The following is a 136,117-nucleotide window of genomic DNA, read 5'->3' as shown; positions in this document are numbered from 1 at the left end:
CTGCCCCTACCCTGCACTGAAGACAGGAGGGCAAAGTCCCGGGGCCTGTGGCAGCATCTTTCCCTCCCCTCCGCTAAGAATGCAGCTCACAGGTGAGCTGGCCTTTCCTGAGACAAGGATTCCTACTCCCACCCGGAGAAATCCACTTAACTAGCTTTATACTGTGCTGTTCACGCCCAGCCACACCTCCACCTGCCCACAGTGCAGCAGGCAGCCAGCACCCACGGGGACAAATGTCTGTCTCAAGTCTCCTTCAGTGCACACACACACACACACACAGACCCCCACCCCCTTGAACTCACATGGAACCTATTCCCCTGCAATACCCATACACATCACCTCCACCCACAGCTTTTCCGGTTGCGAAACAGATAAGGAAATTCCCCAAGCAAACCTCCATGAAGAGTGTTCCAGTGGAGAACAGATTTCCTGGGATTGCATGTTCTAATTAAAAATGGATGGAAAAAAGGCATCTGTAGGTTAAGGCCAACAGTTCCTCAGTGGCCAGAAACCTCAGCCCTCACCCTCTGGTCCAGGGCCATTCTGTTTCACACACCCTGCAGCCATCCTCACCCACATGCAGCCAAGAATCCAGGAGCTATCCATACCTCTCTTTTGGGTCTGGCAAACCCCAGAAAGTCAAGTCAACGGGCTGGGACTGCAGGGTCTCCAGCCCTGGCTTCCTGCCCCCATCCCCCGCCACATCTTCCCACCCCTACCCTTTCCATCTCCTCACCCCCACTCCTCCAGCCCCCACCCCCACCATGGATGGGCACAAAGGTTCCCTGTTCAGGAATCTCCCTACCCCAGAGCCCTCCCCACCAACCTGAGAGACTGAAGAAGGACAGCAGGATTTCTCATCACTCCCCAGGGCTTTACTAAGCATCCAGAATCCTTGAGTTTTTCAGAGCTGGTGGAGAGGACATCTGAGAGATGGCTGGGGCCACCACCCCTCCAGGTGTGTCAGAAGGTGAAGGCAAGACCTCTAGAGGAGAAGGAACGGACCCAGCAAGCTAAAGGCCCCAGAGCTAGCAGCCCAGGGAGCTGGAAAGAGGACCCAGAGTAACCCTTGGTGGTGACTCCCAGCCTTTTGTCAACTATTATGAGATTCACAAGGAGACCCAGTGCTTGCTCCCATCCGGGAGCTTACAGACTATCCCTTATAAAAATAAAAATCTCAGTCTCATTCACCTCCAGCAGGCATCAGACAGCCATTGTTCCAGAAAGTCAGACGATCTCTCAGACATACAAGATAAACCCAATGAGCTACAGTTTCACAAACTGAGGTTCTAGGGCATTGGGAATCTTGGGTGGTTTTTATTTGCTGCCTGCATCATTGACATGGGAAAAACTTGGAAGACACTGTTTCTTTGGGCCTCAGTCACTTTGTATAGGGGGATGCAGAGTCATTGGAACAAGGAAAGTATACAGATTTATATGGCTCTGCCATTCATGGCTGTGTTTATCCTGGGCAAAATCCTGTGGGTCTCAGTGTCCTCATGCGTGCAATGGGGATAGTAATAACACCAATTTCCCTTGACTGTTGTGAGGTTAACTGTGTTGAAACAATTAAATTACCTAAAATAATACCTGGAGTGTATAATTTATTCTTTATAGATATTGAATGCTGTCTACAGCCATACCACCCTGAAAGCGCCCAGTCTTGTCTGATGTTGGAAAGCAGGGTCAGGCCTGGTTAGTACTTGGATGGGAGATATTGAATGCTATCATTATTATTATTATTTATTTATCCTTAACAGAGATACCACATACTCCCCATTTCCATGTTTTGCCTGCCAGGAAAGTTCTTCCAGATGTCTGTCCCCAGATGTCTAATCTTGAGCCATTCTGCTGCATTTGAAAGCTACTTTCTCCTGCTGGAGCATCAATGAGAGCTAAGCCAACAATTTTCTGAGCACTCCCAGAGAACTGGGCAGAGGGAGGAAATGGAATCTACAGGAGTGCACAGGTGCCTTGAGAAAGGAAATCAGAGGCTGTGAATCACCCCTGCCCTGCCCTCAGGTCCTGTCTTTCATGGGGGAGGGCCTGGGCCTCTGGTGCTCAGCTTCTGCCCTCCCAGCCCCCAGAGGAAGGAGGCCCAGAGAGGCCCTCTGATTCCGTGACGTTGCTGGTCCCTGTGTCCTGGGTTCCATGACGTGGCAGGAAACGCTGTCAGCACCTGGTTCCCCAAGGACTGCCAGCGCTGCATGCTGTGGACCCCTCAGGCCTGTTTCCGATCTGGCACCATCCTCAGGGCCAGGTGTCCTGGGTCGGTTTCAGGGAGGGACATGAAGCAGAGAGGGACATTCTGTCCCTCAGGAGCAGATGCTAGGCCTGTACCGTCCCTGGCAGGGCCCCTGAGGCTGCCCGGCTCTGTTGCTAGGCCACGGCTAGGAGGCAGAGCTCCTGGGTTCCCCTCTGGCCTCTACCTGGCACCGTCTCTACATTTCAGCCTCCCCACAGCTCCTGTCCCCCTATGCCCGCCCCCTTGGATACAAGATGAATTATTAATAAAAATGCTGAGGAAGCTGTTTGTGCAGCTCACGTGACAGAACAAACACACCTCTCTCCTTGCCATTGTCCATGTGGCAAGAGACTCAGGCTGAGCACTGGCCTGATCCAGGAGGGACAGGCTGAGACCAGCTAGAAGGTAGCTGTGAAGGGCAAGCAGAGCCTGCTGAGATGCCAGGCCAGGAGCGAGGACTTGTGCTGCCATCCTGTCCCCGAAGCCACCCCCAGTCTTCCCCCCCCTCCTCTACAGAGGGCAAGAGTCTAGAGAAGGCAAAAGTGTAGAATTAACACATATCATCTACCCAGAAAGGACCTGACAGCAAACTCCTAGAAGGCAGCTGCAGCCGTCTCTATACCCACCTCATCACAATCAATACTTGCTGATTAAATACCTCCTCTCTCCAGACCCAGTAGCTACCTAACCAGGGCCTACGCTCCTCACATTCCTGCCAGGCTCTGCTTTTGAGGCCCACAGCATCAAGGGAAGAACCCTGGACTTGAACTCTGGGCCTGCCTCTGCCTGTTTCTCTAGCTGTTTGGCTTTGGCTGGTTACTTGACATCTCTGGGCATCAGTTTTCTCATCCATAAAACAGGGCTAATAATCACACCACTTACAGATGTGAGCATCCACTGGGGAGATGGCAAGGGCTGAGTGTCATTTCTGGCTCCCTGTTGGTCCAGGCACCGAGGACCCTGCCTCAGGCTGACCTTCCATAGCCACAAGTCCCCAAGGGTTTCTCAGACCATGTTGCAGGCCAGAAACCCTACCCCACCCCAACCTGTCCTCTCACACCCCTTCTCCCTCTAACCTCCTCCCTACCCAGCGCCTGGCCCTGAGTCTCCCTCTACTCCACAGTCACCCTGACCCCCCCCAAGTGCTTGGCTCAGCACCTCAAATCCCTCGCCACCCCCAGAAGATGAAAGTCGACAGCTCTTCTGGCTTGGGACAGCCCCAGCCTGGGTCAGAATCTTCGCCTTAGGCCTCTGATCTGAGACATTCCCCAGCCCTTCACCTTGGCCAATTCTGACTGAGGGCCATGGGTGCAAGTGAGATCCCCTCATCAGGATGTACTGTGGAAGCTCTCCAGCTTAGCCATTACAAGCTGAGTAACCTGGGGTAAGTCACTCCATCCATCTGAGCCTCAGTTTACCAGTCTGTACCAGAAGGATTTTTTATTTTATTTTATTCTCTCCATTACCTAGGCTAGAGTGCAGTGGCATCATCATAGCTCACTGCAACCTCAAACTCCTGGGCTCAAGCAATCCTTCCATATAGCTGGGACTACAGGTGCATGCCCTCATGCTGAGCTAAGTTTTTTATGCTTTATAGAGACGGGGTCTCACTTTTACTCAAGCTGGTCTCAAAAACTCCTGGCCTCAGATCCCCAAAGTGCTAGGATTACAGGAGTGAGCCACCACACCCAGCTTGTTTTTTGGTTTTTTTTTTAAATCCTGATTGGGTCTTAGACCCCTTTGAGGATCTAATAAACCCCATGGACCTCTCCTCCCTGGAAAAATGCAAATACAAGCATAGACACATTTTGCCCATAATTGGGTAGGTGTCGGGGAAAGAGTCCTAGAGGTTCCAGATAAAAATCCTTGGCCCAGAAGCCTCCAAGGTCACTTCCAACTCCAACAGTCTAAGCCCAGTTCTCTGCCCTTCCCATCCACTCCACAGTGACTTTTGGGTCATGGGGAAGGTGAGCTGATAGTCTGTCCCCTCCATTGCTTCCTCCTGCCTCAGTGGCTCCCTCCCCCAGCACTTGCTGTGGCTGGAGCCAGCTTGTCTGCAGCTCAGACCAGCGGTTTCAATCCCTCTTGGAACCCAGTGAACCTGCTTCACCTGCCTTTCAAGGTATTTAAAGGTTCTTTGACCAAATGCTTTTTGATCCTCTGTGATGGGAACCAAGCAGAAGCTCTTTCACCAACTGCTCCCTCTCCCCAGATATGATTAGTCTCTAAGAGCTCTTTTGATATTGCAGAAACCTTCTGTGGTTTGTTCAAAGCCCTGGCCCTGGCAGCCACCTCCCCCGGAGACCCAAGCCGGGGTCAGCTCCAGCCTCCGCAGCCCATCCCCAGGGGTGGCCTAGTTAATGGGGGCCTCCCAGCTCGAGAGGACCCCAGACCCGAGCCCAGCTGGTGGAAAGTCAACCTCCCTCCTTTCAGAGAGCCCCCGCAGGGCCTGGGTAGGATGGGGTGCGGATAAGTGTCTCTCAGGCTTCATTCGGGCCAACCCTCTTCTTCCCGCCTATATGGGGCTGCGCAGATGGGGATCAATCGACCCGTTTCCAGGGTCCCTGAGCCTGAGGCTAAGAAGGGGCAACTGAGGTTCTGAGAAGTCCCTGGTTCAGGCCTCACCGTGTGAGGAGATAAGAGCAGGAACCCACCGACCCCAAGACCTTTGCCTACTCAGGCAGCCCCCACGCCAGCCGGCGCGACCACCGCCCGTGCTCCTGGTCCTCCAGGGCCGCGCAGAAGGCGAGCCTAGGGTGAGCCCCAGCTGCAGAATTCTTGGGGGACGGGGGACGAGGCGTGTCCATGCTTAACAGTGGAGAACCCGCAAACGCCCGGCTCTGGCTCCGGACTGCCACCTCCCGCGACAGGCGCCCCAGTACCGGCGACCTTCCCCCCAACTTGGGCCGACCCACCCCGAGCGCCCGGAGTAGCGGGCCGGGCGGGAGCCGGGGCGGGGGCCGGGGCGGGGATGCGCGTGCGCGGAGGGGGCGCCGCGGAGCCCGCGTGAGCAGGCAAATTACCGCGGGCGCCAGGGAGGAGGAGGGGTGGGTGCTCGGAGCCCGGGGTTGGGGGGCTGGGGAGGGTGTGACACGCCCTGAAGGATCCCCAACCCTGGGCCTGAGGCCGCGCCCCCGCCCCAGGTGGCATTGAGGACCGCAGTGGGGGTGGGTCCTGTCCCTCCGCGGGGACAGCTGTGACTGCCCCAGTTCCGCGATCCCTGGCTCCGGGCTCCGGAGGATGACAGGAGCGGCCCCAGCGCTCTGAGAGTTCAGGTCGCCAGGCCCCATCCGTCACCAAGGCCTCCGGGAGCTGCCGGGCTCCTGGCCCTGCCAGACGGAGCGCCAGAATCCCATCCGGGCTCTGTAATAATCATAACAGCGGCCACCATTTATTGAGCTCGGAGGGATTGCCAGGCCCGAGTGCCAAGTGCAGAACACGCATTATCCCACTTAATAGTCACAGAAGTCCCGTTGTGATCCCTTAGGAAGGCGAGGGGCCTGCGGATCAGAGGAGGTGTGGCTTGCCTGAGGTCAGGCAGCGCCGCCGGGGGTGGGGGAACCGGACAGCTGGGAGTCACACCCAGCTCTGCCCCGGTCTAGAGCCCACGCTCCCAACCGCCGCGCCGCCTGCTTTGCTGCCTTGGACGCCTTGGGGCGGGGCAAGCAACAGGGTCGGCTCCTCAGCGGGCGTGGCCCTGGGGCGGTGGGGGCGACAGAGGCCAGACAGCACCGGAAAACAGGGAGGAAATGGGGGACCCGTACCTCTCTGGCTGCTCCATTTCCTCCTGGGTCCCCTCTCTTCCTACCCCCACCCCTCCCAACGGAGCATTTCCCAAGGCCCTGTCCTCCGCCTCCACCTTCTTTCCCCCCCACACCCTCTTCTTCGTGACCTCATCCACGCCCACGGCCTTAGCTCTCGCTTCAGCCCAGCTCCTGGGCTGTCTCTGGGGCCCTGACCTCCCTCCCAAGCTCCGCTTCTGTGCTCTTAATGAAGCATCTCCAGCCCGGTGGAGGACTCACTGCCTTCCTTAGGAGGCAGCTCCTCCCTGGGATCACGCCGTGCCTGTTAAGGCCTCATTAGTCTCTCAAGCCCCACATCAGCTCCCCAAATCCTCCCCAACACTCACTAATGTCCACCTCCTTCGGGTCCTTTTCTCAGACTCGGCAGCCAGCTCCCTCAGTCGCTCAAGCCTCTCACTCCTGCCCGGTGGCTTGCCTCCTGCAGTCCTTCCAATCCAGCGCGCTCCCTGGCTGGGATTTTCTGAGAGACAAGATGGGGTGGTGCTGCTTGTGTCCTGGGCCCCCAGGCCTTCCATGGCTCCCGCTGCCTGCGGAGTCAGGCATGAGCAGCTTTGCCTGAAATGGAGCCCTGCCAGTGTGATCCTCTTCCTCCTGCCCACCTCGTCTTGCCCAATGTCCTATCTTCAACTAAAAACTTGTCCTGAGTTTCTGTCTATAGGCTTCCACCCTTCAAAGCCCATCTCAAATGCCTCTTTTTCCAGGGAGCCGTCTCTGATTCTCCCTGGTCAGGTCGAATTCTCCTCTTTAGCCTCTGGTACTTCCTCACCACTCCTTTGATGGAATTGTCCACTTTAACAGGATTTGTACATCTCTCCGATCTCACTCTCTGCCCACCTCCTGCACCCCTGCAATGGACTAGGAACTCTTTAGGGCCAAAGAGTGCCCCTCACTGTCAATCCTCAACTTCCTTCTTTCACTTTTTAATTGATCCATTCAGTAAACATTAACTGAGCAGCTTCTATGTGCCAGGCACTGCATACACAGACTCCTACACCGGGCTCCTCCCCTGGATAACTCACACAGTGGGACAGGTGCACTCAGGGGGGCATGCTCAGGACACATTCAGGGGTAACTTTGCCCTGGGCAAGCATTTCTGCGGGCACTGTGGGAGAATGCAAGCTTGCCTACCACCCAGTCCTGCCCACCAGGATTGTAGCTATATAGAAACAATGTGATATGCACAAATGCAGGCGTGAACAAAGTGCTTTGGGACCACAGAAGACAGAGAAATGACCTTGGTCTTGGGGAAATCCTGAAGCTTCCCGAACACCCAGTGCCTCGAACCAGCTGGTAGCCCTATAAATCTTCGCCAAATTAAATTGGTTGGAGGAAGAAAGGGGACATAATAGGGACAGAAGAAGAAAACGAAGGTTATGGGGTGGGCAATGACAGAGCATTTTCACAACATCAGCATGTAGTGGCCCTGCCACCCATCCCAGAGGGATGTCTTGTGGACAAATGAGATCGCGGATGCACAGAGCTCTGAACTTCCAGGAAGAAAAGGGCTATATATACATCAGTGATATTATTAGTCTGTCCCCATCAGACCAGGTAAGTCCTCTCTTTTAAGCCTCAGTTTCCCCCCAGGAATAGCAGACGTGTCCTGTGGCAGCTCATTTCTCTCTCTGGGCCTCGGTTTCCCCATCTGCAACATGAGGACAGGGGGTGCAATGGTCCTGAGGGTCTCTGGCTCCTCCAGGGAGATGCTCCAGGGACAGCTGTGTCTGATCCAGGGATGTCCTCAGTCCTCTCCTGTCTGCAACATCCTGGGCTGGGTTGAGGAGTCCTCATGCTGTCACCAAGGTCACCAAACACCTGCCCTGTTCGTTTTTCTGGTCAAACAAGGCCATGCAGAAGGTGAGGCAAGTGTGGACTTTTCAGCAGGAAGTTCCCCTAGAATGTCTGGTGCATGGGCTTCAGGCCTGTTTTCTGAAAGTCCCCCCTGTGGGGGCCCCTCCCCTCCATCCAGGTCTGAGGTCTGGTTTCCCCCAGGGAGGCCCCTCCCTCTCCACATCCCCATAGGCCTCTCCCTGTATGGCCAGAAGTGTTGGGGTACAAGATGCCCCCAGGGAACAGAATGGAAGCTGTAGTGACCGAGAAGAGGAGCTTCTCCCATAGGACCCTCACTCCCTCTGATGGGTGCCCCCCAATTTCCTGTCCTTGGCTGGTGCACCCCCTACCCCAACTCTGTAAAGCAGAGACCTGGGCCAGGGCCCTACCTCCCCTCTTTTCCTTACCCGGCACGTTTAGGTGGAGGCACGCCCTGGTCTCTCCCCTCTCCTGGCTGTCTCTTCAGTCCTTCCCAGCCTCCCTCTGTCCCTCACCCACAGCCCTAGCCCAGGCCCTGTCATCTCACATCGGCTTCCTCCCTGGGTCCCCTCCTCTGCCTCCTGCCTGGCTCCCCCGCTGTCCATTCTTCTTTGGGCATCAAAGCGCAAGCGTGACCATGTTGCTCTTTAGCTCAAAGCCCTTGCATGGCTCCCCACTGCTCTTACGAAAAGGCTCAGACTCCCTGTCTGCCACGCAGGGCCCCTGCTGACCTAACCAGAGAGGTGAAGTCATCTTTGAGAGGGTTCTGAGGCCGAGAAAGTCCTGGCTAAAGGATGAGCGAGGCACATTTCAGAGAGAGGGAGCAGTGGGTACAAAGGTGCCCAGAGATGCCATGGAGCTTGGGAGGGGAAAAGTTAGAAAGCAGATATGGCAGGAGCCCAGGATGAGCATGCCAGGCTGTTCTCACGCTGGGAGGACAGCGGTGACCAAAACAAAGATCCCCTGCCCTCGGGAGCTGGCATCCTGGCAGGGGCAGGCAGCAACAGGCAAAGGAAGTAAATGTGATAGTACGTTGGGAGGTGGGGAGTGCTGTGGAAAATAAAAGGTGGGGAAAAGCGAAGGTTACCTGGGGGCGGATTGCAGCAGAGACAGGTGGTTAGGGCAGGCTTCATTGAGAAGGTGATGTCTGAGCAAAGACTTGTGGGGGAGGGGGTTAGCCCTGCGGGTATCTGGGTAACGGTGTGCCAGGCAGGACGGTGCCTGCGTGTTGGAGGGACAGCAAGGGGCGGGAGCCAAGGGAGGGGTGGGGAGGTCAGAGTGGGGAGGGCAGGTCGCTGTGAGAACTTTGGGAGATGCGATGCAACTGGAGTGTTTTTGGCAGAGGAAGGCCGCACGCCGACTTGCATCGTAAAAGGATGGCTCTGGCTGTGTGTGGATGGAGGGGTGACAGCCACAGGGGGCCAGTTAGGAGACAGTGGCAGTGATCCAGGCAAGAAACAACGGCGGTTTGAACCAGGGGAGATGCTGCGTGGTGGCGGGGAGGAGATGCATTCTGGACCTTTCTGGAGGCAGGACCGGCAGGATTTCCTGAAGGATTGGGTGTGGGCCGCCTCGAAGAGGGAGGAGCGGAGATTTCCTCCAGGGCTTTGGCCTGAGCAGCGGAAGGAGAGGACGCCGTTGGCCGCAGCGGGAAGTCAGTGTTGGAGCAGCTCCCTTTTCAACCCGTCCCCACCGTCGCCCACCCCAGGAGCCTTTTTAGACTTTTTTTAAGTCACCCCTCCCTATGGAACTTTAATATTGCAGCTGCCACGTGTACATGCTGATGTATGTTGGCCCTTTGGAGAGTCACAAGCCACTGTAATCGCTAAGATTTTTTCTCGTCCCCCCAAGAACCCGTTTTCACCCCCTGGGGAAGGTGCGTGTGGTAGAGCCAGTTGTGAGAGAGAGCAGGAGCTCGGCTTTGCACACACGGGTCTGAGCTGTCTGGTGGGGGGAGGGCGTGTCCAGTGGACAGAGGGACCTTCGAGTCCAGGCCGGAGGTGCGGATTTGGAAGTCATGGGCATGTGTGTGCTGTTTAAAGCCAGGAGAGGGGTGAGCTCGCCAGGGCAGTGAGTTTAGGGAGAGACCAGGGCCAAAGACTGGGCCTGGGGTAGCACATGTCGGGAGAAGACAAAGAACCAGCAGAAGGAGCCGTGAGAGAGGTGGGAGGAAACCAAGTGCGCACAACAGACACCTCGAAGCCCAGTGAAAACTGTTTCGGGGGACAGGGCAGCTGCACCGTCAAATGCCGCAGTGGGGGGCGAGTGGAAGTCTGAGAACTGACCACTGGGTTTAGTCACGTGGAGGCCACTGGAGAGCTTGATAGGAGCATCGTGTTGGGGACAAAAGCCCGGATGGAGTGGCTTTAAGAGAGAGGAGGAGAAGAGGAATTGATGAGAGCAGAGACAGACAGCTCTGGGAGGGGCACGGGGGAACGGTGGTAGCACAGGGCAGGGGGTGGAGAGCAGGTCTGGGTGAGACGGCAGGAAAGACAGCCTGTTTATGCACTGGCGGGAATGATCCGGTGGAGAGGAAAGAATTGATGATGTGGGGCGGTGTCCTTGAGCAGACCAGAGGGGCTGGCGGAAGGGATGGCGGGCGGCGCGTGGGTAGTCATTTCTCCCAGGACTCGGGGAGGCAGAGTGCGTGGGTGCAGATGCCGGTGGGGGCGGTTGTGCCCGTGCGAATCTGGAAGTACTTCTGAGAGACCGGATTGTCTTCAGGGAGTGGGAAACAAGGTCAACAGCTGAGAGCGAGGACAGGGGGAGGCAGGGGTGGGGTTTGAGCAGAGAAGATCGTGAGAAACCATGAGTCGCCCACTAGTGGGGTTGGGGGGCGGAGGGACTCAGTGGTGAGTAGGAGGGATCTGAGGCAGTGAGCCTTCCCGCCCCACCCGGCCTGGTCAGCGGCCCACCGCCAGCTCCCAGGGCTCCCGGACTCTGCTGAATTGTAAGCGTTTACTGCTGTGTCCTCCAGGATGGGGTTACCAGACAGGGCTGTGCAGTCCGGCCGCCAGCGTTTGGGTTCTCCTCCACTACTGACTTGCTGCATGACAGGGGCAAGGCTTCGATTTTTGTTTGTTGGTGTTAATGTCCCCATGCCTCAGTTTTCTCATCTGTAAAATGGGGGCATTGGAGGGAGTAAGCACAGTTGTTCTACTGTATTTTGTGCCTGTGGCCTGGCTGGGAAGAGGGCTCAGTGATGAGGACCGAAGGGTGAGTGTGGGGAGGGGAGTTTGCTGCCAGGCCCTGCCTGCCAGGGAGCCGGGAGAAGTTGGCAGGTGTCACATCTATGCCCGGCTCATGGAGGACTCCGACTCCCCAGCTGCGGGGCTCAGTTCCCACAGTGTGAGCTGGGATCCCCAAAAGAAGAGGCATCGGCCAACTGGGAACAGACTCAGCATTGCAGCCCAGGACAGTCCCCAGCTCAGCCCAAGGCCAGGGCCACACTGGCCACTCTCTCGGCAGAGCCCCCTAGCACAGGGAGGAAGAGGAGCTGGGGCTGGCGCCTATTCCCTGAGCCCCACCCTCGGGACTTCCGCCCCAGCCTGGCCCTTCCTGCGTTTCCTCCCTGGGCTCTGGGGGCCATTTCCTCTGAGGGGCCAGGGCAGAGTGTTGCTTTCTCTCTGTAGAGCCCAGAACTTTCTGGACTGTGAACCTCTGGATCTGGGTTTGGGACTCCTAGAATATAGCCTAGCTGTCTAGCCACTCCGCAGAGTCTGGAATGCAGGGGGCAGGGGGCTCTTCTCTGTGTGTGCCTGCATGGTGCGTGTGTGCGCCTGTGTGTGTGTGTGTGTGTGTGTGTGTGTGTGTAGGGGGGTAGGAGGATCAATGGGGACAAAGGTGGCCTTGCACTCCTTTAACTGGCAGCAGACCACGGAAAGTCCACAGGATGGGGTCTGGTGGCCCTGGGCCAGGGGCTCACAGTCCTGCACAGGGACCTGCTCTGCCGTGGTGCCCGGCCAGCCCAGGCCTCTTGCTCCTGGAACTTCACGCTCCACCCAGCCCTTCTCCCCACAGCCTGGAAGTAGCAATAAAGCCTCCCTCACAGGGGCCTGCAAGGAGCAAGCGCTAATGGGCAGAATGGGCTCCACGACTGTAATGAGAGACACCGTGTTCCTCACCGTTCCCTCATGCCTGGCGGGGAGGGAACCGCTAAGTGCCAGGTGGTGCTGAGGCTGGGGTGGGGGTGGGGGCAGATGAAGTGCTCAGCAAGGCCCCGGCCCTGTGCCTCGGCCCCTTGATGAACCAGCCGGCATCGGCCAGCATGTGCCGGCGGCTTCGTTCTCAGGCCCTGGCGGAGGCTTCAGCCGGGCACTGACGCCTGGCTGCCCTCGTCACTCTTGTGTCCGGCAAGCAGGCGGCCTCCTGCCTCTGCCATTCCAGGCTCTGCCGCCCAGCCCTGCCCCTGGGCCCCTCCCTCTGGGCATCCCAGGGGGAAGAGTCAGTGCCCCCAGGCAGGGCATGGCGCAGGGTTCAGGGGCAATCCTTGAGCTGAGGGACTCCAGTCATCCCTTTAGCCATGCCCTCCCTGCACTGTGGGGGAAACCAAACAGAAAGGGCATGGGACTGCCCTAAGGATGCACAGCCACCGTTTCCAGGCTAGCTGGCCACCTCCCCTGCAGCGGCCAGTCTGCCCTGCTTCCCTTCTGGGGACTGTGGAACAAAAGAAGTTATCCCCTTTCTGCCCCCACTGGTGAAGCCAAGCCAGAAGCAGCGTAGTGCAGAGTGGTAACAACTGTTCCCTTTTGTTGAGGACCTACTGTGTGCCAGGCAGTGTTCCAGGCTGGGAACACAGTGTGAGTGAGACGAAGTCTGCCCTCGTGGAGCGCACATCACTATATTAAATCCTTATCACACCTTTGTGGTGAGCGTCGCTGTCTCCAGTCTACAGGAGGTGAAACTGAGGCTCAGAGAACCGAAGTGACAAGGGAGTAAAGTGAGGCCCCATAGCCAGTGAGTGCCAGAGCAGGGACGCGGTCACCACTGCGGAGTACCAGAAAGAGCCCTGGACAGGGATTGAGAAGACCTGTCTCGGTCACTCCCTGGGGTCTGAGCTTTGGGACGGTCCTTCCCTTCCCTGGACCTCAGATGCCTCAGTTCCCTCATTCGTAGGAGATCCGGAAGATTCCTTCCAGTATTTCTGCCATTCTGGAAATCTGGCTCCGTGGAAGGTCCGGGCAAGGACCCCCTTCTCCCCGCCACTGCACTGAGTTGGTGAGAGGGGAACTCAGCCTTTCAGCGTCGGGAGGAGCAGCAGCCGTGCTCAGGCTTGGGTCCTGGCCCCTGTGGCAGCCTGGCCTGCCTTTGTCACAGTCCTCCAGGTGACCCCATGTTGCATTCCCGCCGCTGGGCCCAGCCCTGGGACTGGATTCAGAAGGCCCAAGTTTCAGTCCTGCCTCTACCTCCTCTAACTTGCTGTGTGATCGGGGAGCCCCGGCCTCTCTCTGGGGCTCAGTTTTCACACTTATTGGTTGAGACCATTCCTGACGTCCCCTGGCTCTGCGGATCTGATCCCAGGGCCCTCTGTGGGGGCCCAGCCCTTTCCGGGAATCGAGTCCAGCTTAGAATGTCTGCTCGCTCTGGACTCTCCTCCCTCCCCACCCCTCCCCTCCCTATAACCCAGGAAGGGAAGAACAGCCTGTCTCAAGCTGGCCCTGGGGTTCCCCTCTCAGCCCCTGCTCCCCTTTCCCCCACGCCAGGCTCTAAGTCCTCAGGCCCCTGCCAGTCGGGGCGCGGTGGGGGTGGAGAAGATGGGGTGGGCAGCCAGACGATCACGACAGGTAGGGCTGGGGGGTGGCGAGGGCTCTGCAGAGACCACGCTCAGCTGAGGCATTTCTCATTGTGGGCACGCCTGCCAGGTAGTGGGAGGACCATTTCTTTTCTTTTCTTTTTTTATCACCATCCAACGTGGCTGGGAGTGAGGGGGCCCAGGGAGAAAGACTCCTGAGATGGGAGGTGAGCCAGGAGCCTGAGCCTGGGCTCAGAGTGGTGGGCTCTGGCATTCAGGGACCCCATCCCCACTCCCTGGCAGACCCAGGCAGGTCCCAGGCTGCACCCTAGCTGGGGAGGGGAGCACTGGGTCTGTTCTCCTCTCCTGCATGTCTCTCATAATGCTGACTTGTGGGCGTGAGTGTCCCACCCAGCTCACAGAGGAGGTGACTGCGGCTTAGGGTGGTGGAGTGACTGGCAGATTAGGGGGCATGAGTCAAGTGACCAGCCACCGGGAGTTCTCTGGCCACTTCAGGCAGGGATAGGGGTCTGGGAATCCTCCCCCCCCCACTCAGTGGGAGGAATCATCTCCCTTCTTTACTAGAGGAGTGGGGAGAAGGCAGTCAGGAGGGAGGAGCAGAAGCCAGCCTGACTGTCTCAAACTCCCAGGACACACCGCGCTTTCTCTGCGCTCCAGACCTCTGCCGGCTGTTCCCTTTTCCTGGAGCTGGTTCTCCCATCTGGCTAACTCCTACTCATTCTTCAAGTCTCAGTTTAGATGTTGCCTCCTCCAGGAAGCCGTCCCTGCTTTCCCTGCTGCATGCTCCCACTCCTACCTAGGCTTTGCCCACAAGGGCTCTGGTCACCTGGTATAGAGTTGTATTTTTCCTCATCAGACCAGAAGTTCTTTGAGCATAAAGCTGAGCCATATTAGCTTCCAATATCTGTATCCCAGGACCCAGCATGGAGCTGGGTGCACGGTTTGTCCCCATAGCTGTTTGTTGAATGAGTGAATGATTGAATGGATATCTGTAGAGATCAACTACATGCCAGGCCTGTGTAGATGGTCTAATGGCAAAGGAGACCCAGCACAGCCTCACGGAGCACCCATATGCACAGGGGCCAGGGCGCTGTCTAGAGTGAGCCCAGACAAGGTGTGGCAGGGTAGCATTGGAGTGGGATCCCAGAAGTAGAGGAGCCTTGGGCAAATTGTTTGGGGCATGGGTTAGGGCTAGGGGCTGGTTTAGTGACCTCAGAATAGGCTGCTTTATCCAGAGCTCAGGACTGTGCCAAGGAGCGGGCCAGTGAAGGGTCCTGCGGGACAAGGAGGCTGAGTCACATTCCGGGGAGCCATTTCCAGGGGAGACCAGCAAGGGCAGGCATCATGCTCCAGGTAACACAGCTGGGCAGCAGGGCCTGGCCCGGGGCTCTGCACCGTCCACTGCCCCCCTCCCCGCACCTGGCAGCTCCCCCGGCTCTGGATGAACAAGCTGCCATGGGGCATGCAGACCAGAGGGAGGTGACAATAAGAGCTTATCAAACAGCTTGTAGGAGGCAGCCACAAATTTCAACGGCTAAGTAATCTGTGTCTAATGTTCACTTAGCAGAGCGAGAGCCTCCGAAATGTCAGTGCCCGCGGTCTGACCCTGCAGCGGCCGAGGCTGTTGAAGCCAGGGAAACGGAGTCACTCAGCCGGCATAAAGCTCTGTGCCAGGCTGCGGTGTGGGTGGGGGTGGGGCTGGAAGAAGCCTGGGTTTTCAGACGCCAGACCGTCCTGGCGGCCCCAGCTGGCTGCTCCTGGGGGAGTAAAGAGGCACCCTCTGCAGTCTTGGAAAGGCCATTTCGGGAGCATGGAGGAGGCTTAGTCCCGGGAGCCCACCGCCGAGTGACTCCAGAGCCTGGCTTTACCTGCGAGCCCCCGCTGCCTCTCTGGGTGCCCTGGGGCCCCTCCTTTGAGGGGCAGGAGGAGTGTGGTCCTGCCCTCATTGAGCACCCCACCCCCGACCATGGAAATGAGGCCCCACATGGACCACGTGGGGAGAGGCTGAGCTTAAGTCCTTCCTGAGGGTCAAAGCCTCTCCATTCTGAAGGCCAAAGGGGTCAACCTCACCTCTGAGCCCATGTGCAAGGCCTTGGAGTCTGCCTCTGCCTGTCTCCCTGTACCACCTCAGGCAAACCCTTGGCCTTCTCTGAGCCTCAGTTTCCCAATCTGTCAAATGGCTGGAAAGATCTCCAAGGCCCCGTCTTCTACAGTATCTTGCAAATGATGCACAAGGCAGCTGCCCCTTGCCCTCCCTTGCCCCCTCTGCTTTTCTGGTTTGCTGCAGTATCCGAGCTCCGGAGCAGTGCCTGCTGCATAGTAGGTGGTCGGTAAATACTGGAGGGTTTTTAACTACCAGCACTACCCCACCTCCCTCCTGCAGGCCCCTTCCTCTTGGAAGGCTTCCTGATTAATCCCCCCCACCTTGTACCCAGGTTCTGTTTCAGCCCCTCCTAGGCTATGCTGCATTACAGACTCCTGTGCACGTGTTGATATGCAAATCTGGAAGCCTCCCCCCTGTTTCTATTCCACCTTCTCCTTTCCATCGTGGGTGCGTGGGAGCCATGTCTTCTTTTAGATCCCCCTGGCACGGCTAGGACGAGTGCCAGGGCCTCGGTGGTACAGCCAGTGCTCCATAGAGTTGTTTACAGCCTGCGGGTGACTCACCCACAACAGCCCAGAGAAGGCTCTGCCCAGGCTGGGCCCAGGCCTGGGGGAAGCAAGTGAGACCACAGTCTGAAAGCCCACTGAGACTCTGGAACAGGGGCCCCCAAAAGCCTCCCAGAGAATAGTCTTGGCCTAGGGGAACAGGGATGGGGTTTGGGGGCCAAGCTAGGCCAGGATGGAGAGGATCTGTTCCAGCTCGAGCCCACTGATTCATTCGTTCCCAGCTCTTGTCGGGGCCTTGCTGTGGGTGCCCTGGGCTGGAAGCTGGGGGCCCTGAGCAGAATCAGCCCGGATTTTGCCTTTCAGGAGCTTGTGGGGTGATGGCAGAGGCAATGGGTATTACGAGCCATGCGGGGGGTGGGGGGTGGGGGTGGCGGGGGGGGAGGGCAGCCACAGGGTTGTCGTTGGTCCGGTGGGTGTGGCTTCACTCAGGAAAGGCTGTCCCGAGGAGAGGAGCAGCAGGCACCGAGATTCAGAGGCCCTGCTCAGCGAGGTGTGCCTGGATGCTGGCCCACCTCCTGCTCCAGTGGCCTTGGGCCGCGCCCTCTGCCCCCTGCTCTTGGGCCTGTTTCTAGGGCTGCAAAAGTAGAAGTGGTGTCGCTGGGATAGGGGGCTGGGGTAGTCCTGAAAGTTTTCCGTGGGCCTCTTCAGCTCTGACAAGGGGATTCTGTGCAAGTGAGAGGGCGTGAGCTGCTGACAAGGCAGGGATCTGGGTGACAAGTGAGGTCCTGGTGGCTGGGCAGAGAGGACAAACAGACCTGTCTGTTTAGGCAAGGAGGGGAGCAGGGTGTCGGACACTGCCAGCCAATTAGACAGTCTCTCCAGGCCCAGTGTTTGCGGATGGAATAAGGGAGTTGGGTGTGTCAATAGCGGGGAATGAGGTGGCCCTGCACTACACACACATGGGCTGTTCCTGGAGCAAGCCACCGAGAGTGCCACGCAGGGCACAGGCTGGTGGGAGCCCATGGAGCCCAAGCACCTGTGCACTGGGGTCTCAGAGAGCTCGGCCAGGGCGGGGTCTCCCGCCCTTTCCCCATCACTCCAGCGAGCTCAGGTGCCTGCCCCTGACGGCTCCAGCCCTGCTCCCCTGGGGAAGTCCTGCCATATGGCTCCTTGACTCTGTCACCCACTTGGTGGGTGGCCCTGGGAGTCCCTTCCCCCTCTCCACTTCTGTTTCCCTGTCTGAGAATGAGAGGCTGGGAGAGAGGTTTATTAGCAATTTGGGGGTGGGACCCCATCCTCACTGCAGCCAGAGCACTTCCGCACTAAGCAGTTTGTCTGACGACAACATGCACCGAGCACGTGCTGAGTGTCTGCTCCTCGCCAGGTGGGCACGAAGGCAAAGCAGGCAGCCAGGTGTTCAGCCTCAATGTGCTCCTGCTCTAGAAGGGGAGCCTTCAATCTTGGACTGTGTGCTGGGGCCGCGCGTGGCTCTGTGACTCCATGAGAAGATCTAGAGTCATACGCACTGTGGTTTGCACCCTGGAGCTGCCGTTTGCCAGCTGTGTGACTTTCCATAACCCTTTGTGCCTCAGGTCTCTCATCTGAGAACTAGGGAGGATCACACCAACCTAAGTGCATGGCTGAGTGAGCACCTGGCACAGTGCCTTCCAGGGGTTCACGGTGGGGCTCGAAAGCCTGAGCTGCTGTTATTATTGCCAAGGGTCCTGACAGCCCCGCCTGGGGCTAGGAAAGGGCAGCCAAGAGCCAGGCAGGGGTAGGAGAGGGGATTGAGAACCCCCGAATTGCTGGGCAGGCTGGGGCTGGGTGGGGCAAAGGGGCTGGGAGGCCCCTGCCCCCGCCACTGCACCCCAGCAATTCAACTGTCCTTTCCTGGACGCCCTGCCCGACACCCAGCACAGCGGCTCCCCAGGCCTCAGGTAGGAGAAACACCTTCCTGCACTAGGTCTGGTCGGCTGGAGAAGCAGGAGGGAGGCCCGCAGCCTTCCATCATGCTGTATAGATGCTGAGGCCCCAGTGTCAGGGAAACACATTATTTAGCCTCTGCCAGGGCCCAGGGAGAGGCCCAGGCCTCATGAGCCCCCAGCCGGGACCCCTGCCCTGTCAGCGGGGAGTAGAGTGGGGCTCGGAGCTCCCTACCACCAGCCAGGTGTGCCTTAGCGGCACCGCTGCCCTTCCCGGGGGCCCAGCCCCCCTGAGCACAGCCTCTGCGGAGCCCGGCTCCCCTAGGGGAAGCAGATGGTGCAGAGCCTGCTGGGAACTGGCTGTCCTGGAGCCCAGCTGTTGCACAGATGTGAGGGAGGAGGTGGAATGGAGGTTACAAAGGCAGGGACCCTTGGCAGCTCAGGCCTGAGTCACCCGTCAGCTCCGGCGGCGGTAATGAGCAGATTAGGGTTATTACAGCTGAATGACTCCGAGCGCACTTGCTTACCTGAGCAACCGCCGGCGGAGGGCTCATCGCCCACGGCTGCCACAGCCGTCACGCCAGCCCGGCTCGCCCCTGCCCTCTTGCTGACCGCGCCGCCACCAAGGCAGTGGCTGTGGCTTTCGCATGCCTCATTAGAGCTGCCTGGGAGCCCACTGGCCCACTACAGACGCCACCGCTCCTGCTCCTCCTCCCGGGCATGAGGGGGGTGGACACTGGAGCCTGACTTGGGGCCTTGAGAAGTGGCACAGTGATCCCTGATCAGGGAAACAGGTCCCTCCTCCCACCTGGAATCGGGGCAAGGACAGGGCGTGTGGCAGGAACTCAGCCACCAGGGCCAGTCCTTGTCTGCTGGTCACCTACCAAGAGTCTGAAAACTCTGGGGTGCTCTAGATCTGGGCCAGGGACACCCCTGTCTCCAGCGAGGGCAGCTCCCCCTTCCCCCTCTGCTCCCTCTTGGAGCAGGAAACAGAACCAACTGTCCAAGTAGCCTGGGGCTGGGGCGTGGGGCTGAGTGCCAGGTGACAGCGACAGTAGCATAGAACAAAGGGCTGAGACTTAGTGCTTGCCGTGTCCTAACAGGTGCGGTTCCAAGTGCTGGACGTGCTTTGATTCATTTTGTCTTCACAACAGCCCTAGGAGGTATATGGGCTGAGCATCCCAAATCTGAAAATCTGAAATCCAAAATGCTTCAAAATCTGCAAAGTTTTGAGCACCAACGTGATATTCAAAGGAAATGCTCATTGATTTTGGATTTGGGATGCTCAACTGGTAAGTATCATGCAAATATTCCAAAATCCCAAACGCCTCTGGTCCCAAGCATTTAGGATAAGGGATACTCAATTCGTATTATCATCATCATACTCATTTTATAGATGGGATGACTTAGACCCAGAGGGGTTAAGTAACTGGTCCAAGGTCACACAGCTGGTAAACAGTACAGCTGGGCTTCAGTCCAACCACCTTTACTCAACTACCACCCTCTGCTTCGTCACTGCAGCTGCCCCAGGGCCTGTCTGCCTGAGTCGGTGCCCCACTGCCGCCCTGCTAACCGTCTTCTGGAAAGACACCTCCTATCACCCCTACCCTGCAGTCTGAAGCCTTCCATGGTGCCCCAGCGCTCACTGAACAGACGCGCGTCCTGGCATCCCCACCGCATCCTTCCTGACTAACCTCCCAGCTGCCTCTAGCCCCCACGACGATTCTAGACACTTTCAGGATCGGCTCACCTCTCCTGCTTCAGTTTCTCATCTGCCCTCTCAACGGTCCCGCCTCTATGCCTTTGCCCCGGCTGTGCCCGCTTCCCGGGTGCTCTTTCCTCTACGTCTGCCTGGCTCCAGCGCCACCTGCCCCGTCTGCCTGAGCTGACCCACGACATACAAGCACGCACGGAGGCATGGGGGAGGAGCCAGGGGTCAGTGTGTGTGTACGGGGGTCAGTGATGTGACTTCAGGGCAAGTCCTTGAGCTTCCGTTTCTGCAAAATGAAGATATTCCTCCCTGCTTCTCATGAGGTTTGAGGATAATGTGTATGAAGGCACACAGTAGATCCACAACCACCTGCTGTGACAGGTGTAGGGAGGCCCCTTCTCCACCTGTGAAGTCGAGTGAAGACCCTCAGGTGTTGGCGGTGCAGGAAAAGCCACCACCTGGGGCCCTTGTCCCTACGGGGTGCCTATGATCAGTGCCTCTCTGCTCTGGCTCCACCACTAACAACGGGCCAGGAAGGGGTGCCGACACCAGCTGGCCCCGAGTGATCAGTGCTAGTGGAGGGCCTTATCCCATCTCCAGGAGCCCAGCGCCAACCATCCCCCCTCCAGGAGGGGGTGGGTGGCACCTTCCCTCCTCCACACTGTTGCCGCCTCAAGAGTCAGAATCCAGGGAGACGGTCTCCTGGCAGCGGAGCTCCTGCCACCCCGCATGGATGTCAGTGACGCTGCCACGCCCACCTGGGCGCTGCAGGCGCTCCGGCATGGGCATCCAGGCCAACCAGACCCGGGAAGTGGGAAGGGGATCCAGCCAGGGCGTAGGGACAGGGCCGGCCTGCGTGCCTGCTCTCCGGGGGCAGGTGCTGGCAGGGTGCACCCCCCAAGGAGTGTGGGCAGGTGAGATGGCCGTCCTGGCTGCCCCAGGCTCCGGTGCCATTGTGAGGGAAAGTACCTGGCACGTGTCCACAGCAGGTGCCCAGTGACAAGAACCTTCCCTTCCTGGAATTCTAAACACTTCGGGTACCAGAGGGGAGAGAATTCCCAGGGGAGGGGGTGGGCATTTGACAACGGCTGTTGGGAGGATGAGGAATGTTCACTACTCCCCCACGAGAGGCAGTGGTGACCTGGACCCCACGACCCTCCTCTGACCATTCACACCCACCCACTCTCACCTGGGTGCCAGCCCCAGCTGGGGGTGGGGCAGAGTGTAATGAGGACAGCTGTGCCCACGGGCACTTCACACCTGTCCTAAAGCCATGTCTGGGCAGGCGCTCAGTCCCGACATAGCCCCTCAGTCCCAACCTACCTCTGCTTTTACGGCAGGCTTGGGGGTTCCGGGGGTTCCCATCTCACTGCCCAGAGAGCTGGGCCCATCTTCTGAGTGTTCCTAGATGCCATTTCCACCCCTAGAACCTTTACTTGGAGCCAAAAGCATGTCAGAGGCTCAGTCTCAGCCAGGAGAGTCTAATAAAATGTATATTAAAAACATACAAAAATAAATAAGAAATAACTTATATTTATACTGTAACTAGCTAATAACACTCACATGATTCAAAATTCAAGAACTGAAAAAGGACATCCAGTGAAAAGCCACTCCTCCACGCTGTCCCCCGCCACCCAGATTCCCTCCCCAGAGGGAACGTTGCCGGTTCTGGTGTGTTCTTCCAGAGAGTCTGTGTATAAACCATCACCTTCATACCTATTCTCGTTTGTTATCCTTTTAAAATGCATCCATATCCTGCTCTGTACCTGGCTGTCTTCCCTTAAAAATAGATCTTGGCTATTGTTCCTTGTCACTTGGAAAACAGGTTCCTCACTGGTGTCTTATGGCTGCGCACGACATTGTATGGAGGGACCACATGTTACTAAACTGATTCCTGATTGCTGCACATTTAGCTTGTTTCCAGTCTTTGGCAATTACACTAAACGTTGCAACAAATAATGTTGTACATGTGCTGCTTCCAACGTGTGCAGGTGAAGCGTAGATAAATTCCCACAGGTGGAACGCCCGGGCTAGACGCGGCGATGTGAGTCGTCAAGGGATGGAGAAGTCAGATGGCCCTCCCTGGAGGCTGCACCCGGCTGCACTGCCACCAGCCTTGCCTGCACTCGCCTGTTCCCCGTAGCTGTGCCAGCACAGTGTGTTACCAAAGTCTGTGGGCTTTGCCAATCTGATGTTTAAATAAGGGTATGTCAGCGTGGTTAGAACTTTTAAGACAGCAATTAAGTTGGTGGCTGTTTACTGAGCAGAAATACACCATACCAAGCACATGGGACATACGACGTGATGCTCACTTCTCATGAAGAACCCCTGGAAGCAGACAGCAGTCGCTCCATTTTATACAGGAGGAAAGCGAGGCCCAGAAAGGTCAGGCACTTTCCTAAGTCCTACAGGCTCCAAGAGCAGCTTGGGGATTTGAACCCAGATCGTCTGGCTTGAGCCCTTCCTCATTCCAGGCTGCCTTCCAGTGACAGGTGGCTGGAAGGACAGGGCCTGAGGACCACCCCCGCCCCACCCCCACCCCACCCCCACCCCACCCCCGCCCCACCCCCACCCCACCCCTGCCCCACCCCCACCCCACCCGCGCCCCAGCCCCACCCCCGCCCCACCCCTGCCCCACTCCCACCCCACCCCCGCCCCAGCCCCACCGGACTCTGGGCCACCCAGGGGCTCTTGCCCCCCAGGAGTGAGGTGATGGGCAGAGACTGGTCCCCCACAGCCCTGCCTGGGGGGGGCCTCCCCAAGGACACCAGGGCAGGGCTCCGTGGGAGGTGGCTCCGCTGGTCCTAGACTCAGGGCGGCTTGGCTTTGCACCCCAGAGGACAGAGCTGACACCACCTCCCTTGGCACTCACGGGGGTTTGTTTCCCAGCAGCAACTTTCACGGGCTGCTCCCCCAGGCCTCACTCCTCTCTCCCTTCCCACAGCCCCCCCACACCCCCCCCAGGCAACCCACAGCCCCAGGGCCTGTCCACATTTAGCGCTGGGTCCCTCGGGCTTGTCCCCCTCCTCTCTGAGTCACGCCCTGAGGTCTCTGTGGCACAACCAACAACCAGCTGGCAGGTGTTTCTGTTTCTGGCCTCTCCTCTAGCAAGCCCAGAGGTGGGGCAGGAGGGCGCTGGGGCAGGAGTCAGAGGCCACCTCACTGCGTGGCCTGGCAGGTCCCCTGCCTCCTGGGGCCACAGTGTGCCCACAGCCTGCTGCAAACTTTGAAGGGCCTCCCAGACCTGCGGCTCTTCCAGGCCTAGCCTCCATCCCAAGGAGGGTGGAGGAGACCCCACCTGCCGGCAGGGGCTGTCCCCAGCCATCACCCATCAGGCAGCCCCGGGGCAATGAGGCCCTCGCTACTGAGGCCCCAAATGGCCCAGCAGCAGCTCTGAACTCTGATCCCGGTCTGTCCAGCATGGGCGGGGCAGGAGGTTCTGTCAACAGCCAGAGAAGCTCGTTAACTGAATGTCAACAGGATTAAAGGCCCTGATGGTCCGGGAGGCAGTGTGACGCGATGTGATGTGACGTGATGGGCAGTGCAGAGGGCTCCCCAGGGCGGAGGGTGCGGTGTCTGTGTGAGTGTCTCAGGGACAGACAGACAGGGCTGGGGGTGGAGGTGGGGTGGAGACGGAGGGAGAGAAAGGGAGGGGAGAGGGAGGGAGGGAGGGAAGGCAAACAGTAGCACAGATGTGGAGAGACAGAGACAAGTGACAGAGATGGACAAAGGGAGAGAGAAAAGCCACAGAGACAGAGGGTGGAGGAGGGGGATAAGGGAACGTGTGAGAGACTAAGGAAGGCGAGAACATTTAGAAAAAAAGAAAGAGAGGTGGAAAGACTAAGAGAGACAGAATCCAAAAGACACAACCAGAGAGATGGAGGGAGAAACCAGACAGAGAGAGCGGGCAGGGAGGGGGAGATGGGGGAGGGTGAGGAAGTTCATAAACAGAGGGAGGAAAATGAAGATTGAGCACTGAGAAGCCTTCTGCCCTGGGAAGCCGTTTGAGGAGGCTGCAGACAGTGTCCCCAGGGACGCAGAATGGCAGGTTTGTCACTCACACAAGGACGAGATGTATCAAGCACCCACAGGGTGTCAAGCTCCACAGTGGCTGCCGGGGACAGTGGGAGCTGGAAGAGCAAAGAGAGAAGGAGGTCGACTCTGCCCCTTGGGTCCAGACGCACAGAGGAGCCGACCGAGGTCCCTGACCAACGCCCTGCAGCCACGAGAGGAGTCTGGGGCACAGAGAGGCCACGCGAAGCTCCCGGGGCCACTCCGCAGGCTGACATGGTGCTGTGTCTGGGACTCCTGGCCCAGTGCTCACTCTATAGTACCATGGCACTGCACAGCTGGATGGGACATGCACATGCACATGGGACACGCACGTGTACATGGGACACGCACGTGCACATGGGACATGCACGTGCACATGGGACACACACGTGCACATGGGAAGGCGTGTGACTCAGTGCCTGGTGTGAGTTTGGAGGACGTCCTTCGAGGTCTGCGAGGCTAAGCAATTTGTAGGAAGGGCAGCAGGACAGCAGGTGCCAAGGGAAGACTGGAGTCTTTACCCTGTGGTGTAGGCGATGCTGGAGACAGGGGTGTGAGTCCCCGCTGCACCATTCTTGGGATGAGTGATCTTGTCAGGGGTCTTTCTTCTCTGAACCTTAGTTTCCTGTCCTGGGATAGTAGGATGATGACAACAGCAGGGCTGTTAGAGCGTTTACAGGACAGCCCCCGGCATGGAGTTGGGCTCCGTGGTTCTGCCTGTCCTTCCCCTCACGCCAAGTTCTGGGGAAGGTCGGCAAGGTCGTTGAATGGAATTGGCCGTGGGGAGAAGCTGGGTGAAGCAGGATGGGAAGAGGGGTGGGGAGGCTCTCCCCAAGTCTGGCCAGGGATCTTTCAGCCGTGGAGCCAGGAGAGCTGGCGACGGCGATCCCAGGCGGACAGCCCGGACCCTGCAGGGCAGGCCGCAGCGTGCAGGAGAGCAGAGCTGCCCAGCCCCCTGAGACCCCCAACACACACCCAGGCCCTCCTCGGGAAGGGGCCCATAGCACTGGGCAGTCCCAGAGCTGCCTGGTTCCAGCCGGGTCCCAGAGCATCTGCTGCGCCCTCACGGCCGGGCTGCTGCTGGCACACGGGCGGCAGGCGAGCCCTCCGCAAGTGTAAATTCCACATTTGCATCAGGGATGGTCCCGGCCCCAGGGGCCACTGACCTTTACAGCGGCTGCCCTCCCCTTCCAGGCCTTGGAGCTCAGCTGTGCTGGCCACCAGATGCTGGAGCCTGGTCGGTGGGGAGCTGGGGGCCAGGGGCTCTTGGGCAGGGGCCTGGGAGGTAGGCCCTGTATGCCTGAGCTTGCCCCCCCTCCTCGCGCCAGGCAGGAGGAGCCCGCTGTCCCCCATTCAGCATCCACTGCCCTTTCCTTGCCGGGGTCCTTTCCACCCACCCCCCTTGCAAGTCACTGCCTGACGCACGGGCAGCTTGGGTCCCCGGATTAGCAATGTCACCAAGACATCAGTCGCCCCCGGCTGCCTGTGACGTGTCCCTGGGGATTGCCCTGTCTGTGCTGAGTGGCAGCTGTACTGAGCACACTGTCAGCTTTTCTGGGCTCAGCAGTCAGGGCTGCACCTCTGAGGGGTGACAACCCCTCCCCAGCCACCCCCACCCCACCCAGCCCCTGGAGGATCTTGTCAAGGGTGGCTTGGTCACCAGCTGGCTGGGAAAATTCCCCAGGATATGTCTAGATTGAAATCCACCTACAAGCCCCCCAGGAGACCTGGGACCCAGCAACGCAGAGATGGGACACCTGGTCCTGCCCTGGGAGCTCACAACTGAGGAACCTATTTATTTATATTTATCGTCCAACCCATAGACATCTCTTGGGCCGGGTGCCGGCGTTGCTTGGATGAGTGTTACGGGTTCAAGTGCATTCCCCCAAAGCACATGTTGAAGTCCTTACCCGCAGCACCTCCGAATATGGCCTTATCTGGACACACGGGCATTGCCAATGTCATCAAGTGGAGGTTACGTGAAGCGGGGTGGCCCTTAATCCAACAGGACTGACGTCCTCGAGAGAAGAGGGAAGACGGCCACATGAAGGCACAGACACAAGAGGGGAACGCCAAGTGACAACAGGAGGGACTGGAGTGGGGCCGGGACAGGTCGGGCACACTGGATCGCGGGCAGGGCCGGCTCGGGGGAGGCGAGGAAGGGGTCTCCCCTGCAGGCCCTGCTGACACTGACCGCAGACTTCTGGCCCCCAGAGCCGCCAGACGACATTCTTGCTGTTCGACGGCACTCTGTGGTGCTGTGTTACAGCGTCCCTAGGACATGAAAACCGTGAGTGACACTGTTGGGTCCTAGGCCTGCCGGAGCCTACGAGGGAGCAAGGGGGAGATGGAGGCAGGTACGCAGGTTGACAAGTAATGATGTCATCGCAGGACGCGGTGCTGCGGTCACAGCAGCTGACCTTTACTGCATGGTCACTGCCTGTCACAGTCTCTCCCTGTGACTCCTTTAATCCCCAAACCAAGTCTAGGATGTCGGTGATTTTTTTTTTTTTTTTTGAGACAGAGTCTCACTCTGTTGCCTGGGCTAGAGTGCCGTGGTGTCAGCCTAGCTCACAGCAACCTCAAACTCCTGGGCCCAAGCGATCCTCCTGCCTCAGCCTCCCGAGTAGCTGGGACTACAGGCACTCTAACTTTTTTTCTATTTTTAGTAGAGACAGGGTCTCGCTCTTGCCCAGCTGGTCTCAAACTTTTGAGCTCAAGTGATCCTCCTGCCTTGGCCTCCCAGAGTGCTAGGATTATAGGCGTGAGCCACCGCACCTGGCCAAAAGGAGGTAGGTGTTTCTATGATGACTATTTCACAGATGAGGAAACCCAGGGACAGAAAGGTCGATACTTTGCCGGAGGCCACACACTGGTGTATGGCAGAGGAGGGTTGGAACCCAGGCAGTTCATCCAGATCCCACATGTCTAGCCACTCCTCCATGTCCCCATGAAGGAAGCAAGGAGGAAGATGAAGGAGGCGTGTGGGGCGGGGCTGTGTTTAGGAGGACACCACTGCGCCCAGCCGGGAGCCAAGGGTCCTTTCAAACTCGCATGAGGGCTGCGCTCTCTGCTCCTCGCCCACCGCCCCCGCTGCCTGCGGGGAGCCCGGCCCAGGGGCAGGGTCAGGGCTGGGACGTGGAAGTCAGGTGCGGGTCTGAGCTTGAAGCTGCTGCTGTCGCCTGCTGGCAGCGCGACTTCTGACCCTCGGCCCTTCTGTAAAATGTAAAACCTCTTCACCCCACAGTTGCTGGAGGGTTTCAGGAAGTAAGGAATGAAAAGTACCCGGTTCACAGCAGGCATCAGGCACCGCGCAGACGGTGCCCACCCTGTGCCCCCTCTGCCCTGCGCTGGAAGTGGCTGCACAGCCGACCCTGACATGCTGGCCAGTCCCCGTGCCTTGGCTCAGGCTGTCTCTCTGTCCCGGACGTCCTTCCCTCCCTTCTTTGCTTCTGGAATCCTTAGTCGTCCTTCAAGATTAGCTTGAAGCGTGCCTTGACCCCTACCCTTCACCTGGGGGCCGGGGCTCCCCACCAGGGGCTTCCAAGGACACCTCCAGGGAGACCCATTCATAAGAGAAGCCCGACCCATGATTACTCTCTCCCCTGGGGGTCAGCCTTAGCTGGGTCTTGCCTCAGTTTACCCATGCTGACCATGCTCTGGCACCCAGGATCCTCACCCAGCCCCTGGCTCCACTGTCCCTCTCACTTGTCCATCTGCCCACCAGCTGGTCTCCCAACGGCCCCTCCCTCATCGGCTGTCCTGCCATTCCCTGTCTGCCAGGTGTCAGCCTCAGCAGGGGCCGTGGGGACACTGCCCCCTCTGCCCAGTGGACAGGCAGATTATACAGCTGTCTCTCCCGGAAGAGAGTGGGTGACAAGGGTAATTAGCCGCCTGCCAGCTAGCCACCCAGGAGCCGGCTCTGCCCTGGGGCTGGTGACAAGGGGGAAGGCCTCTTTCGCCTCCCACGCTGGCCAGTGTCTCCCCTCGTGAAGGCTTCTAGGTGTAGGAGCCTCGGGGGTGCCCAGCCCCCAGTCCTCTAAGGAGGCTTGTCCGCCAAGAAGACACATCCTGTAGGGGGCAGTAGAAAGAGCTCTGCCCGTGGCCTTAGGAGGCCTGGGTTCCAGTCCTGCCTCTGCTTTGCTGTGTGACCCTGAACAAGTCACCTCCCCTCTCTGAGTGGGCCTGGATGGGGGATGGTGAGCTCCCTGCCCCTCCATTGTGTGACTGTGCAAACATGTCCATTGCCCGCCAAACACCGTTGCCTCCCTCCCGGCGTGCTGAGCATGCTCCAATTTTGTATGGGGTTGTCATGTCATGTCCCCCAGCTGCATAGACGGATCAGCGCTGGCCTAAGCCAATCACATCCCCCAATTTCCCAGCTCCCCCCTGACTCTATGGCTGACCAATGAGGTATAAACTGAATTTCTGTGGGGTTTCAGGAGAGTTTTCACTTTTTTAAAAAACAAGGGGCAGACTGGATTAATAGGGTTCTTTGGGGCTCCAACTTCTATTTTTCTTGACAAGAATCTAGACAGGATGCCTGGAGGTGTGGCAGCCATTGTGGCACCATAAGGTTGAAAGTCAATGCCTAAGGCTGGTAGAGCAGGAGACTGGAAGACAATCTCAGGCCTGCACGATGGCCCCGGGCAGCTCACCTCCAGAGTCCTTGGACATGAGAAGAGGAAACCTTGAAGTATTGAAGCCACAGTTTTCACGTTTTCTTTGATTTGTGACCAAATGTGTTCCTCACAAACAGATGAGAATCTGTCTGTGGGTGTCTTCATCGCTCTAGGCCACTTTAGGATATCCAGAGCCTGTGCCTTGGTGGCATTATCAGAGACCTGTTGACTGGGCTGGCGCGGTGGCTCACACCTGTAATCGTAGCACTCCCGGAAGCCGAGGCGGGCAGTTCGCTCAAGGTCAGGAGTTTGAAACCAGCCTGAGCAAGAGCAAGACCCTGTCTCTACTACAGATAGAAAGAAATTAGCTGGACAACTAAATATATAAAATATATATAATAAAAATTAGCCGAGCATGGTGGCGCATGCCTGTAGTCCCAGCTACTAGGGGGGCTGAGGCAGGAGGATCACTTGAGCCCAGGAGTTTGAGATTGCTGTGAGCTAGGCTGACACCATAGCACTCTAGCCAGGGCAATAGAGTGAGACTCTATCTCAAAAAAAAAAAAAAAAAAACAAACCCAGAAAACCCCCCCAAAAACCTGTTGACTGAATAATTGCTTAATGAATGAATAACAAGGATCAAGTTTATACAAGTTCATGATAATCATAATAACTGTCACGTCATTATTATTATTCTAGTAACCCATGTATTAAGGTCTCGCTGTACACTCTACATGAAACATTCTTTCATTTAATCCTCAGGGCAACACTATGAGCTAGAACCCTAACTGTCCCCATTTTACAGATGGGGAAAACTGAAGCTCAGGACGGGTCACACAGCTTGCAGGTGGTGAAGTAGGGTTTGACGCAGGTGTGTGGGCTCAGGTACCTTCTGTTCCCTCACATCACACCCTCAGTCCGAGGGAACTCGCTTGATCATATGGTCTCTTGCTGAAGGAGCAGTACAGGGAAGGACAGCATCCCTGTGGAGCAGGACAGCCCTGGGCGCACTGAGTCCCAGGTGTCGTGTGGGGCTGTGCTGAGCCCGGGGAGCCGAGGGCTGGGGTGAGAGCCGGGAGTCAGGGAGGCTGAAAGAGGCGGCGAGGGAGGGAGGGAAGCAGGGGCTTATGGTGGGCCAGGCACCGAGGAGTCTGTCCTCTGACCTCGGCTGTCCAGATCATGAGAGACCACAAGGTGCCACCCACCTGGCCCCAGCTCTCCCCAGACTCCTCTGGGACGACCCCCACTTGTTCCCCCAGACATCGCCCTACAGGAAAAGGGAGCATATGGAGGACACCAGGACCAGGTCCTCTCCTGGCCCCCTTCAGTGGTGGCGCCCACTTGCTCAGTCAACTTGGCCAGCAGGCCAGGGCCCTGTGGGGGACGGAGCAGTGAGCCCCGCCCCTGTCGGCTCATCATACTCTGGGAAGGCCCAGGGTGGACACGGAGCCCACGGGAGGGCCTGTCCCAGCTGTGGAGGGCCAGGGAGAGGCAGGATCCAAAGGGACACCAGGGAAAGAGGGAAAGAGGGCTCCAGAGAGTGGAACCAGCACATGCGAAGGCCTGGCTGGCTCAGCAGGGACAGTGGACAGGGACAGCGGTCCCACCTGCTGAGCAGGTGGGACAGAGAGGAGACAGAGGGGCGGGAAGTGAGGGCTGGTGCCTGGTGGACAGTCTCACTGGGTTCTACGTACGGGGGTGTGTTCACGGGGGGGTGGGGGGCAATGGCCACGAAAACTTGGAATGTTCGAGCCAGAGGAACAGGCACTGGGGGGGATTTTGGAGCCACCCTCAGGTCTCTGCTGGGTCTCTGAGGCTGTCGCTAAAAGCAGCTGTGCGAAATGGGCACCTGCCACATGGGCGTGTTCGTGGGAATTAATCCACTGGGGTGGGCGACCCATGGAAGGTCCGCAGTTTCCATCAGTCCCACGTGCAGACGAGGGGAAGGGGCGTCCTGGCCCACGGTGACCACAGCCCTAGACATCGCCACCACCACCGACGCCATTCGGGCCGGCAACAGCCCTCCTCTTTCCTTGCTCCAGGTCCTGGCTCCAAACGGTGGTCTGGGTCCGAACGCCGGGAAGGTTTGCGGTTGTGCTGCTGCTGCTGACCTGGGAGATGGGTTCTGCTCCTGAGAACGAGGAGGACTTGAGCTTCTGTTCGAGAAAAGACTAGATGTTAGCTTGCCAAATCTTCCCCCTCAGCGAGCACGAATGCAATAGATTGTTGCAGGCCGAAGTCTTTCTCACTAGGATCCATTTTTTTGCTCTTCTTCACATAGAAACTCTTCTTTTCTTTCTTTCTTCTTCTTCTTTTTTTTTTTTTTTGGCCAAAGCTAAGAAGATACACATAGCAACTCTTGGTTCCAGAGGTTCCTGTGCATTAATGCAATATCCACAACCGTGCCCATAGCGGCTGAGGAATCTCTTACAATGTTTAAACAACTCATAGTCCTCTTATATTTGTATATACAAATTTAGATGTAACATGCGTGAAATGTGGTACTGATTCTTTACCTTACCAACTAGATGAGTGTTGAGCACTGCAATTGCTAATAGTGTTATTTTTCAAAAAAATGGTTAATAAAATATCATTAAAATTTTAAAAAATGAATACAAATCCACTTTTAATTTAACACGATGATGTCAAATGTTATATTAATTATAATTTGTATTTTTACCTTTTCATCTCAATAAATAATTTTGAATATTTTAGAAAAATGGCTTTTTAGAAATATTTAAAAAATTTTCCATGGACTATAATTTACCTTTTGGATGAAAAACTATGCTTGATTTCTTGAGCCTTTATACGTCTCTACTGTCACTAGAACACAAATTAGTGATTTTGGTGAAATGAAGGCATGAACATTTTTATGGAATAAAACTATAAGAATTTATGAATTATGTATGTCTGTATTTTATCACTTGTCTAAACACAGCCGGCCCATCAACGGAACACCCAAACACACCAGCTTTCGAGTATATAAAAACCAGAGCTTTACACGTCATTTTCAATTTTGCCACTATGAAGGTGTATCTGTCAAGGTAAGAGAAAAGAACATTTACTTAACAGTTTGCTTGGGTTTTAAATATTTAGGCATATGGTATGTGGGTCTTCATTTGTGCTCTTGCAAATATTAGAGGCAGGATTGAGCTGTTTCAAATAATAGCTTTATTAATACCAATTACGGGAACCTTAGTTTCCCCTTCAGTGGTTTTTAGTGTAATTACAAAGTCATGCATCAATCACCACTGTCTAATTCCAGAACATTTCATCACCCCCCCAAAAAAAAAACCCTGCACCCACTCACAGCCCCTGAAATCACTACTCTACTTTCTGTTTCTGTGAATTTGTTGATTCTGGACATTTCATAGAAATGGAATTATACGGTATGTGTCTTTTTGTGTCTGCCTTTCTCACTTAGCATGATGCTTTGAAGGTTCATCCGTGTTGTAGCATGTGTCAGCACCTCATTCCTTCCCATCGCTGAGAAATATTCCACTGGACAGACGGACGCACGCATCGGTCCATGAACACAGGCAGTCCCCGAGTTATGGACAGCCGGACTCACAGCGTCCCACACTTACCGAGGGGCTCCCAAGTCTCCCCAGAAGGACAATTTATAATGAAATCATTAAATAAATAATTTGGGAGCTAGTCTCTTCCACGCGAGCGGTTGGCCGGTGCGGCGTCCTTACGCCCGCGGCGCGTGTCGTTGTTCACACGCTCTCCTTCGCAGCGTCGCTGTCGTCTGACCCCTCTCGTGCGACTCTGTGAGTCTGCGTTCACCCTCTGACCAGGCCTCCGGAGCGAAAGTGCACTGCAGGGCCAGGTGAGCCTGCAGCGAAGAGACAGGTTGGGGCGATGGACACTAAAGTGGAAACAATTAAGCATTCAGGGAAAGGCCGGGCGCCACCATTCGCTGGGAAAACACATCAGGCTTCAGTCGCTCGACTATCAGAACAATTGGAAAGGATAAAGTGAGAATAATGGAACATGTGAAAGGCTCCAGTGAAGGCATCAATTATTAGTGAGCGGCGTAGTGGATTAATTATTGAAACAGAGAGGTTATTATTGATTTGGTTAGATGATCAAAATAAGCATTCCCATTAGCCTTGCGTTGATGCAACATTGGGTGAATGTTAACTTTTAATATTTCTTTTTGAGATTTTTCCTACCTCCTATGTAAACAGTATAAGTTTGTTTTTATGTTCTGTTTGTTTGAATTAAAAAAAAAAGAACACACTGGTTTCTGTAACTTATTAATATCATTATTACAGTACAGGGGTATTATTGTTACAGTGTTACACGGTATTATTATTACCACATATGAGACATTATAGTATTGTTATGATTATTATTATTACCGTATATGCGCTATTCATCAGGGATCCGAGTTACACACAAATCCGACCTACTGATGTTCTCCGGAAGGTATCTGGTCTGTAACCAGGGGGCTGCCTGTGCTAAAACTGTTTCCATTCTTTTGCTGTTATGAATAGTGCTCCAATGAACACTCATGTTCAATTTTCTCGTGGACATATGTTTTCAATCCTCTTGAAAGTAATTGCAATACCTATGAGCGGAATTGCGGGGCCATGTGGCAACTCTGTGTTTAACTTTTTGAGGAACTGCCAAACTGTTTTCCGAAGTGGCTGCACCATTTTGCATTCCCACCAGCAATGCACAAGGGTTCCGATGTCTTCAGATCCTTGCCAGCACTTGTTATTGTCTTTTTCATTACTGCCGTCCTAGTGGGTGGGAAGTGGGCTCTCACTGTGGCGTTCATTTGCATTTCCCTCCTGACTGTTGATATTGAACATCTTTCATGCGCTTATTGGCCATTTGTACATCTTCTTTGGAGAGATGCCTACTCAGATGCTTTGCCCAGTTTTTTAATTGAGTGATTCAGGTCTGGTTTTAATACTTACAGGGATAGTGCAACAGTCGTGAAGGCCCTGGCATGGAGCTTCCTACTTGATTTGATGCTAGCCTGTGCACTTTGGGGTGGGCAGACTTTTAACCTTTCAGTCTTTACAAAGGCAGTTACTGCCACCTCGAATGGCTCCACTTCTCATCTCTTCAGCAAAGACTTCTTTAAGCCTTCTCTGATCACAGAGTGACACCTGGCTGGCTGCAGACCAGAGTCAGCTGTAGCCTGTGGCTAAGCACTCGGGCTCTAGAGCCTGCCGGGTTCATACCCTGGCTCCCCCAAGCCTCAGCTGTGCAACCTGGACAGCTAGGTCCTCAGTTTCCCCCTCTGTCAGCTGGAAATGATACCACCGTCCTCACAGAGTTGTTGCAAGGACTTGCCGAGAACATACGCGCAAATCCTGTTGCGTCTCGTGCGTGATCAACGCTCAGTAGATTTCTGCTTGGGCATTTCCAATGACAGGCTCACTGCTTTCCATCTGTGGATGGTGTTGATTGGAGGAAGCCCTTGGGCTGTTTGGCTGAAAATTGCCTCCCTGTGATCCCCTCCTGCAGGGTCCCGGAGCAACGGGGCGGGGCCGGGCTCAGCCGGCCCTGCTCCTGGTAGCCCCTGGGTCTGTGGGTCCCCCCATCTCCAGCCCCAACTGTCCATCCACTCCTCCCTCTGTGTCACCCACGCCTCCTCCCTCCTTTCCAAGTGGCGTGTGACTGCTAGGGGATGTGAGAGGCAGCTGGAAAGTGACACAACACCCCTTAATTACCCTTGTTCCTTCTATATCCCAGCACCTAAATTTAGCTGGCAGAGCCTGGGCACTGGGGACCCAGCTCCTCCCTCCCCAGGCCCCCCACCCTCTCGGAGGCAGGAAATGAGCCCCGGGGAGGCCGGGCTTCCCCCACCTCATCGTGGGGGTGGGTCAGGGAGGCTGCTGAGAGGCCGGTGGGGGCCTGGGCTTGGGTAGGGAGCCTTCCTGCTGCAGTGGCTGAGTTAGGACAGAGCAGATGCCACTAGCCCAGCCCTGCCCTTCTTAACAATGGGGACGCCTGAGGGGGAGGGTGGGACAGTGTCCCAAGTGTTAGGGCACAGGCTCAGGTGGCCGAGGCGTCTCAGCCTCCCCTCTGCCACCTGCCAACTGCGTGAGCTCAGGTGAATCCCCAGACCCCTCTGGGCATGTTTCCTCTGCTGAAAAACGGGGACCTCCCATGTAAGGTGGCCGTGAAGTGTAAATGAGATTGTACACGGGAAGCATGTAGCACCAACAAGCACCTAGTGGACGCAGCCACGGCTGCTGTCAATGTTGCAGTGGGCACCCAGGCCTCTAGGCTCATATTTTAGTGCTCATCCCATGAAGTCACACTCTTCCTTCCTTAGTGACTGTTGATGCCTCTGTTTCAGACAGAGACATTGAGGCAAAGAGAGGTTAATTACCACACCCAAGTCACCCAGCTAGTTGGCAGCAAGGCTGGGTCCCAGGTCTGTAGGTACCCAAGCTGTCACCAGCTGTGCCTTTCCCTGCATTGTTTTGGTCCAGGCGTCTCAGCTGTTCCAAGCCCGTCTCAAGGCCCACCACCTCCAGGAAGCCTTCCTGGCTGGCTCCAGCACAGCGCAGGTCCCTTGAGGTTCCCCGGCCACAGCATGTCTGCTCCAGACCACAACCTCCTCCTCCCCGGCTCCAGGACAGGCTCTAGGAGGGGGAGGGCCTGCTCTTGCTCCTGCAAGTCTTTGGGGTTCCAGGACAGACCAAATGAATGACAAGTCACTAGTCTTTGGGATCAACAGGAAAGGGGGAACCAGCAGGTGGGAAAAGTGAGTTGGGGTGGAGAGCCGGACCGGGAGGGGTGACAGCGAGGAAGAGTGAGCTCCATCCCAGAGCAGGGAGGCCAAGCGCGTCCCGGTCAGGAATGGGGGCTCCAGGGCCAGTCAGGCCTGGAGTTGATGTCCCCATTTCTGGATCTCTGGGCCTCAGTTCGTCATCTGCAGAACGGGGCTGTAGACGCCAGCCTCCTAGAGGCAGAGGGAGGATTGGGACACCGTGCGGGCACCAGTCTGCCCCGCCCTGTGCTCCGGTGGTCAGTGGCCCCCAGCCCCATGGGAGCGAGACGGAGCCTGAGCCTTTTCTGTCACCGGAGGCAGCTGCTCAGGCGTGGACCCTCTGCACGCGGGCAGCTTCCGGAGGACCCCATGGAGGGAGCTGGGGATGGCTTCTCGAGCACACTGGAGAGCCCGGGCACCAGCCCTCAGGGGCACCCCCATGGGGGGCCTGGAGCAGCCCCTGCCCCTCCCCCCCTGTCTCCAGTGCCACCAGTGCCAGGCTGTCGCCAGGGCTCTCCAGGCACATATTATCTCATTTAAACCTCCCAAGGAGGTGCTGGCATCACCCCACGTCACAAGAGAGGAAATCAAGGCACAGAGGGGTTAAGGAACCTTCTAGAAGGGCGGAGCTTGCACTCAGGCACTCCTCTGCCTCCCTGAGCGGGATGAGAGCGTGCTCCCTGACAGGCTGCAGCAAGGAGACAGGCTGGGGCGCGAGCCCGCGCTCCGAGGCGTGTGCTAGAGAGGGCGTTTCAGAAGTCAGATCCGCCCCGAGAGCCGCCTCCCTGAGGGAGCTCACGGAGTGTGAGCTTCCCTCCCGAAACACCCCCTTCATCATCATCGTCATCGTCGTCGTCGTAATTAAAACGATAGTGCTATACTAGCAGCTAATATTCTTTGAGCAGGTTTTGTGTGCCACACACCATCCTAAAACTTGACATGTGGTGACTCATGTAAGACTCATGACGGCCCTAGGAGGAAGCTCTCGCTGTCCAGATGAGGAAACTGAGGCGCAGAGAGCCCAAGTCACCGGGTGGATCCCAGAGCTGGTGGTGGAGTCGGGATCGAACTCATTCGTCCCATGTGCTCTGAACCTCCATCTCGCTGCCTCCTTCTGCTTCACCGGCTGCGAATCCCCCACTCCATGTTGGGGGTCGTGTCCCCCCACCAGGAGGGGCCTGACCAGCAGCCAGGACAACGAGGAACGGCTGAGGCTGGCCCTGGTGGGAGCCCCCAGCCCGCACCCTCCCTCCAGGCCGCAGGACGTGCCCCGGGAGCGTCCCACGTGGAACCCCAGACAGAACGGCCAGCCCGAGCCGTAAGGGGGGTGTCTTCCAGCTGCTCCTTCTCGACACTGCGCAGCCGAATCCAGTAAGTGGCATGACGGAGCAGAGCGGAGCCGGCCTAGCGACTGCTCCCTGGGCTCGAAGGAGGAGCGCTTCCTGTAAAGGGCCCCATTAAAGCCTCAGCCGGCCGCCTTTCCTGTCTCCGTGGCGGCCCAGGGCAGGGGCACGTGTCAGTCCTCTCAGAGAGCGCCGGACGCTGCGAGGGTCACACCGCAGGGCTTCATTAAAGGGCAGCGTTTTATTTTTATTGCGATTGTAATACTAAGGCAGAGATAGGACCGCACAGCCCTGCGCACCGGGACGGGGTAAAAGGAGCCGGACAGGAATGCCAAAGGGTTAAATAAAGTTCCCGGCGCCCCGGTAAGCCACGTGGATCTCGGGGCCTGAGTCACCGAGTCAGGGAGGCCAGGAGGGTCTGGAGGGGGCCCTGGCACAGGGGTCCAGCTCTCTCAGCATGCCACATGCCATCTGCAACAGACACAGACGTGTCCAAGCTCCTGCTGCAACCTCCTTCCCTCTACCGGGGCTCGGAAACGATGCCCCAAAGCACAGGGCTGGGCTTCGGCTCGCTGGGGACTTAGAGCTAAAGGAGGTTGGAAGGTCTCGGAAGCAAAGTCTCTCTCTGACCTTCTCTCCCCCTGGCTTCTCCCAAGCCCCTCCCTACCCCAAGGCAAGCCACAGAAAGCAGGGTCCCTCTTCCCCGCGCTGGGCCAGAGAAGGTAGAAATAGTACCGTGAACTCCCGGCTCTGTGTAGGAGCTGGCTGTAAAGCAGTTCTCCACCCACTTGGCCTGACAGTAGATCGTCACACTTCAGAGGGTCCTGCGCCTGCTCAGGAGTAAGGGAGGCTACACAGAGGGACAAGAGGAATGTGCACAGACAGGTCTTGCTGGGTCTCCCTGACTCAGTCTGTCACCACTAGATCATATCATTTTTGTCCAATCACATTTCTGCAGGGCTGTTTATTCTTCACGGAGTCTCAGCACAGAAGTGGACGGCTGTCCCTGAGTCTTTGGGTCTTACTCTCATGTCACTTAAAACTTTGGCTAGATAAATTTGTTATGCTTTCCTCTTGTGAGCCTGTCTTTTGCTGTGGAAGTGTCATCTGTGACCCTTGTGATGGGTGAGGAAGTTATTACCCAGTTCCACCACCATGCCGGGAGGAAGGCCCGGGAGAGTCTCAGGAGAGAGATACCTGGAATATAATCATAGCATGTCTGTTACTGCTTAAGAGGTGTAAAATGCCCCTGGGGCTTTTCTTTCTTTCTTTTAATCTAGTTTGTGGATTTATTTCAGTAGCAGAACAATTGTGCATAAAAGGGCTCTAGGGGTTAATTCTTTATTTTTTATTTTATTTTATTTTTTTCTTCTGTTAACCAGAACATGTGGAGAGGGGTTAATTCTTGACCTGTGTGTGTTTAGATATAAAGGAGATAGAAAAACCCAAAGAAACAGTGTGGTGAACTATGATATAGAAGTTTATCTTTCTCTCAAGTAAATGATATTTGGAGGTATCTGGCCCAGGGCTGGTGTGGAAACTCTTTTTCTTTTTTTAATTCGTTTTCCCAAAAGATGATCTTAATACTTTGGAAGCTCTAAAAACATCAGGAACCCAGATCACTTCTTTCTTATTGCTTGATCATCCTTAACATGTAGCTTTTACCTCATGCTCCAAGGTAGCTGCTCCAACTCCAGCAATCACATGCATCTTCCTTTCCTTTCAGAAAGAAGAGGAGAAAGAGCATAACCCTTTGCCTTTGAATGGCATTACTTCTTACATAAGAGGAACTTATTCACAAGGCCATACCTGGCTGTAAGGGAGGCTGGGAAATATAGTCTTTATTTCAGGCGGTTGTACACCCAGCTAAAAAACAGAAGTCCTGTGGCAAAGAAGACAGAGAGAACAGATGTTGGGGAACAGTTAGCAGTCTCTGGCACACCACAGTATCCCTCCAATCCACTGGGGAAAGGTGGCCGTGTACTTTCTGCACTAAACCCCAGGTAGCCTTGTTCGCATATGTTACTTGTTCTTCTACGAGCAAGACTCGGTCCTCCAGAACAGACCCTGGGCCTGGCATTCAGGGCCCTTAGCCTCTGGGTCTCATCACTCTCACGCCCTCTGTAGCCTTTGCCTAGCCTCTCTGGGTCGCCTGCCCGCTCCATTTCTTCCTCCTGCCTTTTTTCAGTCGGTGGGGTCTTGCTCTTTGGCCCAGGTTAGAGTACAGTGGCACGATCATAGCTCACTGCAGCCTCGAACTCCTGTGCTCAAATGATCCTCCTGCCTCACCCTCCCCAGGAGTTGGGGCTACAGAGCAGTGCGACCATGATCGGCTAATTTTTTTCATTTTTGTAGAGATGGGGTCTCCCTCTGTTGCCCAGGCTGGTCTTGAACTCCTGGCCTCAAGTGAGCCTCCCGAGGAGCTGGGCTCACAGATGTGAGCCCCTGTGCCCAGCTCCCACCTCATGCTTCACTAGCCTGTCTCCCCTGCCCGAAGGCCCCTCCTGGACCTCCTCTGCCAGGGGACTCCTATTCAACCGGGAAGACCCACCACGGAAGTGCTGCCCTGCCAGCGCAGCTTCCCTGGGCCTCTCCAGGAGAGAGTCAGAACCGCTTTCTCCTGCCCTCCCCTGGGCTTCCGGAGCCTTCCGTCATCCCTCTATTTATAGTTCCAGTCAGGTGCCCCTGGACACGTTGCCGGTAGGAAGGGCCTCGGCTGGGAGAGCCGGTTCTGTGACCTGCCTGGGGAAGGGCTGGGATTTTCCAGGACAGCTCCTCTGGCCGATGTCCCCTCACTACGTCTGCGTCCCGGGATGGAGCCCCACGCCCAGACAGCCGTTGTCATGGGCACTGGGAGACAGCACGCCCGTCTCCCGGCTGTGCTGCGCCGGGAGGCCGGATGTGCCAGTCTCCAGCCCGGCCTGCCTCCCCGGCGCCGGGGATCCGAGTAACCGGGCTTGGGCTGGGTGGTCTCTGCGTCGGGGAGGGCTCTGGGGGCCATGGCAGCTCTGGGGGGGGGGTCCCAGCTGCGAGAGCCGGGCACGGGGGCGGCTCTCTCCCCTGACACTAGGCTGCCCTCCAGGTGCCTGGCAGGTCCAGACCACCTGCCACGGCTGGCGGGGAAGCAGCTGCCCTCCAGAAAGCCGGGCAGGGAGAGAAGGGCCCTGTGTCCCCGTACTCAATGTCACTGTCACTCCCCACATCCAGCCCAGCCCCTCCCAGTCAGCTCCTCGCAGCTCCAGCTCGGAACACTCAGGCTGGATTCTTCGGCCGCCCCAAGCGGCTGCCCGAGCACCCCCATCACAGCCCCACCCCCAGAGGCCTGCAGTCTTGGGCCCGACCCACGCCCAGCTGTCCCCACCCCCACTTACACGCCCACTTTCAGATAGAGACAGATACTGACACGCCAGGGACATCCACCGGCTGGCAGCTGAGTGTCTCCCCCTGCCCTTTTAGAAGCCCCCACACCCAGTCCTGACTACCCGGATCTGGCCCTTGACCCCTGAGTGTAGGAACACCCTGAGCAAGGCCTGCAGGCCAAGCTGACCAGCACCTTCCTGCCTGCTGTGGGCCACGTGACCAGCTGAGTCCAGCACCTCTGTCCCGAACCTCTCCTGAACCAGGACTGAGTTGAGGCATTCAGAATCAGATGGACCTGGCTGTGTGACCTTAGGCAAGCTGCTAACCCTCTCTGAGCTCTGACATCTGTAACTGATCCCAATCTGACACACGGGGTTCCCAAGGGGCCTGAGGAGGGGACCAGTGGGCCCCCGTGTCCCTGAGGGTTTGAGACCCCTCCACTCTTCCCTCCCTTACCCTTGGAAGGTGAGGGCAGAAGGCTCCCCCATAGGGGTGGGAAAGAAGGGGGTGGGAGGCCAATGTGCCTCCCCACCTTGCCCCAGGCGCTGGCAGCCCCCATCCCGCCTGTCTCAGAGACCATCCGGGGAGACCACTCGGGCTGAGGGATGGAGGTGCTGGTGCCAACCAGGAGAAGCAGTCTAGGGCGCCTCCTAGTGGACACTGAGGGAACGTCTGCCCTGGCTGACCCGTAGTCCAGACCTGTCATTTAAGGCCCTCAGCCGTAAGTCAGGGTACAGTCTTCCCCCCTTCGTTCCAGCTGTGGCAAGAGGCACCTCCTTCAGGGAACCTCAGTTTCCTCTTCCACAAAACAGAAGTAATGATGACACCACCGCACAGGACCATGGCTCGGCTTCAGTTGGGTGACCCAAGAGAGCCGCCTGGCATGCAGCAGTGTTTTCCTGCCTAGGGAGGCCAGGGCTGTGCGGGGACCGCAGCAAGCTGGTGGCCAAGCCGGGGTGAGCCAGGGCTCAGACTCCCGGGCCAGCGTCCTTGCCACTCCTGGGTGCCGTCTCAATGCGACCTCAGGCTCTCGGGGCGGATTCATTCCTCCATGTGGCTCTGGGCATTTTCAGATGTTTAGCACCATTAACACGCCTGTCCCAGCAACGGGCTTACAAATGCATCCTATTACCTTTCCTGCCAAGAATTAGGGGACGTGACTTCTCTTCCAGCGTTTGCAGGGATTTCTCTGTTCCCATCTCCTGCCGAGAAGACAGAAGCCATGTGAGCCCCTCGTGTGACCTGCCCCCAGCTGGGGCCACACGGCGCTGGCCCCGAGCGTGGAGTCTTTGGGTCCTCTGCCAGGGCCCACGGCTGGCCTGGGCGCCAGGGCCCACGGCCTGGTGGAGCCTTGCTCCTGTTCCGGGCAAGGGGTGGTGGGGTTGCCGGTGGGCAGAGGAAAGAGGCTTCCCAGTGGGGAGGGGGGCTGTAAAAGGGGCCCCAGCCTCAGCCCCAGCCCCAGGGGACGCGTTTATTCCATCTCTGACGGGGGGCGAAGGGGCCCTTTCTGAAATGCATGCTGGGTGTCGGCAGCAGCTCCCCAATTCCTCTACCGTGGTGCGGGGCACTGAGCAGACAGGAGGGGCATTCAACCTCGCTGACACTCTCGGACTCGCGGACTCTCTCTTCTTCCTTGTTCCTCTGGGGGCGCTGGGGGCGGGGCTGATGGAATTACGGAATTACAGCTGAGCCGCGTCCTCTTGCTGGGTCCCTACCTCTGCGGCCCTGGCATCACCGCTTATGTCTTAGGATGACGCCCCTGAAGGGGACACACTCACAAAGCCACACACGCTGTGGCAGGCCAGCTTTTAGGAAATGGCCACAAATAAACAGATGCACAGACAGGCAAAGACAGACACTGCTTGACCAGGCGACCTTGAAGAGACTCAGGCGCGCACACACACACACTCACACACACACACACACACACACACACACAGGGAAGGGGAGGGAGTGGTGTCAGGGAAGAACCAGGCAGGCCCTTTGGGGAGGGGCTGAGAGCCGGGGGTGTGAGCAGTGAGCTGGGGACCCTGGGGGCTCTGGGGGAGGGGGCAGAGTTGTTGTCCCTCCTGGCCAGATCACCTTGCCCAAGGCGCCCACCAAGGAGAGGGCAGGCCGGGAAGCTGGTAACCGACCCTGGGCCTGGGCGGCACTGGGGGATCAGATGTCTCCGGGAGGCAACTTGAAGGTGCTCAGCCCCCAGCCCCTCCCCGCTTTACCAGGCTTTCACCTTCTCCCTGCCTGTCCCGCCCTCGCCTTTCCCTGTCCCCCCAGTTCACCCCTTCCCTCCCCAATGGGGTGCACACCCTCACTTACCTCCCTGCCTTCAGGGATGCTGTCTGGCTGCCTGGGACCCTCTTCTCCCTCTGCCCCCTGCACTGCCTACCTCTGGCCTTCACCCCAGTCTCTGAGCGAACACCTGCTCACCTTCCAAGGCCCAGCAAGGCCTCTCTGTCCGGGCAGCTTCCCTGCACCCCCAGCAGAATTCATCTCTGCCTCCCCATGCTCTGCTCCGGGGCACAGACCTCTGCCGAGCTCCAAACGCCTCCGGTTGTAATACTCTGTTCACACGGCTGAGTCCCTGACTCCACTCTGCTGAGAAAGTTGTGCTTTTTTCTATTTTGTACCGAGGGCAACGGGAGGCCATGGAACAGTTTTAACAGAGCTGTGGGACAGGATCAGGTTTGTGGTTTAGAAAGATCACGGAGCAGCTGCAGGGAGAGGGGGGGAGATTCCGGAGACATTCAGGGTACAACCTTCCCACAGCCAGCAGTCCCCAAGCCTGGCCACGAGTTCAGATCCCCTGGAGAGATTTTAGAACAATAGATTCCTGGGCTCCACCCTGGTGCTCTTGAATAGGATTCCAGAGGCCAGGACCAGCATCTGTTTTGTTTTGTTTTTATTGTGACAAATAACCCATATAACATACAAATTTATCATCGCAGCCATTTTTAAGTGTATAGTTCAGTGGCGTTAAGTGTATTCACATTGTTGTAAAACAGATCTCCAGAACTTTTTCTCTTGCAAATCTGAAACTCCATACCCACTAAACAGCAATTTTCCACCTCCTCTCTCCCAGCCCTTGGCAACCACCACCCTATTTCTGTTTCTATGAATTTGACTACATCACATGGCTCAGATGAGGGAATCACACACAGTTCGTTTCTTTGTGACTCAGAATCTGTATTTATTTTGTAAGATTCTGGCATCTGGCAAGGGCCTTCTTGCGTCATACGTGACAGGAGACAGAAAGGCAAAAGAGGGGGAGAAAGAGAGAGAGAGCGAGTGCACAGAATCTATATTTTTAAAATATCCCCAAGTGGTTCTCATGCAGCCGTGGGGCCTGGAGTTTGGGAACCACTGTCGATGTCACTCAAGCTGAAAGGTACTTTCTGCCTGTCTCTTTGCTTCTAGAAGCAAAATCAGACCCTAGGGCCCCCTAGGCCTTGAGTTCCTTTTGACCTCTGGGGAGCATTTTCTCCCAGACAGGCCTTCGAAGTCGGCTAGAGTCAGACCCGGTAATAACCCGACACCCCGAATTATCATAATCTTCATCACTTACATGTATATACTGTTTCAGGTGCTGGCTACTCAAAGCGTGGCCTCGCATCCCTGGGAGCTGATTAGAAATGCAGAGTCCCGGGCCCGCCCTGACTGCTGAGTCCGAATAAGCATGTTCACAAGCTCCTCGGAGGATTCGTGTGCACAGAAAAGTTTGGGAGCACAGCTTGGGGGTGCACGGAATGGGGTCTGCTGGGGGCTGGCAGAGGGAAGCCGGACCCCACAGCCCCCTGGGAGGGGCAGGAGAGAGTCTGGCAGGTGGCCTAGGTCTCTCCCATCCCACTGCCACAGCTGCCTCTGAAAGAAGATGTCCCCACACACCTGTCAAAGGCCTCCTGGCGGCTTAGTTCCTGGCCCTCAGCCACCTGCCTTGTGACCAGCTCTCACAGACCCCAGCTACCAACTCCCGGGCAGCCTGGCTGTGGGAAGACAGCCCTGCACTTGACCCTGGCTGGGCCAGGCAAGGCCTTGCAGTAGGGGCCAGCTCTCCTCATATCCCAGCACCACCTCCATCACACTTGTCACAGTGGCTTACTGAGCACTTATTAAGTGCCAGGCACTGAGAAAAGGACTCAGCAGGCACCAGGTCACTTGGTCCTCACAAAAACCCATGAGTATGTCATAGGGATTAGCCCCATTTGGCAGACAAGGAATCCAAGGCTCAGAAAGGTGAAGTAACTTATGCAAGCTCCTGTAACTATGGTAATAAGTGCTGAAGTTGGGAACTGAATTCTCGCCAGTCCGTCGGGTCTGAGTTCAGAACTGGGATGCTTCTGTTTACACTGTCTTATTCTTTTTTCTTTTTTTTTGAGACAGAGTCTCGCTCTGTTGCCCAGGCTGGAGTGCAATGGCATCATCGTAGCTCACTGCAACCTCCAACTCCTGAGCTCAAGCGATCCTCCTGCCTCAGCCTCCCAAGTAGCTGGGACTACATGTGTGTACCACTGCATCCAGCTAATTTTTCTATTTTTAGTAGAGATGGGGTCTTGCTCTTGGTCAGGCTGGTCTAGAACTCCTAAGTTCAAGCGATCTCCTGCCTCAGCTTCCCAGAGTGCTAGGATTACAGGTGTGAGCCACCACGCCTGGCCATTTTCACTGTCTTCTTTATGGAGGGGGACACTGAAGTTTAGTTTTGTAACATGCCCAAGGTCATATGGCTGGTTCAGTGCTGGACCTGGGACTTGAACTCAGGGCTGTGTGCCCCAAACCCTGAATTCTTACCTGCTGGGCCTGGTTTTTGTACCCTATCTTACAGGCCTGGGAGCTGAGACAAAGACGGCAAACAAGTCAGCCTGGGCATGTGAGAATCTCCCAGTGCTGGTCTATCCACCCCGTCCCCAGCCACCTGGGCTCACTGTGGCATCAGCCCCCTCCCCCTGGGCTGTCAGCGCAGCAGTAACCAGCACTGATGAACCAGGGTTCCTGGAGCCACAGTTGCAGCCCAGAACACTCAGGGATCTCCACACCATGGGGGGAAATGGAAACTGACACTTCTCGGCCCCACTGCTCCTCGCCCAAGCTGGGGAGCAGATTGCACACCTGGGCACAGGAGGAGGCAGAGTGTGGCAGATGATCAGGCGGATCAGGAGGTGGCAGGAATAGGAACTGACAGTGCGGCTGGAGCTGCTCACCCACCAGGCACTGCTGGGCACCTGCCACGGCTGGGGTGCAGGCAGGGCAGGGCAGGACGGGGGACTGCAGAGCTCCTGGGACAGCCCCTGGCCAGCCCGGCAAGGAGGGTAGGGTCTTTAGGCTGGCTCCTCACACAATGGCGCGATTGTCACTAGCTCTGCAACTGCAGGCGAGCCGCTTAACCTCCCGGGCTTCAGATCCTCATCCGTAATGTGGATGGTAATGGTACTCGGATTGCCGAGAGCCTTGCAAGCGTTAGCATATATGAAGTGCTAGCACCCGGTCCACATGGTCATGCAGCTCGGCTGAATCTAAGAGAGGCAATTTACACCTGGCTGCTGTGAGGGACAGGTGAATTGCACTGTATATGGAAGAAAATATGTGGTGCCGGGTATACAGCAAGCTCTCCGTCAGTAATAGGCATTATTGTTATAAGGAACAAGGACAGCCACACAGTTTGCAGAGCCCAGTGCAAAATGAAAATGGGGGGCCCTTGCTCAAAAATTATTAAGCACTTCAAGATGGCCACAGCAGAGCATTAAATCAAGTGTGGGTCCTTCTGCACGTGGGGCCTGGCGAGGCTGCACAGGTTGCACGCCCATAAAGCCGGTCAGGGCTGGGACGCAGGACACTGGGGGTCTCTGTGATGGCCTCAGCTGTCTGTCTGTGGCAGAACTGCGTGCGCACTTGCTCAGCTCTGGCACTGAGTGGAGGCTCTCCCATCCCTGCCTCTTGCGGTCTGCAGGTGACCCCTTGGTACCCGGGAGCTCCCTCTTATTAGCCCAGCCCCAGATCCATTTGACTCACACGAGAGGACTGCATCCTGAGTCTTAGGGGAAATGCCCCTCTGAGATCGTCCCATGCCCACCCCAAAACGGGAGACCCTGCTCCAGGGCACACGGGACCCATGACGGGGCTGGTGGCCCAGCCCAGGAGTCCGGAGAACCGGCTCAGACGTGTCGGGGTCGCCAGGGCTGGTGGTGCCAAGGAGGAGGGTTGCACACGTGTCAGCCTGGGCTGTCCCTCGAGGAGGGGAGGGCGAGTTTCTGTGCTGGCTTCTCTGTGTTTTCTGCAGTGGCACAAATTGCTTTTGTAATAACAGGAAAAAACTATCAAGGAACCTTCATTTGAGAAAAAGCGCAGTGTTCTCATGGGAACGGAGAAGGCAAGCCCTTGACGCAAAGTGTGTGCAGAGAGAAGACAATAAGCAGCACAGGGATGCCAGAGTAGGGCAACTCCTCCCCGCTCGCCCCTCCACAGGAAGCTCGTCTGAGGGTCCAGGAGGATCGAATCCCGGCTGGGGGCTCTGAGATTCGAGGCCGGGGCCGTGCGTGCGCGGGGGCGGGTGTCAGTGCACGTGAGTGGCGTGCAGGCGGCGGCGCCCTCCGACCTCCTGGCCAGGCCCCGAGAGCCCCGCCCGGCGGGAGAGCGCAGGCTGCCTGGAGTCGGGCTGGGATCCCGGCCCCTCCGGAGCCCGGAGCCCGGGCACTGCCCCTCTTCCAGCTCCTTTGCAGAGCGGAGGAAACAGCCTCTGCTCACAGGGGCGTAGCTGCGGGGGTTAAAGAAAACGAGCACACAGTAGGTGCTCAACCCGCGTGAAGTACGCCCCGCCCTGTCCCGTTCCCACTGCGCTCGCCAGTTCCAGAGGCCGGTCCTCACCGCGATCTGTGGCCCGAGCCCAGGGGACAGCAGGAGGCACCGACGGCTCGGGAGGCGGGGCCGGCGTCCCCCGCGGCCACCACCCCGCCGGACTCCGCGTTAGCCGGGCTGGGCGCCGTTGCGCGGAGCGTGGGGACGCCTAGTGGCCGCACGGGGGACTGCACCTGTCCGCGCGGACCCTCCCGCCGCCGCCGGCTGCTCCCGCCCACAGCTTTCAGGCCCCGGGCCGTCCCTCCCGGGCTCGCAGACGTATCTCGAGCTCCTCTTAAGGTGCCAGTGCTTGCGCTTGGTGCTGCGCCCCACTTCTTCATCCCACCCTTACGTGCATCCATCCAGAAGAGAACTCGGGGTTCAGGCAGGGGACCTAGGGCAAGGCACCCCCCCCCCGCCGGGCTCTGCATAGCTGCCTTGTGGGAGGGGTGCCGCGTGGAGCGCCCAACATGCCTATGGTCATTACCGGCATGGAAGGGCGGGGAAACTGGGTCAGGAGTCCCGACGCGCTTCCGCGTTCCTCTCCGAGCTCGCTGGAAAGGCTTAAAACAAGTGCTCGTGACGTGCCAGACACAGTGGAGCATCTCGTCTGATCCCTGCAGAACAGTACTGGAAACCAAGGTGGGAAGAGGGTTCGGTGATTAGGCCAAAGTGGTAGCGTCGGGATTTGAACCTAGGCTGACCCAGCTCCAGAGCCGGACCTCTTCTGCGCAAAGCACTTTGTCTCCCTCGTGGGGCAGCCTGTGATTTGCCAAGCTCATTACTCACCTTTCTGGGCCATCAGGGTCTTCCCCCGTCAGACCAGATAAATTGTTTAGTTTTACTTGTTTTGTTGTTTTAAGAGCATGTGGGTGCTGGGTCCTAGCCCTGTCTTCCCATGGGGTTCGTTGGATTTACTTGGTCGGGTGCCTCCTTGGCATCGAGATTTTCAAAGCTTTCCAGGTGACTGTAGCGGGTGGTGAGGCATCAGAAGGGCCTTCACGTACTGCTTAGCAGTCACTCCCCATTCTGCCTCCTCCCAGCCCTTGGAAACCCTAATCTGTTTCCTGTCTCTATGATGTGCCTCCTGTGGGCATTTCATATACATGGAATCATATAATGTGTGGCCTTTTGTGTCTTTCATTTGTGTTCTCTCACTTAGCATAATACTATTTTCAAGGCTCATCCATGTTTTAGCATGTATGGGATCATTCCTGCATGTTGCTGAGTGATGCTCCATTTCGGGGCTGGACCGCATTTCTAGAATCCACTCGTCAGCTGGCGGGTGCTTTTAAGGCTCTGACATTCTCGTGGCCAAGGGAGGTGACCTGATTGACTCAGGCCGTGGGGCTGAGAGAGGCGTCAAGAAGCCCCAGCACTGCCCCTCCAGCCTACAGGAAGGAAAATCCAGAGCGGAAGGGATGAGAAAACCAGCCCCAGAGAGTTCCAAGGGGCCACATCGGGGCGACCCTGAGCAGCCATGAGAGACAAGCCACACCTGCCCACCCACCTGCGTCAGCAAAGAAGGCCAGGGCTCTGGGTAAAGCTGTAGCCACAAAGCTGCATCATCGCAGCATTGCTGTGAACAATGAAAACACAGAAATAACCTCAATGTCCAACAATAAGGAATTTATTAAATAAACTATGCATGTTTATCCGAGGGAATGCCCTGTGGTCAGAAATGACGCAGGCTAACATTTCTCGTGCTTACTGTGCCAAGCCCTGTTTGTGCATTTCAGGTGCATTTCACTCCCTCAGCCCCACAAGGACCACGTGCTAGGGGAGGGGCTTTTATGATCCCCATTCTACAAGGAGGAAACTGAAGCAGGGAACAGTTATGCAACTTGCCTGACATTAGATAGAAAGAGGTAGAACCGAGATTTGAACCAGGGTCCACTTGCTTAAAATCTCTACCTTCCTCTCTGAGGGTTGAAAAAAAAAATATTTACTGACGTGAGAAACTGTTCACAAAATATTGGCTGAGTGAATGAAGCAGGTTATGAACAGCAGGCAGAGTATGAATCAAGACTCGAAGGAAACGTGCCAGGTTACGAATCCAGGAGGTCTCTGCACATTCAGATTATGAGTAATTTTTATTTTCCGCTTTGTGATTGTCTTTTCCCAACACTCTATGAGGAGTATGCTTTTGCTTTCAAGATGGAAAGTATTGTATTCGGTTCACTTAAAAAAGCAAACAATGTTCATATGTTGCTGGTGGGGTTTCATCCTGGCATATCCCCTGTGGAGGGCAATTTTGCAATATTTATCAAAGTTGCAAACGCATTTTTCCCTTTAACTTAGCAGTCCTGAGTCTACATTTTATTCCTCCTACATTTTATTCCATGCACAGGTAGAGCTGTGCATGGGTGATATGCAGGGCTGCATTGCCTGTACTGGCAAAAGAGGGCGACAACATAAGCATGCATTTTGCAGGGGTCTGGCCAAATACACGGTGGGAGGAATAGTATGCAGCTGTGAAGAAGGACAAGGAAGCTTTCTATACGGAGAGGGAAAGAGCACTGGGGTGGTTTTAATGAAAAAGGCCAGATCCAGAACAGTGTGTTTATAATGCTACTTCTGTGTGCGAAACTGGGGAAGTATCTTAATCAGTTCAGGGTGTTAGAAAAGAATACCATCTACTGGGTGGCTTATAGACAACAAAATTTATTTCCCACAGTTCTGGAGGCTGGAAGTCCAAGGTCAGGTGCCAGTATGGCCGGGCTCTGGGGTGGGGGGGCCTCTTCCGGGTTGCAGACTGCCAACTTCTCGTTGTGAACTCACACGGTGAAAAGAAGCCTAGAGAGCCCTCTGGAGTCCCTTTTATAAGGGCACTAATCCCATGCATAAGGCTCTACTCTCGTGACCTGGTCACTTCTCAAAGGCCCCACCTCCTAATACCGTCACACGGGGGTAAGATTTCAACGTAGGAACTTGAGATCACAACTTAAACTACCTGAAAAAAAAAAAAAAGGAATTTGAGGGGCGGGGGGTAGAAACAGCCCACCCACGGCAGGAGGGGAGAAAGAATATATTTTACACCTGCTTGTACTTCATCACAGAGATGCTGGAAGGCAGGGCGATAATCAAAATATTTCACAGCTTGTGCAGAGCAGACAGCCGGCCTGCACCGGCACCGCAGAGGGGCGTCCAGGGGACAGAAGAAGCGGCCACTTGCAGAGACATGAAAATGGAGCGAACAGGAGGGGAGTGGGGACAAGACTTTTCCATCTCTGCCTTCTTATATTGTTTTGGTATTTGAATTGTAGGACTATACTGCCTGGTCCAAAAATAATCATTATTTTTTTTAAAACACTGCACGTGGAAGAATGGCTTCGCATTCCTGCCTCCCCCATCATGGAGGCATGGGCAAGGCTGGAAGAGTCTGTCTGTCTGTCTGGTGCTTTGGCTCAGGGGTGAAGCCTTGGCCCTTCTCTGGGGACGCACCCCCATTATACTGGCCCAGGCATATGTAGAAGATGACACAGGTAAGGGTCAGGTTGCTAGTGCCTCCTCAAAGATCCCTCGAGCTTTCCGTGGAGGGCAAAGACCCAGGGACTTACTCAGCTTCCTTGGCTTGGCACCGTACCCAGCACATAGTAGGCACTTAAGAAGCATTTGTTTAATTAATTGCTCCCCTGCCTGCCTGGTTATTTCACCGTTTGGGTGATAAGCTTCTTACTTACACAAATCTGCCCCTGTGGCTTAAGCCTTGGAGTTGCTGGTACGAGGGCCCATATTACTTTAATCAGATAATCAGATTACCCCCTTACCTTGCATCTGGCAGGGATCAGCGCACTAAGCGGAGGGAAACGAAAGCATACAGCAGCCATGCATTGGGCTGATGTTTCTCAAGTGCCTGCTCTGTACAGGTGCTGCCGCCAAAGCAGCACACCCTCGGACTGCCTTTGCGAGGCAGCCCGTTCTCTGCGCATGCTCTCTGCAGGGGTGACTTATGGAGCACCCGACATGTGCTGAGTGCTCCACAAGCATCTCTTAATCCTCGCGATAGCCCTGTACAGGAAGTGCTTTCACTGTTAGATGCGTGCAGGTGCAAGCAACAGAAGTGAGACTCAAACTGGCTTGAGCAAGAGGAGAGTCTGTTGGCTCACACAGCTGAAGGTCAGCAGGCCTCAGGTATGGTGGGATCAAGGTGCTATCTGTTTCTCTGCCTTCCTCTGTGTCCTGTTTGTCTTCACACTGGCTTCCCTTGTGGCTGTGACATGGTGTCCACCAGTAGCTGCAGGGCAGAATGTTTCCTTATTCATGTCCAGCAGAAGACAGACCGAGCTATCCAGGGCTTTGTTTCCAGAATGAGCAAGATTCTTTCCCAAAAGCCATGGGTAAGCCTCACCTCACATCTCATCACATTAGCCCAAATTGGCTTAGATTTCCCATCCCATAATCCAGTGGTTCTCAACCCTGACTGCACAGCGAATTACACAGGGGGTTTTTGAAAAAATACCAGTGCCTAGATACCACCCCAGTCCTATAAATCAAAACCTTGGTAGGCAAAGCCCAGGCATCAGCATTTTTAAAAAGTTTCCCAGGGATTTCTAACACACAGTGAGGGCCTCAGTCAGGTTAGAGGTTGGGCACTGTCTCCAAAGGAGGTCACCTGCCCAGTCACCGGGATCCTCTCCTGACTGAATGAAGACATTCCTCAGGAAACGTCACACCTGCGGTCCTTTGCTAAACCTCACTGCCCAGAGTATACCAGCAATTAATAATTTTAATAAATCCTGTAATTTTCTTGTGAATAGCATAATTATATTGCTTGGCAATTTGTGTGTGTGCTAAAAGCATTAATTTGTTAAATGTAAACGTCTAAAATATGCCACAGCTATTGCAAGCTCTGTTAGCATGTCTTGATTTTTTAATAAACTGGGAGCTTACGAAACTGGAAGGGGCCTACACCTCTCTGGGCTTCTAGAGATTCCAAAACCCATTTTCTGGCAACAGGCTGGGCCGCCCAGCCCTGGACTCTTCTCTTCTGTAGAAGTTTGAGTTTTTGATCCCAATCCTTCATTGTCCTGTAGTGGTGGCATGCACTACCCACTTACCATGGCCTCATGGTGGGTGGAGTGTGCTCTCTGCTTCTTGACTTTGAGCTTGATCATGTGACTTGCTTGGACTTGCTGTTGAGGGGTGACCAGAGGCTGAAACCTGCTTTCGCAGGTGGGCTGGCCCCCGGTACTGCTGCTGTAGCCGCTGGAGGGACATGTCCCCGATGGCTGCTGCCCCGTCAGTCTGGGCCTGTGATGGTCAATTTCATGTTTCAACCTGACTGGGCTATGGGATGCCCAGGTAGCTGGTAAAACGTTATTTCTAGGTGTGTCTGGAAGGGCGTTTCTGGATGAGATTAGCATTCGAATTGAGAGGCTTGAGTGAAGAAGGGCACCCTCACCAATGTGGGCGGGCAGCACCCGATCTGTGAGGGGCCCAAACAGAACAGAAAGGCAGAGGAAGGGAGAGCCTCTCTTCTTGAGCTGGGCTACCTGTGCACACCTGCATCTTGGGCCTTCAGACTCAGGCTCAATTATACCACCGGCCTTCCGGGTTTTCTAGCTTATGGAGAGCGGATTGTGGGACTCTGTGGCCTCCGTGATCACGTGCGCCAGTTTCCATAAGGAATCTCCACATATATGCATATAATCGGAGAACCTTGCTAATATAGGGCCCCAGGTTGAGACCTGGACCTGAGCTGGGCTGGACCTTCTACCCAGGGCAGAGCCACACAGCCAAGTCCAACCGAGTCACAGACCCATGAGCCTGACAATGCATGAGTTTGGGGGTGCTTGTTGTGTAGCATTATTGCAACACTAATCGCCTAATAACGTTAATCAGCCCTAAGCACTTTCCACCCCAGAGGACCTCCGTCAGAGGCCTTGCACAATGGCAGGATGTGGCTGGGTGAGAGCATTTCCCTTCTGGAGCCCGACGACAGCTTCTGGCCCCTATGAAGGCTATGCCCAGGCCTTAGTCTACACGTTGTGATTACAAACATTGATTTTTTTTTTGTTTTGTTTTTGTTTTTTTTGTTTTTTTTTTTTTGAGACAGAGTCTCACTTTGTTGCCCAGGCTAGAGTGAGTGCCGTGGCGTCAGCCTGGCTCACAGCAACCTCAATCTCCGGGGCTCAGCGATCCTACTGCCTCAGCCTCCCGAGTAGCTGGGACTACAGGCATGCGCCACCATGCCCGGCTAATTTTTTTTGTATATATTTTTAGTTGGTCAATTAATTTATTTCTATTTTTGGTAGAGACGGGATCTCGCTCAGGCTGGTTTCGAACTCCTGACCTTGAGCAATCCGCCCGCCTCGGCCTCCCAAAGTGCTAGGATTACAGGCGTGAGCCACCGCGCCCGGCCTGATTTTGTTTTTTAAACCAGAAGGCCAGCTGGGTTTGAAACCCAGCTCCACCACTTACCTGTGACCTTCGGCAGGTCACCTCACTTCTCTGGGTCTCAGGTCCCTCATCTGTAAGGTGGGGATGAAAATAATGGTACCTACCTCCGTGGTGTGGATTAAACAAATATCTGCGTAAGAGGCTTAGAGCGAGCCCGGCACGGAGTGAACGTCGCGTAAGTACTACTCCTACTAAGTACTCTGCCTGCGCTTAACTCTCTCGACAAACCAACCAGGGGGGCTCAGCACTGCTTCGTGGGTAAGCAACTGAGGTTCAGGAAGGGAAATGAAAGGTCCAGGGTCACACAATCATGCGTCGCTGAGCCAAGGCATGAAAACAATTCTGTCTGATTCCAAACTATTTCTTATCCACTTTTAGTGGGAGCTTGGTGCACCCTGGGCAAAAATGATGTCAATGAATGAATGAGCGAACAGGCATGGCCAGGTGGAAAGCAGGCTGGCCTGTGACTAGAACTCTTTATCCAGTGCTCTCTCTGCTTCACTGGGCTTTTAGCTGGGCGGGGGACTGGTTGGCCAGTGGGGACCAGCCCAGATTGGTTGGGGGACTGGGACACATGGAAGCTACCTGGGTTGGGTGTAGGCAGGGTTAAGTCCTGGCTTTGCCACGTCTGGTTATATCCCAGGACCAGTTGCTTCCCAGACTCTCGGGGCCTCAGTTTACTCCTGAGTCATGCAGGCCCCTGCAGGAAGGAGATCCAGGGAGTGGCAGGGCAGTCAAAGCCGAGGCCACCTGCAGGGCCTCAGAGACTCCCGCTCTGTCCTCTGCTGCCTACAGCAAGGCTCCCTCCCTCCCAGACGGAAACCTGAGCCCTGCTGAACCAGCAGATGCTGGGGGCCAGACAGCTGTGTCCCCCATGCCCAGCCCAGAGTGAAGGCCCATCCCTCCGAAAGGCAGGGACAGGTGCAGAGCCTCTGAGGAGGGACAGCACACCCCAGGCTCGACCCACAGCTGCGCCCAGGGGCTCAAGGGCCAGATGCCACAAGGTCTCTCCTGATGGAAAGGGACAGGCAGGCCCCCATGGCCTGGCACAGGGGAAGACAAAGCACGTCCCAGCTGTGGTCACTTTGCCCCCTGAGTCTCAGTACTGTTGAAATAGGAACCAAAGCTCCTACATTTTGGGTCTGCAGAGAAGCACCAAAGGGGGTCCCTGGAGGTTAGAGAAGACCTTCTGTAAACTGCAAGGGCTTGTGCTCTAGGTCCTCAGTTTCTAAGTCTGTAAAATAAGAGCAAGGAACTCGAGGGGTCCTTCCAGCTGGGAAGTCGCCCCAACCCAGTCGTGTAAGAAACCATCGCCCTGGCCGGGCACAGTGGCTCACGCCTGTAATCCTAGCACTCTGGGAGGCCGAGGCGGGTGGATTGCTCGAGGTCAGGAGTTCGAAACCAGCCTGAGCAAGAGCGAGACCCTGTCTCTGCTATAAATAGAAAGAAATTAATTGGTCAACTAATATATATAGAAAAAATTAGCTGGGCATGGTGGCACATGCCTGTAGTCCCAGCTACTCGGGAGGCTGAGGCAGGAGGATCGCTTGAGCCCAGGAGTTTGAGGTTGCTGTGAGCTAGGCTGACACCACGGCACTCACTCTAGCCTATGCAACAAAGTGAGACTCTGTCTCAAAAAAGAAAAAAAAAGAAAGAAACCATCGCCCTAACTCAGCATCGCTCACGATGGCTCAGGTGCGCCTGGCATAGGCTCAGGGCTCAGGTACCACCGTCACCATCACCTGGGATGCCTTGACCCCAAATGCCCAGTAACTTGAGCCTAGCAATTTCCAGTTTACCAGAAATACAGGAGACAAAGAAATGAACTTAACCAAAAGGAGGGGAAGCCTGGAGACAAATCCCAAAGGTGGGACGTTGTGCGAGACAGCTGGTTCCATCTTCACAAGCTACTGTCATAACGAAGGGACTTGCCAGACTAAGAGACTTAGGGGCCTCCAACCAGAGGCTTTACGGGGACCTTGACTGCACTCAGGCTTGCAGGAATCAGCACAAAGGACATTTCGGTGACAAGAAGGGAATTTGAATACGGACTGTGCATTCAATAAGATGGAGAGGTTTTGACAGGAAGCCGTTGAGACTGTTAACTGACAAGGACAGTATGATGTCATTTCAATTTAAAAAATGACACGTGCATAAGAAGAGCTGGGAGGACAGACAAGAATGTGTGTACAGGCATACTCCCCGGGTGGTAGGACTAGAGTGGTTTTGTTTTCTTGTTTTTGCTTATCTGCATGTTCTAACTTTCTGTAACACATTCACACAGAGGTTGGGGCTCAGAAAAGGATACCCCAAAGTACGGCACCTCGGCATGCTGAGGGCTTTGAATTAAAGGAGATTGGATTGGGCATGGTGGCTCATGCCTGTAATCCTAGTAGCACTTTGGGAGGCTGAGGCAGGAGGATTGCTTGAGGCTGGGAGTTCAAGACCAGCCTGAGCAACTTACCGAGATCCCACACAATCAAAAAATAAGACAGATTAGCCAAGCATGGTGGTGTGCACCTGTAGTCCCAAGCATGTACTTGGGAGGCTGAGGCAGGAAGATCACTTGAGCCCAGAAGATGGAGGCTGTAGCAGTGAGCTGTGATGATGCCACTGCACTTTAGCCTGGACGACAGAGACCCTGTCTCCAAAAAAAAAAAGAGAGAGATGGGAAGGTCTCAGAAGCACAGAAGCAGAGTCTCTCACTGACCCTCTCCCTCTCCTGTCCTCCTGTCTGCAACCCTTCCTCCCCCTACCCCAAGCAAGTCATAGAAACCAGAATTCCTCTTCTCCGTCATAGAAACTAGAATCCCTCTTCCCCAAAGCATGCCATAAAAACCTAGAAAAATCGTTCTCTCCCTCGTTTCTTGAAGATCCTCTTTCCAGAGGGGTCCTGCTCCACCCCCTGGAGAAAGAATTCCCTCAGAGAGGCCAAGAAGGATCTGAACAGACAGGCCTTGCTGGGTTTCCCACTTGGTCTATGGCCATTGTTAGATCATGCCCTTTTGTCAAACTACATTTCTACACAGCTGTCCATTCCTCTTCACATCTGAGCATAAGAATAGACAGTTGTCCCTGGATCTTTGGGTCTTCATTCGGAAGACTCCTGTGTCATGTAAAATTTTGATTAAGTAAATTTGTTATGCTTTCCTCTTGTTAACCTGTCTTTTGTTATGGGAGCGTCAGCCTTGTGGCTCTTATGATGGGTGAGGAAACCTATCAGACCTTTCTGTCCCTATGCAGCTTTGGTACTGAGTTATTTAAATGAGAGGCATTCTCTGTTCTCCACAGGGCCCCTAACTCTGGCCTCCTCTCCCAGCTCCTGCCCCACATGGGACCTGCCATCAATGCTGACTCAGGCTCAGGTGACTCTGACCACAGCCTCCTTCCCCCCAGGGACCACCCTTCCTGCCCTCCATGACATCATCCTGGGGTTTCCACTCCTCCCCCCTGCCCTCCCACCCAGAGAAGGGACTTATCTGATGGCTGAGTTTGGGAGGAGCCTCCTGGCCACGCCCAGCCCAGCTCCCTGTCTTCTGGAAGGCTTTACAGATCTGCTCGGCCTGGCACTCAGCAGCCTCTGCTATCCCCACTGGGCCAGGGGCCAGGCCGTGTTGGTGAGTGAATGCCAAGTTCAAAGGTGGGATAGTAGGAAGCCCACTTGGTCATTGATCTCAAGTCACAGCCACAGGGAGATGTTTTGATCTCTATCTGTCTAGCTGTCGTGTGTCTCTCTCAGTTGGTCCCAAACTTGGATGGGGGAGAGGAGTGTCCTTTTCTGGGTCCTCTAAATCCAATGTCTTGCTGCCCTTCCCCCAGCCGCCCTTCCTCCCGTGCCCAACTCCAAGGCCAGGTGGAAGCAGATTTTTGACATCTTCTGGATGCAGGAACCTCAGGACCGAGTTTCTGCTGAAGAGGAGATTAGGAAGTGCCTGGGTACAGCCAGAAGTGGAGGTGGAGGTGGCCGGGGTGAAGGGTGGTGACCAGGCCATCCAGACAGGGGAAACAACGCAGGCAATGGCTCGTTGGCTGGATGGCAAGATGGAAGGGGAGGAGTGGGGTGAGCTGAGGCTGTGCCTTGCTCTAGGGACTCAAACCATGGGGGACACAGGGCCACATAAGAGTTTTGAGCTGAGGAGTGTTTATGTGCTGGGAGCCTCTCCCTGGGGCCACTCTCCAGGGGACAGGTTGGGGTGGGAGCCAGGAGACCAGTAGTAAGGTTGTTAGCCCAGAACGCTTACAGGAGGGAGGAAAAAGAGCAATTTAAAAGAATAAAGGACAGCAGTAGCCTCCACATCCAAGCCCGGGCTGAGCGCTTCATTTCAGAAACAAGTCACTCTGGCTTGCAGAGAGCTCAGAAATGGGTTTCTTGAATTATGCAAAGGTGGGCCCTTGGGCGGTGGCTCGAAACCTCGTCAGACCCCAAGCCCCCTTTGGATGACACGTATTTTGTAATTTCGCCTCCACCAAGCTGAAATGAAATTCATAAATAATCTAACTGATCTTCACGCATGTTTTTTAAAAAATCAATATCATATCCTAACTGCAGTATGAAGCAGAAATACAAGGAAGACGATTTGTAATAAAATAATGTGAATTTCAGGATGGAAATACGCAAGCCGACTACCGCTGGAGATGGGAGGAGGAGGATGTGGCCCCACGCTCGCTCCTAAAAGTGGCCCCACGGGTACCACAGCAGCCACAAAAGCAGATGGACACAGGTGGTCGTGACAGGGATTTGGACACCGAGAGTGGCGCTGTTGCCAGTGACGCGAGACGGGCAGCGCGTCTTGGCAGAGTTCCAGACAAAACAAAGGACAATCTTCTGTCTGTACATACAATAATCGCCTTCCTAGAAAATTCTGTGTACACTAAAAGCATGCAAAAATTACTTTGTGTTTATATATAAACAGGTCACACATACACACGCATTCATTGTGACAAAAAAAGCACACTTGCAGATTTCTGGACTCCTCTGTGGGACCATCTTGGCCTCATTGAGTGTCATTGTCTCAGAGCCGCTTCTGGAATGCCCCTAGTTGAGCCCCAAATGCAGATGCCCTGGGAGACCAACTCTGCGTCTTCTCTGGTGGCCGAGGCAGGGGGGCGGGGGGGGAGCAGCAGTGGAACTGGGAGGGGGGTCCAGAGAGGGGGATGGTGAGCAGGCCCCAAGAAATGGCATCAGGGCCGGGCATGGTGGCTCACGCCTGGGAGGCTGAGGTGGGAGGACTGCTTGAGGCCAGGAGTTCAAGACCAGCCTGAGCAAAACTGAGACCCCGTTTCTACCAAAAATAGAAAAATTAGCTGGGAGTGGTGGCATGTGCCTATAGTCCCAGCTACTCGGGAGGCTGAGGCAGGAGGATCACTTGAGCTCGGGAGTTTGAGGTTGCTGTGAGCCTCAGTGATGCCACGGCACTCTAGCCAGGGTGACAGAGCAAGACCCTGCCTTAAAAAAAAAAAAAAAATGAAGAAACGGCATCAGGCCAGGGACAGAGGACACGGCTGGCGCCTGAGTCACCTCCCGGGGGTGGGGAGGGGACAAGAGGTGCTAAACATGGTGAGGGCTGTGGTTCGGCTGTGAGTTGTTCTGATGCTGGGCTCTAGTCCCCCTCCCCTGTCACCAGACCATCCATAAAAGTTAGCGACACATGACAGTACTTGGTAGGGGATACATAAAAATTAAGGTCCTACCCCCCAACTGCTGGTGTTTTACCTACATCAATTCATGTGACCTGCCACAAGCCCTAAGAGGTGGGGGCCACACTTACCCCCATTTTATAATGAGAAGACCAAAGCCTGGAGAGACAGGGCACCTTGCCCCGGTCAGTCACCTGGTCAGTGGTACAGCTGGGCTTTGAACCCTGGCCGTCCGGCTCCTGCGGTCCACGCTTGATCACCCCACCAGCAAGGGCCAGGCCTGTGCTGAGGTGAAGCATCGCAGGGAGAAATTGCAGCAGTGGGCAGAGAGCCGGGGCAGGGTTGAAGAAATCTGGACCAAAATGGCCACGTCGGCTTAGTTCCAGGGCCCATCTGAACTCTTTTGGTTTCCGAACTCTTAAATTTCAACAGCTTCACCTATTTCCACCCCATTTGTTAATAGATGCATTTTTATGTATTCATTGGCTAAGAAAATGCAGCAGAAAAGACTACTGTGAATTCGGAAATACTTTCAGGGAGTTTGCATGTTATTAATCATAGTGGCATCCACATGCATATGTAGAAGCCAAGTGCTTTCCCGCTACTGCTGCCTGGGGCACCGTGTGACACATAACGCTGGGGAAAGGACACAGGTGGGGACTAGGAAAGGCATGAAAAAAGCAGCTGATGCACCAACTCTGCAATCCCCCAGGCCCCAGATCCCCACGACAGTCCTGATCCCTGTCTCCTACTCCCTGCTGCTCTATGTCCTGAGGAAAGGCTCTGATTGGGTGGTCCTAATGTCACTCATATGGAGCAACTCCATGAGGCAGATCTTAGGCCAGCCCCCCCCCCCAGGGGGGTTCCCTGGCCTCCTGTCCAGCCCATAGAGAGGTGCCTTCAGATTGGAGGCCAGCCCAGGGCAATCAGCTGTGACCAATGGTACCACCACAGTGGATGGAGAAAGGAGCTGATTGGGGCCCCATTCTTCAAAAGATGGCTGGAAAACTGGCAAAATGTACAGGAATGACAATACCACTGTTGGCAAGGATATGGAGCAAATGGAACGCTCATGCACGGTTGGTGGGAGTGTGAATTGGTAAACCCACTTTGGAAAACTGGAAGAATTGACCAAATCTAACATACATATTTAATACGTCCTACGACCCAGCAAATCTACTCCTAGGAATATACTCAGCAGAAATGGGAGCGTATACTCACCAAGATACATATACAGGTGTTCATAGCCTTTTGTCCGTTGATTTTTCAGAGAACCTTCAGGGTATGAAAGGGAAGTTTCAGAGGATGAAGGGCTCCTACAAAGGCCCGGGAGGACAGGATTCACGGAGCTTTGCGATAGCTGAACAGCTGGAGGTTCCTGGAGGCCGGGCACCCAGGAAGCGAATGGAAGCGCCGCACCCCTTTCCTCATACCTCTCCCTCTGCATCTCTTCATCTGTCCCCTTTGTAATATCCTTTATGATAAGCTGGTGAATGTAAGTTTCCCTGAGGTCTGTGAGCCATTGTAGCAAATTGATCGAAGCCAAAGAGGGGTTGTAGGAACCCCAACTTGAAGCCGGTCAGTCAGAAGTTCAGGAGGTCCAGACTTGCCACTGATGTCTAAAGGAAGGGGGGAAGTCTTAGGGACTGAGCCCTCACCCTGTGGGATCTGACTCCATGTATGTATGGGATGTATGTATGTATGTATGTATGGGATCTATCTTCACATAGACAGCGTCAGAATTGAACTGAATTATGGGACGCCCAGCTGGTGGCTGCTGCTTGGTGTGTGGGGAAAAAACCCCACATATTTGGTCACAGAGGTAGTCTGTGTTGATTGTTGTTGTGTCGAGTAGGAGAATAGAGAAAACGTTTTGAGTTTGTATGTTTCTCCTCCGAGGTACTTGGTTGTATATAGATGTTAAATAAATTAATGAAGCTGTATGCTTAAGATTAGCATGTAAATTTTACATCAGTAAAAAAGAAAAGAACCTACTTACAAATGGCCCATAAGCACAAGAAAATATGTTCAACACCACTAATTATTAAAGAAATGCAAATCAAAACCACAATGAGATACCATTTCATATCCATTAGGATGGCTGTTATAAAACAAAGCAAAACCAAACAAAAACCAGAAATAACAAATGTTGGCAAGGATGTGGGGAAATTGGAACCCTTGTGTGCTGTAGGTGGGGCTGTAAAAGGATGTAGCCACTGTGGAAAGTGGTATGTCTGTTCCTTAAAAAATTGAACCTAGAATTACCATACGATCCAGCAATTCCAGAATTCTACTTCTGGATCTATACCTAAAAGAATTTAAAGCAGGGGCTTGAATAGATATTTGTACACCCATGTTTAATGCAGCATTATTTAAAATAGCCAAAAGGTAGAAACAACCTAAATGTCCATAGATAAATGAAATGTGGTTTTCAGCCACAAGTGAAAATATGGTACATACATACAATTGAATACTATTCAGCCTTAAAAAGGAATGAGACCAGGCGTGGTGGCTCACACCTGCAATCCTAGCACTCTAAGAGGCCAAAGCAGGAGGATCTCTTGAATTCAGGAGTTTGAGACCAGCCCGAATTAAAAAAACAAAAAAAGGCATGAAATTCTGATACATGCTACAGCATAGATCAGTCTTGAAGACATTATGCAAAGTGAAATAAAACAGTCACAAAAGGACAAGTATTGCATAATTCCACTTACGTGAAGTATCTAGAAGAATAGTCAAATTCATAGACACAGCAGGCAGAATCCTGGTGGTTATCAGGGACTGGTGGAAAGGGAGAGGGAAGCTAGTGTTTAGCTGGTGCAGAGTTTCAGGTGGTGATGGCTGCACGACAGTTTGAATGCAATTAATGTCACTGAACTGTGCACTTAAAAATGGTTAAGATGGCAAATTTTATGGTATGTGTATTTTAGCACAATACCTTTTATTTTTTTAAAGCTATTAAGAAAAAGGTGTCTGAGATCCAAGGCTGGTGCTGAGGCTCCCTGGACTCGCCCCCCTCCTTCAGCCCCTCCAGTTCTGGGAGACCCCTTGGCACACCCTGCCTGCAGTGCTGCAGCTCAAGTGCGGGCTTGCCCTCTCGATATCCACTTCAAAAGGCAGGAGAGTCTCTGAAAGGTGTTTTGGTCCCTTTGGGGCCCATTAGGAAGCCATTATCATTCATAATGGCCGCCTCTGGCTCACACCTCAGGAGCATGGGATGACATCGTGGGTTTGATCTAGGGCTCAGCCTGTAGTCCCTGCTAACTATGCTCATGCTCAGCTTAGACAAAACCCAGGCAACAGCTCAGGGAAGGCACCTTGCCTAAGCTCCTCCCATGCACCAAGCCCCTAGCCTGGAATCCTTACCACCACCCTATGGGGGAGATATTATTAGACCCATTTTCCGGATTAGGAAACAGAGCCCAGAGAGAGAGTCCTCCCAACCAGAAAAGGGGAGTTCAGACTTCAGAGCTGGCTTCAAATCTGGGCTGTGGACTTTCCATTCTCATGGCTGGTCTGGGGAGGAGCAGGCCCTGGGAGCTTGGCAGCTGCAGCCGTCCTTTCTCAGAGGTGCCGGGAGGCAGGAGAGAGGGCAAAGTCCACTGCAGGGGTTGTCCGTGAGGCCTATCAAAATAGAAGTCCCCACTGCCTGCATACCCAGCAGGGAGTACCAGCTGTCTGTCTGGTAGAGGAGGCTTCTGGGTAGGGGGACGTGCTGTGTCTCCCACAGAATACAGTCTTCCCCCTTTGCCTGTCTCCTTATCCACTGCCAGGGTCACCCTGCCCTTTCCCAGAAAGGGGTGCCGGAAAGGGAAGGGAGAGTGTATGTGTGTGTGTGGGGGGTGGGGGTGGGGGGGTATCTTGAGTGGAGGAGAAATTGACGGGTCAGAACAGGGCTCAGAGGGGTGGGCTGAGCAGGCGTAGGGTGGGAGCACTCCTAGCCGTCCTGAGTGGAAAGACCCTGGAATGGGAATCAAAGCTTTGTGTCTTAGTCCTAACTCAGCTTCCACTATGCTGTGCAACCTGGGGCAGGTCCCTTTCCCTCTCTGTGCCTCTCTTTCCTTACCTGTACAACAGTGGGGTTGGAGTTCACAATTGCTGAGGTTTATGCACTGGTTATACAAGTGTTCATTGAGCCCCTACTGCAGCCAGGCTCTGGGGATGCATTTGGGAGCAAGACTGACCTGTCCTCTGCTCCTGGAGCTGTCTAGAGGGAAGACAGATACAGACAAGTGATCAGAAGAACACGGCACGCCCTGGGGGAGAAAGCTAGGGGACAACAGGGACTCAAGCACTCAGATCCAACCCAGCCGGCAGGGGGGATCAGGCTCCAAGGACAAAGAAGCAGCTCAAAGAACAACCTGCTTCTGCCAGGGCTTTACCCCAAGTAGCTCCTCATCCCCCGAGTGCTCTAGATCCCCAGGGCCTGGGTCAGTACAGGGGGCTCGCACCCCTGCCTTCCTGAGGAGCCTGCGGATAGACATAAACTGTCGTTCTCTGAAATGGAAACTCCCCAGAATCAACCAGAAAGGGCCGAGAAGAGCGGGAGGCAGCCTGGCCCACTGCAGGAGGTTTGCAGACGGGGCAGCAGCGGACGCTGTAGAGGCCCCTGCGGCTCTTCCAATAGGCGAAGGCAGACGCACGCCACGTCAGCAGCAAAGAAGCAGACCCTGCTAGCACAGCGGTTCTCAACGTTCTTGTGCGTCAGAGTCACCTGGGCACCTTCAAAAACTCCTGGTGCCTGAGTCTAATCCCAGGAGATTCTGCCGTGCCGCCAGGCAGAGGTTGTAACGCGCTGAGAACCAGCCACCAGCCAGCAGGCTGGGGTCTGCTCAGAGGCCAAGGAGGAAGGAGGCCAAGCAGGTCAGAGGGTGGCCAGCTCTGCTGAGGAACAAGCAGGCTGTGCTGCGGATGGCATGGTCACCGGAAAGGCCCGCTGCGTGGTAAAGCAGAGATCACCCCCCACACCCGACACCCTGACCCCCAGATAAAATGCAGGATGCCCCTTTAAGTTTGAAATTCAGATGGACAACTAATAATTTTTCAGTATAAATAGGTCCTATGCAATCTCTGGGACAGACATACTAAAAAACTATTTGTTGTTTATCTGAAATTCAAATTTAACTGTGTATCCTGTTTTTCCATTTGCTAAATCCGGCAACCCTACCCCACCTCACCCCCGAGCTGTGAGTCAAGAATCCCTGATTGGGGTCCCAGCTCTGATTCTAACATGTCAGTGGCCTTGAGCAGCCACTGCCCCTTTCTGAGTCTTGGTTACTTCAGCTACTTATAATGTCCCTCCTGCCTCAGGGGCCAGACCGACTGTTTCCAAGGCAGTGAGCATGAGTCACAATGTCCCTGGAAAGGCATTGAGCTGTCTGCAAAGGAATACAGGGCCTTTCTCGCTAAGAAATCAGCCTTTTCCTACTGTGGTTTGAATCACATGAGTGGTTTTCTTTTTTCCTTTGTTTTGTAGAAAAAGGGTCTCACTATGTTGCCCAGGCCGGTCTTGAACTCCTGGCCTCAAGCAATCCTCCTCCCTTGGCTTCTTAAAGTGCTGGGATTACAGGCGTGAGCCATGGCACCTGGCATGTGAATGGTTTTCAAGAGGCGTCTTGTCCTGAGGATGCTGAACTGAGACCAACGCTGAGGGCAGACCCTGGGCCATGGTGACCCCGGGGTGTAAGTTTCTCTCTCTCCCTCTTCTCCTCTCTTCCTCCTTCCTTCTCCTTCCTCCTCTTCTCACTCTCTCTAACATCCTCACTGCATCTCGAAAACTCCTCCCGACCAAACAGAAAGCATTCATTCCACAACTGAGCAAGTAGCTGGTGTGGGCCTACTATGTGCCGGGTACATAGCACTAAGTGATAAGGATACAGTGGTGGCCCAGTCCCTACCTACCAGGAGCTTCTAGTCTAAGGCTGGGGTGGGAGGGGACATCGTTAAATAATCACTAAGATGAAGACGTCATGGCAAACCTTGACAGTACACTGAAGGGAAAGAACACAGTGCTTAGAGAGTGCCAGGCAGGGAGCCCCGCCTCGCTTCCTTGAGGAAATGTCCCTTGATCTGATATCTGCAGGGTGGGGAAGAGAAGGGCCATCCCAGAAGACAGAATGCACGTGGGAAGGAGACCTTGGAGGAACAGCAGGAAGGCTGGCAGGGCTGGCATGGGAAGGGCAGGGCAGAGAGTGGCATGAGATGAGGGTGGACCCGTTGGCAGGGGTCAGCCATGATGGGTGGTAGAGACCGTGTGAAGTCTCTGAGTCTTCAGCCCACCCTAAAGCAGTTCCACTCCTACGCATCTACCTGTTCTAGTTTCCTATTGCTGCTGTAACAAATTGCCACAAACTTGGTGGCTTAAGACAGTCTACTATCCTACTTCTGAAAGTCAGATGTCTGAAATGGGTCTCACTGGGCTAACATCAAGGTGGCAGCAGGGCTGTGTTCCTTCTGGAGGCTCCAGGGGAAGCCTGTTTCCTCGCCTTTCCCAGCTCCGTGAGGTTGTGTGTGCCGTTGGCTCATCTTCAAAGCCAGCAATGGCTGGTCCAGCCTGTCTCGTGCTGCCATCTCTCTGGTCCCCTCACTCTGCTTCTCTCTTCTACTTATAAGGATCCCTGTGACCACATTGGACCCAGCCAGATGATCCAGGATAATCTTACGTTATCAGGGTCAGCTGATTAGCAAGCTTAAGTCCATCTGCAACCTCGCTTGCCCTATGCCCCATAACCTAACACATTCGTAGGTTGTGGGGATTGGGCCATGGACATCTCTGGGGAATGATTATTCTGCCTGTCACACTATCCAAGAGAAATAAGTGCAATGTCCACCAAAAGACGTGTGCAAGAATGTTCATAGCAGGTTTAGTCTGTGCGTGCTACTATAATAAAATTCCTCAGACTGTGTAATTTATAAATCATAGAAATTTATTTTTCATGGTGCTGGAGGTTGGAAATTGCAAGATCAAGACACTGGCAGGATTGTGTCTGGCTAGATCTCTGTTTTCAAGACGATGTCTCTTCTTGTGTCCTCACATGGCAGAAAGGACAGAGGGGGCTAGCTAGTTCCCTTGTGACCTTTTATAAGGGCACTAACCCCATCTGCCCTCATGGCCTAATCATCTTCCAAGGGCCTCCACCTCTTAATACTGTCACCTTTGGGGATCAGTTCCAACATACAAACTATGGAGGGACACATACATTCAAACAACAGGCACAACCTTATTCATAAGAGCCCCGGACTGAAAAAAGCCTCAACATCCATCAACAGCAGAATAGACTAGCGAATCATGGTATATTCACCCCATGAAATATTGCACAGCAATGCAAAAGGGTTTACTACTGCTATAAACAATAATGAATGAATCTTACAGACATAATGTTGAGCAAAAGAAGCCAGACACAAGAGAGTACATGCTGTATGACTCCATTTATAGGAAGTTCAGAAACAGACAAAACCAATCTGTAGTATGCAGACTAACTAGTGGTTACTTCTGGGTGGCAGGAATTGACTGTGAAGAGCACAAACAACTGGAAATGTACTGTACTTTCATCCGGGTGTGGTCACAGGTATATACATTAGAAGTCCATCAGGCTGCAGGTTTTACTGTATATGAAAAAAAATCAGAGTCTGTATTTCAAGAGCAATGGGAAACCACAGCAGAATTTTAGGCAGTGACATGTACATAATCTGATGTTCATTTATAAAATGTCACTGTATCTGTTGGGTGGAAAACAGATGAGAAGTGAGAGCAGCTGCAGTTGCCCTGAAGACAGACAAAGGTGCCCTGGCCTTGGGTAGTACTGGTGGAAATGGACAGAAGTGGGTGGTTTCAAAGATATTTAGAAGGAAGCATCAACAGGTCATGATTTAGGAGATACAGTGGTTGGATAGATGGATTGATGAATGGACAGAAGGGTTGATGGATGGATGGATGGATGGATGGATGGATGGATGGATGCATGGATGCATGGATGGATGGATTATGGATGAGTGGATAGGTGGGTGGGAGAATGAATGAATGGGCAGATTGGGTGGATGATTGGGTGGACAGAATGGGTGCACAGGTAGGTGGGTGAATAAGGAGTGCATGGGTGAACAGGTGAATGGCGGATGGATGAACACCCTCAGACCCTCCACTCTGGTTGCTGGCGTACAGAAAGTGCAGATGAATCTCACTAGTCAGCAAGCGCACAGGCTTTCCCCAGAGACACATGTGTTTACACTCCCATAGCTCCCCGGTGCCCCAAGGAGAAAAACTAGTTACTACAATGCCCATCAGGGAGCAAACACTTACAAACAGGCTGCTTTAATGAGATGCAGGGATCTCCGGATCCTCAGGGCATTACAGGGAAAGTGCTGGTGACACCCCAGCCAATGCGGGATGAGGCAGGAGTGGAAAATCCTCCAGAACTTCCCCCTGGAAGCCACTGGTCTTCTTTCTCCTCTCTCTCATCTCCACCACCAAACCACCAGCACTGTCACCAGCCTCGTTACGGCCACCACCACACAGATTTTTGAGACTCTGCTTGCCAATCGTGTTTACTCAGGTAAGAGATGTGGGCTTGTAGGCTCTCCTCTGGCAGGAGAGAACCACTCACCTCCTGGACAGGACCTCAGCACATTCCCAAGGGGGCTGTCCTTCTAATCCCTGGGCTGCCAGCAAAGCCATGTGGTCCAGCTCCCACTTCTAGCCTATCTGGCTCTGTGATCCACTCCTGTTACCTCATAGCAGGAGGGACAAGGAAGACAGGGAGAGCAAAGGCCTGACAGTACAGGCAGAACAGCTGTTTTCAGAGGCAAGAAGGTCTGAAATCCTTCCCAGAGAAGCCCTGATGATCCAGCGCTGCCTCCAGATGTCCCAAGCCCCAATTCGCATGCATTTCCTAGACCTGGTGCCTGGCTAATTTCTCTCCCTGTGGGAGTCTGACAGCTCAGCCTCCAGAGCCTTTCTCTCTCGCCTCCCCAGGCAGGCTGAGTTTGTGCTATTTGGGTAAACAACATTTCCCTTGGTTGTCAGAGGCAGATATTTACCTGGTGGCTGGACTGAGCAATTCCTTCCCATCCGCCCCATCCCCCACCAGAGGTACCAGGACTCAGGGTGGGAGCCAGGACCCTACAGCATTCGGGGATGGAAGACCCAGCATCTGGGGTGGGCAATGGATCTCACACCAGCTGTGGGGATCCATGGCTAAAGCCATCATGCCCCAGAGCTGTGATTTCATCCAGTTATCCTATACCCTGCACCCAAGCTAGAATACAGTCATTGGATCTCTGTCGGCCATGAGCAGATACTTTATACTTGAAAACTCTGCATGCTTTGAATTCCCCCCACCCCTTGGCCAGTGTCTCATGTTAGCTCTCCCTCCCTTGGCTGTGAGGAAGGTGGTCACTCAGTCCCAGCCTCCACGGGCTATGCAGCCAGGGGGTGGTGCGCAGCTCAGGAATTCCGCAGTTGTCTTTCTGCAGGCGTTTCTACCCTGCTGCAGTCACTGGCCAAGCTGCCCCATTCTGCAGCTGCTAGGAGCCAAGAGTCTGGGGCAGGGTACAGCTGTGCCAGCTGTCGGAGATAGATTACACCGTGAAGCTCAGCCGTGACTCACATTCCAGTACAAGGGAAATGCGCAAAAGTTATACATCGTCTTTGGGGTGCCAAAAATCATCTTGGCTTTGTCTTGCAAGATGTGCAGCTTGCAGAGCGTGGGGCAGACGGGGGAAGGGGGGTAGGGAGAAGGCAAGGGGAGCAGATCTGTCTCCAGCCGACTATGCCAGTCACACACCCTCCACGGCTTCTAATAACAACACTCAGCATTTAATCAGCCCCTTTGTGGAAGCAGACGATGTCACACTCATTAATTAGTTAATCCACACAGCCCCCCTGGGAGGAGGAGCCATGTTATTATCCCCACTGGGACACAGAGGGAAACTGAGGCCAGAGTGGGAATTTGGCACTGAGCTGAGGGCCTACAGCCTGGCAGCTGGATCATGACCAGGCTAAGGCTTGTCGCCTATTGTGGTGCCCTCTTGTCCTCCTCCTCCTCAGTTCTGGTCTGCTTACAGCCCTGGCGACTACCTCCAAAGACAGCTGGCCAGACTCTGCCAGCATTGGGCCTGACAGTGCTCAGAGGGAAGCCCAATAGTGGCTCTGGATAGAGAGGATGCAGCCTGGTAGCTGGAGCAGGTCAGGCCCCCGAGGGACGTGGGCTCTGAACCAGTCTTCTTCTATGATGTGCTTTTTTCCGAAGCATCTTGGGACTGGGACTGGAGGTGATGGTGTCCAACATCATCATCATAAGGTCTGCTTTCTGTGCAGGCAACTGTGGGTTTTGATTTCATGTCTGGTGGTTTTAGAACCGAAGGGAGGAACATTTCCACCAGGAGGCACAATCATGGTTCTACTGAATTGGAAACTGGGACTGCCACCTGGCCATTTGGGGAATCTTCATCACACACACACACATGCAGAGAGAAGGGGTGTGGTGGCACCCAGGCCCCGTGGAGCACCTCCTACATCATTGTGCCCAGTGGTAGAGGTGGCTGGAAGCCTGCTGAGATGCTTTGCAGCCGAGATCATCCCTCAAGGATGAAGACTAAGGTCAGTCTGTCAGGCAAAGAATCCTGACCAAAGGAGATGCAGCCAGCAGGCAAGAGCACAGAATAAGGCGTTAGAGGAAGGAAGTCGTAAACACCTGCTAGGAGTTTATGACCAGTTGCGAAAACAAAGACTGGAGTCTACCTACACTTCTTGGTGAAAATTAAATAATTAACCACCCCTTCTTCTTTTTAAATAGGAATGCTCACAATTTAAAAACATTTTTCTCATTTTCCCTTTTCCTTTCTTCCAATTTTTAGTGCTTCTCAAACTTTAAGATACCTTGAAAGTACCTGGGGATCTTGTTAACATGCCGAGATTCATGGGCCTGAGATTTTGCATTTCCAACAAGCTCCAGGATGGTGCCACTGTCACATTCTGAGTATCGAGAGTTCAAAGGCTATGCTGTTGATGGTTAAATTTACCCTCTAATTTAGTTGTTAAATGCCCAGATGAGATCACTATAAAACTTGAGGAGGGATGGATGTCACCTTGAAGATCTTGAATAATAGTAGCCTCATGACATCAAGTGTGGAAGTGGTTGAACATGGACTCTTGGAACCTGTTGGATGAGGACGATTTTAGATAAATGGGAAGAAAGATGTATGCATGGACACGAGTGCACATGGATACATGTGAGTTTGCATGTACAGGACAGCGACAGTCTTTGGAGTGGCGGTTCAGGTCATGATTTCTCCTCTCAGAGCTTCTCTCAGTAGGGAAGAGTGAGCTGACATGTTTGTATCACATGCATTTTCTGCCCTGGACATAACTGATTGACTGTGGCCCAAGCTGGACCAATAAGATTCTTTTTTCTAGGAATCTGGAACTTTGAACCAAAAGACATTGTCTGGCAGTTTTGAACCTAATTAATTTCAACGATCTAGAAAGAACATCCCTAAACTGGTGCTACTACAGTCAGTCCTTAAAGCTGCCCCACCCCCATCTATGCCCTTCCTGAGCCTGGCAGGGTTCAACTCCGCTTTGCTGGGGACTCGCAATCTCACTTCCAGCCCAAATGTCCAGGTAATTTTCAGGCCAAGGCTTTGCCTCAACCCCCCTTACACACACCTCCTTCTGAGTCACCTGTGGCTCCCAGTCGTCCTGAACTGCAGGGAACACCCTGATGTCTTAGGGCTGACAACAGGGCCCAGGCGACATTTTAGTGGCACATCCTTTGCCTCAAACGCATTACTCCCCTTTTTGTCTCGGACCTAGCTGAGTCATTTTGACTTCCAGCCTGGACTCCCACTCCCAAGGCTTGTCCTCGCCCGAGGGCTGTGTCTGCGCTCTCTGCCGAGCTCCTGCTGCCAGCCACCATCCCCAGCTCCCAGGGCCCGTTCTGCCGCGCTCTCCGCGGGCGCCCAGGGTAGCGCAGTGCGCCGCACCTGCACCCGCACCGCAGCGTCCCTGCTCCCTGCGGAGCAGCTCTCCGCAAGGGGTGTTCGCTGGCAGACAGCACGAATGAATGGGCCTGTGCGAAGGGGACCAGGAGGGACGATTTTCTTCATTTACCAGAAATTCGAAACTGATCCAGGGCCCCTTCGGGTGCCAGACACTACGCCGGGCGCTGTCGGGGAGGAGGGGGGACACAGGATAAAGACGTGCTCCGACTCCGAGGAGCGCTCAGGCACCCGAGGAGGTGGGACCCATCTCTCCCCTTCCTCCCCCAAGCGAACCAGTTCTCCAGCGATCCTACTTGCTTTTCTCCCTCTCCCACGCTAAAACCGGTCACGCGGGGCCTGAAGGAGGGGACCGAGCGGCTCCCTTCCTCGAATGCGGGGCGGCCCGTCCAGCCCCTCCCGGCCGCCCACGGGGGCCCGCGCGCCCGGAGCCCGGCGCCCACCGCCCCCACGCGCGGGCCCGCGCCCGCCGAGGGCTCCGCTCGTGCGGGCTTCGACGCCGCTCCCCTCCCTGGCGCCAGGGGGCGCTGCCGCCCCACGACCGTCGCCATGGTCACCGCTGGCGGCGGAGTGGGGTTTACGTAAAGGACGCAGCGTCCCCCGGGGGGCGGAGGCGGCCTTCGCGCCGGCGCCGGCGCCCTGCGGAAGCGGCGTTAGTGAATCGGGGCCTTGGGGAGCCCAGGATGGAGGTGGCGGTCGCGGCGGCGGGCCGAGCCCTGCAGCGGGCGGGAGGTAAGGGGGTCTCGGGCGCGGCGGGCCGGCCCCGGGCGCGGGCGCGGCGCGAGCGGCGCGGCGGGCTGGGCAGTGTCCAGGGCGCGCGGTGGCCGGCCCGACGGGTCCGCGGGCGGACTTGCAGCTGCCACGCGCGCCCGCGGCAGGTGTGAGGTCCGCGGAGCCCCCGGCACCAGCGCGGGCATGGTGACACCCCGGCACAGGCGTGGGCAACGTGGGTCCGGCACAGGCAGCGTGGTTTTCCTGGCACGGGTGTCAGAAGACTCACCCCCACCTTGGTGTGGTGGCGGCTGCCTAGGTGTGAGGCGGGTGCAGCCCTCTGTCCAGGTAGGTGATGGCCACAGCACTCGCACTGGCTCTGGGGTGAGCGGCCAGCTGGTGCCGGCATGGTGGTGCCGCTGGCATGGGTGTGAGGAAGTGCTGCCGTTGCTTGGGTGTGGGGTTGGTTCTGGCCTTGGGCTTGACACCGTCTGGGGCAATGGCACTGGTGGCTTGAGGAATCGGTGTCCTCAGCATGGCTAGAGTTCCTGGCGTGACCGTGAGAAGTGGCCTTAGCACAGTGTGGTTTGGGGGTGCTGCCTGGCACTGGAGGGGACGAATTGGTGGCTTTCAGACCCTGGTGGATGGGCCAGGGTAAATGCCCATCCTCCCACCCTAGCCATAATGGGGGGCACTACTTCTGTTATGGGGGTCCAGTTTTAATGCCTATTGGGTACATTGGACTGAGGAGGGCAGACCACTGGGAGAAGGTTGGTGTCCTTTATAATGGACATAAAAGAAAGATGTCAGGAGAGGCTTCTACCACAAGGACCCTGATGGTGACCCAGGCAGAGACCTGTCCAGGTACGAACATTGTCCTGGGCTCATGGATTCATCCAGCTTTGGGGAAGAAGGGAGGGGTGGATGGTTTTTGGTGGCTATCACTGTCCCTAAACATGTCATGAGATCGTGCAGGACTGAGAGGTGACCCTCTCCCAGCAGGCTGGAGAGGGTGTGGTGCATCATCTGTCTGAAGTCGCCTGGTCCTACCTTCTTGGGTTGATAGGTTCACCCCAGGGTATCTGGAAGTTGCCTGTCTTCTTTGATGCTTGGAAACCTTTGGGTCCAGGGGATCATTTGGGGGATGATTGAAAGATAGTTCTGCACACTGGGAGTGTGCTAGGATTGTGTCTGCCTTCACTAGTCCTTTGGGAAGCTTTGGGGGAGGCTCTCACTCAGTGTCACCTAGTGTGATACTTCACAGGAGCAATTTCTAGACCCCTAGAGAAGTCTTAGGATGTGGGGGAAATGTTCAGGTCTTTGGAGCTCTTGGGGAACTGGGGTGGAAGGTAGCAGAATAAAAGGGTCAAACTTGGACTGGGTGTGAGGATGGCATTCAGGAATCCAAAAACATGATGTTGAGGGTATCAGAGACTAGGGTGGCGAATGGTTGCTAATTTGCCAAGGTGAGTGCTTAGAGATCTGGTGAGTTCCCTAAAGCGGGAGTATTGCCCTGTGCACTGGGAGCCAGAAACTTGAATTCCAGTCTTGGCTGTGTGACCTTGAGCAGGTGACTTCACCTCTCAAGGCACGGTGGTCAGGTAGTAAAGAATGAAAGGAAATGGCACATGTGGAAACCCTTTGCAAACAGTGAAAGGCTGTACAAAGGTCAGAGATTCTCACCAGGTAAAGAGACCAGGGCAGGAGGCAGGAGGCATAGGAAAGGGAGGCATGGAATGCGAGGGGGGAGGGAGGGAGCTGGAAGGTTGAGGGCTTGTCATAGGGAATTAGAGGCCCTGAGTGTACATGCTCCTGGTGGGGGGAAAGTGGGATCTGTTGATCCTGTGAGTCAGCCGCTGAGCTGGAACCAGATCCCAGGTCTCCCGAGGATGGTCCCAAGCGTGACCACAGCAACTGTGAAGCCCCGCAGGAGTGGCCCAAGCAGGAGGAAGCCCTTTGCTTGGGCTGCAGACATGCCTCACTGTCAGGGTAGGTCTGGGAGGTGTCTGTGGCTGACAGATCTAGGGTACCTGTGTGGGAGGGAGACTTGGGAAGTGTGTGTTTTCTCTTGAGAATTTCCTTTGGCTCTAGGTTCTGAGAACTGGGGGTGGGGAGCAGTCACATCAGCGATTTTTGGGCTGTGGCCTGAAGAAAATGAAGTGGGTCAGAGCATCCGTAGCATGGATGTGGCTTGGGGCTGAGAGGAAGGTTGTCCCGAGAGGAAGGTTGAGGCTGGGTGGCAGGGGCACTGGGAGGTGTGGAGGATGCCCGCGGACACATGGGGGACAGAAAAGGGGCCGTGGGTACCCTCAGAGCGTATGCTGAAGGCACACAGGCATGGTACCTCTCCTGATGTGGCCCCACTTCTGCTGAAGGGCCTTCCCAGGTGGGGAGGACACGGGTGGCTGCAAATTGCTTTGCTCTCTGCCACCAGGAGCCTGATTCCTGACAACAGGCTGCAGAGGCTGAATTACAGGCCCCACGGCTGGAAGGATTGGTACTGGAAGGCCCGTTTCTCGAGTATTCCATGTGGGTGTCTGCCTTAGCCAGCCGCCCATTTCACACACTTGCTCCCTGAGGCAGAAAGTTTTTGCCCTGTGTCCAGGCTGCAGTGTCAAGCCATGTGGGTGGAAGGAGGACATGGCCAGGATGGTGAGCTGACTTTTCCATGTGGTGGGACTCGCCCAGTCCTGGTGGCTGCCGCCTGACACCGCCTGGCATTGCAAGTGCTTCCTTGGTCGTTCCCAGGTTGGTTTGAGGGGTGTCCGAGGCCGTCCCACATGCTCCCTGCAGCACCTTTATACCTCCCCAGGCCCTGCGGGCACTCCAGCCCCTGCCTGGAAAGCTCTCTTAAGTGCAGAGTCCATTAAGGAGGAAGCCTCCAGCCTCCCTGTCGTGAATATTCAGTATTCATGTCCCCTCAGCTCACCCTCCACACCTCTGCCTGTTTGTTCTGATTTATGGCTCAGCCCTATGGTTTGGGGCTCTAGGAGCCCTTTTCAGCCACCCCTTGCCATCTGCTTGGGATGCTGGGGCTCTGCACAGCAGAGCTGGGGGGCAGACAGGGCAGATCAGAAGATGCTGAGAGGAGGAGTTGGCCCCTGTTCCCCCAAAGCAGAGCTGAGGCTTCTTCCCAGTCCTAGGGGTTTGAGGCCATAGGGAGCCCAGCTGAGTTGCCACTCCTTGTCATTGCGCACAGTGCCGACTTGGAGCAGAATCCATCTGAGGCAGGGGGTAGTAACACAGGAGTGGACATCTAGGGCAGGTGGCTCTCTGGAGCTGAGATTTTTCAACTCCGGTCCTCAGTTGTATTCCAATTTTCTTTGTCCATGTTTCTCCAAAAGTTGCTTTACTCAGCTCCTGGCAGCCTTTCCTTCCTTAGCTACTCCATTAATTGTGGTGCCCGGCTGCTCTGTGTTAGGGGTGCCAGGGAATCAGGCCTCTCTGGCCAGAGGATGCTGGACCAGAGCTGACAGCACCAGGCCAGGTGGCTGCAGCTGAAGGCACAGGCTGTCAGTGGAGCCACTCCTCCCCGGTCCCTCTCCCTGGGACCAGAGTGGGACCCCAGCACTTAATCATCTGTTGGTGAAGCACTCCATGTGAGTTCAATTTCTCACTGGAATAGCTTCACATTATACTCTGGTGGACTGGGCAAGTAGTGCTGGGGGAAATATCAATGAGCTTGTGGTCAGAGGAAGATAAATCTTTTAGAACCACGGAGCCCAGGACATTGCAGGATGTGGTTACCTCCCCAGCAGACAGGAGTGCAAACTGTTTATTTTGATTTTCTCTTTTCCTTTCTGATACTGTCTTGAACTGGGCTTGATCTTTCTGGGTTGGATGGGAAAGAGTGAGAGAGAGAGCGAGCATGTGTGTGTGTACATGTCTGTGGGTGTGCGTGTGTGTATGTGTGCGTGCGTAGGCATGGAAGACCCAGGAAACTGCCTTATCAGCTGGGACTTCTTTGCTGCCAAAGAAGGAGTCCAGGGAAATGATGTTCAAGGGATCGGTGTGACCATGGGTGAGGGTGCTGTTTCCGTGGGGTGCTTGGCAGGAATGCCCAAGTCCTTTACCAGACCCGGACGGGGCTGTTCCCGCTGCAGGGCTGCCCAGGGAGTGCACGTGTGAGGAGCCGCGTGTGCCCGTAAGTGTTTCTGTGGGAAGTGCGGGCTGAGGGGGCGTGGAGTGCCGGGTGGTGTGGGAGCTTGCGGGCTCCCTTGTCTGGCTGGCCTGGTGTCGGTGGGTGTGTGGAGCAGGGTGTTGCTGGGTTCCTCGCAGCAGGAGAGAACAGTGGGAGCCGGAGGAGGCCGCCTTCAGGCTTCGGAGGGTGGGTTTAATATCTCCTGTTGTGATTCTTACGAGAGGAGCCTTTCTGCTTTCACAGTATTCCTTAGAAGGAAGCCGGGGCTGGAGGCGTGGCTCTGGAACGCCCATATGTGCACTACCTGGGGGCGTCTCACACACGCCTGCTTCCAGCTCCTCCTCCAGCCACCTGGAAGTCAGCTGGGGACAGTCCACCCAGACGACAGAAGATAGCATATACCGCACAGGCATTATGACTTTAGACTCTGGAGCCAAACAGGCCTGGGTCTGAATCCTGGTGTCTCTCTACACCTCAGTTTCCTTATCTGTGAGATGGGGACAGTGAAGCCTCTCATGTAATGCTTGGCTAGATCATGATGAGTGCAAGCACTCCAAAAACGTTTTTGCTCTTGCATCCGGAATCTTTTCCATAGAAAAGTGCTTACATCGGGATCTGCATAGGTTAATCTCTGCGAAGATGTAATAGGTCCCGTTACTTGACAAGAAGTTAGCTCCACCCTATCCTTGGGATGGACAGAATCTTGCATATCTGTCAACAGACTATACCAAGAATAATATTTTAGCCCCTGGAAAATATTTCTACTTGGATTCAGTGGATAGATTTCTTGAGCACCAACTGTGAGTTGGGGGGGAGGGGTGTGGGGGGTGGTGGTGGTGGTGAGAGGGTGGTCAGTGAAGTCACTAAAGATGAATTGGATGAACTGGAACCTATAAGGTGTGGATTCTGTCCTTGAGCTGTTTAAAAATCTATTGAGAAGATGTAATCAATTTCTAGAAGTGAGTGACACCACCAGTCAAGAGGGAGAGAATGACTTGAACCAGGAAGCTCAGGGAATACAGGGGGATGATGGCTTTTAACCTGGGCCCAATGGCTGGTTGGAGTGAACACAGGAAGGTTGTAGAAGAACCGGCAGCAACAGGGTCGGGGGGCGTGGGGCTGAGAAGCCGTGCAGTCTGGCTTGAGTGGAGGGTGCATGAAACAGAAGGAACGAAAGCTAAGGTTGGAAAAGTGAGTTGGAGCTAGGTCCCTGAGAACCAGGGCCAAAAACTGCAGGGCCGAAGGTTTGGTCTCGTCTGTGAAAATGTGGGCAGTCACTGACATGCTCTGAGCAAGCGTGTGGGGGCTGGTGCCACCCCTCAGGAAGAGGCATCTGGCAGCAGGTGTCAGGGTACCGAGGGACACAAGTGGGGAGTGCCTGGGTGCAGAGGGCTGAGCTGGGGCAGAAGGCACCCTTGGGGGTGAGGGGAGAGACCAAGCCTGATTGGTTATGGAGGGAGACAGAAGCCCTGAGATTTGGCAGTTTGATCACTAGGAGGGAAGTGATGGAAGGTGGGCCCGGAGTCAGAGCTGGGCCTCAGAGTCCCAGCCTGGAACGCATTTTGCACACTTGCCTGTCAGCTGGCTTGTCCTCCACCGGTGCCGAGCTGGGAGTGTGAGCCAGCAGCTTCCAGGGACCCCCGAGAGGCCGTTTGTGCTGTCCTCATCCCTGAGGGCCCACTGAGGGGCTCCAGTGTTCCTGGCACTTATTTCCAGGCATTTGATCATTTTCTCACCAAATTACCCCTTGAATTTCACCTGCCTGAGTTCAGCCCAGGAGGTTACTATTCTGGGAAGTTTCATCAAAACCCTTGCAGTGTTTGAGTTCTCTGAGCTGGGGGGTGGGTGGGAAGAGAACAGGGCTTGTCTTCACCTGTGTTTTGGGGGCTGCTCCTGAGAACCAGTCCTACACCTGGAGACAGTCCTGGCCAAAGAGCCTGTGGCTCTCTCAGGTCCGGGTATTGGGGGGCAGGGCAGCGCTGGGTAAGGTGAGACAGGATGTTGCTTCTAGTTCATCCCGAATAGGCCCCCTGTCGTCTCTCCTGGAGCCATTTAATTAATTTATGATGGATGTTCCTGGACTTACTTGAGGTTAATCTATTATTGATGTCCCTTCATTATGTACAACACACCCTGCACCTCCCAGCTCATGGCTACCCCGATGGGCAGGCTGCACGGTGGAGTGAGCTCCATGGGGCTGCACCTCTTGGTTTTCATCAAGCCCTTGCAGGTTTGGGAGTCAGGGAGGGCACGAGAGTGTGTCTCCAAGGAGCTTTGCTCAGCCACAAAATAACAGTAATAATAACAATAGTTTCTATTTTCTGAATGCGTTGGAACTAAACCCAACACAGCACACAGAGGATCTCATTTACTTCTTGCAACAGGAGCCCCCTGCACTGCCCCATCCCTCCAACCACCATCTTTCAGGAGGCTCAGAGAGGTTGAGCCACCTGCTCAAGGACACACAGCAATGAGGTGGGGAGCCAGGGATTGCACCCAGGCCGGGTTTATTCTGGTGTGCCTCTCCACGCCCACCTCTCCTTCAGGCCCCACACCAGCCTGCCTCCTCTATGAAGCCTTTCTTCATGCTCCACTGAACTCTAGGACTGTCACATCTAAATAGCACTGGCTTCTCTGAGAGAGTGTGTGTGTTGTTCTGCTCACCAATTGCGTCCTTATTGAAGAATAAGAATAATGGCAAAGTCACATTCCTGAGCACAGGTGCTGGGCACCATGCTAAGCACTTTTCATACCTTATCTCGTTTAGTCCTCGTGACCACCCCAAGAGGCAGGTGTATGAACCCATTTTATAGTGAGGTTTAGAAACATGCTCAAGGTCACTCAGGTAACAGGTGCAGGGCTGGGATTTGAACCCTGGCAGCCTTGATCTGCAGGGTCCTAGTCTGATTCTTCCCCGTAATTCCCTCCTCTCTCTATCTCCTCGGGCCTGTTTACCAAACATCTATATATCTATCAAACAGCTGTCTGGCCTGTATCAGGCCCCTCCTTTGCTGTGGGGACCAGAGAGCCCCCTCATAGGGGATGGGTGATTTTAGAGAAACCGCAAGGGGTGTGGGGAGTGCTGGGCCTGGATTCTGTTCCTGGCTCTGCTGGGCAACTCGGATGAGTCATTTATGCTTTCAGAGCCTCAGTGGCCCTATTTGTATAATAGCAACAGCGATATTTATCCTCTCTCCTCGAGCGGCTGTCTCCATGTTCAAAGTGATGCCTGGTGGGAAGGACTTGGGAAAGACATCGTGCTAACGAAGGGTTGGAATTGCTGTGTATAAGATTCAAGAACTGGCACAAAGGCCAGGAATGCTTAAGGCTGGGCACATAAGCGCGGGCCAAGGCATCTGCACCCACCCTCTGAGCCACCCGGGACAGACAGATGAATTCTGTGGCTCGCCAGCTGCCAAGAACTTGCTTGAGGACCCTGTGTGGCCAGGAGAAGGGTGGGAGGGCCCCAGAGTGGGTGCCAGGCCCTGGTCTGCTGTCCTGGTTGGCTAAGCAGTGCCTGGGCCCTTGGGGGCGGCCCCTCCCACTCTGGGTCCCTGGGTGTGCAAGTGCGGGGGCCCTGGGGTTCTGGGCCCTACTTCCCCTTGTCTCCCACACACAGCCTAACTAGGTCGATTCAGTCTGGGTTTGGGGAGGAAGGAGGATAGTTTGCCAAGCAGCAGCCTGGACCTCCCCTCACCCCGCAAAGCATGCAGAAGGCCTGTGAGGAGGTGAGCCCTGCATCTATTCCGGAAAGCAGTGCGACCGCCAGCCTCTCAGTGGCAGGGCTCCCAGGGCGTTGGCTAGGAATCCTCTGCTCTCTCATCAGCTTTACTCGGAGAGCGTTTCCGCGCTGTGCCGGGGCTGGGGAAGAGGACACGTGCTGCCAGGGCGGCCCTGGGGCCCTGTGGGAAAGGGCAGAGCCCTCGGGCTCGCGGGTGGGGCAAGGCACGCCAGCTGTCACTCACTGGAAATCTGGGGCCAGGCTGCCGTTAGGTGACGATTTGTTTCATTTCCCAAGTTTCCGCCTTCTGCAGGCCGGGATTACATCAGGCTCCCCTGGCACGCCCTGTTGCTGACTCCCACTTCATCTGAGCTCCTCCTCTGCCCTGGGACAGCTGCCCCAGTGCAGTTTTGGGGCTGGCTGCAGAATCACGGGACAGCCCTAGGCCCGGTGGCAGAGGCAACTGCCCTGGCCTTTTCCGTCTCAGCTGCAGGGGCCTGTAACCCCTCATGCCCTGCCTCCCAGTTAGCACCTGCCCACTTCACCCACTCAAGTCTGCCTGCTCTCCAAGATTATCCACTTCTGATTCATTCTCTCTCTCTCTTTAAATTCAGCATCGCATAGGCCGCCAAACATGGGCTTTAGCATAAACATGGAGCTTCATTTGAGTCCACTGCTACTTGTGCAAGTCAGTTGACCTCTGTGACTGTTTCCTCATCTGTCAAATGGGGGCTCTAATGGAACATGGCACATGGGGATCAAACGAGACACCACGTAGGACGTTCTGCCCAGTGCCAGGAACAACACAGGTACTCAGTAAGTGTTAACCAGTGTTGTTAGTTATCATGCTCACGTCTCTCGATTGTTCTCCGCCAGCCCAGACGAGTGCAGGGGCCGGTAGGACCCCCCTTCCCGATGCCACGGCCCCTCCGCAGCCAGGCAACCCTGTGGCACTCCTGCGATGCGGCCGGCCCGCCCCTTGGGCTCCCCTCCCCTGCGGTGACTGGGCCGCTTCTCAACACTGGCAGTGTCCTGCCATCCCTCTGGCAGCCTGCCCGGCTCCCAGCCCAGCCCTCTCCAAGGCTGGCCTCCCGGCCCCTCAGTCCCCAGCTCCTTTCGGTTCCTCTCCTACTCGGTTTCCTTCCTCTTGGCGCCTCTTCCATCCGGCTGCCTTTTTTCTCTTTCTTTCTTTTTTCCTCTAACTTCTCCTCTCCTGAGGCCTTGGAGGAAGCCAGTTTCTTCCTCAGAGGCTCTGCCCTTCCCTGTGCGGAGCCCCTCAGCCCCTCTAACTGCCCTCGGGCTGTTGGTCAGGTTGTGCACCCTGAGAGTGGGGGTCACGACCTGGCCTCACGGTCAAGAACACTGTCAGCCTTGACAAACACCATCGAGTCCTCTCTGGCCAGGGGAGCCTGTGGGTCTGGGCAGCCTGTCCAGGGCCTGGAGACAGGGCCGGAGCTCCCGGGGGACAGTGCGTCCAGCACGCAGGGGCTACGGGGGCCCAGCTGAGGCGAGCTCCACGCACGGCAGACCTCCTCTGGCCCAGGATGTGAAGAAGGCGGCCAGAGTCAACCCCACTGTTCCTGGAAGCCAGAACACCAGCTGCGTCTGGGGTTCTTTCCTCCTAGGAACTCAAGGAATGCTTCCCAAGAGGTTGTTTCAGCTTCATACCTTTGGAAAGAACTTGGTCTTCCTCTGACACCTTCCCTGGGACTGGGGCCAGGGGTGGAGCAGGGAATAGTTTTGCCACTTGTCATCTCCCATCTACCCATTCACTCAAGGGCATTTATCAAGCACCTGCTGCATGCTAAGCCTTGTGCCTGGAGCTGGGAATAATAAGAAAAGTTATCAGGGAGTTTGGGGCTTGTGACTGACCTGTAAACAGGCATTACAACCCTAACAACAGGGTTGTAACGACAATAACCAACACTTCGTAGGGAGTCCCCTCTGCCAGACAGCGCTTCATGTGCAGGAACTCGTCGGATACAAAGAACAGTGACAGTTTCCGTCTCGTGGACACTCGCCCCCTTTATGCTGTGTGCTCTGGACGTTGGGGTGGGGGAGGACGCGTGTTTCACAGCAGAGGTGCAGGGCGAGACCCAAGCTGCCTTGGGGGGTTGAGGGGATCTGCCAGAGGCCATGTGTTTGCAGCTGGAACTCAGGTCCCCGTCTGTCTGCCCCTTCTCTCGGGATGTTCCCTCTCATTCTCCCCACCTCGCATTGGGTTTGGAGCCCCTGTGAGCCCTGGGAAGAATGGGCTCCTATCAAAGGAAGGCCCCCTTTGGCCATCCTCCTGCTGAGAAGACCAGCCTCCTCCACGCCCAGGGAGCCCTTGCCACTCCGCCGGTCCCCACGTATGGGCCTGTCTTCCACGGCCACCTTGGTCCTCCTGCTTCCCAGCCCTCCTGGGACCCAAACCTGGCAGCGTTCAGGCTCACGCAGGGTGGTTCTTCTCACCCCACGTGCCCCCTGCCGGTACTGCTGAGCTGCTCTGTATCGTTCTCCTTGCTGCCTGCCTGCCATGCCGTACTGTTTAAAGAGCTAATGGAGGGATGGGCACCTCTGGAGTCACCTTCTCCATTTCTTGGCCCTTTAGAGAGCCTGACCCCCTCCCTTGCCCAGGTGAACATAGTCAGCAGGCTTCTGGCAGCGGTAACTAAGCCAGCGCCCAGCCCGCCAGCTGCTCGGTACTTTATAAAAGTTTAACCTTAATGGTGTAATGAACTCCCATCATAAAGCAGCTGGAGCAGTGCATCCTGGGATGTATAAATTATAGGAGCCCTCTGAAGTTGTAATTGGAAATGGCAGCAACTAGAAGGTTGAAAGAGGCCGGCCTCGTTGGGCTGAGCACGGCTATTCTCTGCCTCCTTTCAAAAGGCACACAGAACTGAGTCTGGCTGCGGAAGAAAGAATGTCCTCAGACCAAACTGAGCTCCTGGTTCCTCCGGCCCAGTTCACACTTCCTGCCTCCAACTGTGTCTGCAGAGCCTGCAGGCTTTGGAGGTGGGACCCCCAACAACGCCCTGTGCTCTGGCTCCGTGCCCGCAGACAGAGTGGGCCGTGAGGAAGTGAGCACGGCCGGAGGCAGCCAGTGGGGTGAACTCTGGCTCCCTTGCTCCCCAGGGAGAGCTTCCGAGCAGCCCATCTGTGTCTTTGCAGTCGGATCTGGGAAATGGAGCACGAAAGCCCACTTGCGGAGAGGTGGGGGATCAAAGAGGAAGCTGCAGGGGGTGTTGTGACGTGGGTGGGGGTGAGTCCGCAGCTTGGGCGGTCTGGCTTCCTCTCGGGCTCCTGCCGCTGTTGGCTGCAAGTCCTTAATCAGGTCATTTAACTTCTCTGCTGCAGTTTCCACCTGGAGAATCCAGGGAGTAATCCACCCCTGGGGGGTGTTAGGAGGATGACAGGGGATGACGTTCTCTTGTTATGGACTCAGCGTGGTGCTTCTTTGATGGGCACACAGACCACCTGGGCAGCTTGCTAATGCAGATGCCAGTTCAGGCCCCAGATCTTCATTTCTAACCAGCACATAGCGGTGCTGCTGCTGGTCACAGAGCACCTCAAGCAGCGAGGGCATGGTGCTTGACCCACAGTAAGTGCTTAATAAGTGCTCGCTGTGCCCTTCATCTTCACCTGCCTAGTACCGGCACGGGTGCCCATGTGGGTTGGTTCAGTGCTCCTGAGCATGGCCCAGGAGCCAGCAGCACCACCTGGGAAGGGGTTAGAAATGCAGAATCTCAGTACCCTTCACCCGCTGCCCCAACCAGCATTGCTGGAAGTGGAGCCCAGGAATCTGTGGTGTGACCGGCCCTGGAAGTTCTGCTTGCCACACTCGAGTAGAAGCACTGGTGAAATGGACAAATCTTTCAGAGCACGGGTTCTCCAAGGGCAGGCTGGTTAACTGTAGCCTCAGACTTTCCCGGGGTTGGCCATGATGGAACTTGCTAAAAATACAGGTTCCTGAGCCCTATCTCGGACTTACTGATTCAGAATTGCTGGGTGGGAACCTGGTGGTAATCTGCATTTATCCACCAAATCTGTGCTCATTCAAGTTGGTGTCCCTGGGAGTCACGACCATGGTGGAGAAGGGCAGAACCCCCGTTCCCAGCACACACCCCACCTTGTGCATCAAGCTTTGCCTCTGCGAAGGGCAAAGGAAGGCTCCAGGGGTGGGAGCCCCACTGTCGGGCAGGGTCCTGCCACCAAAGCCTGGGACCCGAGAACCTCGGGCCCAGCTGCAGGGGTTTTCTCCCAGTGAGGAGAGGGAAGCAACCTAACTTCCACCAGGAGGGCGTTGGTGGGATAAACTCACGTACATCTAGTACGAAGACTACTCTACAATAATGAGGAAAGATGGTCGAAAAACATTTGATGAAGAGAAATGTTCACCTGATCTAGCTCAGTGACAAAAGTGGTAAGTACAGAGAGGTTCTGTATTTGGATAGAGAAAAAAGAAAGACTAGAAGGATGTTGACAATGAATCATTTTCCTGGAGGGATCCTGCGTGCTTTCTATTTTCTTCTTCTTTTTGGTTTCTATTTTCTACAGGGAACATACATTTTGTCATAAGAAGAAAAAGGTTGGCACAGATAAACATGTTTTATCCAGGGTCCTTGCCTGGCCCGAGGTGTGAGGCCTCTCCAGCCAGGGACAGCCCAGCCTCCCCCGCTGGGGTGACCTTCACCATCCTCCCCACATCTCCAGGCTGTGTCTGGTACTTCCCCATCCTTCACTCTGTTTCTCCTGCTTTCTTACTTCCTCTCTGCTTTGTCTTCCCTGATGATGGCAAGTGGTCTCTCCTATTTTAAGGGAGAGGAGAGTAGGGAGGGGATCGGGAGAGGCAGGAAGCCCCCCAGCTTGCGAGTCTCCGAGGCAGAGTTCGGCTTTTAATCAGGGCGTCACCTAGGTGACTAAGCCTAAATTCCAGAGTCCAGGCGCAGGGGATGTGCTCCGTAAGTAATGGTTGCGTGAATGAGGCTTGGAGTGCAGCCAAGGACAGGAAAAGGCCCAAGGCTGTGTGACCTTGGCATGTGAGCATGCCTCTCTGAGCACAGGGTCCTCATCTGTAAGATTGGGGAATCAGGGTGGCTTGAACTCTGATTTCCCTGGCCCCTTCCAGCTCTGATCTTCTGAGGAGTCACATGCCTTTCCTGCTGCTGCCCAGCCTAGTTTTTTAAAGCAACGTTTGCTGCCCAAGAAGTCCTCACCTCTCTGTTCCAGCTGCCCAGGGAGAGTTTGTGCATGCGTGGTTGCTCAGGTTAACTCTAGCCTCAGACTCTCCTGGGGTCGGCCGTAGTGGAACTTGCTAAAAATATAGGTTCCCGGGCCTTATCTTGGACTTACGGATTCAGAATTGCTGGGTGGGAACCTGGGAATCTGCATTTATCCACCAAATCTGTGCCCAGGACCCTCCAGGCAGGGGCTTGAGTGAGGGCAGTACTGTCCCCACAGCCAGGTCTCCATGCCGTTGCAGGAGGGAGACTGGTCGTGCTGGGACACCAAAGTGATCTACCACCCAGGACAGAGGGATGGGGGTGCCTGGCCTGATATTGGCCTCCTGCGAGCCCTTTGTGCCTCTGTGCTGGCTGCCTGTTGTCAGGTGTCTGCCTTTCATCCTCTCCAGGCTAAAGCTGCCTTTATCCAAGTGTCCCCTGCCGGGCTTTGTGTCTGATACCCCATTTCCATCAGCCCCCAGCAGCCCTGAGTCTGCGGCCCTTTGAGCTGCTGTTTTCCATTGAGTGGCTCCGTGGGGAGGGAAGGAGGGTGGGAGAAATCCATTCAAGCCATTTGTTTTAGAGACATTAAAGTAAACCCATGGGATTTGCATGGTCACATGTTTTCAGTCTTCTTTCAAAGTAATGGACGGATTTCTGGATCTCTCCCACTATCCACTTCCCTACCTGGGAAGTGCAAGAGGCCTGGTCTTCGGAAGAACCATGGAGAGGGGAAGCCCAGGCCCAGCTGGATGATCAAGTCTGGGGGCCTGGAGAGACGGGAACATGAGTTCTGCCTGGGGAACATCAAGCACGTGTGTCCACCCCTGGTGCCAGGGAAGCGGGCCCTGCACTCTCAAGCGTGTTTTTCCCGGCCCAGGGAGCCTGCAGAAACTACCTTTGCCAGCAAGCCAGAGGCAGGTTGGTGGTGCCGGCGCAGGCCTGCAAGGGCAGCTGTGAGAAGGCAGGCTCTCTGCTGGCAGGCAGCGGGCCCTGCACAAGGTGCATCTGCTCTGTAGGCTTCACAGGCTCTGGGTGGCTTTTGTGTTTGGGGTGGGAGAAGCAGGGAAGAGGAGAGTAGCAACCTGGCTGTCCCACTCTTTCTGTTCAGCCAGCAGCCCCTCCAGGAATCTTTCTCTGTCTGCCCGGCTGAGCAGTGTAAGCAGTGGCCCAGCATAGCGGCCCTGCTATCCCTGGCCCGCCCCAATTTCCTCGTTATTCTGCTCCGTGAGCTCCTGGAGAATGGGGCTTGGCATCTCATGGTCACGTCCCCCCAGAAGCTCCTTCCTAAGTGCCCGATGAGTGCAACCAGCAGCCTGGTCAGGGAGCCCTGGGCAGAGGTCTGCTCTGCTGCCCTAGTCTCGGAGACCCCTTCCCCCAGCCAACCGGTCTGGCGGGTTTGTGGGGACCTGGCCAGGGCGGTTCTCCTGGGACAGGATGTCCTGCTGAGAGGAGGCTCTGTGCCTCTCTTCTGTCCTCCCCTTCTCCCCGCTCCAAGGGAGAGTGTTGACACCTGGCCCGGGCGCTCTCTCCATCCTGCCCTTCTGGGGGTGGTGCTGGGCTCAGGTATACAGGAGCCTTGCCATGGCAGGAGGCAGGGGACAGAACCCTCCAATCCCCCACCATGAGACCCTGGAGGTACCGAGGCCTTGGATAGCAGGTTACCCAGAGTGGGGGTGACAGGTACCAGGCAGGAGCCGGCAGGGGCCCTGGTGACCACTCTCCCACCTCTTCCTCCACTGACATGCCAAGGGTGAGGGACAGGCGGCCCAAAGAGGGCAGCCATGTGCCTGAGGCCTCCTCCAGGGCTCATCCACACGGTGCCTCACCCTTCCCCCCACCCACCAGGCTCCCTCTCAGGGAGCAGGAAATGAGGGTAGGGAGCCCGGGGTGTTCCTCTCACCCTCTGCGGGAGGGGCCGGGCACCCCATTCCGTAGGTGTCAGCGGAACCGTCACCAGCGGTGGGCGCCAGTGCCGGGATTTCCCTAGCTGACTCACCCTCGGCCTGGCTGTGCCTCTGCCTAGGCAGGAGTTCTTTGTGAAGGTGTCTGGGTAGTGGGTAGTGACAGCAACGCTTGGAGCCTGGCCCCAGGCAGCTGTGGCAGGCCCCGGCCCTGGGCTGACGAGGCGGCTGTCCCTCAAGCTTACCACCCCACTGCCCGGGTGGGAGGAGCAGTAAAGCGGGGGCTGCTCCCAGGAAGACTCCCCGGGCCAGATGCCTCCCTTCCCTCCCTTCCCCCGCCAGAGGAGGCCAGAGAATAGGGGGCCATTCATTCCCTCGGTCAGATCCCTCCGGGTGAGAGACACTTCACAGACAGGGTGACCTGGTGGGGACTGCAGAGAGGCAGGAAGTGGGGTCAGCACAGTGACCCAGCCAGGGGCCAAGGACCCTTGGAGAAGAGGGGTTGCTGTTGGCCCTCCCCCTAGGAAGATTCTCCCAGAGTCCTCCTCCCCCAAACCCCCTTCCAGGGAGCAGGCAGCCGCAGGCAGGCGCTGGCAGAGGGGTGGAGGTGTCGCAATTACGGTGTGTGGGGGGCGGGGGAGGCTGAGCAGACAGTGAGTGCGGCTTGGCAGGCCTGTGGGGGCGGTGGCAGCAGAGCTGCGGGGGTGAGCTGCGGAGAGGGTGGGATGGGAGGTGCAGTTCTGGGTGGTCTGCCCCACAGTCCCCACCTTCCTGTTGCCGGTGGCAGGGGCTGTCACCCGCCCCCTGACCTCTCTGGGGTGGTAGCTTCTGGCAGGGCTGAGGGAATGTAGGGTGACGGTCAGGACCCTGCCATGGTTCAGTCTTGGCAGGCAGACTTCTCAGCCCCCAACTCGCCACTGGCCCGGTGAGAAGTACAGGGGTGCGGTGTTCTGGGGCAGCTCTGGTGTCTCTGATGACCCGCTGGTCTAGTCGTGCTTACTCCTCTGTGGGTAGGCTCAGGGTAGGGTGGCCGGGGAAGGAATGTGGCCAGTGGCTGGTAGGCCCAGCCCTGCCCAGCCTCCTGAGCCAAGAGGGCAGGGCTCACCCACCCGGTTCTCAGCTTGGCCCGCTGCTGAGGTCGAGCGCGTGGACGCTGAGCCAGTGGCTCAGGCAGGCGGCATGAGCAGGCCGGGTAAGGGGAGGCCTGGCCCAAACTGAAATGGGTGCTCCAGGCAGGGCCAGCACCACCAGCCCTCCAAGGGCAGCTCTCTTCGAAGGAGATGTGTCAAGCTGCTTGGGGGAACAGCCCTGCATGGCCGGCTGGGTGGTGCCAAGGACAAGAGGCCAGGGGGAGCCTGGGCTGCGCAGGGTTCCAGGTTTTGCTACCAGCCTGCTGCTGGCCTCAGTGGGGCCTGGGACGGGGCTCTGAATCCTTGGCCCTCACCTTCCTCCCTCGAATGAGCATGTGGGACTCGGTAGCCCAGAGGTTCTGTCCCACCCGGATGTTTTGCTCTTTGTTTTACACACAGCCTTAGGGAACAAGGAAGGGCCCCAGGACCTTCTCCTGATGGGCCCTAGTAGCCAGGTGCCTCTGCAGTGAGGAGCAGGGCTGGGGCCCCTTCTTGGACCCCCGATTTTCTTCTCTCTTGGGAGTGAGGGGTGAAGTGAGACATTGGCTAGAAGCCCCCAGCGCAGGGCCTTCTGGCGGTAGTCAGGCTCTCCGTGAATGATAGCTGCCTTCCTTGCCCTTTTGATTAAGTTGCCATCATTGTTATCACACTGGAGTTGATGCCCCAAGCCCGCTGGGGCTCCCTGGAAGAGGCAGCCCTGTGAATCCGGTCCTGTACTGGCATCTTCACCCCTGCTCTGCTCAAGAGTCAGGTCAGATGGGGGCAGCCAGAGGGTCTGAGCAGGCAGGAGGGGGCCTCCGTGGGCTCGGCCGAGCTGCCGGTTCCCATCTGCAGAGGCGCGGCCCAGCCCTCCGTGAGTTGGCTGGGAGACCTCAGAATGAGGAGCGCGTGTTCTCCAAACATCTTGCTCACAGCAGATGGCAGCCACAACTGCCTTTCTCCCTGCAGTTCCGGTGCACTTCCCTTCCCTTTGCTCACCCCCCTGCTAACTTTGGTTTCTGCTTTTGGAGACGGGGAGGCAGCCTGCAAGCCTCCAGAGCCACCTCTGATTGCGGGTGAAGCTTGGTGCGCATAGCATGGAAGTTTCCAGAGGAGAGGAACCTGGTGCCCCACCTGCTCCGTCGGGGATGCTCAGTCTTGCCCTGCTTCCCGCACGCTGGCTCTTAATCTCTTTGGCCAAATGTGCTGACAGCAAGATATGAGAGCAGGGGAGCTGGGCCGGGGGCCGGGGGCCTTGTTTGACATTTCTTGAGCAGCTGCTAGGCACCAGGTGCCGTGTTGGATGCCAGGGACACAGAGACGCAGAATGTGGGCCTGCCCACCAGGGGCGCCCAGCCCAGTGGGGAGCCTGGCATGGAGTGGGCACCGAGCAGGTCGGCCACAGGGGTTGGCAGGCCCTGGCAGCTGCACGGAGGAGGCGGTATTGAGGCTAAGCCTTGGAGCGCTGAGGAGTTCCCAGAAGAGCAAGATTAGAAAACACCTTCTGGGCAAAGAGAAGATCCTGTGCAAAGGCACGGGGGCTCGAGAGCTCTGCCTGCAGAGCACACTCAGTGTGGCACTCGGAGAGCAGAGAGAGGCAAGCGCCTAGTCGGGATGTGTGTGCGGCCTCAGGAGAAGCCAGGGCCGCCTGTGGCTGCGCACACCTGGGTCAGCCTGAAGCTGAGGCCCCGGGTGGGAGACAGTAGGGCACAGGCCTTCTCAGCAGGGGAGAATTCTGCCCTGAGCTTGGGGCCAGCAGGAACAGCCCGTGCTGGTGGAGTAGAACAGGACTGTCCTTCCCTCCTGGCTGGTCCTGCAGCCACAGGCTTGGTGTTGGCTTTACTCCCCTGGGGGCTGAGGCCAGGAGGTCACAGAGCAGCTGAGCAAATGCACCCTGGGACTTCCACAGCACTGTCCCTCATTCTGTGACCTGCCCTGGCTCCACCCCACACTATACGGGTGGCACGAGGCTGGGCACCTATGGGTGCAGACCCTTGTCTGTGCCGAGCCTTGTGCTTAGTGCTCCCACACAGGCCTCATCCCACCTAACCTTCGCAAAGGCTATGCTTGGTGGCCATCGCTGACTCCAAGGTCCTGTGACTTGCTCAAAGCCACCCAGCCAGGACATGGCCCAGCAGAGGCAGCAGGCTCAGGGCAGACAGACCTTCCATGGATCCTAGGCCTGCCCATCCTTCCCTGTTGCTGCCTCTACTCCCTCACAGTGGAGGGGAGGCCAAGTCATCTGTCCTGGGAGACCCTCCAAATACTGCGGTGCTGGGGGCAGCAGCGGCAGCTGCAGTCAGGGCCACCGAGCGCTACCCTATAGGGCAGTGGGCTGGGCAGAGTGGAGGCGTTCTATGTTTGCTCTTTCCAGCCCTGCATTTGCTGTGCCGCTCACACCTGTCCAACTGTTTGCCCAAGGATTTGCCCCCTGGGAGGTGGGTGAGGCTGGGCGAGGGTGGCAGCCCGGAGCCTGCTGCCTCTGGGCTCCTGGCTTTTCTGCAAGCCCGCGCTGCCCGTAAGAGCCATGCCAGGCTGCAGCCCCAGTGCTGCCTCTGCAGCGCCTGGCCTCGCCCGCGCAGAGCATGTGACTTCGCAGCGCCCAGGCCTGGCGTGCTTGGCGTGCCAGGGCAGCAGCTAGACCGTCAGTGAGGAGCAGGAGAGGCCCCCAGAGCCCTGGTGTTGGGGCACTGCCCCAGGGCGTGGGGTGAGGGGAGGCATCAATGGGACCTTTGTGTGGCGAGGGGCAGAGCAGGGGATGACCAAAGCCAGGAGCCGCGCAGACACATCTGCTCCTTTCTTTCCTAGAGCAGCTTGTATGTTCGCAGGCCCTCACCCTTCTAGCAGGAGAGTCTGCCTTGACTCAACCAATCCCTGCCCTGACCTTCCTTTCACCCCTTTTCAGATGAATCAGCCACAGGAACGTGAACTTGGACTTCTTCAGCTTCTGGGCCTTCCCTGGAGGCAAAAGCCCTGGACCCGCCTGGCCTGCACCATCCTTCCCCAGGGTGTGGCCTTCAGCATCCGCTCACTGGGCAGATTAAACTCACCTATTGCCAGAGGCCACTGTCCTGGTCCTTGAGCTAGGGGAACAGATTAGATAGGATGGATCTGGCATTTCAGGGAAAAGGGAGCCCTTTGTCTCCTGCAGCTGGCACCCAAGGAGGGGCCTGCATTAGCCAGGCAAGGAGCTGGGGGCCCCCTCCCTGCAGTCCCACCTGTGGCCAGCCTCCCCAGTAGCTCCATCCTGGGAGGAGGGGGGATCTCAGGGAGCTGTCTTGGAGCTTCTACCCTGCTTTGCCGTTAGCAAACCTACTGCTCTTGCCTATGGTCTCTCTGCCACTTAGTACTTGTCATGCAAATCACAAGGATGAGCAGGCTGTCACCAAGAGGCTATGCTTTGCCCTCCATGGGCAAAGAACTCTGTAAACAGAGGGCAGCTGGGAAAGCATCCTGCTGGGGCTTGGAGACAGTCTTCCCACGAGGGCACAGCTGCAGGAAATTGCCTGGTCACTCCCAGGCTGGCCCTTAGGGAGCCTGGCCATTACTAGGGCTGTCAAGGCAGCCTGGCCAGTGTAGCCTGGCCTGGCTGTGGGGACCTCAGGTACCCCCATTGCCTACTCTTAGTTGGGAAGCAGGGCAGATGTGGAGGAAGGGGAGTGCTGGTCTCCTGAGACTTGTCTTAAGTTGTGGTGGCCACCTGACCCCATACCACCTTCTCTCTTGCTGCCTCAGGGATTGAGGGAGGGGAGAGCTGGTCCAGGGTGCCCACCTGGGACACGCTCAGAGTATGCCAGCCTGGGTGGCCCTGTAAACAGCCCATCCTCAGGGCTCTTACCTGCACCTCTCTGCAACTCCAGCAGCAGCGATACCCACTGCGTCCCGCTCACATGCAGCCGTGCCAGGTGCCCGGCCTGCCCCTCGCTGCGGGGCTGGGGTTCTTGCAGTCCTCACTTACAGGTTGGGAAAGCCCATCCGAGTCACACTTTCACCAGCGTCGCTCAGATGTTACGTGTCCCTCTCTTCCTGGAATCGGGGCTCAAAGAGTCTGCGATGTGCCACACTCATTAAGTGGCCGGGCCCAGTTTCCAGCCTGGATTCTCTGAGCCCATGCCCCATGTGCCCCCACTGTGCCCCCGCAGTAAACAGAAGTGCTAATAAATAAGCACATTCATACATAATTAATCCCACCTCAATCCCTCTGGCCTTTTCTCTCTGAGGCACTCTGAGCACTTCCCAGACGTGATGTCATGCGTCCTGCAAGGCCTCGGAAGGGCTGAGGGGGGGCGGGCACAGAGGGGCCATGGGGACCAGGAACCCGCCTCCACCACCATCCGACCCAGCCCCGCCACATGCCCACCACCCCTCCCTCGCCCTCTGCCTCTGGGCAGGGGTGATGCTGAGGCGAAGACACCTCTCAGCACCTGCTCTCTTCCCCTGGCCTCCTCTGGACTGTGCAGGTGTGAGCCGGGGCGGGAGAGGAGCCGTGATCGGATGAGCCCCCACATGGTGGGGGGTGTGTGCAGGGGCCCAGGGCTCTGCTTAGAGGGAAGTAATATTGCTCAGGCTTTTTATAGTGCTGTCCTCCAAGAAGCCTCAGGTATATCTTGTTTGTTCTGACATTCCTAAGAAGTTGGCAGAGAGCAGTCCAGGGTTATGGGGAAGGAGGCAGAATGAGGAGCCAGAGAATGAGTCCTCTTACTTGGCTGTCCCAGCAGCAGTGACTGCTCTTGTCTTCGTTGTGTGGAGAGGACCGAGGCTGCCCGAGGTCACGCGGGAGGGAGGCAGTGATGGTTAGGTCTTGATCTGAGTTCTGACGGACCTCAAAAGTGGGGACCCTTAAAACACTGGGCCATAGTGTGGTCATTCCTGGCCCATCTACCTCCCAGGGCCATGTCGGGGTCCAGAAGAAAGTGGGAGAGAAAGGCAACAGCACTTTAAGTCTCCAAGTCTTCCATGGGACTGTATTTCTGAGCCGCAGTTGGGAGACCCTTACAAATTGAGCCTTGTAGGGCCAGGGGAGTTTCCTAGGGAAATTGGATCTGGCCATCCTCATCTTCCAGAGGAAGACACTGAGGCTCTGAGAGGGGAAGTCATTTCCCCAGGCCCTCCCTCTTCTCACCTACAGCCAGGCCGTGGGGTCCTCGGCTGGGGCCCCTCAGCCCCCCTTAGCCCCAAGCTGCAGGCCCTGGCACTGGGCGAGCACCCAAGTCCCCTGGCTGCATCCTGAGAGTGCAGCCCTCCGTCCTCTTCCCAGAGGTGCTCCCTCCCTCCCTCCCACAGGCCGCTGGGCAGAAGTGGACACCACAAGTCACACGTGCCCAGACACACAGGGAGGTCAGGGACATGGAGCCCGGAGGTGCAGTAGAGCCGAGCTGCCAGTGCTGGGGAGCCCCTTGGCAGCAGGACCCGCTTATTGCATCACCAGAGGCAAATCACCGCACATCCCCTTCCCGCCACAGTCGCCTCGTCAGTAAATTGAAGATGCCACGTTTCTTCCCTGCCTCGCCCACGGCGTGGGCACTGGTGCCAGTAAAGTCGCATGTGTGGGCAGTTCAGGATCCGGCTTTGGAGCTGGGTGTGTGGCCAGCAGAGGGTGTGCAAAGAGCCTGGGCACCAGGAGCCCTGGGTCCTGGGCTCAGCTCTGCACCAGGCTCCTACACCCTCCTGTCTCTGTCCCTAGGGCCTTGCTCAGAGGTGGTTCCTCCTGCAGGCAGCAGGGCCTTGGTGAGCTCCTGCCACCTGCCAGGCCTTTTGCTGAGTGCAGGGGATACAGCAGGGAAGAAAGCAGGCGATGCCCTGCCCTGAGGAGCCACACCCTGGTGTTGTGGGGGCAGACAGTAAACGCGTGAACAAGAGAACTTCAGATGGCAAAAGTGCTGAGAGGAAAACAGAAGGGTCATGTGATGGGTAGGGACTTGGGGTACCCGAGATTGGGCAGGCAGGTCCCAGAAGGGGATGTTTGCACTAGGAACTGGATGACAGGAAGGAGCCCACCACACTAAGATATAGGGCTAGGGGGTTATGTCCAGGCTAAACGAGGAGTGAGGGCAAAGGTGTTGAGACAGGGCACGCTTGGCCTCTTCGAAGAACAGAGAGGAAACCAGTGTACCTGGGAGCGGGTGAGCAAGGGTGGCATGACCTGGCATGAAAGGCTGGGTCCTGCAGGGCTAGCAGGTGAGTAAAAGAGGGAGAGCATTTTCTAAGTGTGACAAGCAGTGTGAATGATTGGGAATGGTGGGTGGGTAGATGGATGGGTAGTTGGAAGGATGGTTGGTTGGAAGGATGGTTGATTGGAAGGATGGGTGGCTGGAAGGATGGTTGATTGAAAGGATGGTTGGTTGGAAGGATGGTTGATTGGAAGGATGGTTGATTGGAAGGATGGGTGGCTGGAAGGATGGGTGGCTGGAAGGATGGGTGGCTGGAAGGATGGGTGGCTGGAAGGATGGGTGGCTGGAAGGATGGGTGGCTGGAAGGATGGGTGGCTGGAAGGATGGGTGGTTGGAAGGATGGTTGATTGGAAGGATGGGTGGTTGGAAGGATGGGTGGTTGGAAGGATGGGTGGTTAGATGGATAGTTGGTTGGAAGGGTGGTTGGTTGAAAGAATGGATGGTTGGAAAGATGGATGGTTGGAAGGATGATTGGGTTGGATGGATGGTTGGTTGGATAGATGGATAGTTAGATGGATGGATTATAAGGAGTGATCACTTTCTTTCCCATCACAAGGGTCACAGCTGACACACCTGTAACAAAAGACAGGTTAACAAGAGAAAAACATAGCAAATTTATTTAACCAAAATTATATGTGACACAGAAGCTTCAGAATGAAGACCCAAAGACCCAGAGAAAGCTGTCCATTTTTATGCTCAGACTCAATGAAGCATGGACAGCCATGTAGAAATGTGATTGGGCAAAAAGATTATGTTCTAATGGGAATAGACTGAGGGACAAACCCAGCAAGACCTGTTTGTGCAGATTCTTCTTGGCCTTTCTGTGCAACATTCCTTCCTCCTGAGTGTGGGGCAGGACACTCTCTGGAATGGGGGGTCTTATGACCTACTATTAAACAAGGTAGGTCAAAGAATTTCTTTATGGCCAGGTCTTACACAGAAAGACAGAGGAATGCTGGAGCAATATTTTTACATTTTATGGCTGGCTTTGGGGCAGAGGGGTTCTGGTTTCTATGACCTGTTTTGGCAAACAGGAACTCTAGTTTCTGTGGCTTGCCCCAGGGAGAATGAGCCAGGAGAGACAGAGAAAGAGACAGAGAGTAGTAAGATAAGAGAAAGTCAGAGAGAAACTTTGCTTCTGAGTCCCAATGGATGGATGGATGGATAGATGGATGGACAGGTAGATGGATGGATGTGTGGGTGAATGGATGGATGGATGGATGAATGGATGGATGGATGGTTGGGTGGATGGATGGACAGATGGATGGGTGGTTGGGTGGATGGAGGGACAGCTGGATGGATGGTTGGTTGGGTGACAGGCAGAGATCTGCTCTCCATTCCCCTTCCTGTGTGGGGTTTAAATTAGCTCTGAGATCTCCACCTGAGTTAAGGCTTCCTTCACATGTCCTATTCATGGTCAGGCCTGGGTGGCAGGAGGAGTGAGGAGTTGAATATTCCTTGAACCCCAAGCATGTTATCAGGAGTCCTCAGTTGTGGGGGCAGGGCCCAGTGACTGCCCCTGGAGGGTCTCTGCCGGGCTGAGGCCCTGGCCTGCTGCACACAGGCTCACCTGAGGTCAGGACTGTGTTGAACTGAGACTTTGGGGGGTACATTGCTATTCCAGTGGTGAGGGCAGCCCCAGGCCTCATTCTCAAGGTGTTCCCCCAGGATCAGGGGCACAATCTGCCCACCCAGTTGCACAGGCCAGAAATCTGGGGTCGTCCTTGACAGCACCCTCCCCCTCACTGCATGCCCCGTAAGTCACCGTCTTGTCTGCTGAGTCCCCATCTGAGCGGCCCACTTCTGCTCCCTTGCCGCCGGCCTGCCTGCCTCAGCCCTCCCATTGCTGCTGGCTGGCGGGCTAGGCTCTGCCCTCCGTCATCTGCACACACACGCCCTCCTGCTCAGGGCTGGTCTCCCTGCTCTGGTGTCCCCCACTGCCCTCTCCTGTGGTCGTGTCACTCTGACTAGTCCTTCAGAGGTGGCTGCAGCTTCTGGGTCTCCAGGTAGCTGCCCCTTCCTGCCCCTCCCAGGGACATGTCAGAGAAGTTCTCATTGTGTGTGAAGATTAACTTGAAGTCTCTTTTTCCCCCTGGACTGTAGGCTCCATGAGGGCTGGCACCACAGTGGCTTTTATTTACTGCCATCTTCCAAGTCCCTGGCACGTAGTAGGCATGCTGGTTATTGTTGGAAGGATGGAGAACAGCTGCGTGCACGAATTTAATTCAACCAGATTTCAGCTGTGTTCCCACTGCCCAGCACCCACTCCAGAGCTGTTTGCGTCCTTTCCTCCTCTCGGAGCCTGCCCCTGCCTTCAGCCAGGGAACCTGGAACCAAACCCCGGCCACCGGTGGGCTTGGTGTCCTCACACCTGCTGGGCCTGGGACCACCTCCAGGTCCTGTGCCCCTGGGTCAGCCACGCCAGGGGTCGAGGCCCGGGCCCGTGTGGGATCTCTCAGGCTCACTCAGGCGTGCTGCCGCGTGGAAGCATGACACCGCTGAGGGCGTGTCTGAGCAACTGCTAAACAGTCTGCCTGTCAAAGTAGAGTATGTCCCAGGGAGGCTTGCAGGGTGATGACAAGTTTGGAAACCAGGTTGAACCAGGAAACGCAAAGGAACCCTGGGACTGAGAAGGTGGGGGAGGGAGCCTTTGGAGCCTTCACCCCTGAGCTGGGCTCCGGAGAGAGCCCAAGGCCGGGGACTGTGGTGGGGTGAGCGTGGGCAGCAGCGGGTCCAGGCCAAGCCAGCAGCCCTGGGCGGTGCCATGTCTCTGCTGGGGCTCTGCTCTCCTGGGACCTGGTGTCCTCAGCACCCTGCCCATGAAGATGGTACAAATGCTGGTCACAGGCAACTCTGGATTTGGAAGCCATAGCGGTCTCCCTCAGTGTTGGGGTTCTAGCTCCTGGCCTTGGGCCCTGCTCGTGGTTGGGGGTGGGCTCAGGCTGCAGGGATGCTCTGGCCAGGCAGCTCTGTCTGGAACAGGCAGGGAGGGGGCACCCAGGAGGCCTCAGAGCCCATGATTCTAGGTCACCTCCTGCAACATCCAGAGACAGGAGTGATATTTATAGCAGCCAGCGGCCACCGAGGGTGGAGAAGTCAGCACGAGCTGTGACGCAGGCTGACCCCCCAGGTCCCCTAGCTCTCGATGACTCCCTCACCACCCCCACTCCAGAGCCTTGCTAGGATGAGCAGGAGGGGCGGCTGCTGAGGAGGCAGCACCGTCTCCTCGCCTCCCCGAGCCCCGGAGGAGACGAGGTGCTACTTTCCACCTGGCAGGAGCTTCGGCCTCAGCGGGTCTCGCCAGGACCTTGTCTGGCTTGATGGCCCCAGCTGGGCATCCCATTAGCACTCAGCACCTGGCCCTGCTGGTCTCTCTCAGATATTGCCGTCAGCTCCCTAAGGCAGGCAGTTCAGGGGACAAGGGCACCATCCCCAGGTTGACGGGGACGAGGCCCTGCCAAATGCCCATCGCCTCCCAGCTGTGCCCTTGTGAAATGGTAGCAGAGTGCTGCTTGGGCTGCGAGGGCACTGTCCCAGCCTGTGGTCACCAGAGCTGTGCTAAGCATGCAGCCCCAGCTCCACCTCCCGCCACTCCCATGGAGCAGGCCTGGAAACAGAGGCCACAGAAGTGACAGTGTGACAAGGCTGGGGCTCCAAGCTCCCGAGTCCCCCGGGAAGGAAAGTGATGCTAACCTTGGGTCAGAGGCCCAGCAGGCTGGGCCCCTGCTACTGCCCGGCCCTTACCTGCCCAGAACAGAGTGGGTCCGTGGGTCCTGGGTAGGCACGGGCGGGCAGAAGGCGGACACTTGTCAGGTGTGGTCCCCTCCTTGCCCCAAGCCTTTTCTAGTCTGCATGTTGCCCAGGGCCTCCTGGCCCATTCCCCGTGGGCCAGGACAGGAGCAAGGGGAAGCCGGGGTTTTCTTGGGAACCTCTAGAGTAACGGAGAAGGTGAGGCAGACACGCCAGAACCTGCAGGAAAGTGGGCCGCTACCTTAGCTGCTCCACCAGGGCTGGGGCTTCAGGCCAGCTGGGGACAGACCCTGAGCAGGCCTTGGCGGCCTGGACGGGGGGAAGCACCTGAAGCAAGTGGGACCGTCTGTAGAGGAGGAAGTACCCAGGCCCGGGTGAGCCCGGTGGCTGAGCAGGCGGGAACAGGTAGATGGGAATGGCGTGAGGGAGATGGGATGGAGGGTGCGTGCTCAGGGCGAGGAACTTTACAGCTAATGATTGAGAGTTTGAGTTTTATTTAAAGGGCATTTAGGAGCCGTAATATGCTTTTGAGAAGAGGACTGATTTAATTAAAACTGTGTGTACATGTAGCTGATATTACTGAGCACCTCCCCTGGGCCGGGGTCTGCTCTCAACACTTTACAACTTTTAACCTCTCGGTCCTCCCAGCAGCCCCCTGAGGGAGGCCCTGCCCTCACCCTGCTCCCTGGAAGGGGCTGGGCCCTGTATCGTGCTGGGAGGGGCACTGTGGGCCCTGCTCTCTCAGCTCCTGGTCAGCGTCTCTTTCTGTGCCCCCTTTTGCCCTCCCAGCCCAGGCAAGGGGAGGAAACACATGTGATACTTACATGAGTTCGGGCACCTGTCTGGAGCCCTCAGGCTCTCTCCTTGCCTATCCTGCGAATAGAACTCCAAAAGTCAAGGCCAGAATGGACCTCAGAGCTCATCCTGTCCAGTGGCTTTCGAACATTTTTAAGCACTGAAACTGTTTTGTTCACACACAGTGTTACAAGGAACCCCGATATGTAAAACTGCTGGAAGCTGCTCTGATTGACGTGGCCTGCAAGCCCCAGGAAGCCTCCCGCTGTGGTCCCTGGAACCTACTCCGAAGAGCACTGAGCTCCCCCTCGGTGGGCACAGGAGAGGAGGGCCACAGAGGGAGGGGACTGGGCCTTGGTCTGTGTGCTGTTGGTGGCTGCAGGTGCCACCTCCTGCCCCAGTCTCCATGGGGGAGGGAGCGTCGGCCCTTCCTGTGTGCTCGAGCTCTGCTGCCCTCCTCCCTGGGGAAGAGCTCGTGTTACGCAGTCACTCGATCCCTGCTTGCTTCCGAGATGCCCAGGGAATGGCCGAAGCGAAACCCAATAGCCCGAGTGGCAGCCTGTGCCCTAGATGGCCATGCAGCTCCAAGAGGTGGCCCACGAAGCCTCTTGGAGTCTGCAGCCTCTGCCCCCAGCCTTTCAGCAGCATGCACCTGAGCAGGCCAGACCCTGAGGGTCAGCCCACAGCCTGAGGAGGTACAGCAGGACCGTGGTGGCCCAGGGTACGCTGGGCGAGGGAGGGAGTGGGAGGCCTGAGAGCAGAGGTGTCAAGCTAGGTGTGCCCACTTAGCATCTCATTAACAGCCTCATTAGGGGGCCCCCTGATGAAGTGGAAGGTGCTAATTCTTCTGCGAGGTGAGGCGTTGCCAGCACGGGGACTGAGTCTGCTCTCCAGGAAGCTCTGAGAAGCCTTGCCAGGCAGGGGGCCCATCTGCGGCGTGAGCTCCCAGCAAGTGGCTCCTAGGAGGGTGGGAGACCTGTGGGGAGGAGCAGGGGCGGGGTGAGTGGAGTGCCGTGGGGCAGATGGGCTTGCATAGCAGGCCTCTGCCCCTCAGAGCATCCTGCGTTGGAGCTGGGAAGGGCCGGCAGTGGCACACCCTGAAACTCAGACCTGCAGACAGACAGGTGCGGGCATCCCGCAGGCACTTGGGCTTTGGAGCATACTAGAGCCTCGTGGCCTTGTGGGGAGCTTTGTGGTCCAAGCTGTCCCACGGGGTGGTGATTTCCCGTTCACTGGCTTGCTGTGGGTCGAAGGAGGCAGTGGCTGCAAAGCCTCAGTGTGGGCGTGGGCAGGGCTCCTGGGAGATGCCCGAGAAGGTGGGTTGGGGATTACGCTGGTTGGAAGGGTGAGAGGAGGCAGGGGGCAGCCTGGTCACCTGTCTGTCTGGGAGGATTGACTTAGATCATAAGAGTTAGCACTGCCGTGCAGGGGCAGGCGCTTGGTGCAGTGAGGAGAATGTTCTGTGCACACTGGGGGAGAGATGGTTAATAAATCATCATGACAGCGGCGGATGCTTTCTATAAGCTGAGTGTTTTATGTGCATTCTTTCATTCACTCCTCATGGCTCCCTAGGAAGTACCTTCATTATCCCATTTTGCAGAAGAAGAAACTGAGGCTCAGAAGTGACAGTCACAGACAACTAGAAGTGATGGATCAAACCCAGGGCTGTCCCACTCAAGGGCTGCAGGGAGGGCCTTGGTCAGCTCACTGGATGGCCACCACCCTCCAGGCCTTTGAGAGAAGAGGGTGCCAGGGGAGAGTGTGGTGAAGACGTTAGAGCAGGAGGGGAGTGAGAAGACCCCGGGGGCGGTATGGAAAAGACTCCAACCAGAGATGGGTGCCTGTCTGCCCACCTGCCTGTGCCCTTCCCTGCAGATAGGTAGGAGAAAGCAGCTTGGTGCCATCAGCATGGGGGACGTTGGCCTATGCCGTGGGGGCTGGGAGATCCAAGCTGCCCCATCACACAGGCCGGCCGAGCTCGCCTCCCTGGGCCACGTCAGGCTGCCTCTCTGCCTGGGACCCCTGGATGAACTAGCACATGGGCTTGTTCTGAGTATCAGGAAAATAAATGGTCTCCAAAGAAGAATTCAGAAACCAGTCCCGGCCAGGCTGGAGCCTGAGGGACTCCTTCCACTGTTGGCAACATCCGCTGGGGCCCAGCACAGCGAGACCCTGGCAGAAATGCCCCTGCGCCCTGGGAGGAGAGGACAGGGAGCCGAGGGTGGGAGGAGGGCCTGGCCCGGCTGCCAGGGAAGGGTCCTGCCGCCCTCCCTGACCCTCCCCTACTCCCCAGAAGCCAGCCGCCCTTCCAGAACGACCAGCAGGAAACGAAAGGCCACAGTTGAGTCCCAGGGAGTTGGCTGGTGTCAGTAGCAGGGCTGGTAGCAGATGGCAAAATCTGCTCATTGTAGACAAGTGGAAAATAATTAGCGTGAGACCGAGAGGCTGGAGCCTGTGATAAGTGGCGCCCGGGGAGGGGCTGGGAGCACAGGCTCCAGAGACTCGCGCCTGGCTCTGCCGCTTACTAGCTGAGTGACCTCGGGCAAATTGCTTAACCTCTCTGGGCCTCAGTTTCCTCATCCATAAAATGGGGATAAGAAAGTTGTCAAAAGGATTAAGTTAAAGGAGGTAATCTTTGTGAACTGCTTGCTGTAGTATCTGGCTGGTAGTAAATGCTATGCAGAGTTCTTAAAAACTAAACATATAATTGAAAAATTGTTGGAACTATTTCTGGGTCCATCCCAGGATGGCTGTAGGTGTCACTCCAAGTGGTTGGGCCTGTTCCTCTCTGTCTTCTTCCCTGAACTCTGTGCCCGGCTTCCAGGTCGCTCGTTTGCAGAGAGGGGTCTCTGGCCGACAAGCGCGTTGGTGTTGCAGGGAACACAGCGGACAGACCTGGCTTCGGAGCCTGACTTGGCTGCTCACTCACTAGGTTCTTTCACCTCTCAGAGCCTCGATTTCCCCATCTGCGACATGCGAACAGCCAGACCCACCCGCGGGGTTGTAGGGAGGATTGCCAAGTGGCTGGCACACAGCGGGAGGGAAGGAGGCGCCTCTCTGTGCCTTCCAGGCCATCCTGGCAAGGAGGGTGGGGAAGGTGTTTGTTGGTGTAAGACCCTGGGTGGCGGGTGGGAGGGGGACAAATGGCAGTGGCCTCCCACTCGCCTCCGGCTGTACCAGGCACACAGTTTTCATCCCAGGCCTGGGCGTGCGAGGACCCAGCTCATGCTGAAACCCGGCCCCAGCCCTGGGCAGGCTCGGCTCTGCCTTCTGCTCCTGCACAGCTGACGTGTGAAAAGCAACAGCTTTCAGGCCCCTAACTTGGGTTGCACACACCCGGGCACAGGCTGCTGGCGCACGTGGCCCCCAGCCCACTCGTGCTTTCTCTCGGTCACCTCTCTCGACACCTTCCCCTTCCTGTGCTTTCAGAGGCCAGCCCCTAAGCCACTCCCGGTGGGCCGCAGACCTGGAGAGAAGGGAAGGCACCAAAGCCCTGGGAGCTCAGAGTGGGACGTGTGGGTCTTTGCATCTGTGTGTGTGAGAGGAAGGAGGACTGACAGAGGCAGAGAGGTTTTTCTTGTAAGAAACTCAAGGAGGCTGTTTGGAATCCCAGCTCTGCCACTCCTTCATCGAGGGGTCTCTGGGCAAATCGTGTCACTTCCCTGAGCCTCGGTCTCTTCATCTGTAAAGCTGGGGTCATGCCCGGTGCAGCCTGATGGGGCCGGAACAAGGTGACAAAAGTGTTTCTAGCCCCAGGCTCTCTCCTGGCTCCATGCCCTGATCCCTTGGGACTGTGGAACGCCTCTGGGCTCAGTTTTCCTCATCTGCAGAATGGGGTCAGTACTCGCCCACACTGTGGTGTGATTGTGAGTCTGGAGCCAGACAAAGAACCACAGAGCTCTTTATGGTCCCTAAGGCCCGGCCGCCCCAGTCTGGAAGGCAAGGTTTGCAGCCAGCTCCTGAGTTCGGACACAGGCATCTAGCCGAGTGCCGCCCGTCAGCGCAGCACGTGGAGGTTAAGGCGCGGGCGCTGGCGCTAGGCTGTGCGACTGCCCACCTCACACAGTCTCCAGAGATTAGATGAGTCCCCATTTGTAAGGGCTAGGCGAGGGCCGAGACACTGTGGGTAAATCATAAATGTTACGGGAACTGCAAGGATGCCCTCCGAGACTCACAGGTGGGCTACGATCTCCTCTTCCCCTCGTCACCTGGAACCCTGGAGCCATCCTGCGTGTTCATACCGGTCCTAGGTGCTGGCCAACCCCTCCGCCTGCTCTCTCACTGAAGCCTCGCGAGCCAGCGCAGAGGCTAACTGGCCACCGCAGCCGTGCAGCTGAAAAGCGGAGAAGCTGAACTTGACCACCCCCAGAGCCAGGGCTTTGGACGCCACTAAAGAGAGGAGGGAGCCGCCACTAAAGAGAGGAGGGAGCCGTTAGGCCAGGCGGGGACCTGTCGGTGAGCCTGCCTCCGCTGGGACAGAGCCTCTGAACGCATCTCTGCCAGGCGGCCCCCACCACATGCCCTGCAGACAGCCAGGGGCCCAGCCTCCCTGCGGTTAGTCCCCCCAGGTCAGGTGCTCCCCCCACCAGGCAAGCTCCAGCACTCGGTACAGACACGCGCAGACTCAGGCGGACCAATAGGGCATAGCAGGTGGCAGGCAGCGGTTGGGAGCACCTTCCAATTTCAAATCCCTTTCACCTAGGAATCCCATTCCTCATGGAAATGGGAGTCCTGGGCTGTCCCTTCCAGATACCAAGGATCAAAAAACCCTGCAGAGCTAAAAAAAAGCCCTTATGGACTAGCCAGTTTCCACTTTTTTTTTTTTTTTTTTTTTTTTTTGAGACAGAGTCTGGCTTTGTTGCCCAGGCTAGAGTGAGTGCCGTGGCATCAGCCTAGCTCACAGCTACCTCAATCTCCTGGGCTCAAGCAATCCTCCTGCCTCAGCCTCCCGAGTAGCTGGGACTACAGGCATGTGCCAGCATGCCCAGCTAAATTTTTTTTCTATATATATTTGTTGGCCAATTAATTTCTTTCTATTTATAGTAGAGACGGGGTCTTGCTCTTGTTCAGGCTGGTTTCGAACTCCTGACCTGGAGCAATCTGCCGGCCTCGGCCTCCCAGAGTGCTAGGATTACAGGCGTGAGCCACCACGCCCGGCCAATTTCCACTTTTATTTTGGCCACCAGGACTAGTGACAATCTTACAGCAACTGTGGGGGCCCTTGTGTCTCACATGTGTGCAACTGATTCATTCTAGAGCCTTCTATTTTGATTTACTGAGGCCTAGAGGGGCTGTGACTTTGTGTCCTGGGGCACTGCTCTTGGTCCAGGACTAGGCAGTCCTAGGCTGTGGCTGGACCTGGTCCCCATCACCAGCCTCAGCAGGCAGGGGTGAAATGGGGGCCCTGGGAAGGTGGCTTTGGGCCTGAGAGTGTCCTCTCCTTCGCCAGAAGGGCTGCGGAGATAGGGGTTCCACCCACTGGGAGGCTGAGCCGGCCGTAGGTGACCGTTTGACGTGGCCAAGTGGTCGATGCCTTCGTGGAGAGTTATCTCCACCTAGGGAGTTCGTGTGGATTTTGCCAGCTTCTCTGAAGATTAGACATCTTCAAGAGCTTGAAACAGGATCTCGGCCCAGGCTCCCTGGGGTGACACTTGTTAATGGCCGCATCACCAGGGAGTTTGAGCAGGGCATGCCATGAGGTAGGACAAGGAATAAGCTGGCTCAGGGACTCTGGAGCTATATGTCTAGCACCTGCTAATGACGCTGAAGGGATGGACATTATGGGGAGAGCCGGGAGCCTCTGTGTCCTTTCTGAACCTCAGTTTCCTCACCCATAAAAGGGACTGTTCTGAGACCCCTTCTAAGCCTGACCTACCTGCAGGAGGTGTGTGCTCTGGATGGCAGCATGAATGACCTGTGGCTCCTGCCTGCTCAGTCTCTTGCTCCTCGGACGGTGTCTGGGACACCGTCTCAGTCTCTGAGTCTCACTCCTCTTTCTTGAATAGTTGTAATAACGGAAGAGGCAGCACCCAGCGAACACTTACTATGTGACAGGTGCTGTTTTAAATGCATGACTCATTTAAACCTGGTGATAATTCTAAGGCAGTTACTCTTCTTATCCCATTTTAGAAGGGAGGAAACTGAGGCACAGAGAGATTAACTTGTCCAAGGTTACACAGCCAGTAAGTGGCAGAGCCAGGACTCAGATGCAGTCTGGGTTTGGGGTGCATCCTCCTGACTACCCCTGGCTCTCTCTGTGGCATGAGAGCGACACTGAGCCTGCATCGCTGCTGCAAGGACGGAAGGCAGTTAGCCTGGGACTTGGGACACATGAAGTGCTCAGCTAATGTCAGACAGATCCCATGGCCTGGGCCTGGCTGTCATCCCTTCCTTTGGGCTCAACCTCCATCCCATCCCTGCGCCCGGATGCCCAAGGCCACCTCTGGCCAGGTGGGAAGTCTCACCAGCTGGAGGTGGCACTGGACGGGGCTCCCAGACACCTCACCCTGGTTCCCCATGGGCACTCGGGAGCCCTGCCCCACTGCAGGCAGGCAAGGTGACCGCCCATATGTCACCAGTCCTGGCCAGAACTCCCTGTACAGGGCCATCCAGAGGCTGACCCAGTGCCCTCCTCCCTCCCCTGTGAGCTCCTCTCAGTGGGGAGCCCTGCTGCCCAGGGGCTCTGCTCTCTGAAACTTCCTGGAGCCACGCCCAGGGGGACCTTAGGATGAGGGGATGAGGTCCCCCATGGGGAGCTTTAACCAGCAGCACCGGAAGGCCCATGGCGGGGCGCGTTCCTGAGTCAGGGCTTATGCGTGCTCACTCTGGCCCCTTCCTGGCAGCTGGAGCCAGTTGTGCCCCCCAGCAGCGCCTTGCAGACCCCCGCCACCCAGTCACAGATCACATCACAAGAGGTCCCCACAAAGTCCCTAGGGTGCCCTGTGGATACAGTGGCCACCACGAACAGATGCTTGGGTGTGCCAGGGCCTGTGCAGAGCCCTTTAGTGACATCATCCCTGTCTATTCTTGCCACAGCCTTGGGAGGGGTGTTGTTATTCCCACTTTGCAGAGGAAGAAACCGAAGCCTCAGAGCAGTTCAGAAAGCCAGAGGAGGGGACGATGGTCCTCCTGAGCTGTCGGGGCAGGCACTGGGGTGCGAGGGTGTGAGCTGAGAGGGGAGGGAGGCCCTGCCCCATGGTGAGGGCACTGCGCTGAGCAGGCTGTGCCCTGCCAGTGTGGATGGAGGGGTGGTCGGGGGTGGGGCCGGGCACTGCAGCACCAGAGCGGGTACAGATGGTCACCGCAGGGCCCTGGTCCCCAGGGGCTCTGGGTTGAGCTGGGGCAGGCATGGGCAGCAAGGAATCAGCACGTGAACTGTAGGGCAGTGTGACCAGGGCCACACTGGGGTAAAGGGCATGGAGATCCCATAAGAGAGTGGCCTGTTTCCCAGAAGGAAGGCTGAGTACATGGGGGCTTCAAAGAGGAGGTGACTTTTGGCTGGCCTAGAAAGATGAATAGGACTTTGCTTGTCAGAAGAACTGCGGTAACCCAAAGCAAGGACCCTTCCAATGAGGTGGTTTTAGGGAGCAGTAAGTTTGGGGGTGTGTCAAGAGATGAGGGTGGGGCAGTGTAAGAAGGATGGAGAACCTCCCTGGCCAGAAGGACCTGCTAGCTGAGGGTGGGCGCCATGTTGGAGTTGCTGGAGTCTGTCCACATCCAGATCCCTGAGGGCGGGGATAAGGAATGCATGGATTCAGAGAGGGCGAGGCACTTGCCCAAGGTTGCACAGCCTGCCAGTGGCTGAGGCCCTTAGCTGCTCACCTGAGGGCCCTGGGCTTTATCCTGTAGGCAATGGGAGCCATGGAAGGTTTTAAAGTAGGGAGCAGCATGTGCGTTTTAAAAAAGAGTTTTGCATTTTTAGAAGGAGGAATTCCTGGAATGGTTAACACTTAACCCAGGGGCCTGAGTCACCAGCAGGGAAATTGGACCATGTGGGTGGGGGAAGAAGGCAGCTCCCTAGGGTTGCTAAATTCCATCCATGGGAGGGGGTCCCCTGGCACCCCATTTGCACCTGCCCAGGCTGGGGGCCCAATCAGAGGCAGGAGGAGCCCCCAGCAGTGCCCCTGTGTCCCCCTGGATAGGAAGGGAAGGCCGAGCCTGCCCACCGTGGTGGTTGGAGGGCACCGACTCAGTGCCCCAGGGGACGAGAGCCAGAGGAGATGCTTTGTGGCAGCCCCAGACCAGGAAGCAGCCTCTGCCCTTCCCCCTCCTAAGACATTTCCTCCAGATGAAATCACATCCCCAGCAGGGGAACAGGCCCCCATTGTGATGGGCTGGGGTCTCTTCAGAAAGGCTGCCTTTCAGGCCCTTAAAAATAGCAGCCCTGAGATTGAGATTTATGAATCAGCACCACCCCTCATGCAGCACAGGCCCTGCCACCCCCACCCCAGACCATGACCCGTTGGTGACCAGCTGGAGAATCCTCTGGCCCAGGCGGGGAGGGGTGGCGGGTCCAGCAGGGGTTCCCATGCACTCCCTCCGCCTCACCCGCCAGGCTAGGACTGGCTCTGGCACTTATCCAGCTCGGCTAGGGCCTCTGCAGACCTCCTCTCATGCGATCCTCACCAGAGCTTTAGGAGGTGGGGATAATCGACATTTTACAAATGAAGAAACTGAGGCACAACTAGTAAGTCACACAACTGGCGGGTGGTAGAGGCTGGGTTTGAAGGCAGGCAGCCTGGCCCCTGAGCCTGGGCTCGCAGCGCCGTGCCTAGGATGCTGCAGTGGTGGGGGCCCCAGGCACAGGGCTGTCATAGGGTACCCAGTGGGGCCAGCCCGCAGTGCCCGCCATGTGATCTAGTAGTGGGCATTGGCGCTGACCAGGGCTGGTTGCCCCCCAAGCTGGGACAGAGGCTGCCACTGGCCACATCACTCCAGTTCTTGAGACTCCTATGGCCACCTCTGCAGGGCTTGGTACCAGCCGCGGCTCACCTTGCCCAGCCTGTGAGCTGGGGGTGGGCAGAGAGGAGGTGCTCAGAGGGCGAGGGTGACGGTGTTGGGGGAACGGCACGTGTGAGCTGAAGGAGTGCTGGCCATTCTGGGCTCTGTGTGTGAACAGTGGGAGGGAGTGGAGGGTCCCCATGGGGTGTACCTCAGAACAGGTGTCCTGGGCTGCTGGCAGAGGCAGGACCCTCACCCACCTGCCAGCCCCTCTGGAGCGGCACTGCCCCTCCTTCTGCCCCATCTGGACTGGTTGGAGTAGGACATGGGACCACAGCACCCTCGGGGGCTGTGCTGGCCCTGAACTCTGATTCATCCATTCAATTCCTGTGAGGGGGCTCCCGGCAGCCCACCTGAGCCTGACCCCATGCCCCCCACCCTCTGAGAGCCACCTGGAGCTGGGAGGGGGCAGTAACACCAGCTGTGTCCTGCCCCAGCACAGCTGCCACCCGCGGTGCCCCAGCCCCTCCCGTCTCATCGCTTGCAACCCGAACCTGCAGCCTCCGTGGCTGTCAGCTGCTAGCCACAGACTCTGCCGCAGCCCCAGCCCCCTGCGGTCCACAGACCCCAGCCCAGCTACCCACCACGGCGGCTCTCCACCCTTCTCCCGCTTCCCAGAATCCGTGCTCCGACTCCTCCTTGGAGAGAGAGTGGGATGATGTCACTTCCTGAGGGTGGGGGGAGGAGTAGGCACGACCCCAGGAGGCCAGCCCGCCAGCCCGCCAGCTCCCGCGCAGCCCTGGCAGCGGCTGGATGAAGCGGCTGCACCCCGGAGAGGCAGCCGGGCCTGGCCACTCATGCCGGCCGGTCTCCCAGCTCCACGCCCTCTCGCCCACCCTGAGGGCTGTGCCCACTGGCCGGGGAAGACTTGGCCGCTTCCTTCCCAAATGATGCCTGTCTCCTCTGACACACGTTTTCCCCGGAGCCGTTACTGGGGAGAGGAGGACCTGCTGCCCGCCCCGGACCAGGTGCCATGTAAGCCTCTACTGGCCTGGGGCAGCTGCCCCCAGCAGCGTGCATAGCCAGCCCCCGTAGCACGGCTCCCTCTGCCCAGTCCAGTGCGGGACTACCCCAGAGCCCCTCACAGGTATCTCTGGGGACCAGCCTCCCTGTGGGGCCGCCTCCCACCCACACTGTCACCCCTCTTCCTGGGGCTCTAAGGAGTGGGGGCCCCGGATCCCAGGCTCTCGTCTCTGAGCTTGCTTGTGGCTGATTGGAATGCAGCTACTTCAGAGAGTTGGGGACCGGGCAGTTAAGGCTGCTGGGCTCAGGGTGGTATGGGAGGTGTGGCTGCCAGGAGGGGGTTACCCTGCAGGGCTCGCCCCTGTTCCTCCAGCAGTGTGGCAGAGGGTGTCCCACGCCATGCTGCTCACACCCCACACCTCAACCGTGTCCTTCCCTCCCCAGAGGCAGAGCTGTGGTGGGGAACTGTGTCTGATGGGTGCAAAGCCAAGCCATAGAGCGTGCTCGCAGGTGCCAGCAAATCAAGAAGCTGAAGACCTCATACAGTACATACTTATTGAGCACCTACTGTGTGCTGGCTGCTCCTCACCCTCCGTGTGTTGTTGGTCCCTGCCATCAACCAGACACACGCCCTTGCCCCCACCTTCCCCAAGGCCTGCAGCCTTCCTCCTGCCCTGTGGGCTTTGTGCTGAGGCTGGCCTTGTTCTTAGTCTGGGAAGCCCCTACCCTAACCCCAAGCACTGTGTGCACGGGGCCAGATCTCGTAGAAAGAAAATAAGGGGGTTGGGGGCTGAGGGGGAAAGAACGGGGAAGCCTAGGTCATTGACAGAACCAAAGAGTTACTGTTGGGGCAACCCCAGGCACAGGCCAATCCCAAGGGGCCAGTGCCAGTCTTGGGGGACAAGAGCGATCTCAGGGGTAAGGTTGAAGCCAGTGTCTTGCTGCTGAGGTCCTCTGGGACCAGGGATGGTCAGCATTTCCAGGGGGCTGGGGAGGCCCTCACGTTGGACTTGGGACTTGTGGCCAGCTCTGAAGATGCCTGTGCTGCTGGCCACACCAGGAACTGGCCCAGTGGCCCAGGAAGGTGCTGGTCCTGGGTGCCGCTGTCCACCCAGGCAGCTACAGGGTCCTCTGCTTTCTTTCAGGAGGTGAGCGCCAGGCCCGCTGAGCCTCTGCAGAGCCACCAGCCATGCCCGGGATCGTGGTGTTCCGGCGGCGCTGGTCTGTGGGCAGTGATGACCTCGTCCTGCCAGCCATCTTCCTCTTCCTCCTGCACACCACCTGGTGAGTCTCCAGGGTGGAAGCCACAGGCCTGAGTGCGGGGAGAAAGGCCTGGAAGGAAGCTTTTGGGCCATCTGTTCTTCCCTGCCCGGACCTGAGTCCTGTCCCTGTCGTGCCCCAAGCTTCTGGGACAAGGTGCCTGAAACATCAACCCCTTAAGGCAATGCCCACCTGGAGCCCCCACACCTCTCCTGACCACTGGTGGACCTGACCCCAGCTCTGGGGGGAGCTGCTGCTGTTGTTTCCCAGTGGCTATCCGCTGGACCCTCTGTTCTTACCCCTTGTCCCCAAATCTTTCTCACTGGCCGCCCATGCCCTCAGAGGCATTTGGTGCCAGGTGGACAGTGGCCTTGTGGGGAGGCACCTGCTGTCACCCCTCCTTCTGCCAAGTCCATGCTGGGACAGGGCCTGCCTGCTAGGGGCCGTTGGAGGTACAGGGGCTGCCCAGCCTCGCTCACACAGGTGTTCCTGTGACAGGTTCGTGATCCTGTCCGTGGTGCTCTTCGGCCTGGTCTACAACCCACACGAGGCCTGCTCCCTGAACCTGGTGGACCACGGCCGCGGCTACCTGGGCATCCTCCTGAGCTGCATGATCGCCGAGATGGCCATCATCTGGCTGAGCATGCGCGGGGGCATCCTGTACACGGAGCCCCGAGATTCCATGCAGTACGTGCTCTACGTGCGCCTGGGTAAGGGCTGCCCGCCTGGGGGTGCTGCTCCAGACACCCCCAGCCTCGTGCGTCTTCTCCTGTGCTCGCTCGTTCATCCAGCCAGTATGTGCTGGGCACACACCATGGGCCAGGCTCTGTGCTAGCACCAGGGTACAGCAATGAACTAAGACTTTCTGGGGCTTACATTCTAGTCCTGGCCAGCAAACTACAGCCTGAGGGCCAAATCCCACCCATTGGCTGTGTTTGTACATAAAGTTTTATTGGAACACACCAGCCAGTCTGGCTGCTTTGGCCCTGCACCAGCAGAGTTGAGTCGGTACTGCAGAGACTGTAGGGCCTTCAAAGTCCAAGATATTTGCTCTCTGGCCCTTTATGGAAAGCATTTGCCCGCCCCCATTCTAAACCACACGCATCCCTGCAAAGCACACCGCTCCATGATCCTTCTCAAAACAGGTCCACCCCTTCCTGGGGGGCCCCTCAGGGGCCTGGACCGGCTCCCCAGAGGGCCAGCCTTCGTCGTCTTCCTGGGAACTTCTAGCTGCTTCTCCTGGTCATTCCTTGTGAACACTTCTCTTGTGCTTCTGTGTGCCATGCGTTAGCTCACAGGGAGGAGGTATTATTAGCCTCATTTTATGGAGGAGGAAACTGGGGCCCAGGGAGGTTAATTACCTTCTTCAAAGTCACATAACTAGGAAATGTGCAAGTGTCAGAGCTGGGATTCGAACCCAAGCTGTCTGGCTCCAAAGTCTGGTCTTAGCTGCCACACTGGGCTGCCTGTGGAGCCAGGGCTTCCCATGCTTCCCCCCGGGAGGCTGCCAAATCTCCTCCTCACCCCGCATCTCAAGCCCTCCCAGTCTCGGCCTGGGCACTTACGGGCTGGGTGCAGACCTTGAGCAGCCTGGCCGCAGGGGCTCTTCCCTCCTCCTCCCTCAAGTTCCAGCGGCCTCTTGCTGGGAAATAGCAGTTTCCATGAAATGACACTTTCTCACCTAATTCTTACCTAGTACTATGACATAGACGTTGTCACTCCCATTTTACAGGTGGGAAAAGACAGGCTCAGTGATTAGGTAACTTGCCTAAGATACGTCTGATTCCAGAGTTTACGCATGTGATTCTGAAATCCTTAAAGAGCAAGGAAATTTGTCTTCACCACCTGCCTTTCCAGCTACCTTCTCAGGGGGCACCTGGGACCTGAGGCCACATGAGCTAGGGCGGGTGGTGGCCACATTGCAAGGGGCCAGGCAGGGCCCGCAAGGCAGAATGGCGATGGGACAGCCTTGGGGCCCGTGAGGCGGGGAGTGGTGGGGTCTGATGCAGAGGCCCTGTAGTGGGAGAGCCAGGCTGAGGTTCCCGGCCCTTCCCTGGCGGGCAGACGGCGGCCATCCTTCAGCCAGGCCCGCTCTCCCCACAGCCATCCTGGTGATCGAGTTCATCTACGCCATCGTGGGCATCGTCTGGCTCACCCAGTACTACACCTCCTGCAATGACCTCACTGCCAAGAACGTCACCCTCGGTACGTCTGGGCGAGGCCTGCTGGAGCGGTGGAGGGGACAGGATCAATTTCTGGGGGAAGAAGCTTAGGCCCCACCAGAGGGCATCGGCTTCTGTGTGGGTGCCCAGCAGGGTGGCTGGGCGAGGCTGCTCTTTTATCCTTGTGGACTGCCACCCACCCTCGGGGACCCTGGTCTGGGGGGCAGCAGCAGGCCCAGAGCTGCCTGGGGCAACAGTTGAGGCCCCCGACCCCTCCTTGGGAGCCCCTAGAGCCGTCTGCTGCGTCTCAAGGGTGGGACTTGGGGCCACGACTCAACAAGTGGTTGGTGACATACCTGGCCAGAGTCTGGGACCAGGGCCCTCTGAGCCCCAGACGTAGCTAGGAGTAGAGTGGCTCTCTTTCTTCAGAGAGCTGGGGAGCCTGGGAGGTGTCCCCAACATCTCCACCCCTTGCTGCCCACTGCCGCCCCCGCAGGGATGGTTGTCTGCAACTGGGTAGTCATCCTCAGCGTCTGCATCACTGTCCTCTGCGTCTTCGACCCCACGGGCCGCACCTTCGTCAAGCTGAGAGCCACCAAGAGGAGGCAGCGCAACCTGCGGACCTACAACCTGCGGTCAGTCAGCTGGGAGGGCGGGCCTTCCCCTGGGGGGCTCTGCTGCCCTGGGCAAAGGGGGGCTCTCTGCTCTCCAGGAGGCCGCCCCCGGCCTCGCGAACTACACGTCAGCCTTGTGTGAGCCATGGGCACCAGTCAAAGGCTTAACCTCTCCCCGCCTCAGTGTCCGTGTCTGTAATGTGGGCACAGTAGCAGCTCCCGCCTCATGACGTTGTTGTGAGGTTTAGAGGAGATAAAATGTGCAAAGTGGCTAACACGATGCTCACGTGTGGTAAGTGCTCAGTAGATGGTAGCTGTTGTCATCATATCAGCAGCACTAATAATAACAAAGATAATAATAGTAGCAGACACTTATAAACCGAGCCAAGCATTGCACATAGTACGTCACAACAACTCCATGAGTTAGCTGTCATCTGCCCTAGAATACAGATGGAGAAACCAAGGTACAGAGAGGTTATGTGACTTGCCTGAGGTTACACAGCTAGTAAATGGAGAGCCTGGGAACTAGTCCAGGCAGTCTGGCTTTAGAGCTCTTACCTAACCACTTAGGTTAGGCTGCCTTTAGGATTCAGGGGTTGGAAGAGGTTAATCAAGGAAGCCTTCCTGGAGGGGGTGAGTTTTGCGTGGTGTTTTATTTTTTTATTTTTTCCCTTCAGATAGCATCTGAACCCATGCATGGTGTTTTAAATAAGGAGTAAAGTGCCATGGCAGAGAAAATGAGGTGGGCACCCAGGCAGGGTTACAATAATTCCTGTTTGTTGAAAAAAAAAGGCGGGGGCTTCCAGGGTAGGTCCCAGTAACTCCCGTTAATTGAGCAGCTGAGTTAGGCCCAGTGCTGAGCCCTTTACACAATTAGTCCATTTAATTCTTTTGCCAATTTCTTTGCCGATGCAGTTGTGAGACCCATTCTGCAGATGAGGAATCCAAGTCCCAGAGAAGGCAGGTCACTCGCCCTGGGTCACGTTGGTGGGGTGCGGAACTGGCACTCCTTCTGCAGCCCAGAGCAGCTGGCTCAGCAGCCATCACCCGGGGAGCAGGCTGCCCAGGCGCCCCGTCCAGCAGGAATTCTCCCCATCCCACCCTCCCGTACCTCTACGCTCAGCTCCCCTCGGACCTTCCACGTCAGCTCGGCCCTGCAGCCAGAGCCACACCCATGCCTGGTCTGGCCACCTACCAGCCCAAAATGTCAGGTCTGGGAGCCAAGGCTCTGGAGGCCATTTTCCCTCCCAGCACAGCTGGCCACCACCACCCATCCCATTCGTTCACTCTGAGCACATGTCCCCACCTGACCTGATTTCTGGGCTCCTTGGGTCCTGGAGAAAAATCTTCCCTTCCTGACTGTGGGGATTGTCTTTGGGGCCAGGGCGGCCGATGCCCGTGCAGTGGGGGCCGGCGGTTGCTGTCATTTTAATTAGAAAGCTTTGCTGCAGCTTTCAGGCCCCATGAAACTGAATAAGGGGCCTTGGAGTTCACAGGCTCTCGACCTGCTGCGGTTTCTCCAGCTCTTGTGTGGGCATGTGGGGGCAGCCTAGGCACTATGAGGTTCGGTTAGGTCTGACCACCTCTCAGAATGTTCTTCACTTGCTCTCCCTCTGCTCTGGAGCTTACAAATAGTTTTTCAAAGGACATTTTTGAGCCAGCAACTTCCCAACGTGGGGACCCTGCTGTCCCACACTGTTAGGTTTTCTGATTTTTGAAAGGTAGGTTGCTGTGTAAGCCCTTGGCCCTTTCTCCTTCCAGTGAAATCTGAGGGTAGTTATTCCCAGCACTGCTCCCTGGAAGCCTTGACCTTGGATTTTTGCAGCAGGAATGTCTGCCTTCCTTTCAGTTTAGTGAGCTGTGAGGCAGAGGGCTGCAGGGCCCAGGACCTTTCCGTTCAGACATGGTATGTGGCTCCCTGTCTTGGTCTTGGTAGCCTTATTGATGCACTAGACCAAACCTGTCACTTTCTCACTGACATTCCTGAAATCACCTGCCCCCTGGTGTTTATAAGTGGTACTGCAGTACAGTATAGTGTCAGCACTTTCATCAGGCCAGGGGCCCAGCGGGAAATTCTCTTTGACCCCCATTAGGTTAGACAGCTTTAAAGAATGTAATGCTCTGGGATCCCAGCTTGGCCAGTATCCTGTCCCTACATAAAGCCCCTGGAACTTGGGACCTTGGTTTAGGATGCAGGCTGCCCAAGTCCCTAAGAGCTGGCAGATCCCCAAAGCAGCAGTGCCTTTTACTGTTTCCTAAGCCCCTCCTACAGCCCTGGAAGACCCTGCGGCTCTCCTCCTCCCTGTGGCCAGCTGCCTAGTGTAGTTTGGGAGCAGGAAGTGTTCCTTGGCCACAGAGCGGAGCCAAGAGGCTCAAGAAGAGCCCAGCCTGTCACTCCTGAAGAATATTAAGTGCCTTGAACACCACCGTTGCCTTCCCCTCCTGACCACCCAGCACCAGGCTTTTAAGGGGCCAGCACATGGCACAAATGCAAGCCAGCTCCTCTTGCTGGGCGTGGAAGTCTGCGTTTTTATCATTGGATCTGTTCTCTTTATGCTCAAACACCCTGGCTCCTGGACACCCAGCGCTGGAGGAGCCTCTCGTGGATAATTGGCCCATTGCTCTGCCTTTGGGTGCAGATCCCTGGATGCCCTGATTCCCCATCCGAGCAGCCAGGCCCACGGGTGGGTGGGGGAGAATGGACGGGGCAGCCATGCCCTTGAGGAGTGAAGAGTAGGAGCCCTCCCCCTGCTTAGCTCGCAGATCCAAGGAATTGGGAAGTGCAGAGGCTCATTTAGCCCGTGAATTTCCTGTAAGTACAGAGTTTGTGAGTATCTGGAATCCTCTCTGAGGAGAAGCAGGTCTGCCTGACAGGTCTGTTCCAGGCCTTGGAACAAGATGGCAGAGAGGGCCAGCACCCTGCTGACATCTCCAGGGCACTTGGTTTGAGCCTCTGGATACTTGGGCTGCAGGGAAGCCCCCACTTTGGGCTCCTGGCCCTGAAGCCCCCAGGGCATGCACATGCTCAGTATTGTGAAAGCCACGGAGCATCCCACCCCACCCTTGGCCAACAGCACACACCGTCTTAGGCTGGCAGAGTCTGCCAGGGAGTGCCCCTACTGGCCGATAGCCAGGTCGCTGGCCACCCAGCTTCGGTGGGGCCTGGGCCCTGTTCTCCCCTAGACCCCCTGCTGGGGAGCCCTTTGTAGGGTTCTGGGAACAGGCCACCCTGTTTCCATAACATCTGGGCCCAGCTCTTCTGGGGCAGCCCCCTGGCCTCACATGTAACGGCTCTCTGCCTTTGCAGGCACCGCTTAGAGGAGGGTCAGGCCACCAGCTGGTCGCGCCGGCTCAAAGTGTTCCTCTGCTGCACGCGCACAAAGGACTCCCAGTCAGTAAGTACTGGAAAGTCGCTTCCCTCGGGCTCACATCACGTGGCCAGGCGACTCAGGGGCCTTTCGCTCATTTGGCAAAGCCGGGTGGGGCAGGGCTGGTGGAAGGGAGCTGGGCTCCCAGTGTGCACACGGTGACAGTCTGCTCACGTGAGGGACTGTCACTGACCAGCTCCCTCCAGCATGCAAGATGCAGCTTTGTCCACTTGCTTTGCCAAGGGAGCAGAGAGACGTGAAGACTTTGCATTGACCCCCTTGGAACTTACAGCCTACCTTAGGAGGAGGAATACCCAAAAGTCAGGGCAACTCAGGCAGAGGAAAGTAGCCGTCGCCAGCAGCGAGTCAGCTGGCCGGTCTGGTGAGGCCGTCAAGTGCTCCGCATGGTCCTAGGCGGCGCGGTCGGCCTCCGCCCGGGAGCTCTGAGGAGCGAACAGAGGGGCCAGACCTGGTGGTGCCCATGCGCCGCAGGAGGAAGGCAGGGTCAGCTGGGGGCGGCCCCTGGGGGGCAGGGCCCTGGGATCCTCAAGGGGCGCCCCGCAGTGAGGCAGGGACCTTAGAGATCATCTAGTCCCACCCTCGTTTTGCAGATCAGGCAGCTGAGGCCCAGAGAGGTGGACTGACTTGCTCAGCGTCCCACAGCTAGTTAGTGGCAGAGCCAGTGAGGTCAGGAGACCACAGCTCCCTGAGGCAGACAGCAAAGTGCCCTCCACGGAAGCCACCGGGACGCCTCGAGTGGCTCCTCCCCACCAGCCGCCCCTGGTGAGCCGTAGAGTGAGTAATCAAGTGTAAGAAAGCCCCGGAGGTCCCCTGGCGGGCGGGGAGCACCCCCACGGGTCTCTCTCCGGGGAGGTGTGAGGGATCACAGCCCAGGGCCTGGGCTGCAGGCCGGCCACTCAGAGCGCAGAGCAGCCCCCCGCAGATGCGGCTAGGTCGGCCTCGAGTCAGGGCACACCCACCCTCCCGGCACACGGGTCGGGCTATCCTCAGACCCTGGTCCATGAAAAAGGAGAAAGGGAGCACATCCCTGGGGAGCCCCGGAGCAAGGGTCCAATTAGGCACTGGCGGCGGGGGGCCGGGTCCAGTCCAAAGCACGTTTTGATCAGCCTGTGCTGTGTTGCTTAAAAATGTGAATCGGATGCCAACATTTAAAAATCAGGGTGTTTACACAAACGCCTGTGTTTCTGAATCTGGCAGTGCAGGCCCTCTCCCAGGGCCGGTCAGCTGGGGCTGAGTAGTAGCTGGCTCCGGCCCCATTAGGCATTTGAGTTTGCAGCCCTTGATTTATTCTTGTGCAAGTGCCAGACACTCAAGGGTGAGACCCGGTGAGACAGAATTAGTTGCCCTGGGTTTGCTCCCACCTCAGTCTCTCCTGACAGGTTAGGGAGGACGCTGCAGACTCCAGCATGGCCCCAGGCGGGGAAGACGCAGAGCACGTGGGCCTACAGGGCTTGCCCCATCTACCTCGCCTCCTACCCAGGGCCCAGACACAGTTGTCCTCAAGCCAGGGGCCTAGAAAGCAGCCAGATGGGCCCCTGGTCTGGCAGTAACGCCCCTTCTCGGGCACAATGTGGGGGTCACTGAGCTGGTAGCCCACAGGCAGCTGGGGGAGGAGACCTGAGACCTGGGGGGAGCCCACAGTCCCTGGGGGACTCCTTCCAAGGTCACAGCTGGGGGGATGGAAACAGCCAGGAGCTTAGTTTGGTTTGTGTGCTCAAGAGAAAGAAGCCAGGGCCATCCAGGCCATGGCTCCCAGTATCTAGGGAAAGGGAAAGAAAAAGAGGAATGGCTCGGTAGACAGGGACAGTTGTACGGACTCCCAGGAGAGAAGAGAGCCAGGCAGTAGAAGAAGAGTCAGTGTTGTCCCTGAGAGTGACTGCCAGGTCTGTGGGGGCCTAGCACCCAGACAGGGCCCTCAGGGCCGCAGCTGCATGGGGCCACTTGGGGTGAGAGCCAGCTGGTGCTGCAGAGGTCCAGGGCGAACCTGCCCAGGGAGCCCAGAGCAGACACCTGCCTTCCCGGCTGCCCAGCCCCGGGGATTTACTCTCGGTCTCTCGTCCTCTCTCCTGCTGCCCTGCCACCGCCCTCTGCCTTCCTGGACCTATAGGATGCCTACTCGGAAATCGCCTACCTCTTTGCTGAGTTTTTTCGGGACCTCGACATCGTGCCGTCCGACATCATTGCAGGCCTGGTGCTGCTCCGGCAGCGGCAGCGGGCCAAGCGCAACGCTGTGCTGGACGAGGTGAGTGGCGTGGCTCCTCCTCCAGGCAGCCTCCCTGCACCACCCTGCCAGGCCCCATCCTGTGGGCTCCCAGTGCTCATGTACCCGCTTGGGTCCTGGAGGTCACCTGCCACTCACTCCCCCACTTGTCCTTCAGCCAGCCTTGCCATGACTACTGCTTGAGTGGCCTCCCCCTCCGGGCCACGTGTGGCTGCTTCTGGGGCCGGCCCCCAAGAACTTCTAATCGCAGGGGCCTAGTGGATGATGCCAGCTTTGAGCTTCAGGCCTCTGCGTTTGCCACTCCATCCCACCCCCACGTCCCTGCCAGCACATCCCTGTCAGTTAGCGTCTCTCAGCATCTCAGACCAAGTGCCCTCCCCACGGTGAGGGCTCGGAGCAGCCCCAGGGGTGTGATGCTTTGGGTAGAAGAGGAGCAACTGGAAATATGGGGAAATGTCCAATTTTGGAAAACGGACTGCATTTTGGAAGAGTGAGAAGCCATGTGCTCCTAAGGGCTTCTCAGGCCTTTGGGAAGCAGACAGACCCGGGGCCTGGACCCCGTTTCTCAGCCACGCAGCTGGGTGTGGGGCAACAGGGGCCCCTCTTCATGCGTCTGCTTTACAGGCAAACAATGACATCTTGGCCTTCCTGTCTGGGATGCCAGTGACCAGAAACACCAAGTACCTCGACCTCAAGAACTCGGTGAGTCAGAAATCACCTCCCACCCCACGCCCTGTCCATCTCTCAGCCAGAATGACCTAAGTAGATGCCCCAGCTGCCCTCCCGGTGCTGGCTGCAGGGCACCTGGCCATCTCCCTGTTGGCTCTGCGGGGAGCCGGCCTGCTCAGATCATGCCCCCACAGGACCCCTGCGTCACGCTGGTTCCACAAACAATGCCCTGGATCCCTTAACCAAGCTCAGAAACGTTCGGTCCTGGCCTTCTGAGGGTACAAAGCGCTTCAGAGGGTGAGCTGCTATTGCTGTGGCTGCCGCGGTGACAGAGGCCGTGGGACGGCACCGCGCTGCCCAGCCTTCCTTAGTAGGACAGCCTTTCCTCCAGCGCCCTTCGCATGCTACAGGGAAAGGTGGGGCTGGTCCCATGGAAACCACAGTTGGCAGCAGGGAGGGGCTGGCCCTGCCTTGGAAGCAAACCGATTTGGGTGTGTGTCTGCTCCACCGCCTGCCTCCGTGGCCTTGAGCAAGTCCCCATCCCTTCTGAGCCTATCCCTGCATCTGTGAAGTGACACCAGGCGCACCCTGCGTGCAGAGCTGTGCTGGGAGGAGATGACCCTCGCTGGCCCAGGTCCCAGCACGGTGTTGGTCAGGATGCTGCTAGAGGGATTCGGTCCCTTAGAAATCCCAGTCCTTTGGAAAAGCCTCACTCTCTGCGCGTCTGCCCACTCCCCGGAGCAGGCCTTTGTATGCTCGCTAAAAACAGCCAGGTTCACAGCTGGTGCCGCAGACCAGCTCGTCTCCGTTTTACGTTTACTTACGGGGGTCTGCCTGGCTGTACTGCCACCCCTCGTGGTGGGGGCAGGGGCCGGCGCAGGCAGCTGTGTGCCTTGGAGTGCTGGGGTCCACACCTGCCACCTGGCAGAGGCTGCCAGCACCTGCCCCGCCCTCCCGGCCTCCAGAGAGCTCCCTGCTGAGAGGATAATTACCCCTCAATTACCCCTCCGCTCTCATTCCTGAAGAGCAGACAGAGCCGGCCCAGGGACGCTTCCACCCCTCTGGGCCCTGATTAAGGCACTACCTATTTCAGTTCACAAGGTGACTAATCACCCTCCTTAACTTTTACAAGGTGACTAATTCCCTCTAAGTGCTGAGTCTTCCTGGTGCCTGGGGCACTCAGGAGAGATGGGAAGCTTGGCTGGGACACCTCTGCCCCCGCCTCCCCACAGCCCAGCAGCTGATAACCAGCGTGGTGTCCACAGCAGAGACACACTGAGCTGCAAACTGGCACCTTCCTCCAGGGAGATGCAATCTCCCCCAGACGCAGCCCCTCCCCAGAGCCCTGGGCGGCTGTGGCCCCATGAGTCAAGCTGGAGTCTCCCTGCACTGCAGACAGAGAACTGCGGACCAGAGAGACTTGGTCTCCTGCCCAGCACAGCCCACCCTGCTGCCCACGGCCTGGACACCCCAGCTGGAGGGCCCGGGCCCTCTCAGGGTTAAATTTTCCCAGCAGCAAAGTCCCTTCTCAGGCCCGCCTGCTGAGGTGGGGTGATTGCTACTCACGCCCCCTCGCTCTCTTCCCTCCTCTGGAAAACAGGCGAGGAAATCGATCCAGTGCTCCGAGTGATTTTCTGTCCCCAAATCATTAATTCTGAGATTGGAGCAACAGGACAGGTCTCAGGAGGCTCCGTGCCCTGGTTGCACGGAGATAATTAGGGAAATGCAATTATCGTCTGGAGGAGCAGTCCCTCCGCCAAGGCCCGGCCCACCTCTCAGGAGGACACCAGCGGCCCCTCCCTCCGGGGGGTGGCTCTGCAGGGTCGGGGGGCTGCAGGCAGGGAGGGCAGGAGGTGACCACCCTCCTCCTCCTCTCTTCCAGCACGAGATGCTCCGCTACAAGGAGGTCTGCTACTACATGCTGTTTGCCCTGGCCGCCTACGGGTGGCCCATGTACCTGATGCGGAAGCCCGCCTGCGGCCTCTGCCAGCTGGCTCGGTCCTGCTCGTGAGTACCCTCTCGTCCCCAGCACGATAGCGAACGCCCCCCTTCCCAGCCTGTGTGCAGGGAGGGGCTGAGACAACGAAGCTGGATGCCCCAGGGGGGTCCCCCTTAACAGGACTGTGCCTACCGCTCTGCTCCTTCCCGCCTTTGGCCTGAGTGCTGTCCTCCTCACCTTCTCTGGGCCTTTCTAGTTCTGCCGTATCCCTGGGCAGTGGCCTTGTAGGCTTTGGAATCACACAGTTCTGGGTGTGAATCACACTTGTCACGTGTAGCCCTGGGCAAGCTGGTCTACCTCTCTGAGCCTCGGTTTCTTTATCTGTAAAATGGAAATGTTGAGACCTCATAGAATTTTTCTGGAGAGGACTAAAAGAGACGTTGCGTAATGTCCACGCTGCTGGTTCCCTCCCCATCTGGATTTCTCTCTGCCCCCTCAAGCATCCCCTTCTGTCCACATTCTTCCTTCTCTCAGCTCCCCTCCTGGGCTCTGCCTTTCTGGAAGAAAGCAGTTTCCTGGTAGGGACGCCCGATCCATAGAGGTCTCTGGAAAGGCACCAAGAAGACCCTTTAAAGGCTCCAACCTTCTTCACCAGGAGCGAGGAAGGGCCCCAGCCCCAGACCTGGCCTGCAGCCTGGCTCCACCGCAGCCCACCGCCTGGGGCTGGGGCAGACTCTGTTCTAAGTGGGCCAGGGAAGGGCACCTGCTCCAGGGAGAGCGCCTCCCCGTCCTTGGTGTCTCCGCCCTCAGCCCATGCCAGGCAGAAGGAGGACAGCTCCCTAGGCTCCTGTTCTGGAAAGGCTGGCATGCTGGGCGGGCAGCCTCTGTCCTCGACACCCCTGTCCTCGGGGCCCGGAGCAGCCACGCCTGCCCTGCTGTGCCTCCTCTCCAGAAAGCTGGCGGTTCTCGGGGCCTTGCGCTCACCACCCCCAGCGGCTGATCCGAGAGGACCAGGGCACCTCATGCCCCCTTCCCACCTTTGCCAGCTGTACGTGCCTGGCATTCTTCCCCGGATCCCTGGGAGTCCCAGGTGTGGCTGAGAACTTCTCAAAATGAGCACCAGGCCAGGAGTCCTGAGACTGGGGCTCTGGCGGGCCCTGCTCCATTACTCACTGGCAGTGTGGGGCATCACTTGGAGCCTCAGTTTCCTCATTTGTAACTAGTGGTGTCTGTCCTACCTGCCCCTAGGGTGTTTCAGAGTCTAGAGAGTCAGTGGCAGGTTGGGCTCTGTGCCCTGCAGACAGGAGGGACGTTGGCATTGGTGTCAGAACTTTTCAGTGCGACAGAGAGAGAGAGAGAGAGAGCAAGAGAATGAGTGTGAGAGAGAAAGAGAGAGAGAGCAGGGCGTCCTCAGAGCCCAGGAGGGCCAAGCAGGCCCCTGCCTGGAAGGCCCCGGTGCCTGTGGGCAGGGAGGAGGCAGGCCTGCAGACCAGGACAGCAGGACACAGGCTGGAGGCCAGTGCCCGCCTCAGCACCCCAGCTGTCCACAGCAGCCAGGCTCTCAGGGCCAGTCAGAGGAAGGGCTGCCCACCTGCCTTGGGGCCAGGCCCCCACCTGGCAGGGGTTCTTCCACCCAGAGCACGGCAAGCCCTCGGGAGAGCCGCTCAGCTGCGCCCTGCCCTGGGCGTGTGGTGGGCCTCCCTCCCTGGGCAGGAGACGCCCTGCCAGAGACCGGCTGGTGCTCAGGCCCCACAGCCTCCTCAAGGAGGGCGTGCTGCCCCGGAGGATGCTGAGGGGCTTCTCCTGTCCAGGCTGTGGGCCTCGGGTCACCGGCTCGGAGGCAGCCCTCTCTCTGGAGAGAGCGGAGCCACCACTTACTAAGCACCAGCTGTGTACCAGGCCCTTTCTGCATCTTGGGCCTTTGACCTCATACCAGCCTCATGAAGTAGCTGTCAGCACTCATTCTTACAGAGGAGGAAACTGAGGCTTAGAACCCTCATGGTCAGGAGGTGACACTCCAGGGCAAGGGTTCAAACCTGCCTCCAGTCTCTGAGGTGACGCTGTTACAGCAGCATGCTCAGTTGAGCTTGGAGAGAGGGCCGCTGCACAACCCCCAGGCCCCGGGACCCCCAGACCCAGGCCTGCTGCTGCTGCCTGGGCTGGCGGCATGTGGGCCCTGCTCTCCCAGCATGCACTGGGCCATCTCCCACCCCCAGGCCCGGTGACTTCCTTAGCGAGGCCTCTGCTTGTTGGAAAGTGTGTAAGAAGCCCACAGGTGCTGCTTCTCCGAGTAGAGACAAAACTCCTAACATCACCAAAATTCAGGATTCTTAATAAAATCTCAGCTGTCACCCCATGACAGCTGGCAGGCCAGTCACATGCTCCAGGCAGCTGGAGCCCGATCTGTTGGGTGCTGGCTCCCTCTGGTGGCCTGGGGAGCAGCCGCGCCTAGGTGGGTGCCCAGCGGGGACGCTCCCTCGACCCCTTTCAGGGGGCCTGCAGTGTGCCTGGCGCTACTTCCGGTGCTGGGCCTGCCCTGTGGAGCTCCCTGGCCAGCAGGGGGGCAGACGGGACAGACGAGGAGATACGTAGTATGTCGCAGCAGACGGGTGCTTTGGGCAGGTGTAAAGCTGGGTGCCTGGTGGGGATGGGGAGCTCCAGGGGCAGGGGAGGGCGGGCTATGCTAGACGGGGTGGCCAGGGTAGCCATCCCGGGACCATGACATTTGAACAGAGGCCTGAGGAAGTGAGGGCAGAAGAGCTCTTGGGCACAAGGAGCTGCAGATACAAACACGCTGAGGCAGGCCTGTGGCCGGCGGGCTGTGTCCAGGCGTCTGAACAGGGCAAGGAGGTGGAGAGACCAGGCCAGGTGGGGTGGGCAGGGCGTTGCCGCACGGCCTGAATTGTCTTAACAGAGTCACTCTGCTGCTGCGTTGAGAACGTAGGGGGCAAGTGTGGACAGGGACGCTGGTCACGGCCACTGCACTACTCCTGGGCAGATAGGGGAGGGCGTGTAGGTGAGGGAGCAGTCAGGGTCCGGCCCTGAGTCTGAAGGTAAAGCCGAGTGGCTGTGCTGACCGAGTGGCACGACTGCAGCGGGAGGGGCCGAGCACCTGGTGGGCCCAGGCAGCCAGGGGCAGGGTTTGGGACCTGGAAGTTTCCAGATGTCCGAGGGAGGATGTCGCATAGGTGGTTGGGTGGAGCACCCAGAGGTCGGAGCAGGTCTGGAGTCCCGAGCGCAGGACCACAGGTTGCACCTGAGCCCAAGGCGGGATGAGGACACAGAGGTGTGAGCACAGCTGGAGGGATGCAGAGGCCCAGGGCTGGCCCCTGGCCCCTCAGTGTTGGGTGCCGTGAGGAGGCCCCACCTGCAGGAGTGATCCAGGAGAGGAGGGGCCCTGGGCCGGCCGCTGTCAAGAGCTCCAGTAAGAGGAGGACTGGGAACAGCCAATAGATTCGGCAATGTGCTCACCCAGGACTTGGCAAGGGCCATTTTGGAGATGATTTAGAAGGGGTAGGGCTGAAAGCCCAACCGGAGCTGGTTCCAGGGAGGATGGCAGGAGAAGATTGCTCCCTCAGGGGTTCCCTGGCCCTGAGCTCTCTGCCACCCTACCCCAGGTGCTGCCTGTGCCCTGCGAGGCCCCGGTTCGCCCCTGGAGTCACCATCGAGGAAGACAACTGCTGCGGCTGTAATGCCATTGCCATCCGGCGCCACTTCCTGGACGAGAACATGACTGCGGTGGACATCGTCTACACTTCCTGCCATGATGCGGTGAGCGTGGGGTGGGGCCAGGCAGGGCTGGGGCCTGGTGTCGCCAGGGCAGACAGCTAGAGGCCTGGGGTGGCGAGGCCATCCTTTCTGGCCTCCCTGAGCAGACCAGATGTGGACCCCCCCCTTCTCCCTAGACCCTGGCCGGCACCACCTCTGGGGCAGAGAGAGTGGACACCAACCCCACACCCAGCACTGGGGTTCCCGGCCCCAGCCCTTTGGGGAAAGGGAATGAGGGCAGGGGCAGCCATCCATCTGGACTCAGCAGGCAGGATGGCAGCGCTCAGGGCTGCCCGTGTCGGGAAGGAGCCAGGAGGGCAGGGCGGGCCTGTGTGCTGGGGACGGGCAGGAAATACGGTGACTTTGGGAGCTGTCGGTCTTGCAGGTGGCCAGGGCCTCATGGCTGGCAGAGCCAGATTTCCTGGCCAGGAAAGAGATGCTGAGGTCACCTTCCCCGAGTCTGGCCCCATCCAGAGGCCACTCAGGCTCACAAGCTGCCCACCTCCTAGGTCTATGAAACACCCTTCTACGTGGCTGTGGACCATGACAAGAAGAAGGTGGTGATCAGTATCCGGGGGACCCTGTCCCCCAAGGTATGCTGCCCGTGGCTCCCAGCCCTTGGGGGTGCCTGCCTCCCTCTTCCTGTCCTCAGCACCCCCTCACCTGTCTCTGCTCTCGCCCCCAGGACGCCCTGACCGACCTGACCGGCGATGCTGAGCGCCTCCCCGTGGAGGGGCACCACGGCACCTGGCTGGGCCACAAGGTACCCCGCCCGGGAGTCCCTCCCCCGCCCCTGCCAGCATGCAGGCGTGCGCTGCTGTGGGCAGTTCCTCCCAGCCCACGGGGCTCACTGGAAGAGATTGGTCAGAGAGGTGTGGATTTATCTGGAAGGTCCACTGCAGCCCACCCACTGAGACCCCCAGAGCCCTGCCCAAGCCAAATAGGCAGCTGGGAAGAGGTCACGCCAGCTTCTGTTGTGCACACCACCCCTCTGAGCCTCAGTTTCCTCATCTGTGAAGTGGAAATGGCGTGATTAGTGTCCCTCAGCCCCCACAGCTGGGCTGTTATGAGGACCAGAGGGGAAAGTGGGCGGGACAGGGTTAGTGAGCCGCAGCGCTGTGGTTTGCTGGTCACCAGGTCCCTTCAACACCCAACTCTCTTCCTCCTCTCCAGGGAATGGTCCTCTCAGCTGAGTACATCAAGAAGAAGCTGGAGCAAGAGATGGTCCTGTCCCAGGCCTTCGGGCGAGACTTGGTGAGGCATCTTCTATGCCACCCTCTGTTCCCCCTTCACAAGGCAGCAAAGGGGAGGGGACAAATGATGGGGCCTGCCTCACTTCCGCCCCCGATGCCCCGTCTGACACTGGCTCCCACCGCTCCCTGCTCGGTCCTGCCAACCCTCCTCCTCTGTGCTGGCTCCTCCTGGGGCCCTGCTTGCCCCACCTGCAGTCATGGCACCTGCTCTGTGCCAGACACTGGAGACACAAAGATGATCTGGGCTGGGTGGCTTCTAAGCCTCATGCTGCAGAACCATTCGTCAGAAGGAAATTCTATGGAGCAGAATGACAAAGTAATCACAGAGCAGAGAGGAGGAGTGCTGCCTGGCTTGGGGATGACCCGAGCCCTGCCCACTGCCGCTCCAGTGCCAGAGCCCCCAAGGCTGCCAGCTGCCCCTTCCAAAGCAAAGCAGTCCCTGGCCTCAGGGGACTCAGTCCAGTCATGAGGGTAGAAGGGGTGGCGGCAGGTAACCAAATGATTATAACAGAGTGTAACGTAACCGCTGTGGCGATGAAAAGGTCTCTCCCGGGCCTAGCAGGGAGGGAGCCACTCCTGGAAAGTCAGGGAGGGCTTCCCGGACGCGGCCCCTGAGCAAGGTCTGGAAGGATACGTGGGGGTTTGTTGGAAGGGTCTCCCTAGGCAGTCGCTCTGTGGGGACCCAGCTTGGCTCTCCCTCTGCCCCAGCATCCATGCAACACAGACATGATCCCAGGACTCTGGGAGGACCCTCTGTGTCCCTGGTGTCGGCTGAGGCAGTGCACTTGGCAGGCAGTGTGGCAGGGCGCTCAGGCTTCTCTCGGTCCCCAGGGCCGCGGAACCAAGCACTACGGCCTGATCGTGGTGGGCCACTCCCTGGGCGCAGGCACTGCTGCCATCCTCTCCTTCCTCCTGCGCCCACAGTACCCGACCCTCAAGTGCTTTGCCTACTCTCCCCCTGGGGGCCTGCTCAGGTGAGTGGTCTGGGGCCTCCAGCTTGGCTGGGGCAGGTAGGACCTGGTGGGGGCTGAGGGCCAGACTGGGCAGTCTGGCTTCACTGGGCAGTCGCAGGGAGGCCTGGGAGCGGCCTGGTGGCTGGAGCGTGGAGGTGGTGGGGACCCGCTGCGCAGACCCTGGGATCTACCCCAGCAGAGCCTTAGCAACAGGAGGTAGAGCAGGGAGCGAGCAGCCTAGCCTGGCACCTGTCAGCTCCCCAGAAGGCCTGAGTGCAGGAGCTAGGGGAGGGGTGCCACGGCAGGTGCAGGAGCTGGAGGAGGGGTTCCCTGGCAGGTGCAGGAACTGGAGGAGGGGTTCCCTGGCAGGTGCAGGAACTGGAGGAGGGGTTCCCTGGCAGGTGCAGGAGCTGGAGGAGGGGTGCCGAGGCAGGGCTGCTCTGGAACACCATGGCCCCTCCCCCTTGACTCAGCCGCCACCTTGGCTTCCCTTGCAGCGAGGATGCGATGGAGTACTCCAAGGAATTTGTGACTGCTGTGGTCCTGGGCAAAGACCTCGTCCCCAGGCAAGTCACCCCAGCCCATGGTCCCCTGCCAAGTTACTCCTCCCTCCCCTGGGCCTCACCCCACTCTCTCAGTCCCAGCCCCCACATCTCCCTAGGGCCCCCGTCCCACCCTCAGCTGCCAAGGTGAAGCCAGGCTCCTCGCCCTTCTCAGCTCTGCCCTCTGAGCTGCAGGCTGACCTCCACCCCTGGGATCCGGGCTGACTGGTCTCCCTGCTGCGGGCTGGGCGTGCGCCTGCCCCCACTGTCCCCACTGCCCCTCCCAGCCCCTGGCTGGGCCTAACTGACCAGGCCCATCTCTCGCCCTCCCCAGGATCGGCCTGTCGCAGCTGGAAGGCTTCCGCAGACAGCTCCTGGATGTGCTACAGCGAAGCACCAAGCCCAAAGTGAGCTTCTACCCGGCACCCTGGCCTCGGCAGCCTTGTCTGTCCCTGTCCTTGTCCCTGCCAGTCCCTTGGGACAAAGCACAAGAGGCCGCAGCCGTGGCTGAGGCTGGGTATGGCTGGTATCATCAAACTTCAGGCTATCAGACCCTCAGCATCTTTAAGCTCAACCCATCCGCCCCCTGTCATTGTGCAGATGGGGAAACTGAGGCCCATAGAGGGAGGGATTTGCTTTTGCTCACGTGACAAGTTATAATGGAATCAGGACTCCCATCCCACAGACCTGCCCGAAGTCAGGAGAACGTAATCCCTGCGGCTTAGCGCTGTGAGCGGGTGAAGGGGGGCCTCTATGGGAGCCTCCTGGGGCTCCCAGGCTCAAGGAAGCTGGAAATGCCCTGTGGAGAGGATTTGGGTACAGTTTGTTCCGATTTTCTGCGGTGGCCAAGAGGAGGGGTCAGCCCTTCCTAATCCGCACCAGGGCTTTAGAGGACACTAGTGGGCTCTTCCCGTGCCAAGTCGGCCTTCGGCAGCCAGGCCAGGCGCCCTGGAGCAGGCCAGGTGCAGGAGGCAGCAGGTGCAGAGCAGCAGGCCACCCTGTTAACCCCCTACCAGGTAGGCCTCACCGCCATTTCCCAGTCTGGACTGTTCCCAGGTTTGGTGCCCGTGACCCCGTGGCAGGCAGGGCCCTGGGCCAGGTAGCAGGCTCCGGGCAGCGGGCAGGCAGCAGAGCTTTGTGGGACCACGTCTGCAGGAGGAGCCTGCTTCCGGGGAGGTGGAGTTGCTTCCTTCAGACCCAGTCCAGGGCGTTTGTCAGGCCAGCCCTGGCGGGCACAGCTGGGCTGAACTTCAGGGTCTGTTCTGCCTCTGACTTGCGGAGTGACCTAGAGCAAGTCCCTGCCCCTCACTGGGCCTATCTCCCCATCCACTAGATGAGGGGTTGGCTGGGCTTCCAGCCCCTTGCCAGCCCTGAAATTCAGCAATTCCATGTCATCTGCCCTTGGCATCTTATTGGCCATCTGGCCACCGTACACCTCAGCCTCTGCCTCTTCAGGTGGGCACCAACTTTGCTGCTCTGGCCACTGTCCTTCTCCCTCCCGTCACCCGCCCCCCTCACCTGTTGAGCCCTCCTTCTCGGCACCCCTGCCCCTGCCCCCAGCCAGTGCTGCTCAGCCCTGTCCTCATCTCCCTGCTGCCCCACACAGTGGCGAATCATCGTGGGGGCCACCAAATGCATCCCCAAGTCAGAGCTGCCTGAGGAGGTGGAGGTGACCACTCTGGCCAACACGCGGCTCTGGACCCACCCCAGCGACCTGACCATTGCCCTTTCGGCCAGCACTCCTCTGTACCCGCCCGGCCGCATCATCCACGTGGTCCACAACCACCCCGCGGAGCAGTGCTGGTAGGTGCTGCCCCCTGTCCTGGGTCGGCTGCTGCAGGGCAGCGGTGGCCGGGGCGGGGCTGAGTCCTCCAGGGGCGGTGGGGGGAAGGCCGGCCTTGGTTCAGTCACCCCTCGGGTCTGGGGGCCGAGGCTGACAGATAGTGACCCAGGACCCCCACCGAGGGTGTTTCCCCGGCCTGGGTTCTGGAAGGGGAACAAGAGGCCAGCCGCGAGCGGGACTCCAGGCTCCTCTCTCAGTGTCAGCCCTTCCTTGGTGGCTCCCAGGGCAGCTCCCCCAACTCATGGTCCATTTGAAAATAGGGACCCGGAAGGCTCACCCGGAAGGCCCTGGCCAACTCACACCCCTGTTTTCACTTGGCATCACTGAGAGGATTAGTTGGCACATAGCTGTGAGCAGGGATGGGTGGCCGGGGCAGGAGAGAGAACAGGGGTGGGTAAGTGGGCAGACTTCCTGCTCCTTCAGAGGGTTGGGTCCCGGCCCCTCCTCCCCATTATGGGCTGCCCCCCAGTGCAAAGCCGGTGAGCTGAGCCCTGCCCAGGTGGAGCAGGTGAGAAGGCTACGTAGGGGCTGTGACTGAGGCTTAAGGTCAGCCTTCGTCAGGCTGAGCACAGGGCAGGCCAGGCCAGGCTGGGCAGGGGCCTCCAAATCCACCCCAGCCCTGCTATGCATGGGCAAAGGGCAGAGCCAGGCCCTGGGGGCCAACAGTCCTCAACTTCTCTCTGGCCTGCCGTGTCCCTCTCAGCTGCTGTGAGCAGGAGGAGCCCACCTATTTTGCCATCTGGGGCGACAACAAGGCCTTCAACGAGGTGATCATCTCGCCGGCCATGCTGCACGAGCACCTGCCCTACGTGGTCATGGAGGGCCTCAACAAGGTGAGCCCCAGGCAGCCCCTCAGCAGCACCCACAAGTGCCCTGCAGGTCAGATCATTGTCCCCATTTCACAGAAAAGGTGGCTCAGGGAAGGCAGGTGGCTGAGCCAGAGTCCGCAGCTGAGTTTGGGGGGAGGTTGTAGGGGGGGGGGGGAGAAAGCCCAGCTCAAGTCCTTTGACTCTACACCCCTGGCTCTTTCTATATCTCCACACTGCCCCATGGTGGGGAGGCATTTAGGAGACTCCCAGGGGATTGTCCCTGAGGCAGGCTAAGTTCAGAGGCCCTGAAGGCCACCTGGCACTTAAGGGACACATAGCCAAGCAGCGACAGCCTCAGCTGTCCCCCTGACTACTGAAAGGCTGGACACAGGGCAAGGACACGCCAACCTTGTCGGACTGCAGGGCAAGTCCTAGGCCTTCTTGAGCAGGGACCTCAGGAGAAAGAGAGTGGGACCCATGGGACCTCATGAGGCTGTGTGTGGCCCGAGAAGCCTGGGCTTGGGCCCCTGCCCACTCTGGCCCCAGGGCTGGGTCTGCCGCCGCTCCTCCACCACCAGCTCGCCCCATCCTGTCCACAGGTACTGGAGAACTACAACAAAGGGAAGACAGCTCTGCTTTCTGCTGCCAAGGTCATGGTGAGCCCCACTGAGGTGGACCTGACTCCCGAACTCATCTTCCAGCAGCAGCCACACCCCACGGGGCCGCCCATGCCTGCCGGCCTCGCCCTGGAGCTGCCCGCCGCAGACCACCGCAACAGCAGCGTCCGGTGAGTCCTGGCCTCCCCCTGCCCACCCCTGGGGTGTGTGGTTTCAGAATGCATGTTTCACACACATTCTGTGCACACACTGGCCAGTGTGTTCATAGAGCTCTGCCCAGGAGGGCTTGAACTGGACCCTCTGCGCTGCAGCTCTCTCCCTCTGCTCTAACTGTCCCCCAGCCTACCGTCCCTGAAGCTCACGTGGACTTGGGGGCATCTAGGCACACACAGACCTCAGGCCACAAACACACAGATTCACTCACACTCACTTAGACCCAAACAGATGGACACCCACGTGTTCACACACACACACACACACACACTAGTATGAAACTCACAGGTAGGTAGTACATGTGCACACAAGTCTTAGTTATAAATACACAGATAGCCCCATGCAAACATGCACGTGTATAGGACACTCACAAAAACAGAGGCAGAGACACACATATACAAGGACACATGTGGCAGACATAGATGTAAATGCATGATTGAGCTTCTGCCCAGACCCAGGCACACAGACGCACATGGGCTGGGCGACAAACACAGACATTTGGTCTACACATGCGCACACGTAAACACAGAGGCATGGCCAGGCTCTGTGGCTCATGTGAGGATCACTCAAGCCCAGGGGTTGGAGATCACAGTGAACTGTGATTGACTGGGCCGTTGCACTGCAGCCTGGGCGACAGAGCAAGACTCTGTCTCTAAAACACAAAAGCCACAGCGGCTTGCACACGTGCTCACGGGCTGCAGGCACTCTCTGCATTCACACCTACTCTCGGGGTGTCAGGCTCTGAAGCAGTGGCTCTTCCAGGGGAGGATCTGTGCCCTCGGTCATGGATCTGGCCAAGAGGCTGCTGAGAAAGGTGGTCCCTGCTTGCTGGCGCTTGGTAGGGACACTGGACATCCCTCTTTGCCATTTCCTGTGGCAGGCGCATGGCCAGATGAAGGAGTCCGTGTCCATTCTCAGCCAGGGTGACTGCTGCAGCCGCCCACTCCCGATTCTCCCCTCCCTCCCTGCAGGCTGGTCTGCGGAGTGAGGGGCTGTAGAGCTGTCTGTCCAGCAGAGGGCTACAACCTACCAGGGAGGCAGGGGGAACCCCAGGATGAGGGAGGAAGTGGCAGGAGCCCTGGGAGTGGCACAGAGAGACAGATGCTGGTCCTGAGAGGGGCAATGGGACCACTGGGCCAGCTCTGGGCAGGGCTCTCTCCCCTCCCTTCCTCCCAGCTTCCTTCATCCCTCTCCTCTCTCTCTCTGCCTCTCTCTGTCTCTCCCACCCCACCGTGGGCTCACGAGTGACCTAGGGCAGCCAGTTCTCAGGGCCTCAGTGTCCCATCAGTACAGCAAGAGGGGTACCAGTGTAGGGGACCCCAGCAGCGTTTCTGGGGCCTTAGCCCCTCAGGGCCCCGCCCTGGCTTCACCCAGCATGAGCTCTTTTGTCTTCTCTCTTGGGTTCTTGTGAGTTGTTTTGAAATAAGCATTTCCTGCCCCAAACCATTCAACAGCTGCTGAATTAACTGTAGCCATGGTTCCTGCCAAGCGCCTTCCAGCCAGGAGGCTGGGGTGCTGGTCTCCTTTGCCCCCTGTGAGTGTCACAGCCCCTGCCCTGCCTTCCTTCTACAGGAGCAAGTCCCAATCTGAGATGAGCCTGGAGGGCTTCTCGGAGGGGCAGCTGCTGTCCCCGGTGCCTGCTGCCGCGGCAGCCCGCCAGGACCCCGTGGAGCTGCTGCTGCTGTCCACCCAGGAGCGGCTGGCGGCAGAGCTGCAGGCACGGCGGGCGCCGCTGGCCACCATGGAGAGCCTCTCGGACACGGAGTCGCTGTACAGCTTCGACTCGCGCCGCTCCTCGGGCTTCCGCAGCATCCGCGGCTCGCCCAGCCTCCACGCCGTGCTGGAGCGTGACGAGGGCCACCTCTTCTACATCGACCCCGCCATCCCCGAGGAAAACCCGTCCCTGAGCTCTCGCACCGAGCTGCTGGCAGCCGACAGCCTGTCCAAGCACTCTCAGGACACGCAGCCCCTGGAGGCGGCCCTGGGCAGTGGGGGCGTCACCCCCGAGCGGCCCCCCAGCGTGGCCAATGAGGAGGAGGAAGAGGTGGGCGGTGGGGGTGGCGGGGCGGCGCCCTGCGGGGAGCTGGCACTGCACAACGGGCGCCTGGGGGACTCGCCTAGCCCTCAGGTGCTGGAATTCGCGGAGTTCATCGACAGCCTCTTCAACCTGGACAGCAAGAGCAGCTCCTTCCAGGACCTCTACTGCATGGTGGTGCCCGAGAGCCCCACCAGCGACTACACCGAGGGCCCCAAGTCGCCCAGCCAGCAAGAGATCCTGCTGCGTGCGCAGTTCGAGCCCAACCTGGTGCCCAAGCCCCCGAGGCTCTTTGCTGGCTCAGCCGACCCCTCCTCGGGCATCTCACTGTCGCCCTCCTTCCCGCTCAGCTCCTCGGGTGAGCTCATGGACCTGACGCCCACGGGCCTCAGCAGCCAGGAGTGCCTGGCAGCGGACAAGGTCCGGACTTCCACCCCCACCGGCCGCGGGGCCAGCCCCGCCAAGCAGGATGAGCTGGTCATCTCAGCACGCTAGCACCCCAGCCGCGCTGCCAGCTGCGCCCGGGCCGGAGCAGGTGGCCCTGTGGGCACCTACTGGCTGCCTCCAGCCGGGCAGCTTTGAGGAGAGGCGCCGAGGGCCAGTTTAGCCTCAGGCATGGGGCACTGCTGCTGAGCTGGGGGTCCGCATCCCTACCTCAGCTTTGGACCCCCAGAGCCAAGGCGGCTGGAATCTGGCACCCCAGATGGGGAGAAATGGGAAGGGTATGGAGCAGGGAGGAGCCTGGGACAGCCTGCCAGGCGAGTGGGCTGTACTCTGCCCCCATGGGGACATCCTGGCGCCCCTGTTCCTAGACAGGCAGTGGGCAAGCTGCCTCCCCGTCACTGCCTCCTGCTGCCCTCCCAGGGCCGAGACGGAGAGCAGCCCCTCCCCACATTTCTCATCTGTGGTCCAGGCTGGCATCTGCCCTGGCCACCCCCCAGATCTGGTGCCTGCTGGCCAGCCCCCTGGGGTGACACCCACCACGGTGGCCTGCAGTGCTGTATATGTTTACAGAAGCTGCTGGGCTTGGTTCAGGACATGTCCTGGGCTTGCAGCCCCTCATCCTGCCCAGTCGTGTTCAGTAGCCCCTCTCTGAGCAAGGCCCAGGCAGCCCAGGGGCCTTGAGGGGCCTGGGGGAGGGTGGGGTGAGGACCACCCCTCCTCTGCTCCGTGGCCCTCATGCTGAGCCCTGTGTCATGGGTCCTGGCCCCAGGCCTGCCCTGCCTGCCTGCTGCTTACTGGCTGCCTGGCCACTCGAAGGGTGGTAGGCACTGTTCTGACCACCCTGGCTGCAGAGTCAGTGCCCTGGCAGGAAGGAAGGCACCCAGCCCCCTTCCTCTGGGGGCCCCACCTGACCCCTTTATGTCACCCCATCATGCCTAGGCAGCTCTGGGCCCTGGAATCTGACACCAACATGCCTCTGCCCCCTCAGCCTTCCTTCCTCCCTGGCCTGGCTCCCTCCCCCAATGTCCTGATGGCAGGAAGTGGGGCCAAGAGTGGACTGTTGTGGGACTTGGCTCCCCAGGGGAGAGGCCAGGAGGGCCAGGGGCTCAGGGGCTGTACTGGGTTAGCCTGAGGCCCTCATAGGGGTTCCTTCCCTGCTGGGTTTGGGAAGCAGCTGGGGAGGTGGAGACCGGCCTTGCCCAGGGGAAGGGGGAGGTTGTGCATGCTAGTGTTGGGCGTGTGTGTGCATGTGCATGAGTGTGCACCATTCCCGAGGAAGGGGTGCTGGGGGCTGCCCACCCTGCCTGCCCTGCCTGCAGCCTCTCCCAACCTGCCCGGAAAACAGTCAGCGAGCATGATGGGACCTGTGCAGTGGGGCTGTGGGACAAGCTCTGCTTCGGACACCATCTGTCCCCCTTGTGCCTGCTGCCCTGACCCTGGTTTGGAGAAGTGGTGTGTGCTGAGGCGCCGACCGCATGGCTGACTGCCTGCTTGTGCCTTGCCTCCGTGGAGGCATGGTCCTTCCCACTCCGGCCCCGCCTGCCACCTCCCGCGTGGGCTAGCTTCCCCTGACCAAGACCCCTATCCCATGATCACTGGTATCCGGCCCCCCGCCCCCACAGGACTGGCCTAGATGGCTGCCTGGGAACACCTGCCCGCCCTGACAGAGGGGACAGAGACCTGGGAGCTGGGCCTCCCTCACCCTCTGGGACTCCTATCCTCATACTGCAGGACACCTGTCCCTGTCAAGGCATAGGCTCAGTCCAGCACAGAAGCAAGACGGAACCAGTGGCCCTTAGACTTTCAAAACCAAGACAAATTCTTAAATCAGAGGAAGGTTCCAACAAGCACCCCGGCCAGTCACAGGGAGAGACTTGAAGTCTGGCCTTTTAATTTCTCCCCTGCCAGGGTAGGTCCTAGACCTCTAAGTCTAAGGTGGGTGTGTTGCCCACCCATGCCCAGGACTGAGCCATCAGGGACAGACCCCCCCACCCCCAAGGCTGCAGTCACACCATGTTTCAGGTTTGGGACTGAGGCAGGCTTGGATTCAGCCCTGGACACCCAGGGGCGGCCCACCCCTGACCTGCCCCACAAGCCCCTGCAGGATGGGCCTGCTGCACGGCTTCCCCTCCGCCCATACCACAATTGGGGGGTCTGAGCCACCCCCCTCAGCCCAGCTCGGCTCAGACCGACCCCCACTCCATCCCCCAGACCCACAGCACAAGCTCTCCAGCGTGCGCTGGCCTGTATCTCCCAGGGGCCTGGGCGACTCCCTATGCAATCGGTAGCGAGCAGCCGGGCCCCACAGACCCTCACGCACTCTCTACGTGCCATTCTCCCATGACCTTTTTTGTACTTAATGTATGAAAGATCCAAACTAATATTGCTGTATAAATGAGAGACAAATTAATATAGCTTATTCTATAAATATATCTGTATATAAAGGTTTCTGTATATTGTATAGAGCTGTGTATAAACTGGATGTTAGAAGCACACTGGCTTGAGTGACCTCTCTTCCATCGGGTCGGGACAGGGGAGTTAGAAGTCACAGCAGAATTGGGGGGAGAGGACTTCTGTGACTGTTCCGTGGACAAACCAGAAAGCCTAAATGGGACACTCAGGTTCCTTGGGACCAGAGCCTGTTCTCACCCCCAAATTGGAGGTGTGTTTGCTGGTTTAGGTACAGCCCAGTCTGAGGCTGAGTGTTAGCTGGGTTAGATCTGGGTTAGATCTGGGCTGAGTGTCCATGACTCACCTGGGCTCTTATTAAAATGGAGGTGCAGGTTCGATGGGGCTGGGGTGGGGGTGGGAGTCTGCATTTCTCTTCTCTTCTCTTTTTTCTTTTTTTTTGTTGCTTTTGTTTTTGTTTTGAGACAGGATCTCTCTCTGTTGCCCACTCTAGAGTGCAGTGGTGTCGTCATAGCTCACTGCAACCACAAACTCCAGGGTTTAAGTGATCTTCCTGCCTCAGCCTCCTGAGTGGCTGGGACCACAGGCACATGCTACTGCACCTGGCTAATTTTTTCTATTTTTGTAGAGATGGGGTCTTGTTCTTGCTCAGGCTGATCATGACTTCTGGCCTCAGGTA

General features: G+C 57.1%; 1 protein-coding gene and 1 long non-coding RNA gene across 3 annotated transcripts; one reads left to right on the top strand and one right to left on the bottom strand.

Annotated features, from left to right (window-relative positions):
* Positions 1-36,854: 36,854 nt before the first annotated feature.
* Positions 36,855-39,246, bottom strand: LOC105878669 (uncharacterized). The gene is made up of 4 exons (XR_001157420.2): positions 38,422-39,246; positions 38,278-38,331; positions 37,348-37,462; positions 36,855-37,083 (listed from the first exon to the last, which is right to left on the bottom strand). It is a non-coding gene; the product is annotated as an uncharacterized LOC105878669 (long non-coding RNA).
* Positions 39,247-71,435: 32,189 nt separating this feature from the next.
* Positions 71,436-135,638, top strand: DAGLA (diacylglycerol lipase alpha). Of its 2 annotated transcripts, none has more exons than XM_012778275.3 (20): positions 71,436-71,559; positions 109,444-109,582; positions 110,057-110,268; positions 111,662-111,763; positions 112,217-112,355; positions 115,642-115,729; positions 117,831-117,965; positions 118,569-118,646; positions 120,496-120,620; positions 124,170-124,323; positions 124,830-124,913; positions 125,006-125,083; positions 125,494-125,574; positions 126,405-126,547; positions 127,024-127,092; positions 127,403-127,475; positions 128,675-128,871; positions 129,615-129,744; positions 130,320-130,507; positions 132,123-135,637. In XM_012778275.3, exons 2-20 carry the CDS (start codon positions 109,488-109,490, stop codon positions 133,078-133,080), a joined length of 3,129 nt encoding a protein of 1,042 aa, XP_012633729.2. In that variant the 5' UTR covers positions 71,436-71,559; positions 109,444-109,487; the 3' UTR covers positions 133,081-135,637. The 2 variants fall into 2 exon arrangements, with proteins under 2 accessions (XP_012633729.2, XP_012633730.2); XM_012778276.3 differs by lacking the exon at positions 71,436-71,559 and adding an exon at positions 108,060-108,310 and having other exon boundaries at positions 132,123-135,638.
* Positions 135,639-136,117: the final 479 nt, after the last annotated feature.

Source organism: Microcebus murinus, chromosome 4 (assembly GCF_040939455.1).
Source record: "Microcebus murinus isolate Inina chromosome 4, M.murinus_Inina_mat1.0, whole genome shotgun sequence".
NCBI lineage: Eukaryota > Metazoa > Chordata > Mammalia > Primates > Cheirogaleidae > Microcebus > Microcebus murinus.
Note: the sequence above shows the minus strand (reverse complement) of the source record. Positions and strands in the feature narration are given on the sequence as shown.

Coding starts and splice junctions, on each gene's coding strand:
- DAGLA (XM_012778276.3), top strand. CDS start 109,488: ATGCCCGGGATCGTGGTGTTCCGGCGGCGCTGGTCTGTGGGCAGTGAT. Junction 118,647..120,495: donor ACCTCGACCTCAAGAACTCG/GTGAGTCAGAAA, acceptor CCTCTCTTCCAG/CACGAGATGCTCCGCTACAA. Junction 128,872..129,614: donor CACCCCGCGGAGCAGTGCTG/GTAGGTGCTGCC, acceptor TGTCCCTCTCAG/CTGCTGTGAGCAGGAGGAGC.